At 40.8% G+C, this 144,179-nt stretch overlaps 1 protein-coding gene and 1 long non-coding RNA gene across 6 annotated transcripts; one reads left to right on the top strand and one right to left on the bottom strand.

Moving 5' to 3' along the window:
- Nucleotides 1–4,302: 4,302 nt before the first annotated feature.
- On the bottom strand, nt 4,303–10,295 carry LOC135312057 (uncharacterized). Of its 2 annotated transcripts, none has more exons than XR_010371697.1 (4): nt 10,095–10,295; nt 8,921–9,022; nt 7,155–7,252; nt 4,303–5,533 (listed from the first exon to the last, which is right to left on the bottom strand). It is a non-coding gene; the product is annotated as an uncharacterized LOC135312057 (long non-coding RNA). The 2 variants fall into 2 exon arrangements; XR_010371698.1 differs by having other exon boundaries at nt 8,921–9,106.
- Nucleotides 10,296–27,550: 17,255 nt separating this feature from the next.
- On the top strand, nt 27,551–103,932 carry SATB1 (SATB homeobox 1). 4 transcript variants are annotated; one of them, XM_064444301.1, is made up of 13 exons: nt 27,551–29,461; nt 29,554–29,623; nt 32,344–32,579; nt 36,369–36,545; nt 37,425–37,551; nt 38,279–38,402; nt 55,977–56,088; nt 58,731–59,185; nt 68,125–68,337; nt 76,775–76,930; nt 98,769–98,972; nt 99,466–99,561; nt 102,218–103,932. In XM_064444301.1, exons 3-13 carry the CDS (start codon nt 32,369–32,371, stop codon nt 102,698–102,700), a joined length of 2,358 nt encoding a protein of 785 aa, XP_064300371.1. In that variant the 5' UTR covers nt 27,551–29,461; nt 29,554–29,623; nt 32,344–32,368; the 3' UTR covers nt 102,701–103,932. The 4 variants fall into 4 exon arrangements, with proteins under 4 accessions (XP_064300371.1, XP_064300370.1, XP_064300373.1 ...); XM_064444300.1 differs by lacking the exon at nt 29,554–29,623; XM_064444302.1 differs by lacking the exons at nt 29,554–29,623; nt 99,466–99,561 and having other exon boundaries at nt 27,552–29,461.
- Nucleotides 103,933–144,179: the final 40,247 nt, after the last annotated feature.

A 144,179-nucleotide genomic window follows, 5' to 3' on the forward strand; every position in this document is an offset into this window, starting at 1 on the left:
AAGCCAGGATTAGCATATGCAATCAAGATGGGTGCAGCAAGATTTCATGGAAGAGTTCATGAGGAAGCAACGAGGATGTATCATTTGTATGGGCAACCTCCTTGGTTTGTGTTGTTCTCAACCTCAGTATTGTTGACTTGACTCACTGCATGAATATTGCCAAGCAGTAGCAAACCACGATTTCATTTTCCTGCTTGCATGGACGCAACTTACCTCAACATGTGGTTTTAAAAAAGACAAATCGTATGAACTCTGGCAAACAGTAGTGGTCTTTTTCTTCTTTCTGCAGGTATTCTTTTTTATAAAATCTCTTTCTAAACCCCAGCTGTATAAATATCATCAGTAGATACTGCAGACTGTCCTACTCTTCCTTGATCGGACAGATCATATTGAATACCCTTCTGGCACTAGAAATAGGATACTTCACACATAGGTCACCTGAGCAAGTGAAGCCTTTATCAGGGGTGACTGATTAGTGGAAGATATGAAACGACTTGATGAACTCACACCAGTTACAGTCAAGATGAGTATTTATATTCTAAAGCCAATGTCAAATTTACAAGAGAATGTAGCATTTTTTGTGTGTGTAGTAAAACAAAAAAAAAAAACATGAGCTTTATGGGTACAAAGCCTGAAACCTTTAACATATTTGAGCTCATTATTAGAGTCAGGTCATCAGGGAGGATCTTACAAGTCAGCTATCCATGGTGTATCTTTTCTACAAATAAACTGAAGGCGTGATTCTGCTGAGGTGAAAAGCTAGCATTTTCCCAACTTCACATTTCACAGAAAGAAGAATTCAAGGCTTTTACAACATGATACTCAATGGAAATAAATGTAATGTATATCCGTGATCTCAATTGTCCTGAAAGAAGCTGTCCATGGCATTGCAAAACAATACAAATTTAGGACAGCTGCTGAAGACAGTCACTATAGAACTCATTTCCAACTTATGGCATGATTTTGCTTAGATCTACAGATCGAGGAGTTTTGATGAAAACTAAACAATCGGTCATACATCTCAAGCCTCAGTTACCACGGTTCATGGGAAGCCATACACCTAATGCCAGTTAAGACGACTATTTGTTTTCTAATGACTAGAACAAGAGTATAGAACATGAAGAAATAAGAAAAACAGAATTTCAGCCACCAAAGATAAAGATGTGTTAGGAGAAGGTCTTGTCTGCTTTTGCCGAACTTCATATTCAGTAGTTACGACAGGCTTTGCACGACACCACTTTTCCTCATATAGACCAAGATTTATATTGATATTAGTTTAACGCAAGATGTTTGTTTATTTGCAGTGCAAGATGATCATGTTTAATGCAAGAGGTAACACAAACTTCAAATTCAGAAAATAAAATTGCACTACTTTACAAATGTACTTTCGTAATTTGAAGCTTCCTGAAACAAAATATAGTACTGGTTTTGGGGGTTTTCTAAAACATGCTGGACAACTGGAACTATTTCAATGAATACAAAAGATGGCATGGCCCTGACATTGCAGTAAATACTGACCACTATAGTCATGGCAAGGATAAGCCCTTATTTTAAGACAGAAACTTCAAAATATCAAAATAAACACATCTACTGGGCCTTTTTTTCTCTTATTGAATCTTGGTCCATTATATTGCTCAGCATCATAGTCAATCTAAAAGGAAAAAAAGAGTGAGGAATCCAGCACAACAGAAATGCTCGTCACGGACTACATTTTTAGAGGGTGTAAATACATTAGAATATATCAATGTATATGAACAAATTAGGGTAGAAGGGTGTGTTTCAGAGGCTTTTCAATGTGTGTACACTATTAAAATCTGTCTGAGATCTGTTTGGAGAAAGCAACTATTATATTTCTTATTAAATATGCAATTACAACCTTCTTTACACTTCCTGCTTCCTTCAACAATGAAGACCTGTCTGCAGTGAAGATTATAAAGTCCTGCACTGTTTCACTAGGTCACCAGACTAAACAGGCCAATCCACTTTCACGGCAATTTATTCCAGATTTTCTCTTTTGGACCAACTTCTTTTATAATAAAACTGGGCCTAGCTGGAGATTTACAGCATTGTCACTGCAGGAGAGTTAGCCCCTGTAAAATTAAATAGAATGCTATTTAAACTTGAACACCAAAAACTTTTGTGAGGTCCCTCATATATTATTCTCATGTCTGTTATCTTTAAAACCTTTGTCAGACACTGAAAAAATATGATCTTCAGAATTCCCAGTTTTCCACAAAAGTTACCACAGCCATAGCTGGTGCAAACACTTTATGTACTAAACCATTATTTTAGTTCCTTTTTGTTTATGATATTTGTCTGTCATCAGAAAAACCAGAAAGTCTACAGTCCAGATTTCTCAGGATCATAAATGGTTTGATTAAACTACAGATGTTAATTAAGACCCAAATCTGTATCTTCATGCATAGCCAGAATAACCAGCTTGTTAGCTAGGGAAAGCCCATGATATTTAGAATATTCCATATTGTAGGATGCAGATCATAAGTGGAAGAGTTCCAAGGCAGCTTTGTAACCTCCTCTTCAGTTCTATCAAGCAGGTTTGAGGAAGGAAACATGCATGGGACAGACTGTGCCCATACATCCTATACGTGACAAAAGCAGTTATACCATGGCAGGGGAAATGTGTGCACTGGACTGCTGTCATGTTGTTACCTTTTCTGGAGGAATATATTGTCCCCTGGTTTTGGAAGTTTGCAAGTAGGTAAAATGAAATTATTTTAAAGGAGGAATAAGCATCTTTGAATATCATTACACTTTTCCTAAAAAAAAGGTCAAAATTTTAGTATGTATTTTCCTTTTAATGTAGTTAAATTCCATTAAAATGTAATTCTAACCTTATATCCCACAGGAGTCAAACCAATATGAGTGTCTAGCCATGCAGGCCATTACAGCTTCTAATGGGAAACACAGTGAGAATTGTCATTGTAAATAATACGCAGTCCAAGTTTCCTGTGCTGTCCTTTGTGATACAAAATAAAAATGGACCAGAAACTCTACTGAAAGAACAGTTACCAGCAGATATGAAGTATTGGTGTTAATATGAAACCAACTGTTATGAATAAACAGATACTGATTTATGTGGCTTATGGCCTAATCCTATAAAGGACTCCAGCACTCCAAAAACTTTGGTCCTCCAACATTTTATTTTTCGGCCCATGGTCCCCTACCAGGTATCCAGAGTTGTGTTTTGAAATGGCAACTTTCCTGCGGTATACAAGGAGAAACACCTGGGTGGCCTGGAAAACAGCCAGCACAGGATGCCTTGACCTCAACATAAGCTGACTGGAATTCACCAGGGAAAAAATTAGGTTTGTCCCAAATGTAAAATCCTGCCTCCCTCTAAAGCCAGGGCTCTACCTGAGGGGTACCTCTAAAGACAGGGCTCTAGCCAGGGCTGTCTGAGAGATGCCTCCATCCACTCAGTATCTACACCCTGATTCTTTTTATGAAAATAGGTTCCTGTGATCTTTCCTTCAAAACTTATGTTTTATTAAAACATAGCTGGAGGAGAAGCTGGCTTTCCATCTCCCTCTATATAACAACTCTGTGATTAGAGCACTCACGCAATCTTGGGATTCACCTCTCCTGCCTTGAAAGGCCCCAATTCACAACTCCTTTCACCCCGGGGGAGGACTCTGACCATCAGGCTGATGGTTATTTTAGAAAAGGCAGTCTCGACCCTTCTGCTGAAACAGTGCCCTTGAGCACAAACAAATTCAAGATTCCTTAGATCATAATCTAATGTTTAGGTTATTCCCAGGGCTGGGGCACACACTGAGTTTTCTCGGGATTATTTCTGTCTTCACTATGTTAAATTATTGTGGAATACACACAATACCCTCCTCAAAAAAAAAAAAATCAAACCCAAAAAAACCTCCTGGGAGTAAGTACCATCATTACCACTGTGACCCTGCTGCATTTTGTCAAGAAGCCAGTCGTGTCAGGGAGTCTGAGGCATGCTCCAGGCGTGGCCAGGCAGTCAAGCCGACCAGGACACTTGGGTGGAGGAATGTCATTGTCATGGTCCTGGGGTCCAGAGGACTTGGGCATGAGCACTCCTGAAAGGCTGCTCGGGAGTCCCAGGTGGAAGAGGAACTAACTCCAAGGCATGAATCATGAGAGGCAAACGTAGTGCTTTGAGGTTTAGGCAACTGCTTAGCAGAGGTTTTCTGAACCATACCTGTTTGTTCACATGCTTAAATTCCAACCGAGTCCCACATTTCACGCCATCCAGACCCTCTTATTGACCAAAACTCAAGTATTGACAGAGCCATCTTTGTGCTCACCAAAATATCTTTTTATTTATGGGAAAAACAGCAGCAGTTGCCGAGGATGGTTAACATTGAAAGCATTGAGTTGTTACCTTCACAGCATAATCCTTGTCATAGCTCAGCTGACAGATTGATTATTCAAAGTATGGCGCACCTATGGTTGGGAATCATATTGCAGGGCTTAGGACTTTACACTGAAACTGCCCTGTCTGTAGATAAACCCCGAAGGAAGAATTGTGCTAAGTCCTATTTTCACTTCACAATATTCCTGAGGTGAAAATATAGTTTTGCAGAAGTAAAATGTTTATTTTGTCATTGTGACTGATGTCTCCCACTCCATGACAGAAACGTTAGCAGAAGGCCTTACTAACTAGATGTGGTAAACTCCAGACCAAAGACACATTGCTTTCAAACTTCCTTATTCTGGGGATGTTCTGTTTAGGCCTTTAAAAAATATCTACATTTCTAAGAACAAGATGTACTTGTGTCTCTAAACAGCTCAGTGGTGAGGTGTTTATATTACCACCTATAGCAGGAAAAGCCATTCCACTGGACTTACCAGGAGTACAAGAAAATAAGGTTTTTTTCTCTTATTTCTTCTGTTTTCGTAAGTCTGTTTACTAAGATCTAGTGGCACACCTTGTAACTCCTAGTTAGGTATTCAGAATAGCAACATGACTGTAAGTTAAATATAATTTGTGAAATATATGCCATATTTGATAAAAAATGCATGTAGTCAGAATCATATGATGATTTAATTTGCATAGATGTAAAACCTGAATTTATTATACACAACCTATATTTGTAAAAGTAGACAGTCACCTGGTTTCTCTTCACTGGTTTAATCTGGCAGTCCCTCACTAGAGGCAACAGAATTTTTAAAAGCAGCCAAGATGAATGAGACACCAAGGGGAAGGAGAGAAGAAGAACAGACAGTGCGCAGGAAAATGAGTTCACACAAATATTAATACAACTCCTTCAATCCTTTCAAAAACGATAATTTTAGACTGACAGAAGATGGACAGGGCAGTCAGGCAAAAGAGAAGTCAGTTTGATGTCACTGATGCACCTGCAACAAGTTGGTCTTCTCTTCCGTAAATCAGAAGTTTTAAGAGGAAATCTACAGGATGCAGTTTACTCCTTTAGGTAATCAGAAGATCCCCTCTAACAGAGATGTGGAACAGAAACTAGTCATCGTCTTGGAGAGAAGCTGAATGTACTGTTGTACTGTGTAGCATCAGGGCCTGGAAACATGAACCTTCAATGAATGACTGGAGGAAACTGAAGCCAGTCTGGAGACAGACAGATTAATGTGTTGTTATTGACATGATTCCCATTTCAGTGAACAAATTTTCAGGAGAGACATTCAGGTAGTGAGATGGCACCAGCCTAAGCTCAGGAGATTGGTGTCTAACCAACAAAGAGTAGAATAATCAAAAGACTGCAGAAATGCACTGAAAGCAGCAGCCAGATTCAGAAAGTCATCTGAGAGTCTTCCACCAGGCCACCAGCAAGATGAAACATCAGACAAAGTTATGGTACAGCTGATGATGGCCACGTGCATTTAAAATATGCAGAGAAGACCACTCCAGAATGGTTGTATTTGTTCACTGCCATTTTCATCCATGACGGAGAATGCTAATACCAGTTGGAACACAATTACCCAAACCAAGTCTTAACATTTCATCACGCTGCTGAGACAGCTATCTGTGGACCATCCTAGTAAGCAGGTTGTTTTTCTTTTTTTAAATTTTCACAAGTACTGACATATAAATAGATTACAAAACTTAGGCTGCTGGTTTTGTGTGTTAAGAGGGAAAAAAAGACTCAAACATTATTTTTCAGTTCCTGATGTGCTTAGCTTAAAGCAAACCATGAAGAAAGCAAGTAACCATAAGAAATGCTAGGTGGCAGGTAGTGTTTTTACCTGCTATAGAATTAGCCATATAGTACAAGCTGGAAATAAACCATACTTGATAAGGTACATATTACTTGGGAACGACATAAGTATCTGAGCGTTACTGAGGGTTCTGTTGATCATCTGTAATTTCAGGCAGAAGATGGCCTTCTCTATCAACCATGGGTCAACATAACTCCCAAGTATGCACACGTTCATGCAGTGTTTCTTCTTAATAATGAACATTTCATTTCAAGCCCCAGCTAACACTGGATAGACAAAAAAACCCCACATGTATTTATTTGTTTCCTGGATCTATGCGGATGCTTTTAACCCCACTCCACTCCTCGCTCTATTTCACTTCCCACCCCTCTATACTCATGTCTAAACATAAAGATATTTACATGTCTGAAAGGAACTGGAAAGCATATATGATATTTCCCAGACAATCCAATAGCTCTTCTCACACAAAATCCTATTTCCACATCATTGTGTCACAGTAGCACTTCAATAAGGGGCACCTCAGGAAGGGCCTCTGACATAGTTTCAATTAGCAGTCACCGCTTTCACTACCTCACGTGCAAGAGAAATATTTGAACAGAAATACTTTCAGTTAATAAGCGTCCTTCACTTAAATCAGTTACGTCTGTAGTCCTTATAGGATGGGTCATCAATAAGATGGTCTTTGCATAAATGTACTTTTACACATTGTTCAAAGTCCCTAAAACTCCTGGTACTTTTGAAGTCATGTGGATTTCTGGTGTTCCTTGGCAGGCTCTAAATCCACAAATTCATGACTGGATTATTGTCATTCATATGCCACTTTCACTTTTGGCAGGTAATGCTAATGGTATTGGAGAATGATCATTTGAATGAGATCTGCACCCACTTCCCTCAAACCAGGACTTTAAAAAAGCTCAGAATGGAGCTGTCAGCATAAATACATAAAAATATATGTGAACACTTACTCTGTATAGGGTTTTGACTCTACAGTTCCAGCCATCAGGGCTGAGCAGGATAAGCAGGACTTTCTATGGTTCCTGTAGAAGGTTGGGCAAGCAAACATCTGGGGGTGGACATTGAGGAAGAGGAAATATCTACGTGTCAATAATAGGAAAGTTATATTGTACACCTGCTTTTTAGGCATGCCATCTGCGCTCAGTCATACCATAATGTAGCTTTGATGGCATGCCACAGCTAAAGGGCAGGCAATATACATCTTGCTTCAGTGACATGAATGACACAACTTGGGAAAACTCACTGCTTAATGATAGAAATCATAACTCTGAAGCACGGTATATGGTTGTCCCGATTGTTTTTAAATTTTTAGACCCACGCTATGTATTTTGATACTGAAAGCACTGAAGGAGCGTTACAGCGAAAACCGATGCACACTAGGTAAGCAATAGCACCTTATCTATACTAATGCCGGACTTCTCATTATATGTTGTTGGCCTGTAACTACACCGTAACATCCACTGCATATTGTTTACAGTAACCTAATAACGAGCAATTCTGTTCCCATTACTCCTCATGATCTCATATTAAATGTTTCTTGTTTCCAAAGTAAACTGCCCTATGTAGTTGAAAGATATCACCACGCTTTTTAAAGAGTTGGATAAATCTTGTGTTTAGAAAACAAAATGGGATCTAAAAAAAAAGGGTGTGTATTTTGAATAACATACAAAATTGATACAAAATAAGGTTTATATTAATTTTTTTTAAAAGAAGCATTTTCCATAGTGCACTTGAGGATCTTTAAGAGGGAGCTTGGTCTAAATTCGGTTCCAGTCCTGGATCTACTCTTAAATCCGTGTGTGGCCTCAGGCAGATGTGTTAATTTTCCTGTTTTCAGTTTCCCTGCCTTTAAAGTGGGGATAACGCGACTAACCAAAATAGCTTAGCTGCAATTTATAAGAATGAGTAACCTGATTATTAGATTTCTGAGACATGAAACATGATTATCATTAGGATTCAGTCAGAAGAGTGATACAAATAAAGGAGATAGAGAGGTCTTTGACAATAGAAGGGTGCTGGTCAGTCAGTCTGAGTAGCTGTGTGAGGAGGCAGCTCTAGGGAGTGGGGAGTTCGACTTGTGAGAGTGAGAATGCCCCCTTTGTACTGACTTTCTGTTTATTACCCTGTGGTACCTAAAGAGCATAAAAAGCTAAGTCTTCTCTGAGACAGGAATAGGTCCAAAGCACTACAACAAATCAGCTGCAGGCAAATAAATTTTTATTTGTGTAATAGAGCTAGATGTTATTTTCTAGTGGAAATGTCAGAACTGATTAAAGACACAGCATTTCTGTTTAAAATAAGAGAGTAGTGGAGGATACATTTTAAAGGGAGAAAAAGTCAGAGGCCTGATAATACAGAGATAATGGGGTAAATTAATTTCTGGTGTTGCTGCAGTAATTTGGTACTCGACATATTGGGTCCAAATTTATACCACTGCACATAGTATAAATAGGAGTGCCTTTTAATAACTATGACAAAAATACTCTCCCCGCTGGCAAGGTCAATATTATTAATTGTTATTCCTATTATTAACCTTTGGGCTTGTGTATCCTCCATGGATTAATGATTACTCAATAACTGTGCTACAAGGTTACACTTTCTTATAGCAATTAATAGAAGGACGTACCACTGGTTAACTAGGAAAAGCACTGACATATCAACTGCATGGTCTTGGTCTTGTTTCCGAGACACGCAAAGCTGCCTACAGGAATTGTACCTGTCAATTCCCAGAGCTGAAAGAAGAAATCTCTCTCAAAGTCAAAGCAAACAAAAATCGGAGACTGGGCTGACATCCAGGGTCCCCTCTCTTCTCAGCCTCCTAGGGAACAAGAAAGAGCCTCAGCTTTCAGGGAAACCTGCACTCATTGCCAGGTTCACTCTCCAGGAACTCCACTTCCAAATCCTGCATCAGCGAAGATGGGAAAGAAGGTCTTAAAAACAAAAGAGAGAACAACTCCCTCCCCAAGGAGAAGTTACCCGAATAAAGGCAGTTCTCAAACTGCGTTTTCGAGGAGCACATGGTGCCAGGTGAAAAACACCAGGCGGAAGAACCGAGGGTGATGCGCGGCGGGACCTGGCCCGGCTCCCGGCTCCGGGCCCCGACGGGGCAGCGGGGATGCCGGGCGGCGGCGGCGGGCGGGCGGGCGGGCGGGCCGGGAGGGACCCGGGGGCACCGCCCCCCCCCCCCTCCCCGGCCATCCCCGTCCCGCGGGGGCCGCCAGCGCGGCCGCGGAGCCGCTGCCTCGGCTGCCTTAAATCGCTGGTGGCCGTGGGTAGTGCCTGCCTGAAAGGGGCCGCCGCTGGGGCGCGGGGAGTAGCGGCGGGGGGCGAGCGCAGGGGGCAGGTGTGGGAATAAAGGAACGGGGGAAGGATGGAGGGAAGGGGGAAAGAGGGGAGGGGGCCTGGGGCGCGGTGCCCGGGGAATGCAACACTGGGGCGGAGGGGGATTCAGGCTCCTCTCGCAGGGGGGTGGGCAGGGATGGACACACACCCACCCCTGGCACTTCCACCAAGTCAGCCCCACGGCCACGCGGGCCGGGAGCGGGGGGAGACGCCGCACACACACAGACACGCGCAGCCGCCGCGCTCCAGCCGCCACTCGCTGTGCGTCCGTGCCCCCCTCCCTCCCCCCGCAGCCCCCCGCCGCTGCGCAGGCAGGCGGCAGCAGGCGCGGAGCCCCCCCGGCCGCAGCCGGCCTCCCGCCGCCCCGACGGCACCGCCGCCCCCTCCCCGGGGGCAGCCCGCACCTCCCCGCCCGAGGGGACCGTATGAGGGAGGCAGCGGGCGGGGGGCGGGGGGGGCACAGGCACACGCGCGCACACACACACACACACACACGCACACACAGACAGACACAGACAGACAGAGGCAGGGCTGCCCCACGCCGGTACCTTGCTGCCCTGGTGTTTTCCGTCCGGGCTCCTCCTTGCTGAGGCAGCTCGGGAGCGGAGCCGAGCGGGCGGGTGTGTGTGTGTGTGTGTGTGCGCGTGTGTGTGTGTGTGCGTGCGTGCATGCGTGTCTCTGTGTGTGTGTGTCTGTGTGTCTGTGTGTGTGTCTCTGTGTGTGTGTGTGCGAGAGCGAGCGAGCGAGAGCGAGAGAGACTCTCCCCCTTCCCCCTCCCCCTCCTCCTCCTCGCTCTCCTTCCTTTAAACGCCCACTCCTGATGGGTGAAAAGACAACTTGAACTTCAGTGCAATTAACTTCGCCGGCGCCTCGGAAGCCGGAGGTGTCGCCGGCCTCGCCCGCCGCGCTCCCATGAGTGAGTCGGTCCCGCTCCTTCGGCGTCGCTCCTCGGGGACGGGGGGGACGGGGCCTTGCCGGGGGCACCCGCCGCGCTCATCTGCCGAGGCCGGCGGTGCCGACCCGGGAGGGCGGGCGGGGGGAGACACGGGGCGGGGGGGGGGGGGGGGGGGGGGGCCGCGCTCGGCGCTGCCGCTGCCGCTGCCGGAGCCTCCCGGCCGGCGCGGACTCACACCTGCCGCCGCGCCGCTGGCGGCCGCCGGCCCCGCTTCGCTCCCCGGCCCGCCGCCGCCTCACCCGCCACCGACACGGGGGGAGCGGCGGGGGGCGAGGGGGGGAGGAGGGGAAAAAAAAAAAAAGCTAAAAGTTTGGCAAACTTCTTCCTCGGCCCCGCGCGCCTGCCGGCAGCGGCGGGCGCGGGGCGGCGGCACCCCCGACGGCGGGGGGCGCGGGGCGAGGCGGCGGGTGGGGGCGCGGGAGGGGGGGCGGGGGGTCCCGGGGTGGCGCTTCCGCGGGGCGCGGGGGTTGCGCGGCCGGGCGGCGGCGGCGGTTCGCCCCACCGGGGGCGCCCCCGTGGCCGTGGGTGGCACGTCCGTCTCCCCCCCCCACCCCCGGCCGCCCGCGGCACGACCCGGCGCTGCCGCTGTCACGGGGAGCAGTGCCAGGAACTCGCCTCTGTGCTCCAGGATTTTATTTTGGGGGTTTTTCCGCTCCGTCTCCAAACCCGCCACGCGAGGTTTTGCTCAAAGCGTCGTCCTTTTGTCGCCGTCTCCGCCGGCTGCCCGGGGGAGCGCTCCCGACAGGCACCTGCCCGGTCCGGAGTTTCCCCCTGCCAGGCTCCAGCCTTCTCTGACTGCGAGAGAAACTTCGCTAAAATGCAAGTTTGGTGAAATACTTTGCACCAGCTCCTAAGCTGAAATGAGTTTAAACTGGCGAAGGCTCTCCGCTGGTTTCAGTCAGTCCAACTGAGCGCAGCGCTCCTGTGAAAATAATTCACAAATTCAGATGCAGAGAGTCCAGGGCGTATGGTCTGGCAGTGCCCTTTCATTCTGGTCCGTGCTACCTCGGTGGGAGTTAGCAGCGGTCCCTAATTTCTACTTTATGTTATTTTCGTACAGTGCGTTCGTATATTTGTCTGCTGTAGTCTGCTGGCAAACATTAGCATTCAGGCTTACATTTTTGACAAATGTGCAGACAGGAATAGCATGAATAGGCATCTTAAATATTAACAACCTAAGCATCTGTTGTGAAACAAATTTAATATATTTACTCTGTTTTTCTCACATTGTTAGAAAAGGTTACAATAAGTGTAAAATTTCAGCTGTAGTTAGCACAAGGAATGCTTGGATATTTCACTATCTCTTCAAGCATTTAACACAATCACCAGATAGAAATGTGTCAAATCAGGCGCACTATTCAAAAACAACTCGAAACAGTACGCGTAGAGTGTAAAGACATGAATGCAGGATGTTCTCTGCAATTTGTATCTTCTAATTACTCTGCAGCACTATCCGTAGAATTTGAGAGTGCTCTTTTCAGTCCCGTATCCCTACATGGTCTTTAATACATTTCTACATACACTCGTTTTCTAATTCATTTGCTGTTTGAGATCGCTATTGGCATTACCTTGCTTTTCAAGTCGAAGCAATGGTTTGCACAGAAATGAGTAATAACGTAGAGTAGGTAAGAAAACGAGCAGGCAGAAAATGCAACGTGTTCACGTATAAGCATGTCTCTAAACAGATAGCACATGCACATAGCAAGGCAATAGAAGAGAAATTAAAATCACTGGCTAGTATGCTATGTATGCCCACTCTTGAAAACAAGCAGCTAGTGGAACAGAAACAACTGACTCCAAGGAATTCCTGCATCCGTGGAATAAAACTGTTCTGAGTAGAACAAGGGCACAGAAGAGTGAAGTCTCCAAAAAGACTGTAGAGTTATTTCAGGAATCAGTGCATTCCTTCCCTTTTTCCCACAAGTTCAAATATGTAATAAATAAGTCCTTTGTATGCAAAAGAGTTTACTGGAACAAAAAATATTTAAATGGAATGTTTTTTGTGCGTACACTTTGAAAAACTGGCCGTTTCCTTTTTATATTCTTTGTTCTCAATACTTTAAATAGAAAACTAACTCTCACAGTTTCTCCTCTCCTGTTATTTTAGCGATACGCATGAATCCTAACCTGCTGCTGCGCGCTCCTGAGAAAGCACTGTAAAGCAGACAGTGTCGATCTGTAACTCACGAGTGGGACACGGTGCTTTGGCAGAGTGAGAAGCAGAGAGGGTCTGCCACGATAGCCCAAGCCTGTACGGGAGCAGGGGACCTTTTTGGTTTGCAGCGTAGGCCCAGCGGGTCAGCTGACGAGCACCTGCCCTCTGTTGCTGTGCTTCCCAAGGCAGGGCAGGGCAGCGCCAGCCCAGCCTGCAGCCCTGCCAGCATCCCACCCCACGGGCACCGCCACGGTCAGTCCTGCTGGGAACGCGGGCACATCCACCCCTTCAGCACAAAAACCTCTTTAGGGTAGGACAGTCCTGAATAAGCACTAACTCACCCCACGTTTCAGGTTTGGGATAGAGAGGGGTATAAATGTGTGTGACTGCCGTTCAGAAGGTGATCCTCTGAAGTCTGGTGTTCCTGGGGGGAGGGGGGGGGAACCAGATCTTTTAATTATATCACCTACTCAATTTTTGGAAGTATTGTCACCTTTTTATTGTCACCTATTTTTTAATCTGAGCGTTGTCAGATAAATTTGAAGTCCTTCTCAGGGTTTCCAGCTGTATTTGGAAAAAAAAAATCAAGATTATTCTATTTTATTAATCCAATAGCTTGTGATATATAGAAAAAATATATTAAAAGTAGGTTTCTGAATTAAAACTGGAGGAAATAAGACTTCTGAATTGTTTTAGTCATATTTCTTGGAACTACGCTATTTTAACATAGATACTACTGAAGCATTTTATTGCCTTCTTGTACATACCTGCCATTGCTCTCTCTAGATATATCTAATATATATCCAATGAAGCCACAAACTTTCCTTCTACAACAGTTTAAACACATCTGGAACATTTTACTTTCTTATAATTTATGTTAATAGATGTAGAGTGTATATACAATCTCCTCAGAAATCATTGCTTTTTCTAAAGGGGAATTTTTTTACTTTCAGTCAGGGAATATATTTATAAGAACAAAATAACTCAAAGTATAGGCAATTCTATATATCATTTTATTTTCTGTTATATTAGGTTGATTATATAAAGCTTTCATTTAGAGCGATGGGATGATGAAATTACAGAGGAGTGATTGGCTTTTGCTTTTTCAAATGGTTCAAGTTGAGGGCTGCAAAAATGAATGTTTTTGGTAAAGTTCTTTGAGTACGTAATATTTTTCATAGAATTCTGACAAATTAATTTAATAGAAAAGCCACAAGTCTCTTAGCACAGGAGGCTATATTTTCAGGTAAAATGGAAGTTCTGCTTTTGCCATTATAGGCATCAGGCTTCAGTAATCTGCTCCTCTTGTGGAATGAACACTTTCTACTTAAAGCTATCATGCACCTACTGTTTATTTACGCTGCATTAAACTGACAGCATGGCAATCAGAGGAAAAATATGACTTACTTTCCTGAAGTAAACACCAGTTTATAGGTTAGTGCGTGTATTTATATTCCTGTCGCCACTAAATAATGGCTGTCTCCATTTTAATATCTACCTGTGGTGTTACCCAGGGCAGCTGGCTCTTCCTTGTGTAAAATGAGAAAAAAAATGGGGGGGTGGGGGGACCTGAGCAAGAAAAGAAAGTTTTGTTATCATTCCACTGCAAGAGGAACCTAATAGAAAAATGATTCAGTATTCTTTTCTGTGGCATGCAGAAGCCAGTTTTAAAGACATAGTATTTAGTTTTACTTGGTGTATTTGAATTGCATCTCAAACAGGGAAAACAGAATTCCTTAACAGTATTTGTCTATCCAAGTCACTGAAATTGTATATTCAGGCAACGGCAGATTAAGGGCAGAAGCATTTTATTAATAACTGAAAGCACATATGTGTGTGTGATGAAAAATGTTCTGCAAATCTGTCACTATGCAATCAAGTGCATTTTTTAAACTTTAGTTGTCACAAAGTTGCTACAGATTCTAAAAAAAAAAAAGTAAAACAGTTTGACGGTTAAAGAGTAACTTACAGTTCTTATTGCTTGTTATGCTGAAATTTTACAACTTTATAAAGTCCATGTCAGAAAACCCCATTGATGTTACTTTTAATCTTGGACTAATGCATCCAAGTAGCTGGCTTTTGAACTGAAGACAACCGCAGAGAAAATAACCCACAGATTGCAGAAAGCTTCCTTAAATTCTCCGTCGGAGGATTCCATTAATAACCTCTACCTGAGAGGTCCATTTTTTCCTCAGATTCTGAAATTATTACTTTTAACATTAGGTTAGCTTCTGTGTCAGTTCCCATGTGAGTGGTACGATGAACTCTCAACAGCCCCGACCACAACTTCTAACTGTTGCTTCAGAAAGGATACACTATAATGTTCCCTTCAAAAATGTAGGTGTTTGTGAACATTTGCCGTCCTGTGGCATCTAAGTTTACCACAGTTATCACCAACACTTCATTACTTAATTGATATCCGTTTTGTTGCTTTGCAAATGTCGACTTCCTAATGGGTTCTGCACTGCGTTGCTCTCAGTAGGTAAAACTCTTAATAGAGATTAGTTTTAAGGAGACTTGCCAGTACTGATCTTGTTCCTATGTTCTGATCTGTTCCTCATGCCCTGTACCAGCTGTAATCTACCCTTAATCTGTGTAATCTGGTGCAACGTAGTAGGAATGACATAGTAATAGTAGAGTACAGTAGTAGAGCATAGTAACATACCTCAGGCACTGTCTGAATTGTAAATACCTCCTTTTGAACTTGCCTGGCCTGACTTTCCTCCCATGCTCACTGGTGTATCACTGCAGAGGTTGGTAGACCTTTGTTTTTACAGTTTTTGTAGGGGATCAGTGTTAGGTGTTCAGATGGGCCGAGGGACACGCTAATACTCAGTATTTATGCCAAGGTCACCTTTTAGCTATTTATTTAGAATACCAATACACAGCGATCTCTTTGGAGGTCAATTTTCCTGTGAGGCCCTCTGCACTTGTGTACGCCTGGATTAGGACAGGCTGTGAGAAGGCTTCCTTTCGCCAGAGCGTAGGCTAGCTCCTCTCTCTGAGCTGTTGTAAAGCATCGTTGGAAACGCGTCTCCACAGCTGTAAATTCATAAGAGTTAGCTCTCACCGCTTTGTGCTTTTCTGTTGTGAACTGCAGGTTAGATAGGCGGAAGAGTCTGCTCGCCTGCAGATGGACCTCAGTCACCCCAGCTGCACCTGGGTGCAGAACATCAGGATGGGCCACGTCTATCAGCTGTGTTGGCCTTGCGTAACTCCCAGCAACTATCTGCTCTATCTCTTTCCCTTGGCACATTATGACATGATATGACCTGAGGAGATGAGGGAGGTGCTTCAAACCTCGAGTGCATCTCATCTTCCCAGGATCCTGCTCTGACAGGATTTATTTGGCCAGCAGCAATCATTTGTGTGTCGTTCCACTTGCTGCTCACTAGAAGAAGTAGTGATGCACTCAGATTGCATATACCTGGAGGATTGTCTCGTAATCTTTTCTGGTGTCTGGAGTCCTGGTTCTGGTTTCAGCCCTGACAAAAATATGTGATCTTGGATAAATAACTGACCGTGCTATGTTTGCAATCATTAATGCTTAAGCCTGCTTTTGAAAATGCTCAGCACTCTCAACTTCTTGTGAAAGAAAAGGAAGCTGCAGCATACAATCCCTCTATAAATGCGGCCTTAATATGCCCTTGGTTTATTTACCCAGCTATAAAATTAATCATATATATGTTTCATAGAACACAGAAGGATTAATTAATTCTTTATATTTGTAAATCAGCCCTAGAGTGGAAAACATTGTACAGCACAAGTCCAAAGAATTGCTGCTCTGAACTCAAACCCACATGCAAAGGTATGGCAAAGGTATTTCCTTTTCAGTAACTGCACTTAGGATATTTGTCTGTTTGTAACAGCCAGGTAATTAAAAACATTTGCAATGAACAGGAGAAAAATTCTAAATATCATACACGCCCTGTATTCCCACTTCTAATACATCAAATAGAAGACAGAAAGAGAGGAGGGGAGGGAGAGTATGAGAGAGTGTGTGTGCACGCAAACTCACAGAAGGACCAAAGGCAAAAACTGAAGTGGAGAGAAATTGCAGAGTGAGTTTGAAAATGTTTATAATCAAAGATTTAAACAATATTTTTGTAGAGAGACATATTAGGAAGATTTTAAATCATTAACGCTTTTCATCATAGGTGGGCTTCCTTGATAAATGTAAGAAGTCTCAAGAATAATTAAAGGCATCTTAAAACTTAAAAAATGACAGTTTTAGCTTCTAAGGATTCATTGCAATATAATAATACTGTGTGCTTTTTGGTGTTACTTCTGCACTAGACATTTAATTACAGTCTTTGTGAGACATGTTATCTGTACAGTAACCAGTGCATAAAAAGAATGATATATACTTTTACATACAAGCTCTTGCTTGCCAGCTTTCTTTTTAAGATTATAGATTAAGATCTCCAATCCAGAATGTTAATGTCTTCAATGAAAATAACTTAATTTTACACAATTTTTGGGAGAAATGGGGCATTTATTGTAATAGTATTTCTTCTGTAGTTACACTTCTTTTTGCAATAATCTTTGAACTGTTGTGTAGCAGGTTTTTTTTCTTTCTGTGCAAGGGCCCAAACTCAGCGTTTCTTTGCATGTTCAAAGGATAGATTTTAGAACACTGAACAAAAAAGCGTATTTAAGTTACATATTGAGAAGTAAGATTAAAAAAAAATCTAAGAGTAGTTTGGTAGGCTTTTCACATGTACAGCTTAATGTTTAGAGGAAATTTCGAGCTTGCTTTTCCCATGTCAGATATTGAACACTCTCTGAAACACGTTGTGGATAATGTAAATTTATGGGATTCCTAACTTCGTCCGCACATTGCTGTGGAGAAGTGAGTACGATTGCAAGGAAGGTCAGGTACATAAAATGAGAGTCTTTCTTTTGATACAGATTTCTGTAATTGTGCAGCTTGTGAAAAGTGTTCCTCCAGATACTGAACTTCCCACAGTTCCCCATGCTTGGCACTGCGGTCATCGCAGGACGAGGCACAATGGGAACCGCATCCAACCATTTTAAAGCAGAGCTTTTCAATCGATCATATGTATGTCCTCTTTCGGGTTTCGTTTTTCACTTCTTAACTACCAGTATTGTGCAGGAACAGTACAATATTGGTGTTGAGCCCCTAGTTTCGGTATGCTCTGTAAGAAAATCGCACAGTAAAATCAATCAATCAAAATCAATCTCTGTCCCATTGACTGTATTTTATTGACTTTCTTTTTCTTTCTTTTCTTCCTCACTTGGCTCACTGAATACATAACCCTTTTGGTCATTCTGGAATAATTTTTAAAATAATCTTTATAAGATAAAGGATGCAATAATTTTATAATAAGATTTTAATATTTGAAACTTCCGATTCCACTACTTTCTTTATTCGGATTGCACGTCCTATGAGAAACTGACTCCTGCATTTCCACTTAAAATGACAATTAGGATACTTATTTGTGCAGCTATTATTTTCTAAGCATTCCAGAAGAATTTTCTAGATACCATGCAAGAAAACTGAACCAGTAGAATCTTTTTATATGGGTGGCATGATGACAAATATGCTTTGAGAAGCGTTACACTGCCTGATAAATTGCATTTTCAAGCAGTATTTTATATAGGTTCTGTCTCTTTAAAAATGCAGTCTCCTCTATTTGCCCTATTAATTGTTGATATGTTGCCATCCACGAGACAAAAATTAGAGCTGTAATTAAATAATCATGTGATGCTCCTTAGTGCCAGTGAGAGCAAACTCATTTTTCCAGGCCCTGATGGTCACTGATTATTGTATTACTACTGGCTTGCTTTATTTTTTTTTAATGGCTCTATATTGCTGGGTTACCTAACCACTGCCCTTCTTTTCAAAATTAAAGGAATTGAAGAACATTAAGTCACTTAATTGGCCACTGGTCTGCAGGGACACAAAGTAGTCGTACCTTCCCTGCTTTTTGGTCACTCAATTGGTTCTACTGGGAGAACTACATCAGTGGTGTGGTTGCGTGCCATTTAATTTACACTGGTGTTTTGGCTGGGATGGATGCATATAGGGAATGCCAGGAGAATTACAAAAGGAGCAGGGTATTAAAATTCAGAAATGATTAAAATTGAAATAAAAGGATGCTGCTTCTTTGCCAGTACTCTGGCAGTCATAATGACACATAGAGATTAGTTTCCACCTTCATCTTTTCCTTCTTTCTCATTTCCTCTTGTTTATTGTTGACACATTTTCCTTATGTCTCTGCTTCTCAGCGCTTTTTTTCACTGTTATATATTCCTACTTTTTCTCTTTCCTTAAGCATGGAGAAGCTTACTTAACCTTATTATAACAATAACAGAATAGGTTATTAATATTTAATATGCACATGATTAAAATTTCTCTCTTAAACATAGGTCAGCTCTATTATTAACTGACATGTTATTTTTCATTAAAAAATTTTTATTCTGCCCTTACGGTTTCTCAAACACCCTTTACTTTGGTGGTGATTTAACACATAATGTTTAGAAAACTGTGTTAGGCTAGTGAAAAAAAAGAACTTACCAGTCATGGATAATCAATTATGCATGAATTCAGATATAACAGATGGAAACTGGTGAGTTAAAGTTTCTCTTTAGCTTCGTGATTTTTTTGTTTTGTTTTTGTGACACCTGTCTCTTATGTATAGATAAACATCTAACATAGCATACTGCTTTTCATGCATCTTTGTGTTTTTTTGCTTTTTGGATTTGGGCTTTTTTGTTTTTGGTTTTGTCAGTGTGGCATAAACTCATTTTCCCCTGTTTCTATCTTACTTTTTTTCATTTGTTTGTCTGCTAGCATTTCTATACTGCCTTCCTTTTCTACGGCTAAATTGTCCTGCGATGAAGCCAGCGTTTAATCTTCTAATAAATTACACAATGTCATTTAACCTTAAAATTATGTCAGCACAATATTTTAAATTGTGTGAGTTCACTTCTGCCTTCAGCTGCTCATGGCCTATAGCGTTATGACATTAAAGCAACAGGGTAGACTGTGCCCGTGCATATGCATTCATATATGCGTATATGCACATTCTTGTGATTGTGATACTTATATAGGCGTTCCCTCCAAAGGCATTAATTAAATTTCTTTCAATCATTTGACAATGAAGCAGATTGCTTTAGTGCTTTTTATTAAAAGTTCAGTATGGACTGGGCATAATATTTCTTTTGGTCATAGACCTAAATCAAGCAAAAAAGATGATAACCCCTTGCGATGTGCCCACAGCAACAGCCAATTGGTATTAAGCAAAAGAAGAGCTAAATGCATTTTCTCTCTCTTTACACAGAAGAAGATCTGGAAGAGCTTTAAGCATGGGCTTGGATATGAGATGACAGGGTTTTTTTGTGTAGTTCATTCATGGCAGCATCTTGGGGGATTCTGATATTTGAATGTGTCCTGTGTTTCAGGAACACGGGTAAATAGATTTGGACATTACTTTTCTATGACTGCAATAATTTGGAGCATTTCTTCACCTGGCTCCACCCACCTTTGAAACGGCACATTTTCAGATGTGGCGCAGAGAGATTTTCCATCTGTATACCTATAAAACAAAAATGAGTTGAGAGAATGCACGGCATCTTTTTCATGAGCAGAACATTTCAAAATTCCTCATGAGCATCTTATCAACGTTTCTGAGGAAAAAAAATCTGATAGAGGAAGGAGTTTGTAGTATAACCTGCCAGAAACAAATTATGTAGAAGAGATCCTATGGAAATTAACATGGATGCTGTAAAAATAATTAGCTTCAAATTATATTTCTTCTATCACAGCTGAAGCTCTCTTCTAGGAAACTTCATGTGCATGCCTCAGTTTCTTCTTAGTCAGCTACTCTTATGTCAACATAAAATACAAACTTTTCCCCCAGATTTTGATATTTAATTCAGGAACTAATATTTACACACTTATTCAGGCATTTCTTTCTGGCGCTTGCATGAGTTTAAATGAACTGTCATAAATATTGCCCTCATTTTGCCTTAAAAATACTGTATTCTGGTGGGTTCCCAACGGCTGCTCATCTCAGATTGTTTCCATTGTAGCCACTTAGCAGGAAATCTAGAAATGTAGTTGTTTTATCAAAAGAATACATTAAATACTTGAATACATTTTCGTTAATTTCTCCTTTTTGTTCTGTTTTTCTAAATTAGAACAAGAATTTGAACATTTACAGGGTACTTGGAGTAACATTTTGAAGTGGCTTGTTTTTGCATTGTGTTGTTTGCATTTAAACTCAGCTTAGGGCTGAAACGCGTATAAGTGACCTTTGTCTTAGTGACACTGCATATGCTACACCTTTTTTTTTGTTAGCGCCTGAATATTAACTGGTACCTTGTTCCTTGAAGTAACTGTGAATATTAACAGCTAATTGTTCCTGAAAAGAGCTGTGAAAAAACTCATTCGTTTAGTCTTTGTTATTGTGGAATCATCTGAGTTTGAGATTGGAAGGAGCCCTAGAAGAAAAAGCGAATTCGGCCAAAACCACCAACTTTCAATTTGTTTTACACCAAAACCACACATTTTGCATGTATTTTATGTACAATGAATATTGACTCCTGTCAAGTTTGGCCGTAATTAGATGCACAGTTTTACTTAAAAGGTTTTGAACCTTAGAAAAAATGTAGCAGAACCTGGGCAGAGTTCTGAGTTAACAATGAAACTGGAAACAGGACATTTCATGTGGTTTTGGGTTTCATAATGAAAGTTTGACATAGTTCAAGTCATCAATCAGTTCTAACCATTTCCTTAGACTTAAACTCTTCCATGTTTTCAATTTTTATCAGTAGATTTTATTCATGCTATCAGGTCAAAGAAAAAGATGATTGCTTGTCCTGTTGATGAAGTATTCCTGTGTAACAAGTCACTGTGGTTTGAGCTCAGCAGTGCGGGCATCTGGGCTCTAGCTAATAATGCTTGAATAATCCTTCTGCAGTGCTAACTGCAATGGTTCAGACTGTTTTCTACCATGATGTGCAGCTTTGCTTGGGCTGTGTGAAATTCATCCTCGCCCAGAATTGTTGGATTAAACTTCTGTATTCCTAAAAGCATCCTTTTTGGTTTTTTTTTTTTTGACTGGGAGAGAAGTGCAGTGGTTGGAAGAAGTCAGGAAAGAGAAGAGAAGCAGAAGCAGCCAACAACATTTCAAAACATTTCGGAGGGAACTTGTTACTTTGCTTTTAACAAGTGAAAATAACTGGAGCTCTACTGATTTATATGTCGGGGGATCATGGTTTACATACTATTAAATTAATAGAGCTTCTATTCAGACACATCCCTAAAATAACTGCTTATCAACCGACCCTTCTTTCAGGTAACAGTTATATGCCCATCTCATGCCTAGGAGTTATCTAGTGCTGCAATGGTTAGGGTTTTAACAGGAACCACTCTTTTTTCATTTCCCCATGTCCCACATTTAACATCTTCACCTGAACTTGGCTGATCCTAAGATGCCAGCTTTCCGCCTTTCTTCCAGCTGCCTAATTGCATTAAATATTATTATATACATTTCTATTACATTTTTTTGGTTCTTTTTTGTGGAAGTAGTTGGCTGTAGCTGCCACATGGAAATTACGAGCATGACTCATCAAGGATCTAGTCTGCTGTTACGGATGGAAGAGGATATGGTCCACAAAATTCTGGGGTTTTTAAGTCAAAGCTTTTTATTTGAAGATTTTTTTTTTAAGTAGTTCTGAAATCCACAGTCATAAAATTGTTGGTTTATATTAAATAATATACAGACAGTATTTGTGGAAGTTGCAGTGTGTGAACCCGGCTTGTTCACGTTGCAGGTGGAAACCGTGCAACTACAGAGTAAGATTTATGTGATTAATCCATTAATATTCATTGCTGTGATCTTTTATGGGAAAGCGGACACCTGTCTATTACAATTTCAACCAGTTAGGATTTCTCGTGGCAGCCAGAGGTGAAAGACTCCATTTCCATTAGCGGTCATGTTCACCCTTCATCATACCAAACAATTTTGTTGGGTTTTACTCCATAATTTTCTTCCAGCATTTTCCCCCTCTGTGACTCATTTGGCACCAAGGGGCAAACTGAAATGACTGTCAGGGCCACATCAGCAACTGTATGTATTTACTTCAGTTGTACAAACATCTTTGTCGAAATGCATACAGCTATGAAAGGGACTTACGCAAAATCGTGCAGTAGTTTGACTAAAAGTGACTTGTTTCATCCAAAACCAGATTTTGCATATACTTATTCAACTCTATTTTTAAAAGAAGATTCCGTGATTGAAATACGCTGCAGAAAATGTTTGCAGGAGTAAACGAGCCTCGTCACAGAGGCAATCAATAGGGAGATGTCTGTTTGTATATGATTTTACATATCTGCAAGCTAGCTGAAACATCCAACTACAAAATACTGCACCATGGGACACTGTAGATATCTGATACTTTCCAGGGGATTTGGGGTCCATAAACTAATGAATGCACTACATGTAGCCGTATATGTAGGTTTTTCACCTCTGACGAATATGGTAAGGATAATTTACTTCACTTAATAAGCAATTAAGTGATGTTCAATACAGCTGACTATTGTAAGTTAAATATTCATTTTACGTAACTGTTTCAGGACATCGTGTGTGAGAGAACACAAACGAGCAGAAATTGCTCATGCAAAATGTGAGAGGGGACGACAGCTTGTGTGCGATGCCTTTCAGTGCTATGAATTTCATTTCATAGCACTTTTGCTTTTTGACAGGCATCCTATCCAGGCTGGGGCAGGTTGCAGTCAAAAAAATCTAGGTTGGTATGTAACTTTTGAGTTTAGCGTGGGGGATGTTGCAGAACGCTGTGATTCACATTGGTGCGCATGGGATTCTTGGGTCATATGTAAATTGAGATTGCGGCAGTCAGGTTGGTTAAGGTGTTTGGGCCGTGTCAGGCAACTATTGTTGCAGGGCAAAACGGAGGGGAAGTCAGTCTGAGGAGACTGAACAGCACCTTCAGTCCGAGGTCCAAAACATGCGGGGCCACCGGACTGCGCCAACCCTTGCACAGCTGGACATGGGAAAGGACAGCAGGGCGCATCCTTCCCCTTAACCCACATTTCCGTCTAACCCACGTGGCAATTAGGCAGAAGCCCACTGGGGAGCCATCCACCTTTTGGCCGTAGATGTTTACCTTCAGAAAGCCATGGATCGGTATTTTTCATTGCCTTGCTGTCCGCAGATGTGCGCGCATCGCCCCTTGCAGCGGGGAAAATGCATTCAAGTCCCCAGCAAAGTGAGTTTCCTGGCAGTCCCACTGCTGCTGCACAGCTCTGCATCATCTCCAGCACGGGCTGGTACTTATGAGCTACCCAAATGGCCGCAGAGTTGTCAGAAGTACATATGTATAAAACCCAATCAGCCTGATCTCCCCAAAGAAATCTGATAAAAGAGAATACACAGCCATGCTGGTTTTGCTCTGCTGCCAGGTCATTTCTGTTTGCGTTGCATGAGAGCCAAGCCTCAAGATTTGGGCCCATATTTCCTAATTTATTTTGAACAAGAAAAGATTAGAATAGAGACCTTAGGAGGCACCGAGGCAGCATGCCACACTGGAGAATTTGTTTTGTTTTGCAGCTACTGAGACTGCTGCTCGGGAGTTAATTCACCATGGGGTTGAAAAAACACAGTCTAACTTTTTAAAGTATTTGTCTTATTTAACCACAACCTACTGCAAAATGCATTTATATATCATAAACAGAGTGCAACAACTTTATTAAGGATTAATAAGCTTTATTAAGCATATATTTGTCTGCTGTATGTTGACTAGAAGCTATGAAAAATGTGAGGTTACTATTGCCGCGTGTTTAAATGATTGCCTGCATATGTATCCATGACAATATCTATTCATCTTCTGTTCTTTATATATGTTTTTATTATAAATATCTTTATTCTAGTGGAACATTTTAATATCAAAGTTGACACAGTGAAGTGCAAATTGGAATAGGTCAAATGAAAATCAGATATCTGTATCTTGAATTTATTCCAAGTAGTTTGGTATTGATAAGAGAAATCTGATTGTTGTCTACATGTCAAGATGTAGCAGCCTTCAGTAATTCGTGCTTTCTAGTCAAAGCAAGGGTTCCAGGCTCAGCCTTCCAAGTCTGTAGTAAATACTTTACCAGGCATAAGTGATGTACGGGAATTAGATTAATCCATGTTGTAGGGAGTTTATAAGGTTTGGTACATATATGCAGTTTCAAGAAGAGAGTTATTTTCCATAATAATTTATCTCAAGCATAGGAAGCATATGCATGATTATATAATTAACAGAATATTTGTTTGTCAGTGTTTGGTTAGTGTGCATAATAATATCATTATTAGGCCTTCTGTGCTCCTGTATTATCAGATTGTTATCTCTCTGCTCCTTTAATTCACTGTCTCTGCTTTTTAGATTAATCAGTTTGTTTTAATCCGAACATTTTAAGGTTTCTTTGACCACGAAGGGACTGGTTTGTGAACACCAAAGCAAAAGTTGTTTTAGAAAGGCTTTTAATCTGTTTGGTTTAGTTTGGTTCTGTTATTGTCATATCTGGTAATCATTCTTATAAGGTGGTGTTTTAGTCCCAAATCTTGTTCCAGATCATATTTTAAAATATCTGCTCTATTCTAATCAGCTCTGCATCTCTCAAATTATCTCCACTGTCCTTTTCCTCCATCATACTGCAGGCAGCATACTGCCAGCTGAAACTCTCTCATCATTTATTTTCTTCTTTGGAGGTCAGTCTTGCTCACTGCTGAAGTTTACTGTATCAGGCTTTCCTGAAAAGCACGAAGACTGATACAATGTTGATATTTTCCACTGTGGCCGCAAAGTTTGAATTCAACTAGTTAACACCGTTTTTCCTCCAAGTATTCAAACGTATCGGGAAATAAGGATTCTTCTTTTGTCTTCTTTTTTTTTAATTATTATTATTATTTTAAGAGGGACTGAATAATACTCATTCTATCTTGTTGGAAAAAGATTGGTTTCTAAATAAACAACCCGCTAGACAGTTATCCCTTGATCATATGTTATGGAAGATGTCATCTACATTTTCCCTTGTTTTTCTTTGTGAAACATGTTTCTTCCTTTTTTTTTTTTTTTTTTACTGTTTTTTTTCCTTTTCAGCACTCTCGGTAACAATCTTAGTAACCTTTTTCAGGGCATGCAACATATGTACAACTTTTTGTGCTTCCTATGTATGCCACCTCCACTTGCTCCCCTTTGAATAAAGGTATTATGTAACAGCGTGTTCATTTTCGAGCCTTGCATTTCTTCGCTTCTGAGATTATAATCTATTTTGTGCATTGCTGAATACGATAAATATTTCATGTATTTCACCCTATTACCATTTTCTTTTTCCTGCATGCTGTTTGTGCTTATTTCGGTAAACGTCAGCATGTTTCTTTACCTAGCCTCGATGCATTCCTCTTGTTTTATAGTAATACATGAGTAGCGATAATCCTGCTCTTCATAGATTTATTGATTTGCCTTTTCTTTGTTCAGAGGCCATGCTATTTTGTGTGTTACAGAATTGGTATTGGCCTCCCCACTTCTCTACTTTTGCTGCTGCAAGTTGCATGTGTAGTTCGGTATGGAGTTTTGTTGGTTTTTTTTTGTTTTGTTGTGGTTTTTTTTCCCCCCTCTTTTTTTAAAGTCACTACCCTAAACATGTTGGCTATGTATCTGCCTGTGCAATAATTCATGTTTTCTGTGGTTGATGATGCAGCTTTCCTTTTAGACACAGTATATTCAAAGAGTATGCATTTTATCAATATAGAAGTTTAATTTTTCTCTTATCTCGTAGCTTGTACAAACTTGTTGCTTTCAAGTTTGTCTAGTTGGGTTACTTTTTACCAAGTGCATTGTGGGAAAAAGTCTGTCTCGCAGTTATTTATTTTGTCAATGTTACCACCTTTTAGTTTTCACCTTTTACCAGTGGCTTTCGGTCCTGGTCTGCGGACATTATACAGGGACAGTCTTGTAACGTCCCGCGTCGCGGTGGGGCCGTAGTTTTTCGCCGTTATGAGCACGGAGTGATTTATTGCTGTTACCTAGGGTATGTTGCTGTTTGATGTAGCTTGCCACGGCGCCCACCGCCTCACCCTTGCCGTGCGCCTGATGCCCTCCACTGAACGGGGGCACGCTCACCCCACCTCTGCCCCCTTCTAATGGGCCTGGTGCTTGTCTTCCACCTCTGCTCATATCAAGGCGGGGGTGAGAGGAGCCTCTTTCTCCCCACGCGGCCTGCTGGCCCCCCGGGGGCGGCCCCCGCGGCGCGCCCCCACCTGCGGGTGCGCGGGGCCGAGCGCCCCGGCCGCCCCCCCTCTCCTCCCCAGCGCGGAAACCCCGCACCGCTCCGCGGCCGCCGCCGCTGTGCACCTGCCCGCCGCGGCCCGGCCCGCGCAACCCCCGCGCCGAGGGGCGGGGGCTGCGCTGGCGCGGCGCCGGCAGGATATTGTTCAGCCTTCACCCCCGCCCCTCCTCCTCCTCCTCTTCTCCCCCCCCCCCGTTCTCCCCACACCAAGCTCCCGCCGGCTCGCCCCCTCCTCCGCAGAGCCCCCATCTGCTACGTGCCTGCGCGGCCGGCGCTGCGTGCGCGGGGCGGCGCTGCGCGGCGCGGGGCTGGGCTGCGCGGCGCGGGGCGGCGGGCATTGTGCGCGGCGCAGGCAGGGCCGCCTCACCCGCACCCGCCTGGCTGCAAATTCGTGCGCGCCCGGAAGCCGCACGCCCTCTTCCCCCGGTCCCCCGTCCTTCCCCCCCCCCCCCCGCTCACCTACCGGCGGCGGCGGCCGCCCCCCCGCCCCCGGCCCGGCGCCCCCTCCCCGCTCCTCCCTGCGGTCCCCCTTTGCCACCTCTCCTCTCCCGTCCAGCTTTCCGCCCCCCCCGCCGGCCTCCCCTCCCCCACGCCTCTCTCCTTCACCACCTCCTCCTCCTCCTCCTCCTCCTCCTCCTCCTCTCTGCCACTTTCTCTCTCCCAGGACGCGTCGGATGATCCGGGGCCGCCGGGGAAGGGCTCCGGGCAGCAGCAGGGAGGCTGCGTCCTCCTCCCGACTCGGGCTGTTAAAAAAAAAAAAAAAAAAAAAAAAAAAAAAGCCGGTGGCCTCGGTGTTATTTTGTATTAAAATGAGGAGGAGGAAGAAGAAGCAGCGGCAGCGGCAGCAGCGGCAGCGAGCGGTAGCGGAGAGGAGGCGAGGAGGCTGTGAGCAGGGGACGGCGGCGGCAGCAGCAGGAGGAGGAGTAGTGATGAGTCAACTAATAATTTAATGGGGACAGAAACAGAGAGAGGGAGAGAGAGAGAGAGAGAGAAGGGGGGGAGAGAGAGCAGAGCGAGGCAGCTCCGTCCGGGGACACACACACACACACACACACACATATATATATCCATGTAACATCCAGCAACAACCACCAAACCGGCCTAAATAACAACCATACTCAGCCAGCCAGGGGAAACGAGAATTAAAAAAAAAAAAAAAAAAGACAAAAAAACCCCCAAAGCCTACCATTATTATTATTTTTCAATTATTATTGTGGGTTTTTTTTGCTGGCTTGGTTTTTGTTGTTGTTGGCTTTTTGCAACCTTTCTATTTTATATTTTTTACCCCTTCCTGCGAGTAACTCTTCTCGGAGTTCCCAGATATTTTTTTTTTCTTTGCAGAAGCAGAACCAGTTTTTTGTTGGGTTTTCTTTTTTTTTTTTTTAATAATAGAGAGGGTTGGGTTTTGTGTTGTTTTTTTTTTTTTTTTTAAATTACAATTTCTCCCGGTTTTGGACTCGGAGGGAGTGAAACCTCGTCACTTTTTGTAGTGGTGGTGGTGTGCCTTGTTGTGTGTGTTTCCTTCCTCCCCTCTGTTCTCCCTCCCCTCCTCTCGCTCCCTCTCCCCCCTCACTCGCACAACAGCCCCCGGTAAATGAGAGGAGACAGGTCCTCTCTGCTTTTTTTTTTTTTTTTTCTTTTTCTCCTCTCCTCTCCCCGGACCGCAAAGGCGAGATTAAAAGTGGCATTTTAGTGCCTTTTCCTGCAATTTTCTCTACGCTGGTTTTTTTTTTTTTTAATTATTATTTTTATCTCCAGTAGCGATCTCTGGGGCTGAGGTTTCCTCAGAAAGTTTGGGGGCTGTTACGGTGTGTATTTTTGCGGAGGGGGAGGGGAGCGGGCTCCTTCTGTGTGTGCTGCTCCTCTGGGTGCCTATTGGAGAATAATAGTGTAAGTGACAACCTAGAAGTAGACTTTCTGCTCTTCACACTGGATAGAAAAGCTGCCTTTTTTTTTTCTTTGCTTTTTTTTTTTAATACCCCCCTTTCTCACTTGCTCCTGTACGCATTGGTTTTATTTTTGAAAGCATAGCTAGACTTAAGTCACCCTCCACCTCAATTTAAACCTGCTACTTTATTTTTTTTTTATTATGATGATGAATTCCTCCTTTTGAGCGTTACACTTGTCTGATCAATTTGATCTTCAGCTCCTTCTTCCGTTGCTAAACCTCGAAAACTGGCGCTCTCAAAAGATATTTAATCTGTATTTTTTGTCCATTGCCATTTTTGCTCATGGCTACTCTGTTTCTTGCTATCTATTTTTGCCCCTCCCCGCCTAGAGGAAAATAGCAACACGAAAAAAAGAAAAAATAAGAGAATATTAGGGGAAGTAGTCCTCAGGTCTGCTGCCCCCCCTCTCCCCCCCTCCAAAAAGGGGGGGACCTAGAAAACATCAGTCTTGAACTTCTTCCTCTTCAAGAGCTCGGGCTGCAAAGGAAACCTCCTTTGTTTTTGTTATTTATATGCTGTCAAGTTTTGAAGTGGTGAGTTTCGGGTCGGTTTTGCTAATTTCACTCAGAAAACTGCAGTGTTTCTGTTTCTAGATAAGTACTTTGCTTCTTTGTCTCTTTAAAAGGTCACAGGGAAAGCTTGGCCTGGATTGTGAGAGCCATATGGAACGGATAAGTGCGGAGCCTCTCTCAAATGTGATTATGGGTTTTTATGGGGGAGGGAGGGAAGAGGAGGGGAGAGGCATGGGGAGGGGGCTGATTCAGGAGGAGAGAAAGAAATAATATAATACCGGCGGCGTTACATCGCGACAAAAGGAGATACCGCACCGACTCTCATTCAGAAATTGCGCGGTGTGCCCGTACGTGTACGCTGTCTCTGGGAAACTGCGCCTTGAAATTGTGCTCTTCTCTCAGTGCCTGTGATGAAAACTTGTAGTTGTGAAAGATGCCTAAATGCGAAACCCAGGGAAACTCTTGGCCTGGAACCGGCGGAGATGATAGCTCTTCCCTGCAACCCTCTCCCTGGGCAGGCCACGCTGGTTGTTGCTCATCACTATTCCAAACTGAGGTTTCAGTGAACTTTAGCCTTGGGCATGGAGTTTAAATGAGTAAATTAGGTGTTTTATGTGCATGTAATTTTGCTTTGTAACATAAAGCTTTTTACAAGATGACTAAGTGGTGAAAGGATGCCGATGGGTGGGTATTCTCAGGCCAAGCGAAAATGACCCATTTGGTGTTTTGGTTGTAGTCAGTGTATTAACTAAAGTGCGATCTATCACTTTTATTCACTGTACATGATGTAGTGCGATTCTGACTCATGATGACTAGATGCTTCTTGTAGCAATGAACCTCGGTGCCTTAGAGTACTTCTGAAGTTGCCAAAAGTGACAAGGATTTTCTTGTTTCAGCCCTTCTTTTTTTTTTTTTTAAACTCTTCCCCCCCCCCCCCCTTTTTTTTTTCTTTTTTGTTAATCCTCTTATTTTTGAGAGACCAGTCTCAGAGAAGCAGTCCTATAGTATGTTAGCATTGTCAGAAACATCGGAAGATGTTAATGGTTTGAGCCTGTAATACTTTGCTTCGGCTGCAGTTAACACAGTAAAAAAAAATAAAATCTTTTTAAAAAGTGGCTAAAATAGGCACGTTTACTGTTAATGAGACACACGATCTAAAACAGATGGGATCGAGATGAATGGTAAACCTTAGCCTGTCACCTTACAGCATAAGGAAAAATAGCGTTTTTCTGAACTTTAGCTATTCAGTTAACTATTCTTGAGGTTGCTTGTAAACGTTAAGATTGATATATTATCTGTTTCTTCACCATATCAGGAAAAGCAGCACGATGTTCGAACAAGAAAAAAATAGTTTACGGAATTGTCATTGTCATATATACCAGCGACACAGAAGTATATATTAAAAAAAATCCCAAGATGTTTAGGCTTTAATAGCTTTGCTGTGAAATGTGGAGAAAATGTATCGAATTACTAGGCAACTGGAAGAAAGTAGCAATTATCAGATTCACACCAGTCTTCCTAAATATGACTTCCTCAGTATTTGTACTTGCTAATGTAAATACTAGTTCACAAATTAATGTCTAGTCACCTGTCCTTAGTGATTATATTGTATACATAACATAACTGTCAGTGTAGTCACACCTTGCTCAGAGAAAGGTAGGGTAAAATACCTAACAATCACAACAGTATTGATGAATGAAATCATAACCAGAAAGATGTCTCTGTTCTCAGCAACTGATTTATATATATATATGTATGTATATATATACACACACATACATACTTGGCAAAACAGATTCTGATAAGTGTCAAAAATCCTCAAAATTTCCTCCGTTATTTTCTAGGCTTGGGAGATTTTTAGTGATTTAACTGGAATGGTTATTCATGGACGGAGGTTTCAAAAGTTTATAAGAAGGGAAGCATAAGCATGCTAACGTGTAACTTTTCTTAATTTGCTGTTGAAATAACTTCTGTGTTTTGGTTTCAAATAGCTGTTCCAGCATGTAACTTATCATCACCCAGGTTGGGTGTTTTTTATATTTAAGGGCTTTAAGAGTACTGTAGAAATTGTGGGTGTTTTTTCCCAGTGTTATGTTTTCTGAGATGCTGCCTTCTCTTCCGAGTTATTTTTCTTAATTCAGTAAAGTAATCCATTTAACGCTTAAAGCTTAACATCTGAAAAATTTCATATGCATATTTCGAACTTTGCAAAAGTTGATAAACTCTTTGTGTAATATTGGTTAGGAAACTCAAAAGCAACCATCTTCCGCCACTGCTTTCTGAAGTTAAATGTTGAATTCTCTTCTAACTTTTTTTTTTAAGGGGGGGGAAGAAGTATAAATGGACAATATTCTACATCTCTAATAAATCTGTTGCTCCCTCAACTAAAGTTTTAACCATCTATTGTTGTGCATCCATTCTTTTAATCAAGTAGATCGAGAAATGTTTCACTATTTTTCTTTCTCTCTCTCTCTCCCCTTCTCCCTTACCACAATAAAAACACCCGGGATTAATAACAAACCTTTCTGTGAGATTTGTAACAATAGCTGCGTTGGAGCACATACCTTGACAATCATCATCATTTATATGACTCTTAGACTCTCAGATTCAGTAGAATATCTTTGAAGTTTTTTTTCTAAAGGGGTACTCCAGTTGCCTTTAAAAAAAATAATTCCACCAGATTATGGTGTGATCTGTTTGTAAACTGGAGTGTGAGGTCATTTTTGGAGAATAAGTTTGTTTCTTTTAAAAAAGGCATCTTCTTTCCAGTTAAAACAGTTAGTTATTCTTCTTCATGAGCTTACGACACATCTCTCTCTCTCTGTACATGTGCAGGCTGTGTACGTATACATATGCGCACACGTGTGCAACATATATATTTTTTTTTTTTTGAATCATGGCAGGTGATCTTTAGAGGCGGGACTGAGTATGGATCATTTGAACGAGGCAACTCAGGGGAAAGAACATTCAGAAATGTCTAACAATGTAAGCGATCCGAAGGGTCCACCAGCCAAAATCGCGCGCTTGGAACAGAATGGGAGCCCATTAGGAAGAGGAAGACTTGGAAGTACAGGAACTAAAATGCAAGGAGTGCCTTTAAAACACTCTGGACACCTGATGAAAACTAATATTAGAAAAGGTAACGCTTTTGATAATTCTGCATTAGAGAAATATGATTTATAATATTTGGGGGGGAAAGCATACTTTTGCAGACTCTACTTCATTTATATTTCAGGATTAAATCTCCATTCTAAAATACTATATATTCCCAACTCTGATATAAATCACATTTGGGAAATGTAATCTTCATGCTTGGGTGGAGCATCTTGCTTTACAGGGTGGAGTCTGATTTGTGTTCAGGTAAAGGCTAGCTGCCTTGATTAAAACAAATTCCTACATTGAAATAGAAGTAATATAATGCATTAATCCTTTGAGTAAGTGTTGGGCTAAGAAATGCAAAAAGAGTAAATACCGAACCCCCAAAACAAATTCTCGCCTTTCCTTTTAATGATGGTCCAAGCTTGGAAGGGCAGCAGTATTTCCATAACAGTTGCAAGTTGGTTTAAAGGAGAGAGTGTAAATCTTTAGGTATCACATTGGAAAAGTCATTTATGATGTCAGTCTTCGCAGTTTATTTTCTTAAGTACAATTCATTATTGAACAATGAACAACTTGGGTGTCATATTTTTCAGTGGCTGGTTTGCTGTAATTAGACATTTACACAAGGAAAAGGCACATTTAGAATCGTTGATGTTTGTATGTGGATAGCTTTTGTTTGCACTGAAAATACTTTTAATGGACAATAATCTATAAATTTTGCTTATCAAAATGTGTAAGTCTTTTTGACCATGTCCTGCAGGCTTGTTAATTTAAATCAAAATACGCTGCATCTAATTTGGCATTTGTTTTAAAACAGCCTCTACTTTTCTCAGTATAATCGGTGTATGTTTATAATCCAGATTTTTCCTGCGTTTGCTAAGCAAAGTGCAAAATGCAACCAAGACTATTAAACGCACAAAGTTAGAAGGCAGAGGAATTTCATTGTGTCTGATGCATAACATTTATCGTACAATCATTTATTTTTTCCTCGGTTTGGCGAAAACAAAGAATATATTGATCCTGAAATGAACAGACACAGCAGTCCGTATTGTTAGATCTTTATCTATTAAAAATGGAAAAACAGCACTTCAGCAAATTCTTTGGCCTCTGCTCATGATTACCCTATTTATTGATTGTTTGCCAAGAATGTATGCATCTTAAGAAAGGCAGGGTAAGAGCATTAAAAATATAATTTATTACGGCTTTTCAAGCAGAGTGCATTAATATTGTACAGTGAAGCAGTGGGGCTATATAAAAAGGACTTTCTGACGCCTGCAAACATATAAGTTCCATAAATTCCTAAATAGGAGATTTCAGCTGTCTCTGGTATTATGTGATATTTGCACAGCAAACTTTAATGCCAGGACAGTTTTAGACAAGGATTCTACAGACTTCACTGCTCCTTATGGCAGACGTGCTGTTTACACAGACTCGTAAACCTTCAGCAAAAGCTCTAACACTGCCTTCAGGTTTAAATCATGCTGTATTTTTAGCAGTGAGCACTGACCAGTGCTCTCCCCTTTAATACTAGAAGGTTATGAAGTTGCTGCACTTGGAGGTCTTGCCAAGTACTAGCAGGAGTGATCAGCCAGCTGAGATTGTGCTCTCCTGTATAACATTTTTCACATTAACAGAAGGACACTAGTGACAGTTTGCTAAAAGATTTAGTGGCTTTCTTTGCAGTCAGGTGATACCTGTGCCGCACTACCAGGATCCACCTCTGATAATCTGTGCTGTGCATCAGGATTTGGCCAGGAGGTTCTCCTGCGTTGTTTAAAGTACCACGTTTTTCAGAATGCTGCAACCCACGAGACCGTGTACCTGGCAAAAAAGTGTGCTGACGTGCAGCGAAGTACCTGTGCATTGCTAGTTTTGTGTCTGATCATAGCTTAATTTGTAGGAACTGCTAAGGGAAAAAACAAACACGCTTTAGCTGGTTTTGAGTGTATCTGCACTGTTTGTTAAAATGAAGCTTTGTTTACGTTTTATCTTCAGGTATTAACTGTGGAACTTGTCAAGAATTTTGAGCCCTTACTCTGAGTCAGACAGTAGTAGGTCAAACATCAATTGTAAGAGCCTGGAAGGGAAAAAAAAAACACCCCAAAACCCACCACCTTCTTGCAGATGAAGCGTGTGTGTGTTTTAGAAAGCTTTCCACAGCTTAATTAAAACAAATTAAGAAATCACCAATTTGCATGTACTGCTTTTGCTTTGGTCTTCTCTCCCTTCCTGACCAGTCTCACTTACATTTAAAAAAAACAAGACACACACAGAGAAAAAAAAAAAGCTCCTTCCTGCACTACATAAATATTGGCAAGCTTTTAGTCTTGTCTTTCATGCTGAGCCTATTGGGCAAACTGGAGTGAGTTTGTGAGCTTTTCCGAGCGAGCCTGAAGGGGTTTGTTTGCCAGAGATTGACTCTCTGGTGAACAGATGTAGTTTAAATATACGTGCTTAAGAGGTATCTTTTTTATCATGATTTCTTGCTATACGTTAGAGCACAAATCAACAGACGCGGTCTTAAAGTGTGTATCTATTGTCAAGAGTAAATCTTTTTCGACTATGGTATGTCTGGTGCACCTTAGCAGGTTAGGGGGTTTCCGTAAGTCTAGAGGGCAGTGGTTATAGAGGCATTAACATTGTAGGACTAATTGGAGTTCCTGGGTGCCCTGTTAAAATAACCCTTGTCATCATTTATGCTAAAGATGATACCCTTCTGGCAGGCTGCCATAAGACAGTTCTGTACATCTGCTTTTAACCCTTTTGCTTTCCGTCATTAAGAGAACCTAACCTGCGCTGCTGGAGACAGCGGGACGGGACGGGGGTCTAAAACCATGGGTCTGAGGTCATCATGTCATCCACATCTGTCTGGGAGGTCAGGAGGGATTTTCACAAAGTCTAGAGATCTGATTGCCAGGAGAGACTTTGTCCCTAAAACAGCTTGGGTCATTTGTTACTTCTGTGTCTGTTGTCAAAAGGGAGGGGGGAAAAAAAAAAAAAAAGCCAAAGGAAAGGGAAAAAGGTTATTTGCTTAATATTCTGTGCAGCATAGGGAAGGGTTTGTCATATGATGCTACAAAGCTAGAAATTAGTAATTGCTTTCAGGCATACCAAAATAGCAATGAATACCAGAAATGTTGAATGCAAAGTTCAGTACGCAATAAAAAAAAAAAAAGCCCGAACTGCAGGTACACTTCTTAAAACGGCATTGAAATCATGATTTGTTTCTTAAAGATGCGAGTGAAAGTAGTGCTCAAGTGCACTCAATGAATGAAGCACGAATTAGTGTTAACTTTTGCCTTGTTTCCTTGCGTACTCTTTTCAGAGCAAATGTATAACACGCAAGGTGATTTGTTGTTGATGTTGAAGGCAATTAAATATTTTTGGCAGGACTAAGAAAGTTTTAATGTTAACGAACAAAATCATGTAGCTGGTACTAAAATGGCTTACAGTGAAGACATCTGCAGTATGTATTTAGGATCTTGTGCTGCGTGCTACTCACAACAAATCAGGCAGGACAGAGAGAATCAACTTCTCTTCAGTCAACCTTGTTATTTCTATAGAAGGTAATTCTTTAATCTGTATCTGATCAAGCAAGATAGATTTGCATTTCTGCTTTTGAGAGAGATGTATGTTTTGTAGAACTTTCTCTTTTTTGGGGGGAGGGTGAGGGGAAAGGACTCAGGAAATACGTTTATCAAATATTTGTGATGATTCTTGATGCCTCTTCTGCCTGTTCGTACAGGTTTTATTTACATAAGGCTGTGTAGACCCACCTACTCTACTATAACTCCAGTTTAATATGTTAAATTTCATTTTTTTTTAATAGGAAGTATGCTTCCAGTTTTCTGTGTAGTGGAACATTATGAAAATGCCATCGAGTATGATTCTAAGGAGGAGCATGCAGAATTTGTGTTGGTGAGGAAGGATATGCTTTTCAACCAACTGATTGAAATGGCATTGCTATCACTTGGATATTCTCACAGCTCTGCTGCCCAAGCAAAAGGTAAATAAGATTATGAAATTGTACTATGAATTATGTTTGTTTGTGGGGTCTTGGGGGAGGGGCAGGATTTCTTTCAGGAATGCGATGCAGGTTTTACTTCTTAAACTTCTTGCAGATTCTGTCTCTACCTTTTTTTCCCCTTAATGTATTTTTGTTTAGATAGTGCATGTTTTGTTCGTGGGGAACGTGGAGGTAGATTCTTTTTTTTTTTTTGTTTAAAGAAAAAAAAAGACTTCAACTGAATCATTAGTATGCTTATTGACCTTAATAATCTGCTCCACTGAGGATCCACAAGGAAGTGTAAAGCATATTTGAGCAGATGGACTGTTGAGAGTCAACTTGCATTTATGACTGAATATCCAGTTCTGTTTCTTTTATTTTGTTCCTGATGGTTTTATAGACTGCAGAGTTTTGCTTTGGGGCTTTTTTTGGTGAGGGGGGTTGTTTGTGTTTTTTGGGCTTTTTTCTGTTTGTTTGTTTTTGGTGGTGGTTTTTTTTTTTTTGTACTCAGTCCTTGCATTGCAAAATCCTTTCTAATTTATTAAGAGGAATGCTATTATATCATGTCCTATTGAATTCATGGGAACTTAGGAAAATACACTTCTATACATATTAAAAAAAACCAAACTCTACTGTAATGCATTTGTATAATTCCATAATATAGATAAAGCATATCTTTGGTGGTGTGTGGGTGGGGGTTTTTTGGGGGGATGTTCTTTTGTTTTGCTGGAATTAAGAGGCTAGAAACAAAGGTTGAAATCTTGTTGAAATCAGATATTTATTTTGCCCATAGGAATTAACAGGTAAATTACTTTTTATTCAATTTTTCCTGCCCTTCCTGCCCCCTCCCCCTCCCCTTGAAAAATAAAAATCCTGCAGGGCTTATCCAGGTTGGGAAGTGGAATCCAGTTCCACTCTCCTATGTGACAGATGCCCCTGATGCTACAGTAGCAGACATGCTGCAAGATGTGTATCATGTGGTCACACTGAAAATCCAGTTACACAGGTAAGTTGCATACCAGTACTGGGATGTGAACTGTTACTTGTCTGCTCTTACTGTTAATATTGCTTGTATTTAATTCCCACTGTGCTGTGTGCTCCAAGTACAAAGGCTTATCTAAATTCCTTTTTAGTTACTCTAATTCTTCTTTAACTCACAGTATACTATTGCAGAAAACTTTTATAGGTCTGATACATAGATTTTCTTTGGATATCTCATTAAAACTATATTGCATTTTAGTCAATTAAATGATGCATTACAAGAAGGCATTTTACATAAAGTTTACTTAAGAGAAAAATATTTTTGCATATCATGAACAGTACCATCTGTGTGCATTTTGTAAAAGAATGACTTGCTCACACTTATTGTTGCTGTCTAGGTTCTTAAATTTCACGGTAACAAAAAAGAAAAAAACAGTTAATATATTAATGCTTTTCATGATCAGTCGTGAGAAAGCATTACACCTTAAATTGTTTTACCAAGCGCATCAGAGCAGGAAGGTAGAAGTAACATGAAAAAATAGTCGCCACATGCAGCTGATGTATAATTCATGCATCAATACAGCAGATGTGTTGTATAAAGTAATTAACTAATCGGAACAATCAGGAGACCGAGAGCAATCTCCAGATGCATCTGCTTGATGCGCAAAATGAAATCTGTCTGTCTTAAAGGAATGTTCTGCAGCAGGATGCAATCTTGTAATAATCCCTTTTCTAATCTGTGTTTCAAATAGTTGCCCTAAACTAGAAGACTTGCCTCCTGAACAATGGTCTCACACAACAGTAAGAAATGCTCTGAAGGACTTACTGAAGGATATGAACCAGAGTTCATTGGCCAAGGAATGTCCCCTTTCACAGGTACTTAGCATAACATGTAATAAATAATAAAGCACTATAGGCAACGCTGATGTGAGATTTGAGATTTCTACAGACTGTAGCAAGTAGTACCGGTGGAGTGAATCTGCCAAAAATGCAAATTCATTTGACCACTTCATGATCTTTATAAATACGCCTGATTCATTTTGAACGTAGTCTTACAACGTTCCCCATGGGGAATCGTGAAAGGTTGTTTACACCACACTAAAATTGTCTCACAGCAAACTGGATTTTAACTGGTTTTTGTCTTCAGTCTTTGAACTGCTTTGATGTAACTACTTTTTTCAAGCACATGTGTTCAAGATGTTAAAAGGCTCTTTACTTACTGCTGTCAAAAGTACTATTGAATCTGAATGCTTGTTAGATAACCTACAGTAGTTTTAAATGCTAATTCATAAAATGAGACAGTCTTTGGCATGCTATATGAGAGGGGAATAAAGAATAAAGCTCTTTGGATGATGTGTTGTTGTTGCAAACAACCAAAGGAAAATCAGCCATTTATTAGTTCTAATCAAAATATACCTCAACAAAAACGAAACCTCAATTTATGCATTGCTGAATATTGAACTGATGCTTCTCTCAAGCCTTAGTCATATTGTTCTTTTTTTTGCCATTTTTTGGTAATTTCTTTTGTCCAATTACTGTGAAGGCGCAACTAATTTTTCTTCGCAGTACAGTGTCCAATGATGCCGTGGTGGGAACGTCATATTTATTTTTACCTTTTAAATTTTAAAATGTATTTTGTTGTGCTGCAGTGGAGGCAAATTGAGTATACAAATAAATGATGCTAGTTGTAGTAGGGAGGGGAAAAAGGAAATTAAGGAAGTAAATTAAGTAAAGGTATTTTTATGGGGATTTTATTTCTCTGGCTCAGAATATTGGAGTCTTTGTCTCTGAAAGACTTCAGTTAATCTATAGAGGACTCCTCTTTTTCTCTGTCTGTCTTTCCAGCGGATATATTAGCAGGCTGTTTTCCCATCACTTTTTTTCCCCTAAGGTTAGATTGTTTTCAGTGATGTGGTTCCAATATAGGAAGTTTTGAAGTGGAAATAATCAAAATTATCTTCACTGGTTGCAAACCATTCCAGTAATATGTCTGCAAAGTTATCTTGTACGTACCTACTATAAAAGCATGTGAGCTTTTGCACTGCTGGCTTACGGAGGCTGCAGATAATTTGGGATTTTTCTCCATTTTAATCTAATAGTGCCGATTTTTACTTGATACTGACGGAAAGCAAGTAAATTCTATTAAGATGGAATATTTCATTTCTATTTGCGCATTGTGTTTCACATAGCAGCTTCTGTATATATGTAGACGATGCAATGATAAAGCAGGAAAAAGTTTTTAAAAGGAATACCTCACTAGAGATGGTGTCGTAGCACAGGAGACAATTCAATAATTACACTTTTTCAAAAAGTTGGTTTTAAACTATACTGAATTTTTAGATAACAATTTTAACGAACAAAAACCATCTTGCCTAATAACAGCTCTTGAAGTTAGGGCTTGAGATGACAAAAACCCCAGATTAGAGAACTCTAATTTGGGGTTGTTTGTTTACTGTTTGCACTTCTTTATTTGTAAAAGAATATACTTAAATCTATGAGCTTCTTTCTGTTGTTAAAAGCATGCTTATTACTTTTGTCATCTCCGTCTTCACCAGCGCTATGGTAGTTGGGTTCCAAGAATTTAAATAGCTTCTACTTTTCTTTTTTCTTTAAAGACCAAATCACATTAAACTTAAAACACATTTATTTATTTATTCATTCTTAACTTTTGGAAAAACAAGCTGTTACAGTGGTTGATCGAGAGCCCATCAGTCAGTCTAAATCTTCCCATTTCCCTCTGGGAGCTTGAGGGAGGGAGGACGCATTGATTCGACGGTGTCCTTTTTACATGATGAAATTGGTCTGAATGCTTCCCGTATTTGCCTAATAACTCATTGTATGTCGCTCCTATGGAAAGGACACTGAAATAAGAGTGTGTTCTGTTAGATGTATTTGGAGGATTGCGTTGCAGTGGTGTGCTGCTGCAACGGAGGTGAGAAGTAAGAGCAGGGCAGAGGTCGGGAGGCGATGTTTCCGTAGAGGGTCCATCAACATGTCACCATGGGAGGCTCTTCTGAGAGCAGAGAAGTGGTCTCTACTGTTATGTACTATCACGGGCATAGGTAATGCCATACAAAGTGTTTCATCACAAATGCAAACTAATGCAGTGACACCATACCATAACTTATTAACACTGTTATGGATATAATTTATTAACCACAGAAAAATGACTCAAAGTGGAAATGAGAGTAGTTACCATTTTTTGTCACTGTCATTACCAGTATTCTGTTTTGTGTAGGTATGGAAGGATTTGTTGTAAAGTATTTAAGTTGCTGTGCTCAGTGTGTGGCATCTCTGAAGCCCCATCTAAGCATGGAAAACTGAGAATCATCATCCTCACTTAGAATTGACTGTATTTTCTTAATTAATCTTGCCTTTTGCATGTTAAAAAAATTGCTCATATTTATTCAGAATATTGATATTGTATGTACTGCAAAAAAACCCAAGCAAACTATTTCTATAGTGCAGGTATATTTAATAGCTTGAAAATATATGAGCAAACAAACTTTGAGATCCAGTTTGTCTTAATTATAGTCTTGAAAACTTAACAGCATCATCTCCTTGAACGCATTTTTTTTTTTCTTTTGCCATTTGCTTTCTTGTCCAACTAAAGCCTTGGGGCATACAGGTATGAACTCTCCATGCCTTCCTCAGTAAAATACCACTGTGACTCTTGCTCTCAGTAGGAGAGTCGAATATGTGGCCTCTTTTGAAGCTGCAGTATTTGTCCTGCTCTGTGACTTCTGTGGCCACCCCTGAAGACTAGGTTTAGCGCTCAGTGTACGAACCCGCATCACGGGGAATCCCCATTGACATGACTTGGCGTGCTCAGGGCGGACCAGAGCAAATGCATGGCTCTGAATTGCCGTGGAAACGCAAGCATCTGTCCAGAGGTTTAGTCTGAAATTTTTGATTTCAAGCAGACAAGGTAAAAGGATGCTGCAAATTTCACATGGAAAAGCCAAGCCTGTTCTGAATTATGCGCTGCAGCGTGTATTTTCATGCTTTACCTCAGGTTTGCAGATTTTATTGCTAGAGACTAGCAGCATACACAGATGCCAGATTGAAGACTTCTTGTATTTGATACGCATATCTCGCTTCATTTCTGCTTCCTCTCCAGGCTCCTTTTGATGGGGAAAGCAACTTGGAATTTAATCTAGGGCTCAATTTTGGGCCGTCCTGTGCATTCCATTAAATTGGTGCATCTCGTGAGTGGCCTAGATCTCATTTCCCTCCTGTTTTGGCTCTTCAGTCTCCAAAGGGTTGTAAAGAAATTGTTCTACCATCAATTCTTATTTCCAGCCCCTTGCACAGAAGCTCTACTCTACCTCAGTCTGTTGGGAGCTACTCTAAAGTGATCAGGCAGGCAGCCCTGTTGCATTTATTTTTTTAATGTTAGTCCTTCCATCTCTCTGCTCAGCCTTAGTCCTAGCATTTTCATACTTCACTTTCACAGTTTTGCTCTGCTTTGGTTTTTAGTGCAGAAGTCTCTTATTACTTCCACAGGTGAAATAACCGAAATACTACAGACCATATTTATACTAATAAGGGTTTTTTTTGTTTTGTCCCTATTGTATTAATCTCTTCCCCCCCCCCCCCCCCCCCCCCCCCAGTATATATATATTTATAGTTAGATAAGCTTTTATGAAGGAGAGGAGAGCAACATGGGCTATTGGACCAAGAAAAGGCTTGAAATTCTTTTGATAATACTGGAACAAACTCACTGTGTGCATTTGCACATTTAGATGTACCCCTTATCTTGAGTTCTTGTAACCTTTTCCATGAAAGGAAGATAACAAGTAACCTACCAAACGAAGAGATTGTAGAGATTAATTAGTATCTGGGCACTGCTTTTGAAAATATGGCAGTGATCAAATGACATTGACTTTCCCACTGGTATTCTCACCTGAATTTTTTCTACAAGAAGATTCTCTAAGTGATTGTTAGTATTCACAAACAGGCTTGGGTTTTTCAAATTTTATTTATTTTTCACTTCATCAAACCACTGCAAAAGCAGCTCTGAAGCAAATTATTATTTTTTTCTCTTTCCCCATAGTATAGCTAGCCTAACTCTCAGGACAATGAATAGCCAGTGCATTATAGATGAGAAAATCCAGGCCTGATGTATAGTAGAATCTCAAATGTCATGGTTTATTATGTTTTAAAAATACTTTGTAGGGGGCATGCAGTATTTCCACGGAGTATATCCAGTGTCTGTGATACTTATGGACATAGTAATTTACATGCATTGTATTACTAATTTCTTGAAGATATTTGTGTGCTCTTGATGATGAGGGAATTGCATTTTTTTCAGTTAGAGGGATATACACTTGCGTTCCGTAAATCGTATGCGCACACATAACAAGTGCTGGTATGATACCAAAGTCTGAATAGTTTTGCACTTGTGATAAATATAGCTATTCTAACTGCATTTTAATCAAACTTCCGTGCTGTAGCGAATGATTGTCTGCATCTGACATGGGCACAATATAGATAATATACTTTCATTTTTGTTCAAATATCCTGCCCTGAATTTGCATGCTGTTTTCTGCAGACATCGTGCAGGCTTTAGGTGATCTGGCAGAGACGCCAGACAGAAAGCTTGCTCGGAACATCAGTGTTTCTTAGTTCAGCCGATCTGAAGGCACCTGGCCATCATAGCCAATAAGCAGCATAAGAGAAATCCTCTGGCATTTCCTTGCTGCTGTTCTGACTCCCCCACTCCTCCAAAATCCCAACCAAAAAAGTGGCATTTGCTAAAATTAAAATTTCCAGACCTATAAATAACCAAGGAATGAGCTATTAAGAGTTGCCAAAATGCATACTTTTTATATGCAGTTTTTAATTCACGCTTTACAAAACTGAAAGGTGTTTTTTGCGTCCCCCTTTCAATTTTACCTGCCTAGACCTGAGATCAAGCCCTTGGATTTCTTTGTTGCTTGAGATTCTCTTCTCTCCTTTTCCGCCTCCTCCCTTCCCCCAATAATTAATAACCTGAGTAAGGAATGCAGCTCCTTTTTCTGCTTTAGAAGTTACTATACTTTAGATTTTAAAGATGTCATTAATTATTTCAGGGAAGTAAATCCTTGAGGGCCTGGGCTCAGGTTTTGGCAGGCAGGGCCCTTCAACCCACCCCTCAGTTGCTCAAGAGCATTCACTCTGATGTCTCTTCAAGCTGACATGGTATCTGGATTTTTAAAACATTTTCAATTAACTATTAGAATTTGTGCCCATAATTTTTAGTCATCCAGATAGAACGGGCAGTACAGAGCCTCTTGCTGATGGGATGGGGAGCATGAAATACGCATGTTGGTAGAGAGGTGTATGGACATTTGCAAGGGTACTCAACCTTTCAGTAGACTCATCTTTTGGTCACTGATTTATGTTCTCTAGATGCAGCTAAACACTCTCAGTGTTAAAGCTATGGCAGTCTGCAACTTTTATCTAGGCAGTGCCCTTTTGAAGGAGAAAATATATAGCTATTTTTTTCCGCCTCTTCATTAGAATTAACTACGAAGAGGACGTCAAAGTCTCTTTCCAAAACAGTTACGGGGCCTGGACTTACTGTGGGGAGCAGGAGAATGTACCTTGTTTCTGAAATAAATGCGGTTTCTGACTTCAGAGGACTCTGTAAGGTGTCAGCGTGTCCCTTAGTATCTGTTCTGTCATGAGGTCTTGTGTTTCTGCTTCTGGGAAAGTGGAGAAGAGTCCAACAGACGGATGGTGCTAATGTTGATTTCTTCCACCCCCCGCCAAAGTCAGCTGTATGGAGATAGAAGCAGCTGTCTTCTGCCAGGCTCCCCTGTGAACGCAGTACAAAATGCAGTCTTTTTATGGGAATAACATTTTTGGGACTGTGCTCCCCACTTTGTGTGCTAACCACTTGGGATTGTAGCTCAGCAATTTTGAGAACTGTGTCATGTGAACAATTATCTGTATCATATAGACTTCAATTTTTAGGGAAGTGACAGAATAAAAAAGGAACACAACACGTTTTCTTCTGATACGATTTCCTTCTAAAATGTGCATGTGTTGTAGAACTGAGCCGTACTCGACTTCTGTTTTCACTCAGTGGTCCTGCGAATGGTATATAGAATAGCTCACATTTTAAAGGTTTGCAGTGATGATGTTCTTTTTTTATATATGTATATATAACCATACTTTTTTTTTCTTTTTACATTTAGTGGGTTAAGAGGCAGTCAAGTAATGCACTGCTATGAAATTCTGTATTCATTTGTTAATCTTTCTCACGTAATTCTTAGTACTGTCATGGCCGAGCGTGAACCCTGATTTTTTTTTTTTGTTTCCATAACTTTATTAGAGGGTTAACAAGCCACTCCCCCAGTGTTCTTTAAAGCAAGATTGCAAATAAGTCTTTTTTGTCTTCTTATTGGCAAATTGTTGGCTGTAGAGTAGTGCACAAGTATAAACAACATGAGAGATCCTTTAACATAACATGAGAGAGCCTTTAGACGCTTTGCTCCCTAGCTTTGGAACTCATTGCCAATTGAAGTAAGGAAAGCTCTGGCTGCTGGGACTTTTAAATCTAGACTTAAAAGTTATTTGTTCTGTTTAGCATTTTTAAAATTATTCTATTAGGAATTGTATGTGCTTCAGTTTTAATTTTAACTCATAATGATTGTAAAGCACCCTGGGATGCTTGCATGAAGGGCGCTACAGAAACCCAAGATTGTATTGTACTGTGTTGTAATGTATTGTATTATTACATGGTGCTGGAGTTGGACCACGGACAATTCATATAGAAAGCATTTGAATACTTAGCTACAGATAAGGAGTGTGTGTGGGGGGGGATACTGTCTCTTCTTGCTTCTTTTCCCCCTTTTCTGTCAGTTATTTTATTAAACTAAATTAACGTGGCAGTTATTCCCTAAGAAATGCCAGCATAATTTACTGCTGCAAAGGGGCTCAAAATGTAAACCAGATGATAAACTAAAAATAAAAAAGTCCACATTAAGATTTAATTGCACTTCCCTTTCTATATTACGTTCTTATGTAAAATACGTTACAAAACAGTACTTTCTTTATCACTTCCTTCACTTTTAACTGAATTTCATTAACAATAAAGAAATATATTGTTTCTGTTTCAGTAATGTCACTTGACAGTTAATCCCTTAACTTGATGTACATGTCTTTAAGAATTTTTTAATTATTTTTTTTTCATAAAGAACATGATAGCACTGACTGGAGCCAAGTATTGCACAACCATGTGATTTGCAAGTTTCCCAGCTCACAGCTTTGCCAGTGCAGGTCAATTCACACCTGCCACACTTATGCCATTCTGGTCCTCATGTTGCTTTTCCTCGGTGATTGTCAGAGGTAGAGAGAGTTGTGCGTGCGGCTCTTTCCTTCCCCCCCTCCCTCCCCACTCCAAATGTGTGGTAAACCTTGTGCATTGGAAGTGTCTGCTCAGGAATTAAATGGAGTTTAATTTCTGTCCATTAGGAAGCTGCTATCCACATCACCAATTAAGCCTTCTATTTAAAGGGCGAGGAGATACGTATGTCTACATCTTAATCACTGCTGCGACTGGTTTGCAGAGACCTTCCCTGACTGTTTCAGTTATTACTAGCGGTGGTGGGAGGCACAGAGATCAGCGTGGTTATAAAACCTACCCAAAAGCTGAGCAAATTCTGTAGGTGCTGTAGCGTCACTGTCAGCAGATTTAAAGCTGAGGTATGTCTGTGTTAGGGGACGCACGGGTGTAGGCATAAAGATGTGTCTGGAGAGAATTACTTGAATTGGTAATAATCTTTTACCTGCCAGGAATGAAAGCAAAGCAGGACCCACTTACTGAGAGGCAATGTTAAGAGATGAGCAACTCTCACCTTGTCAGACCAGACTCCTTGCAGTGCTCGGATCTAATCATCGCTTAGAAGAGAGATGCGTTTCTCAAACAGATCCTGAGCAAAACTCTCAAATCTTGCTCCCTCCCCCCCACCTTTTTTTTCTTTTTTTAGTTAACAATTAGGTTCTTCCTTTTTGTTTCCAAGAAACATGGTAGGAAAACCTAAGATGAGGGTGAGCTCTGTCTCTCTTTCCTTGGACATTTCTTTAACAACAGCACAAATAGTATCAGATTCCCCTGGTGCCTTGCAGCAGTGATCAGAGGACAGGTTTTTCAGGACAGCAGCAACCTCAGACCTGTCTCACTCCAAGCCATGGAATAAACTACTCAAAAGGGTAAACTTCTGTTCCCCAGGGGTGGGAACACATGAAAGGTTCTCTTCATGTACACCTGTCTCTTAATTATTTTTATTTTATTTTTTAAGTACTAAGACTTCCTACACTGAGAGTTGCAGTTCCTTCATAAGTTTGTGCCAGAAGAGGGGGGAAACTGCAGTAAAGCATAACCTGTACCTGGTTTACTTTTTGGCAAACTGTTGTGGAAAACAATGGGTTTTGTGATGATGAAAAACTGAGTCACATGGGAAGGACGTTAGTGTCAATGGCCTTTCTAGAGACAGAGAGGAGATTTTGGCTCTGGAAGTTTAGCTAGTGTGTTTGTATTTGAATCTGTATTTCTAGGTGCTCTCAGAATTGTGGAGGTTATTTATATATACATATGTATGTATCACAATAAAATCCCACCAAAATCTATTTGCCAGCTATATGTCCCCAAGCTCTTAAAGCTGCGTTCCTTATTCTGCACTTTTTATAAGGAGGAGCTTTGTGCGCTAAACCTGAGCTACATTTTTTAAATGTATATATTTTAATATAAGGGGTAACTAAGAAAAAATTTTGAATAAACAGACCCTCAAAGTGCATGTGCATATCCCACATGGAAAGCTAGCTGGAACATTTCTCTTTTGAGATACCTTCATCGAGTTTTGCATTTTTTTATGAATACTTCAGAGCATCTATACTTTTGACAAACTCTTGTCAGTGAAAGGCAGCAACACAGAAGCGAAACTAGTATCTTGGCTAACATAGCTGCTTAAAATGTCACCTTCATATGATTTAACTTAGCAGAAGTTAAGAATCCATAGCAAATTTCATGCTATAATTCATTTCTCTCCTGGCATTTTTTTAGATTTTTCTTAGGATAGAAAGAAGTTTGTTCATGTGTTTTTAGCAGCATAAATATCCTCACGGTATTTGGGTCTATATGATTAAGAATAATCAGAAGTACGGGTGGCTCATCAAGAGGCACATGGCCTGAAACAGTAAATCTGACACTTAACCATTTAAACAAAGGATAGGCAGGGGATGTTACATTTGGCACTAGAGGGGTATTTTAGCAAGCAATCAGAGGCATGAGAGGTGCAGGCTGGGAGCAGAAATTAATGAAGTTCAAACTAAAAGCTAGTCATACATTTAAAAAAAAAGTATGTATCTAGTGAAAGAGATTACCATGGGATGTGGTGAAAGACCCAGCACAAGAAGCCTTCAGGTCAGTATCAGATGTGTGCTCGAGCCACAGGTAACTTGGCTGAATTCAGAAATCGCTAGATGAACTTCAGCGGTCTGTTTTTATGTAGAGTCCACATAGATGCTCAAAATGGTCCCTTTTGGCTTTAAAAATCTGCAAAAACTTATGTAGAAACAGGAGAAGAGATGAAAGAAAAGCCTCATCCTAAACACCAAAAGAAATGCAGCAAGACAACTGTTAGTGCTACTGAGTCTGATGACTTCTTGTCTGGACATTGTGCCTTAGGGCTCAGCTTCATGCCAGACATCTGATGCTTTGCCTAGCAGAACAGTGGAATCCGAGAAGAGACTTGCTGAAAATCATGTCCTATTTCCCAGCAAGGAAATCTTCCATAACGTGGTGGATAATGTTAAGCAATTTTGAAGAGCCTTTTACAAAAACTATAGTGGAAAACAACCATTGCGGTTGCTTGAAGATAGAACAATTACCACCATGTCTATCAGGTGAATGCATACACTTCATTTTTGTGGAAAAGTTTCATGTGCCCAAAGCTGCATTTAATACGTTAATATATCCAAAATGTCCCCTATCACATGAAGCATTTGCATTAGGGATAGCATTTGGAAGCATGTGTATGAGGATTAGCATTTCCAGATCGGAAACAAATCAGAAGCATTCTGACCTGTCTGGAACAGTGGTTGGAAATGAAACCATTCACCTGAGAGAAAGGCTGAAGGTGTCTCTTACTCCATATTTTCACCAATCAGTCTGTGAGAACTCCAAGGCCCCACCTACCCCAGTCTTTATTCCTGTACGAGAAATGCTGGTTTGCCCTGTCCACATCTCTTGTGCATGATTTGGATTGTCCTCCTAGGCTCCAGCTTCCTCTAGTCTCGTTCCTTGTGTCCTAAGGAGAAGTGAGCGTAGGCGTGCAGGTTTCACATAGTACATTGCCTGGCATAGGAACAGCAGCAGCCTGGGGAGGAAAGTGGTTGGGGCTGAGGACGCTGTCTCCACATTATGGGACTGGGGAGGAGGGATGGAGCTTACCCTGGAGTAGTAGTCCTGTGGACCTGGAGTGTGGCTTCTGGGTTTAGCTTAACCCAACAGAAGTTCTGCCCGAGTGCCTTGAGATGGCTTTGTGACAGGCACCCAAGTAGGAGCAATGGAGAGAGCCCTTGAAAGTGTGCAATCCCAATTCAAGCTAAAAGAGCAGTTTAAAGCAATCTAGTTACTTCATAAAATCTTTTTCAAGCAGATTCCTGGCTAAAATGGATAGTGCTTTCCTTACCCATGGAGCTCTCTGGTTTCAGAGCCCTTCCGGCAAAGGCACTTGCAGAATCAAAATTCTGGGGTGTACTAATAACACCCCTCAACATATAGGACCATTGTCATTCTGTGGAGTAAACCAAGAATTAACTGATTAACTGTTGTAATTTTGCACATTATATTTTATCCTGGTTGATTTTAGGAAGTGTTTAGCCAGGACTTCTACTACTAAGTACCTGCAATTTACAAATAATGTGCAATAAAAATCAGGATTCTTAAAAAGATTCATGTTGGACATCCAGCAATGAGGATAAAAAAAGACTTATGTCTCCTTATCTTTCATAGGTTGTGGTTGTGACTTCTTTTTTGTTCTTTTTTTTTTGTTTTTTACGTGAAGGCACTATGCCATAAAGCTTGTAAAGCAGTTATGAAGTTCTTCAAATCTGAATTAACATTTCCCACCTACCTATCTTTCTCTCTTTTAAGCTTTTAACCTTTGTAGATATAAGACTAGTATCTTGGGAAGCAGCTTTTTATTTCAGCTTTATTTATATCCATCAGTGGGAGATGCTCGGAAAACATTGGGAGAATGCTGCTCTGTCATGCAGCAACTGGGAATTTACATTACAAAATGGTAAAAATAGTCCAAGGATCAGTTCCTTCAGATGCTGAATCCTCATTTCTGATTTTCAAAATCTTCTCGTGTGTGGGTATATTTCTATATGTATATAAATACGTGTGTGTGTATATATATGTATATGTGATCAGGGGTTTTTTTTGTTTTATATATTCCCTCATTACCTTCAATGTAGCTTTACATTTACATTAACATGCACATTTATAATACTTAAAGGCAACATAAGGCAGAAAAGGAGGAGGAGATAATTCAGTTTATACAAGGATAGGAGAAAGGAGGAGAGACATGCTTGTGCCATCATTTTCAGTCTGCCTTTAGGCAGCTTTAACTTATATGACCAGCGTTTGCCATGCAGATCCTTGCTTCTCCTGACCCTGGCAACAGTACGGAGGTCAGATAGCCATCCAAGTGCAATGCCAAAGGCACAAACAAAAGTTTTTTTTCTTCTCTGCCCATCTGTGGGTTTTTCACTTATCCTACGTGTTTATAGGGCATATGACAACAAATTCCATTGCATTACTTGCTATAGTTCGAGGTAATGGACCAAGGAACTTAACATAATTCTTCATACATAATTAAACTGTCTATTTCATTATTTCTCGTCCAGAAACGTGGGGGATATTGTTGTGTTATCCAGTTGGGTTTTGAATGTTCCCTTCTCATTTGGAAAATGTTAACATAGAGTATCCTGAGAAATATGCACTCCTAAGAGTTTGGCTTGTATTAAAACTGTTATCTGTGATTTCTACGCAAACAAAAGCCACTGATAGTGGCTAGGATTGGGGAAACAAAGTTCCCCTCCATCCCCCCCTCCAATCTTTAAGTTCCATGCTGCTCTGGAACTTTATCACTATTCAAACTAACTCTAGGGACAAAGCCTCATAGCTTTCTTGTTTTCCTTTTTTTTTTTTTTTTTTTTTTTTCTTAAAGGCTTGTTAGGGTTGCAGCATTGGCACAGGCTACCCTGCTGGTGTCTAGGGGTGTAAAGTGGAGGATTTATGGAAGACAAAATAGAAGAGAGCCTTAAAAGTTTGGCTTTAAAAAATGGAGCCAGTAGTTTGACAGATTGTTGAGTAAATGTTCATTTTATTGAGAATTATAAAAAAGGTGCTTAACGCCTCTGTGCCATTAATATAATACATTAAAAGGTTACTGTCAAGATTAGTGTTTCAGCTCTGAAAATTGACTGTAGGGTTTATGGGCAGCACTGTTCATATTCTGCTTGGAAGACGAGGTATCTTCCACTTACCACTTGACAAAACCATTATGTTGTTACCAGGCTTTATACTGAAAAACCTGATAAATAATAAAACATAAATAAAATCTCATTTCAAAAGCAGAATAGTTCCTGTCTGTCTTCTAGCCAGATTTAGCAGATGTGGGTTTGAATGTAAAACAGTTGTGAAAATAGCCAGTGTCAAACTAGTGCAAAATTAAACTTGTGGGGTGTTCTGTTTTCAGTGTCTGTTATTGTTGAAGTACTCCATTTCAAAAGCATGCATTCCTTCCTACAGAAAAAAATTCAGATTCCTTAGTTGAAATTAATTAGCATTCAGAAACCAGATAGCATGTTTTTGGGTATTCATGAGATCTCTGTTTGAAAAAATGTTTTTAACTTGTAGAAATGTGTTGCAACACACAGATGGGAAGAAAAAGAAAAAAAAATCTCTTTAGCAAGCACTGTGTGTAAAAGGAATATTACATTTTGCACGCTCCTGATTACCCTGTGTAAACAGTTTTTGACATCTGTCTTTATAGTTTTCGAGGAGAGGAAGACTTTGTTAAAAGAACCATTTTTATACAGCAGTCACCATTGCAGTCTTGCTTTACCTGTATTATGAAAGCAGATGGTCTGCATGTCTTTTGAATATTTATAACTATCAAAAACAATCTCTTGCTATTCACCCTTAGGCTTATGAGATGTCAGGACTGTTCTGGTTGAAAAAAAATCATCTTGGGTGTTTACAGAAAGAGGATTACATTAAGCTGAAATGACTATACATTTTCCAGTTTAATATTTGTCCATCAGCTGTTTAATCGTATTTAGATAATTGTGTAAATAAGTTGTTGCAGCCCTTGCCCCTTCCACTGAGCAGGCTCGAAGCTTTAAACACTGATGAATGAGTTGCAAAAAGGCTTGGATTTTTTTTTTTTCCTAGTTAACCTGGAAGGCCTAAATAAGTTTTGGCTACAATGCTCCTTTTGAGGGAAATGTTTCTTTTGCAAAGGAATCCCCAATACCTAATTCAGCAGAGTTGTTTTAGGAAGCTGCTGTGGCTGTTACTCTCTGCTAAGTCCGTTAGCATGTATTTGTTCTGTGTAAATACTGCAGCCCAACTACCCCTTCATGAGGCATGAAAACAACCTCATTCTGCCCATATAAAAATAATTTTAAGGTTATTTAGGGGAAGTTTTGGGACTGTGGGGGTTAAAAGCTTTTTTGACTGGAAGCTGAGCAATCACTGATAACAGATTTTGCTGTGGTTGGTTGATTTGGCAGAAAAGCATGAACAGTTTTGGTTTAGATGATTGAATTAACCTGATTAACATTGTTTTTGTTGTTTTGCAAAAAGGACAACAGTATACTTCTAGCGATGATCGAATAATACTTCACCTGGTTGGAGAGCAGTGTTAGAGGCAATGACTCAGAAATGCCTCCCTTGTAGCACCTGCAGTGGTGGCTGCAGCGACCCGCCGACATGAAAGGCTGGGGTCCTTGCCGTGTCTTGCAGGACAGACCTTGCATTAGATTCTGGCACTATACGAAAGGTGTCTGATGCTACTGTTTTATTGGGTTTTATTTGATGGGCATAGGAAAAGAGTTCTGGTTGAGATTGAAGGTGTTTCCCCAGGGACGTCCCCAACTTCTTGGAGACATGGTGGTGTCTGGTTTTCAAATCTCTGGTGTTAAATCTTCCTGAGAGAATGGGATTTGGTTCCAACTACGCTGGGTGAACCTCAGCTGAACTTCAGAATGAATTCTACCCCTACCTCCACACAGTTGTTGGATGCCTAATTATAATTAACTTATTTGGCTAAAAAAAGAGCACTTGGGCTGCAGCAGATGGTATCATTCCAGGATAGTGGGATTTCTGTGAAGGTGGCACCATTTCAGATGAGATCTCCTCATTCTCAGAACAGGGCTGCGAGTGATGTGGTTGGGGGCAGGGAGGGATGGAGAGAGGGGAAAGGGTGAATCTGGGATCCTGAAGTCTTGCAACTTACTTTCAAGGATAAACTTACAGGAGATGTGTTAAGACTGTGGATCTGTGATCAGTTTTTGTGCTCTACCAATTTTCTTTGTGACGTGTGAAAAAGAAATCAGATTACGAGTGATGAATGTGATGCATTTGAATATTTGTATGATATATTTATATTTGTCATCCTGGAATGCCTGTGTACAGTAGTACCTGAATATGACGTGTTTCAGATACAATCGTTTTTGTTTTGATTATTGATAAGTATAAGCCAAGACATGGGGAGCTTCTCACGTGTAATGACTTGGGAAATAAGAAAAACTTCGATGTGCCCCTGGTCTAGATTGTGCATCTCTGAAGACCACTAACTCATAGGGTTGATTTTCAGTTTTAGGCCCTAAGCATAGTGGGCATTTGTATATGTAAATTGCCATTAAAACATGCAGGAATTCTACAGTGATAGGAATTATATAGGAATTTCTATAGCAAAACGCATCTCTCTGCACTGATGTGACTGCAGGTTTGATGACAACATAATAAATAAAGCATAGAAACAATGAAATTCAATGTTGTCAAGTTATTTTCTGAGTTAACAGGGTAGTAATATTTTATCTGGCTTGTAAAATTTTGCCTTTAGTGAATTAGTAAATAAATCATTGATTCCTCTGATGAGGATTCTTAGCGTAGGTAATATCACTTGAATGTTTGCATGAAGTGTTCTCAAAGAAAAAGCAGGATAATTTTCATTTTAAAATGTGTTGATAATGTCTGTGGGGGTTTTTTTTATCTACCTTGAAGAGCTGGAGCAAAATCCCAATATTAGCCATCAGAGCCTGAAATTCACATTGTGTCAAAGAAGCCAAATTCCTAGCAGTGTTATTTAAACAGACCAGTCCCCTATTTGGTTGTAAAATAAAGTAACTGCATTAAATTTATTCCTGAAGAAGCAGGGGATGTCACAAACTGCCATGTCATTGGCATATCTTTGTTGAATGACATGGAAGGGAGGACTAGGAAATCCTACACAAATATCTTCTTCAAGAATAGGTAACTTACTTACTAAAATTATTATTAATATGCATGTTTTCATACTTAACTGAAGTTATTTGGGCAGAAGGAGACATCTGAAAGGGGCAAAGTGAAATGAGAGAAAACCACCTTGAAGTCTAAATGACATCCACAAAATATGTGCAAGCTAATATGGGATGGTGGCCCATTACATGTGCAGTTCTCCATTTTGCCCATGCAGATCTGCAGGTTTTACATGAACAATAACTATACATTCGTATAATTTACCAGTTCAGATTCAAGGGACTTTTAAAATCACGTCTTATGTATCATGTGCCCATGTTTAAAATGGTTTAATCTGTAAAAGAGCTTAAACAATAATTTTGTACGTATTAGACGTTAATGATACTGCTATTAGATTGGAAATTGAAATTGGGTTCAGCTGAGCTTGGTTCAGGTCATTCGGGCTAAAGTTGCAGTGGTCTATTAAGATTTCATTCTCCTTTTATACCACTGACAAAAGGCTTCTAGCTAGTTTCAGAAATGCCAGATTAATATCAGCGAAGGGTAAGAATTGGTGATTCAGAGAAACATTAAAATAGCTGCCTGGTGAGTAGAGGGTATCCAGATTTGGCATAAATAATACTGCCTCACTCTAGCAGTTCTGAGCCTCCACAAATAGCATGTTACTGAGTAACACGTTAGAAAATGGTTATAATAAACTTCACTAAGATCAATAAGCAAGGTACTTTTACTCAGAAGCTGAACTAGCCTTATAAAAGGCTAGTTTTTTACTCCAGACTTTTTCTTGTAGTGGTTATCGCAGTGTGTGTAGCAAAGGGTTGATGCCGTACATCGATTTTATGGCAGCACAGAATAGCTAAGTGTTACATGTGGAATAGTGAAGAAACACAATAATCAGGGCTTTGTCTTCTTGACTGTGTCATTCTTTTCTTAATACGCTGGACAATTCCTGTAGTTAAGCTAAGAGTAACTACTTTCCACATAGAAATCTAAAGGGTGGCAAAGTTCAGTCTCTTGAACTTAACGTTTGCTAATTTTGTTGTTCGTACATCATATACTGAGTATAATTTTCAAGTTGGAGTGTTATTTTGTAAGGCTTAGTCTTAACTGATTTGTAAAAGAATGTACTGGAACTGAAAGTTTTATGCATTGTAAATTCTACTATTTTAAAATTGGACAAAACTGAGCAGAAGGTAAATTTCTCACTGTAGCTATCTGATATCTCGAGAACCTTTGAGAAAAAAATCATCTCTATCATCCTTTGGTCTATTTTACAGCTAATATTCAGTTACAGAATTAGACATGACAATAAGAGCTTTTCATAAGCCTGTTTCTATGAATCACTTAAAATACCCTGTTTATGAAAAGCAAATCTGGGTTCGGTTTGGGTTGTTACATAGATATTTTATTCTACTATAAGCCCCCTTGTGTGTTCCTACTAATAGGTCATTCAGATAAACTTTTATCCTATGATTTTCTGTGATAAGTGGCACAAAGGGAATGGGCATGGGTAGCTTGGGGCATTGCTTGCATTTTTGAGTCAGTGTAGGATGTGTATGCCTGTAAACTTGTGTGGGTACATGAAGGGTCAATCAAATTTAAAAGCAGAAATAATACAAACAAAATGCACTTTCAAGATTAGCATCTTTTGTCCAGAGCCCATCCCATTGCCTGATGTTTCTTGGTCGATAACTTTGTTCTTCCCTTAGTACGTCTGCTTTTTTGCTCCCATTTACTATATACCTTGGTTTGTTTTTATGCTCAATTAATGAGTTTTTTAAAAGGCTTTGGACAATAGGATTAAAAATGCAATATGGTTCTCAAACTCTAAAAATACAACGGTTTCAACAATTGAAATAATTTGTGCTTTGACTTGTACTGCTCTGTATTACAGATTTTTTTTTTCTTCTCCCCTTTTCACACAGAGTATGATTTCTTCCATTGTGAACAGCACTTACTATGCAAATGTCTCAGCAGCAAAATGTCAGGAATTTGGAAGGTGGTATAAACATTTCAAGAAGGCAAAAGATATGATGGGTAAGCAAAAAAAAAATAAAATGCCGTGATGGTGGGATACATACCATTATGTGTCATGTTGAGGTCTGTCACAGTCATATAAGAAGCCAGGTCCCTTCACAATAAGTTTAGGATGCTTTTGATGAGTAGATGTAGAAAGTACATATATAGTGAAAGAATTCATTTAAATAAATATTTGCTATTGAAACAGCCAAACTCTTAGGTTGCCAGAGATGTAAAGCTGTCACTCTGTAAATCTAGAGATCTTCTGCCGCCCAGAATAATTGTTTAAAAAACCTGTCCCTGGAACTGTGATGGACTGATTTTTTTAAATGTATGTATTTTTTTCTTGCTTTAGCTAATGTATATTTAAAGAAACAGGCTTCTATAACTATCACTGCCTTCAAACAAGAATGCTATAATTGTATAAATTCCTATCTTTCTCTAACTTTGGGACCCTGATTTCAGTTCATTTTAACAGATAGTTGTTATGACAATTGTTTGCTTGTTGTAGTAAGCACAAGTAAATTACTGGAGAAAAAAAAATCCATCAGTGGGACATATTAATTCTGTAATACCTTTTATCCTTTTGTATTGTCCCATTTTAAAACTATTTCTTAAACCTGTTAACATACTTTTGAACTTTATGTCAGAAAATTTCTACATAGTTTTCAACAGAATGAAGAAATGGGACCTCAATTTGGATTGAATTTTTAGCTTGACTTAGCTTTCAGTATTTGAAGCAAAATCATTCATCTACCAAAACGGGTTCCTCGCCTTTTATAGCTTAAGGCTGTAATGAAGACAATGCATCACTTTTGTGATAATTGCTTGAATTACTATTCCAAGTGAATGGCCCACTTGGGTTGATCTCTACTTTCCGCTAGTGAAAAAAGGCAGCTTCTTTCCTTTATCTACTTGGTACCTTCTGTGCAACACTGAAGCCGCCTTCTGAGACCACTGAAGTTGGTAGTAAGACTTCACTTGGTTTCAGGTGGTCTGTGTCCGAGGCAGCAGAGTGCCTGCATGGGGGGGGACACATTTCTGCAGCACCCTCTCCCACCTCCATTGCAGCAGCGCTCCAGCATAGGACATCCCCTGCAAAATTTGCTTTTTATGGTCTGCCAAGACAGGTTCACCATCCATTCCTTTGAAGACAATAAGAACAAGGCATAGGAAACGTGCGTGTGTGTGTGTGTTCCTGAGTAACCTAATGCTGGGGGGAGAGGCCATGCTGCCCCCAAAGCTGCACGGAGGAGGAGCAGCGGGTGCTCTGCTGGAGGTCTGATCCAGGTTGTAGGCATATGGGCACCAGACCTCTCTGCAGAACAACCCACTTTTTTTTTTTTTTCTCCTTAATGTCTGCCCATGGTAGGATGGAGGGGAAAGGGAGGGCTTTGGGTGGAAATCCAGGTGCTGATTTCTTCTTCCATCTCTCATCGAGGAAAGGGTGGTCTTGCACTGGATGTTAGTGAAGATCATAATTACTATGAAAAGTTCAGACGCTGTCTTTTTTTAAAAATATGCTCTACTAGAATAAGAAAACAAATTGCTACAACACTTCCGTGAAAATACTGGAGTTTTGATTTTTAAATAAAGCATATTTTCTTAAAGCTATTTTCAGACCAGCATTGCTAAAGCTCTAGAACTGAGATTGTTTAAAATGAAAAAGTGACATGCATTGATAAAAAGGAGACTCCTTTACATCAGCCTAGAGTTATTTTATATTGTCTTATCATGCACAAGAGGGGAGCTGGAAGAACTCTTGTAGTTTAAAAAACTGTGTTGTTAATTAAAAAGGAGGGTGTGTCAAGGCAGATGAGTTAATATGAGAAAAAAAATCAACCATGTTGCAAGTCACTGAAAAAAACCATGCATACATGGTTGCAAGATAAAGCAGCCCATCTGTGTAATTTACATAAATTATACTAGTTCCTAGTAGTCCTATACAATTGATGCAGCATCTAGAAATTAGCCGAGCATGGGGAGGTCCACACCCCACCCTGCTTGTTACAATTTTCCAGTGGCTGGGAACGGCAGATATCATGGCAGGGACGCCACAGGAGGAACAAAACCAGTCACTGGAGGCTTCTTTCTCTGGTTGGGGTGTGCTTTCCCATAACAGCCTTCCTTACCCTTTGTGCAGATGCACTTACCGTTTCACCCGCGTCTTCTGCAACGCACAGAATGGTTTCCTGTCTCTCATCTTTGCCCTCTCTCTAGTTGCTTGCTGCCTTGTCTGGAGTCCCCTGCATCCATCGCTGCAGGGACGTGCTCTGCAGCCCGCATGCTCGTAGTTTGGTTGCGTTGCACCTTTGCAAAACTCTTGGGAAGTTACTTCTTTGCCATATGTGGTTTCCAGCACATGGTTTTACCTCTGATATTCTGCTGGTTCATCCACGGGCCCAGTGATGATGATAGGCAGTTTGTTGGATGCTTTTTTTGAAAAATATTCACTACACCATTATTTGTATGTAAATTTTGAAGGCAGGTAGCCACAAGAGTGATGTTATGGGCCTGCTGATCTAGGCTGGAGGGTACAGTAAGCTTGAACCTGAATGTGCCGTTTTACATTTATTTTTATTAGCATGTCTTGCAAGGAGCGTGAAGTTTGTGATTTTCAGTCTTATGTTGGCTTTTTCAATGTTTCTTTTCCACCGTAGTTGAGATGGATAGCCTTTCTGAACTATCCCAGCAAGGTGCCAACCATGTCAACTTCGGTCAGCAGCCGGTCCCAGGGAACACAGCCGAACAGCCTCCATCCCCTGTTCAGCTTTCTCATGGTAGTCAACCATCAGTTCGGACCCCGCTTCCAAACCTGCACCCTGGACTTGTATCTACTCCCATTAGCCCTCAGCTGGTAAATCAGCAGCTGGTAATGGCCCAGTTGCTGAACCAGCAGTATGCAGTGAACAGACTTCTAGCCCAGCAGTCCTTAAACCAACAGTACTTGAACCATCCTCCTCCTGTCAGTAGATCCATGAACAAGCCGTTGGAGCAGCAGGTCTCAACAAACACAGAGGTGTCTTCCGAAATCTACCAGTGGGTCCGTGATGAACTGAAACGAGCGGGAATCTCACAGGCAGTATTTGCACGTGTGGCTTTTAACCGAACTCAGGTCAGTTGTCTTTTTTTCTTATTTTTTTTTTAAACCTAAGAGTCCCTTCTTTCTCTGTTTAGTAATTAGCACCTTTTAAGTCTCTCTCCTCATTTCTGCCTTGTCACTTAGCTCCTGTGAGGGAATGGCACTTCCTTGTAGGACCAGTGTCCATGTTGGTACAGTAAAGAAATCTTCAGTGATTGGTTTGTGGCAATACCTGCTGTTCTTACAGACACCTTGGTTCCTTTCCAGTTGTGATGGTTTATGAATATCTTAAACTTAATCTTCCCTGGCAAGAACATGAACAGCTCCATGCACAACCATTCACAAAGTCACCCAAGATTGCCTTTTGTGTTGCAAAGGTATACCCGTACTGACCACATGCATGCACTGAACAACCTGTCTTCTTCCACAGGTGTACCTGAGACGGTCTTTTATTCATTTGCATTTATTTTTATTATTTTCTAGTGAAAGTCTTAATAATATCTTTTCCAGCTTCTGAAAACATAAATAAAAGATAAAAAATAAAAGTGTTATTTTTAGATCATCTACTCTTTTCATGTATTTTTGTCGTTTGTTGCAAAAACAGTAGTTGCTGAGATTGCCGATGTCCACGTCAGAACATATACTTCAGCTCTGCAATGCAGAAAAAACTAGCCCTAGCAAAGCTGATAAGTAACACTAAAATGTGTTATTTTTTACACCTGTTTTAGAAGCTAACCCTGTTATAATTTATTCTGCTCTATGAATTTAACTTAATGCCATGTTGCATGGAATTTAATCAAGCAGAAATTATGGAAGAAATGTCAGTATATCCAATGCAAATAATAAGATATCAAAATTTTAGAAGTCTGTTTTAACAGAAAATAAAATAGGAATTTTTTTAAAAGGAAGTATTTTAAAAAGATGTAGGTAAATTTGCTTTGATTTCACATTTTTAAACTTAAGGAACAAGTATTTGTCCATTGTAGAATATAGTAAAAAAACAATAATTTGGGCTTCTCTTGAAAGGTCGATATTTCTCCCTGCACATCTTAGAGACTAAAAATTCTGTTTCAAATACACTGGTACCAGGTTTGAATCAGCATGTCATTTGTAATTGTTCTGAATTATCATTGCCTTAAAAATTTTTACATCCTCCTTTAGCTAAAAGAAAGTAGAGTTGTGGTGTGAATTTTCTGTAGAGTTCTGTGTGTGTGTGTGTGTCTCTTTCCTCTTAACAGCAGAGGAGGTTTTCAAGATCTGGGTCTTTCATACCCAATTTCATGGGATATGTGAACTCATGCAAGGATTACTTCCGTAAGTTAGGTTCAGGCAGTGTCAATTGTTGTATTTACAAATAAATTTAATACGATGTTTAATATTTTAACTATTGATACTATGAAGTTTGAAATAATTATAGTAGCTTCAAGTTATCGTGGTTTGCAGCTGCCATCTGACCTGGGCAAAAAGCTGAGCAAATAATTCAGAAAATAAATAGTTTATTAGATATTTACTTCTTTCTCAGACTTATCTAAAAACAGCTTGTTTTCTCTCAGCCTCCTCCCCCCTCCACAGTCATTTGTTCATTTTTTGTCAGCTAGTTTTGCATGCAGCTTTTGGTCTCTATCATTTATGCACGAACAGTATTTGGTACCTGAAATACAAGGGCAACTGGTTCTGACTGGACGTTGAATTTATATGACACTGTGTAAGAAGATGCTTTTGAGATGTGATGAATGCAACCACGGAACCAGATTTCTAGTGCAAATACTGATGCCTGATATTATATATTTTTTTCTTACTACTGTTGTTGTTTAACCCGGCAGGCAGCTAAACACCACACAGCCGTTCACTCACTCGCCCCCGGCGGTGGGACAGGGGAGAGAATCAGGAAAGAAAGAAAAAAAAAAAAAAAAAAAGCACGATTCGTGGGCTGAGATAAAGGCATCTTAATGGGAAGGAAAAGGAAGGGAAAATAATAATAGTAATAATAATAACAATGATAAAAGAATATATAAAATAAGCGATGTACAGTGCAGTTGCTCACCACCTGGCAACCAATGCCCAGCCAGTCCCTGAGCAGCAGCCCCCCAGCCAGCTTTCCCCTAGTTTATATACTCAGCATGATGTCATGTGGTATGGAACATGCCTTTGGCCAGTTTGGGTCAGCTGTCCTGGCTGTGCCCCCTCCCAGTTCTCATGTATCTCCAGCCTTCTCAGTCAGTGGAGCATGAGAAGCTGAAAAGTCCTTGACTTAGTGAAAGCACTACTTAGCAACAGGTAAAGCATCAGTGTGTTATCAATATTATTCTCATACTAAAACCTGAACACAGCTCTGTACCAGCTCCTAGGAAGAAAATTAACACTATCCCAGCTGAAACGAGGACAACTACAAATGTTCTTAAATATTTTTTTCAAGTTAAATTCTTCCACAGATGTTGTGGTTAACCAGCTTGGTAAAATGTGTTCAAAGTGACCCAAAACTGGGAGGAAACCCCAAAATGAACGTTGAAAACAAATCCCATGGAGATATGAAATACCTATATAATATATTTTGGCAATTTTCAACCAAATCTACTTGAAAGAGCACAGAGTAGTATCTTTATATCCTACAAATTGTATTAGCTAGTCAAATTAGTATTTGCGGTTAGCTACATAAGATTTTGCAGTATTCGTTATGTATTGTGGCAAACGTAGGGAACAGAAAGGAAAAATACCAGGAGCCTAGGCAGTATTAACCTCAGTGTTGCCAAGAAATATCTCAGCATACTTTTAATATGAAGCGAAGTCCCGCTGAAATAGGCAGATTTCACCTTTGCAAAACTGAAAATAGTTGATTGTGCCCACAGTAACAGCTAATGTCTAACTACAAATACAGGCAGAGATACCTGTGATTCTTAAAAGAAAGCATTTAAATTTATTTTGCTTTCTATGCTTAGGAATTTATTTCAGGTTATTCAAGGATACATCACATTTAACTAAAATTGGGGCAGCACTTTAATAACTGATGATATTTAGATGTTATTTTCTAATATTGATTTAATATCTTTTGTCTTTTTTTGTGTCTTTTTTTTTTTTTTTTTGGCTAGAGCAAGTGAAAATGCTTGTTTAAATTCATCTACTGTTTTCTGAGATAAAAAGCTAACTCAGGCTTACCACTGACATTTTTGAAATTGTCATAAGCATATTTGAGCCGTGTCCAGGGACCATATCATGCCATCAGTTTCTGAAGGCAGAAGATCTTACTGAAATCGGTTAGGAGTTCTGCACAGAAAAACCCTGATGTCGAGATACAGTCTCAGATGAGGAGAGAGATTTGCTTTCAGCATTAAAGTTAAGGAAGGAAGTGAACTATAAAGTAGGAGTACTTCATCTTAACAAAAATGGACTTTGGTTGAATTGACGGAAGATGTTGGCACCTCTTGTTTTACAGACCTGTGCTCTGCAACATGAACACAGAATTTGGTGGGGGTTTTTGGTGGGAAGAGGGGGTTCTACCAGCTCGGTGTGGTAATTCAATACTTGGTCCTACCTTCCAAGAATTTTTGATTTGGGGGAAAATGTTGAATAGAAATATTTCTGCTTCCTCCCAGCCCAAAGGAAAGAATTGGTTAAAATTACTTCCAAAAACTAGGGTTCATCTATTTATAAGGCAGAAGAAAATCCCTCAGCCACACCTCAGAAAATTAAAAGGATGTCCTTAATATATTCTTGGATAACTTCCCCCCTACCCTTAACTTCGAAACGGTAGTTTCAAAACCGTGTAGTTCTCAGGAATGTGCCTTGCAAAGAGGCACAATCAAAGAGGAGACCAGAAAGCTATAGCTTGAATGAAAATTAGCGTCTATACAGGCACAGTAGAACAATTGTTGTAGGGAGCAGAAGTGGTTTCAGAGGATGGAGCATCTCTCCCCATGAGAAATTCCACAGTGGTCCTTCTAGGAAGGCCTCAGAGTGCAGTGGGGTCTGAAGCGTTATTTGTCCTTCAGCAGTTGCAATTCCAGCTCACTGGCTGCGAAGAAACAGATTGAATCCTGTTAGCACCTCTTTGTAGAGCACCGTGGAAAAGGTTGTTGAGTCAGGATTTGTGCTAGCAGATCTGACTTTGACCTCAAGCATGGCTACCAAATATGTGTACCACTCTCCCTTTGCTAGGGCAATTTCAGTAAATTGAGCTGGTGATGTTTTGGTTGCCTTTGGCTGAATTAATAACCATAGTATTTTTTCCCAGTGATGTCAGGCACTGTGCAGACACCTGTGCTCTCTCGACAGAGCAAGTTCAGTTTTTTCCTGCACTTTGCTGGTAGAAAATAGCATTTGTTGTCAGCTCAGTAGCCCAGATGGCACCGAGCAGCTGTGGGGTGACAGCGCCGATGCATCGGGGCAGGTCCCCAAAGCGCGGTGTCCCCGCCAGCCTCTGCTGCAGCCTCCCATCAGCAGAGAGGCTCAGCCTGCCCCTCTAGATTTGCAGTTAAACTGCGAGTTTCTCTACTCTGTTTCGCTGTTCTTGAGAGAGCTGGAGTGTAGCATCGCCGTTTGTTCAACTGAACCACCTTCGGAGCCCTAAACAAATAAACAAACTCCTCTACCATTTCTGTCCCGTGTTTGTAAATGTAAACATAAGTCAGGAAACGGAAAGCTTGGGTTCCCACAGGCGAGTCTGACATTTGACTTGAAGGCGTAGCTTAACCTGGTGCGTGGCAGGGTGACATGTACGAGCAAGGAATTGTGTTAGTCACGGTTGTGGTTGGAACTGTAACTCGGGGCTGCTTGTCTCTGTTTGTGTACACTTTCAACCATAACATTTGCTGCATGAACTCGGTGCTGCTGTACGGAGGTGACCTCTCAGCTCCATCTTCACGAAAGGAGGAGGAGTGCTTTTTGCTGCTTTTGCCATGTCTGACTATTGTAATTTTCCTTCTTCCCACCAGTGACAGTTTTCCATCTCAAGGTTTTTGAGTACTTCTCAGTGTTTCTGCCAGATACCTTTTCTCTCCCCCTCCTTGCTACTTCACCCCCATGCTTGTTTAAAATATTAGCTGCCACGATGCATTGCCTTTCGTTCATGTGTAATGCCTTCTCTCGTATATGAGAACTGTGTATTTAGGATTGTGCTCATGCTAATTCTAGGCAATTGCTATTTCGAGGGAGAACGCTTGGATGCAGTAAACGGCTCCATGTAATTTTACAACAAAATCTAAGTTTACACAAACCACCTTCTCAGGCACTTTTTTTTTTCCTTCCACTTTGTCTTTGGCACACTTTATTTTCCAGTAAAATGAAAAATGAAGATGGATTATTCAAAATTGATAACAGTAATGGACCATCATGTAATGTTTTATTGAATTTGAGTTCTGTAAATTATGTGGTAGAGAGAAATTTGCCTGCTTAAGTATAACAGAAATTGCCACTGTATTCATATAATTCTTCGTAGTGTAATTTAAGAAAAAGCACACTATCCATATCACTATTGAATAAAAGGTAAAAAGGTGCTATTACACTATCATGACAGCTCTCCTCTTGCTACTAAACGACATAGATAAATGTGTCTGCTTATAACTTACTTGGCAGGGATCCAGGCTTGTGGGTGGAGCTTGCGAATAATCTTCCACCTGGACATGGGATGGGAGCACCCTGCAACAGAGAGGGATAGCATAGCGTTCAGGATTGTTCTGCATGTTTTGGGGAGGATTGGGCAAATTGCATTTTTCTTCTGGGAGCTTTGAAGTTCTATCAGGCTGATAAAATCTATTTGAATCAGTGATTACCTTCAAAGAGGAGACAAACTGGGGGCCAGACAGGCAGCGTTTTTGTTCATATTGGCAGACACTTTCGTTTATCTCCAGTTTTAAAGAATTCATAATTAGCTTTTGAAAGCCCTGATAATATTTATTGAACATTTTTGTGCAATTAGTAATACATTATGCTTGTGATGACATGTAAACTTTCTTTTTTTTTTTTCAATAGGACATGGTAGCTTTTTAAGAAAATATATTTCCAGTGCAAAAAGAATACAAGGGAGGAACAGAGAGAGCGGAGGACCCTGAGCCTGGCAGTGTTTATAAGCTCTAGGCAGAACAGCATTTAGCTTTTATGCAAGCAGAGGTACAATGTCAGGAGATCACACCAAGACTTGTATCTTGGCAAACCAGCTGAAGCCTGGTAAAACGAACAGTAAATCTCTGCACGTCAGCATGGAGAAGGATGTGAGAGCTGATGTTTTCTTTCTAGGATTTTCCCATTTTACATCTTGTCTAACAACCTTTAGCTGAAGTTTGGTGCTCAGAAAATTGAAGCAGTAGCAATGAACTAATATTTGAAGCAGGCAAACTATTGTAAGACTTTGCCTGCACCTGGTACTACACCTTTTTTTTCATGTTATTTCCCCACAGATTCTGACCTTTAGGTTAAAAGCTCCTACAAGCAAACACCTCTTCCTTGCCTTCTCCCCACTCTCTCATCTCCCCTCCTCTCTCCACATCTGTGTCCTCTGCTCTGCTCCCAGCTTATGCAAAGAGTCATGGCTGTGATGGGGGAAGGAGGGGGAATGAATACTTAATGGCATTTCTAATCACCAAGAGGTGTCCTGCAGCAATAGTTATACTGACAAACCCAGGAAAAATACAAAAAACAATTTCCTTTGTTTACTTATTTCACTGAGGGGGGGAAAGTTATACAAGAAAAGCAGCCTTTTCTGCTTTTTTTAGCTGCCCACTATGTGGCAAAGGTTTATGAGCAAATATTTTCTATTATAGGCTAAAGTATTTTTCAAGGACATTTCCTGTGGCTGACAGCGGGCTGGCTGTGAGTAAGGAGTTTCCTCTCCTCCCAGTGATCATTCCACTTGAGTTTAATTTTTCTTTCTCCTTTTTAATCGTGGTGTGGTTGTTTTCAACACAGTAACAGTCAGAAATCACATGTGTTTACACCTCCACCATACATCCTGTGCTCTGCAGACAGCTTTGCCTTGCCTCCAGTGGTACAAAATAATTTTTTGCCTCCCTTGGAGGATGGGTTGTGTAACCCTACCACTGACAAAAAATAGTAAGTGTGAGTTTGAGTACTTAGAAAAAAAAAAAGTAGAGAAGAATTTAATTTCCACATTTGCTAAGAAGTAAATTTATTATTAGGCTAATCACTGTGAAAAATTTTAAAACTTATACTTCACCCAAATGCCACTTTTATATGTAACTCATGTATTTACCTTCTGAGTGGTTTCTGCCTCAATACTAGAAAAGAGGAGGGATGAAAAATAGTGGTAAGAAAGTATCCCCCAGGATTTTTTTTTTAATTCCTCCTCCAAATTGTTTTTCGTGTTTAGTGCTGGAAAGACCATTTGTGTTTTCCATCCCATTTCCCTCTTGTGTGTGCAGGCACAGACAGGACCATGAGGACCACACTGGCCCCAGTTTGGTGGTTAGCACCTCCATCCTCATGGTCCCTGAGAGATAGGTAGGAACTTTGGGAGAGGTGGCAACTTCCATAGGTGCTGCGAGCATCAGGCTTCCCTGCAGAGGTGGCAGAAGCTGGTGCTTGGGCTGTAGCTTTCTGCAGCACTTCCTTAGGAATGGATAACTTCAGTCAGGATTGCCTCTCTCGGTTTTAGGGTTTTTGTTGCCCTCCCGCCCCGCCTCCCCTTCACCCCTCCATTATCCCAAATAGCTTACAACAGTTCTTTAGGAAAAGAAACATTGGGTTGTGTTATTTCTTCAACACTGCATCCATGTTCCCTGGCTACACTAGCAATAACAGCCTGCCGTACCAGCCCTCTCCATGTCCCAGCATGGCAACAGCATTTATCCTAAAAAGTTCACATTTGCTTTTGCAAAAGTTAGTTTTCTTATCACCGCCTTGTTACTTGAAAAGAGTAGAGCATTTTGTATGCCTGACTTATTTAAAAGGAGAATTTGGCAGGGGGGAGATTTGAAGAACCTGTTGACATTGAAGTTCTAGTTGCACTCACAGGCTCATAAATATTTCATCTTTTAGAGTATTTAGGTGTCCCAGAGCACCAGGCCTGCTCCATTGCTGAGAACTGAGATTGAATGGTTATATAGGAAGCCTGGTGTGGTCTGTACAAGCCACTGGTGGCATGCTATCATCTGCAGCTGCCCATCTCTGGCTGGCTGATGAGGATGCCCAGTATGCTGTTTTCCTCTCATTCCCCAGCGCTCACTTTTATCTGTCCTTGCTGGACTCTGAAAGCGGTCAACAGACAACAATGGTAAATGGACTTAGGAAATGGGACCTACACAGCAGGTGCTCAAATAAATTGCTCAGGCGATGGACTGGGTGAGGATTAGGGTTGTCCTGGTGAGGAGAGGGGGAGGCCTCTCTGGTGGGAGGAGGAGAAAGGCGAAGGAGGGGGAGCATCCAACAGTGAGTTTCCTCACTTGTTTTTAAACTCCAATATACAACTCTCAAAATATTGACATGAAAAATATGGACCTGAGTCAGTTAGGCAGTACTTTAGGAACGTGGTGAGTTTATGGTCTCAGATTAGTTGTGAAATACCGCTTCCTTTCAAAAAGTTGTTTAAGTTGCTAGAAATGTTGAAAGCTGTTTCTTTAGGTTGGCTATGCGTTTTGTCTGGGAAGCCTGAGAACACCCCAGTGTCGTGCCTCTGGACTATCTGTATTTCACTTATTCTTAACGTCTTGTGATTTTCTGGCAACTGAAAGGTTTCATGGCAAGTTAAGGCAGAAGAGGAAGGAGACCTATTAGCCAGATTCAGTTTATGTTCTATGTAAAACAGATGCTTAATAAAATTAAGGGTACCATTGAGGGTCTCGTCTCTGCTACCTAAATTGCCGTTAATATATTCCTATGTGGAGGGAATAGTGCATTTGGTGCTCTAGTTCTCAGCCCAGTGGAAAGAAGAAAGAGGACTGATAAGCAGCAGCTTTGCAGAGCAGTTTTACAGGCGCTCACCTAGGCTAACTCTCTAGCATATTTTTTTTCCTCCCTCCCTACAGGGCTTGCTCTCAGAAATCCTCCGAAAGGAAGAGGATCCCAAGACTGCCTCGCAGTCCTTACTGGTAAACCTTCGGGCTATGCAGAACTTCTTGCAGCTGCCAGAAGCCGAACGAGATCGAATTTACCAGGACGAAAGGGAAAGGAGTTTGAACGCAGCCTCTGCAATGGGCCCCGCACCTCTCATAAGCACACCGCCTAGCCGGCCTCCACAAGTAAACCACTCTCTCTGTCTTCTACATTTGCTTGTTTTGCTTTCTCACTGTCCTGCTGGGTGATACCTTTCTTACAAAGAAGAAAGCTTTTACTGTTGCATTTTTTTAAACACTCGTAGAATCATTTGCAGTGCATATCACAAATTAAATTTAAGAAATATAATGGATGATAGTAGCAGTTTATTACTACCTATTTTCTAGTTTTAAGATAAATTCTATCCATTATGGCCCTTACAGATTCTTTTTGCTTATTTTATTGATAAGAGCTTTACTGGGCCTGGAACACGTTGGCTTTTAGCTGTCTCGTTCTCCTGTAATTCTCAGGTGTAGTTTTTAATGTTAGCAGTTCAAATAGGGATTTTGAAGTATTTGGACCACTAAACCGAGTGGGAATGAAAGCAGAAGTATGAGTAAATCATATTGCCTTAAAAATTATCTTCCAGAAAATGAACAGGTAAAACTAAGTGGATGGGGGAAAGAAGACTCCACCCCAAAATTCTGGGCACGTTTTCACCAAGCCGAGCTACCAACAACTGGATAACATAACAGAGCTGCTATGTCCATCGCTCTGAAAGATTGGGATATGTTCATTAAAACTTCATTTAGTATTTGTTCAGATGACACTCCTCTTCATTTCTGTAAAATCTAGTAGGACTATTGGTTTAATTCTCCCAAAGTTATAAAGTTTGATAGAGTGGGATCCAGAAATTCGATGGTGTAGTTCTTGTGTCTGTCAAGGGAACTCTGACGCAGGGGTTGGGGTACATGAGAAATATAGGTGTAAGCCATAGGAATGCATGGGATTTCCACAAAGAGGTAATGTGTTTGTGAATGAAACACCCCAAAGAACAGCATACCTTTCTGAAATACTCTGCATTGCTGTGGCTCAAGGTTGTACCTACGCAAGGACAAAACAAACTCATCTACAGATACGTGGGAATCATGCAGTATACGCAGTCCAGCTTTGCTATACAAAGCAAGGCTTTGGGTCTGTGGGAATCTTGTGATGGTTGAGTATGTAAACATAGAGCAGTTTTTACTAACCAGGCTCAGGCATGTGCCTTTGAGTATATTCCATACCCATTCTGAATGCTATAAATTCCTTCAGGTTATTTTTCTAATTTTCCTGCAGCTGGTGGATGCTAAGGACCACAGTGAAGTAACAAATAATAAAATTGTAGGAAAAGGGAGGATGGAAGATCGCTTTAACCTGCTGCAGTACTTTTCACAAGAAGAGAAAAAAATTTTAGCAGAAAGCACAGACTGTCCTAATGGTCTAGTTTTGTTATCATTAACTGAGTTTAGCCTGTGAAATCCACTACAGATACTCTTCAAGATAAAGGATGAGAATCTGTTTACATAGTAATGCTTTAGTGGGAAATAGTTAAATATAGGTAACTGTGTTTAAAATAACGTTTGAGTTTGTTTTAATATCTGTACCTGCTCCCACAGCCCGGGTAATTCAGAGCAAAGGCTAACCCTCCTTCTTAACTTATCTCTTTCTGCCAAGGTAATGTCTCACTCTGTCTCAAGTGGTCTTGGGCAATTTCACAGCTAAAGAACAGAGTTAATTACAGGACTTTCGAGAAGGATGTCAAGTCAGAGGTAGTCGTTGTATTGGTTTCAATTCACACTTTAAACTGCATAAATCCCTCGCAGCCAGAAATAAAGTGAGACTTAGGGGTTTTCTTAACTGACAAAACATACTGCAAGTCCAAATTCAGGGGTCGGAGTGGGGGAATCTGTCTGACTTTACTGTGTTCTTGTTCATAATTATGTTTCATTTTTCTAGTGGGAGTCAGGAGTATAGTTAACCTAATCGTGACAGTTCAAAGTGGAAACAGCATAGTGTTCTGGTTTGATCCTTTTCAGAACGAAAACAGGTTAACAGGGAAACCTTACAGACTAATACTTGAGGTCTCCAGAGCAAAACAGTGCTTTTTCTAGTTGTTATATTTCTCTACGTCATTCAGCAAAGCATATGCACTTTATCTAGTGGATGAACCAAGGATGTGGAAACCTTTGAGTTGGGATTCTGCATAACGTTTTTATGTGTTGCCAGAATTACCCACCTACAAACGCATCGCACTTGCCACCTGCTACTAAGTGTGAGCCCTAAGTTTGAAAATTGAAATATCTGTGTTGGTAACATAAGTACAATACTTAATGCTACAAATAATAATGAAATTATTCTAGTTATTGCACTGGCAACTCTAACTTTACAAATAGTAGCAGAAATAAATTATAGTCAGGATACTGCAAAATGATTAATGCAAGCTACTACTCTGATACCTCACGCGCGCACACACACACACACACACACAAATGTCCACAGTTTATTGAATATTTGATACTAAGGAAATAAAACCACTACCATCCTTATTACTAAATTGGTTACAAGCAATTATTTAAAGTTCACTATACAGGAATACAGCATAATACTTTTCTAGCTTAGCTGTGAGCTTCTTAGATAACTATTGAAAGACAAAACAGACCGTTTATCCTGACAACAGAATTTACACAAGAGCCAACATATTTAATATTAAATCTTTAGACCAGTGTAACATTTGAAACAATTAAACTACGAAACCATGAAAAATGGGAGCTAATATGCCACACATGAAGGTTTATTTTGCAATTGCAAGTTATCAGTTTCGGAAGGATGTGAAAATAAACATCCTGAAAAGGATCTATTTTGCATTTTTGTGTTGCCAACTGGTGGCCAGACAGTGGAGCAGACTTAACCATTTAGAAGCTGAACTTGTTTTGTGTGAATTTTGCATACCATTGCATGGAAAAACAGAAAGCGTGACCTTGGAGGTCTGATGGGATAGTAGGAACTCACCAAGCATAAACCCTGGCGCCTGAGTTAGAAGAAACTGTGTTGAATTTATCTCATTTTTACAGTGTTCTTACTAGTTGCTACTTGAGCTAATGTATCTGGATTGTTTCCAATTCTTTTCTGAAATCCTTTAAGAAGCTGTTTGTCCCCCTTACTTCTCCCTTTCTCTCTGACTTAAACAAAGAAGCAAAATCTTAATTTTGGGGTTTTTTTTAAATTGAAATCATTAGCCTCTAATGCATGAGCTTTTGGGATGCATGTATAGCCCTCTAAGCTGGTGAAGTTGTAAAAGTCTGCTACTATCTTCCACACTGGTGGACTGAGCGTGAGGAGGTGGCGTACACAAGAGTTTTTCCCTTGGATGGTGTTCATCTTGCCACCTCCTGGGGCAGACGCCTGTCTGTCAGGCTCTTTCCTGGGGCAGCGGAGTTTAGAAATATTACCATCTCCATCAGGTAGGTACTGCATGGGGACATAGTTTAACCTCTCCAACCTAGAAGGAAGGAAAAAAGGTCCTTTCTTGTTCTATTTCTTTTACTAATTTTTTTTTTCCCTCTGCAGCAACTTCATCTTGTAGATCACCCCACAGAGGTCCTTTCTGGGTATCCCTAAGTCAGGTTCAGAGGATGAATCTGTTACACGTTGTGTGGGAATGAGAGGATGTGGGGATACTTCAGAGGCTGCTGAGTGTGGAGCTATGTTCAGGGTGGATGGAGTTCCCCAGGGATGTGCTAGGGATTGCCTCTCCCTCTCATCAGGACAGTTGAGGGAGTGAGGGGAAGAGGACTTCCTCCTCCTTTAGTACAGCCTGGGGGGAGGATGGAGACAGGTGACCAAGTCACAGATTTTCTTTTCCAAAATATTCTGATTAAAGCTGATTAGCCATCCTGCAGTTATGAACACTTCCTTCTCAGGACAAGTAATCTCCATTTCAGCAGAGCTGAGGGAGGAATCCTTCTCACCAGCTGTATTCCCCAAAGAAAATTTGTGCTAATTCTTGGGGCCCATCATCATCCCGTGTAAAAACAGAGTACGTGTAATGTCAAGAGCAGAATATAATTTTAACGAGTAGAAGTATCCACAAATCTTGCATGAGTCATGGTTCTGGGTACTCAGTTGACAAAAACCTTCATTTTCATAAATACAATCCTGGCCTCCCTCTGACTGCAGATAAATTACAGTTCCTTCATGCTAAAGCAATTTCAGCTTGGATCCCAGAGATAGGAAGCCACTCTTGAAAGACGGGTCTTGAGGAGGACACTGCTTTGCAGTTGTTTGAGGACCAGTGAACCTCCATTGCAAGGAACTCTAGATCACACCAGCTGCTGTGAAACTTGAAAGTGGAGCCCTGGAGTTCACACACACGCGCGCGCCGTACATCACCACCAGCAAAATGTTTATTCTTAAGTCAACAAAATTTGAGATTTAGGTTGACGGCCTTTGTGCCAAGTTGCATTTTCATGAAAGTAAAAGTGAACAAAATAATAAATGCAACCCTCTCACCACCCACCCCCCCGAAAACCACCATGGAGGAGAGTTAATGGAAACCCGGACACTTAACTATAACTGCACTTCCAGGCGCCACTGTAATAATGGAGTAGTAAACCTTGTCCTGATAAAAGCTGTTCTGAAAGCAACTGCATTTATTGTACCTCCTGTGCTATTTGCAGAGCAGAACTGAAAAGTAGTTTGTTTTGCCTGGAATGAACTACTTTATGAATTTTAATGTACAATGTAATATTAAAAGCTAAACCAGGATTAAAGAAGATTTTTGCTCCCAAGCTAAAACGGTACTTATAAGAATGTGTTATAAAAGATTTTTTTGTTTCAGTTTCGATGGGGAAGAAGTGAGCTTCCATGTTTGTGAAAACCTCTTCAGATTGGTTTTTCCTTCTATAACAACCTGTCCTTTGTTTAGGAAATTGAACTAATCAAGAACTTTTTACTACTGTAATCAGTCTTATTTGATGAGAAGATATATATCTGGGCAGGCCAGGAGGGAATGGATGTGGGGTTTTTTTGCCCAAGTCTTCCTAAATGACTAAATTGATTGGTGATAGGAAGATGTCCAAACGAGTTTGTGATTCTCAGTGTGTTATGTTTGTAAAATAATGCTCCCCTGTTCAGTTAGCTTTTGCAAAATTTGGCTACTGTAAAAAAAAAACACAAACGTAGCTGATCTATGGTTTCTTTCCTAAACAGAAAATGTGGCTGTGAGTGTGGGTGGGGTGAGAGGTTGTGCTTAAGTGTGGATGAGATGAGAAATTATGTTTTGTTTTGTTTTTCTCTCCAAAATGAATACTTTTTCCACCTCCTCTCCCAAGTCCTGAAGTTGCACTGTTGGGGGCTTTTTTGTTTGCTGTTGGTTTTTTCTGAGGAGGAGGGTGTTTTTTCAACCCAGCTTCAAACAGCCTCTGTCTTGAACTCGATTCTAAATTCAACACAACAGCCTAGATGCTTGCTATGTATAAATTACGAAACAGTTTTATGTATGGATATTCTCCAAGAGGTTAATTAGCATTATTGCATAGAATTCATTAGACCAGAGCAGACCAATGGTCCATCTAGTCCAGCCACAGTATATACCTGATCTTTGAAGAGAAATTGTTAAGAGGCAGGAGAAGAATTTTTATAGTTGGCCAATGATGTAAACTGGAGAGGGAGAGGATATGGCTTTGAACAACATCTCTTCATAATCCCTAAACCCATCATTTTATGACTTCGAGAGTTTCATTCTCCTGAAGCTCTTTGGGATAATATAGCATTTTGATGCAGATATTAGTGTGTTCTGTTGTTCATTTCCCAACTGAATATCAACAGACGACAACAGGAGTAGTCTCTCTTTTTTTTTTAAACTTCAGTGATATAGTGGATGCTGTTGAGTTGTTGTACCTGTGTAAAGATAGATGTGATTTGCCAACCAGAATGAGGATTTTCAGTAATTCCCCTGGGTTAAGTGTATATCCATATTAAACTGGGCATTGAAAAGTGTGGACCAAGATACATAATTGAAATTATGTCTCCAGCATGGTGTGTGAGTCTTGTTTTTTGATGATCTGGGTGTTCACAGCTCAGTTGAGTGGTCTATGAAGTGCTGCTACAACATGAAGGTGTCTTTTGAAGCTGAGTAGCAATCAAAAAGGCAGTGTGCTTACAGAAAAGAGGCATTTCGATCAGGATCACAAGGACAAAGTGTTTCCTTCCCAAAAGATACCGTGGACATGTGTATCCTGGCTGAATACCTTTGTCTTCTCATCCTCCCTCAGGACCCTCAAGGATTAGTTAGAAGTTAGAAATATTTCTGTGGGAAGGACTGAAATAACTTTGCCAAAATTTAAACCCAAGGTCCAAGAAAGTGTGTTGACAAAGCTATCGCTTTTTCATTTTCTAATTTAGCTTAGCCTGATTTTTATATGCAAGCAGACAAGCCTGTCTCCAGTTGTATATTTAAAATCGCCATTGGTTGTCAGTTACCATTTAGTGAACCCTTTTCATTTAAAGATTATAAAATTGCCACTGATTTTGTAATTTTCAAATTATTTCACCATACGTTGTTCAGGAGAGGTGCCTGCTTTTGCGGCTCCATGTTGATTTGCCCAGTGTAACGCATGCATTTCCCCACTCTGTGATGGGAAGAAGGGAGGCTTGCGGTACTGCTTCTCACACTGCCCACTACCAGGTTCCTCAAAGTTTTCTGAGCAGCCATTGTCCCAGACTTGGCCATCCTCTGCTGCAGTGTTGCACTGTGCAAAAGGAAACACCTCACTCTCCAGGTCATGGCTGCAAAGTACCTGTTGTTTTCAAACGGAAGCAAATCACATGATAAACTGTATGGCACATTCTGGGATTCTTCTGCATTTCCCTTTTCATTTAGGACTCCTGTTTTCAGACACCAGAAAGTGTTAATGCCTGCCAAAAAGTTGCAGGTGTAACTGTGTATGGACACCTTGCTCTTGCTGGGGTTTCACCCTTTGGAGGTAATGGGCATGTGTTAGCACACCTCCTGAAAAGCCTGATAGACAAATCAGGCTCGGCAAAAATGGCATGCACTCCCAGTTTCTGGGCTAGATTATTTTCTCTTAAAAGCACTATAGAGGATAGTTAGCACAAATTGAGCGTGACATTTCTAGGAAAAAACGGGCTGATGATTTGCCTAAGTACATCTCTCACCCAAACCCTTTGACTCTCGTATCATGAGACCTGTGATATATGAAAACTCATAGGGAGTGAGATTAGAAGATTAATTATCATGTTGTCATGATTTCCCTTTGAACCTCAAGGGACTTTATTGCACAGGAAGATGCTGACTTGCACTGGATTAAACTGATAGTGAAAGTGCGGTTTTAGACACATGCTTAAGAGTAGGCTGCATCGCCATCTGGAAGCGCCAAGCTCTGTCCATTAGATTTAGAGGTAGCCTGAACAGGTAACTTGAACTAGACATGTAACTTCTGAATGGCTAAACTAATTCAGCTCTCAATGACCTCAGCAAGAACCAGTAGGTTTGAATCAAAATCTAAAGGTTTGATTTTGCATCATCACCTTGTGGGGTTTTGGCAGAAATCCAGTCTTTCCTTTCCTCTGGTCCATTTTAGGATTAGTGGTCTAGGTCCACTGATCTTGGGCAAGCATTTCAAGAGTAGCTGCTAAAGACAGACATTATCCGTAACTGTTGAGAATATTGTAGGATAAGCAGGGTACCTGCTGATTTTTTTGTACCTCTCAACTGACGTTGCAGAAACTGCGCTGTAACCTTGGTGGGAAGATTCTTGGTGTTGAAACATCACTTCCATAATTTCCAGAGGATGAAGGAAAGGATAGTCTGCTGCACGTCATGTTGCTACTGATGTGTTTTTTTGTTGTTTCCCTTAATGCTGCAGATGCAGCACAGAGGTGGTAGTGTAATCATTCTGTTTTGTTTTCATGTTATTTTTTTAACCTGGACTGCAAGAAGAATAAATATTTTATGTGCGTAAGTGAAGTATAGCTGGAATAAATATCTTTAAGAATGTCCTATCTTGATTTCATGAATGAGTGGTTAAAATATGCATTATTCTAAATTATCACTTTCTTAGAAATAGCTTAAGAATTAAACTGATAAGATAATGTTTTAAAAAGTTAAATCTAAAGCCACAACTTTTCCACATTATCATGCATTTGAGTGTACTGGGCCTAAGGCATGAAGCAAGATATATCTGTCAGGTTTCTATTTCATTCGAGATTCTTTTATGCTGCTCTTACAATTTTCACTTAATTTGCATGGGGCAAAGAAATCATGTAAGGATTCACAAGTCTCTACAAGACTGTTTGACAGGTTTCCACCTAATGTGTTTTATGACATTGAAATTCACAGTGGTCAGTTAATGATAACTCATATTTCAGATGCACTCACCTGTAACAATATGCTGAATTTTCTTGTTTCCCAGTTGCCTGAACCACAGATAACTTATAATGTTAAGTCTCTGAAAAGCTGAAAGAATATCAGAGCGAGATTGAATAAAAGGAATAAAATGGAAAGGGGAACTACTTGGGGAGGGAAAGAGAGGAAAGTAACTTTTTCATAATGAAAAATGTCTCATAAAATATATTTTCTAGGTCAAAACTGCTACTATTGCTACAGAGAGGAATGGAAAAACAGAAAATAATTCCATGAACATTAATGCTTCCATTTACGATGAGATTCAGCAGGAAATGAAGAGAGCTAAGGTGTCTCAAGCACTGTTTGCAAAGGTTGCGGCAACCAAAAGCCAGGTAAAGTTCCCAGGGCGCAACGGCCTCCCTGTCCTGTGTCATTATTTCATGGCCCCCAGTTTTGGTCTGTTTCTGTGTGAGTGTTACGACGTGTGGCCTGGTTAGCACACCAGCCCGGTACCGCATCTCAGAGCTCCTTGCTGGGTTCAGAGGTAAACTCTGTTACCCTCGACCAGGCAGGGCTGAGAAGCGGCTTCCTGAGATGCATCCCTCCCTCTTCCCTGCCAGCGAGATGCCTTTGCTGCGCACCCGTCGGTCTTGCGCGGCTCAGAATGCATCAGGCTCATCAGTTCTCAGCTGGCATGGACGTGGCAAAAGCTGTGGGCAGGCTTTGTGTATTACTGCTGAATTCATCTCTGTAATGAGGAACACTGGGGTTCTGTTTTTTGCGAAAATATTTAGTTGGGCCCACTGGTGAGGCTGTGCACGGGAGGTGGGGCGGCACTGTCCACATCAGAAACAAAAAAAATCCCCAACAAATTACAGTTATACAAGTTACATCTGAGGAAACATGTATGAGCTTTGTGGAATACAATGGCTGCTTGGTTACCTGTGTGTGCGTACATATATATTGCCTATTCCATTTTAAGCCTTTGTTGTGTGGTTTCCTCTTCTGTTTTCTTCAAATGAAGAATTTCTGTCAAGTTTAGTGGCAAGAGAAGGGAAATCAGCAAGCACTTGTTAGGTGTGATTATCATAAGCGACATGTCTTCTGAGAAAGATCGCCAGAGTATGCAAAAGCATTGATTTAAGTGAGAATGTACTCAAGAAGTAAGTAAAGGAAAAACGTATAGAAAAATGGGAAAGACTAGAACCATGCTTATGCCAATGTTTGAAAGAAATGGTAAAGGCACTAATGCTTGCAGTGCTGAATTTTCATGTTAGATTAAACATTAAGTCCACTTAGTCACTGTTCCTTTACTTTTCTAAAATTGCTTCATAGAAAAACACAGCATCTTCCTGGGAAAGCTGATAATGATCGGTTAGACCAATGTTTCTTGGGCCGTCAGCATTTTAGTGCTGGTTTTCTTTTTAACCGTCTAACTTTTGACTTCTGCGTTGTTCACGTTTTAGAGTTTGCTCCATTTCATTGTACAGAAAGGATGTTGTCTCTTAAGTTATATGCTGTGAGGAGCATTTAAAGGGATATTTTGGAAATGTTATATCAAAATGATTAAACTCAAGCTGTGGACTGTAAAAATTATAGCTTTATAGGCCACATGCCTGCCTACCCTTCAATCACTGTCAAAGTGATAATTTCTACAATAATATGTTTCTTTTACTGTTGGATTCTAAACACCAAGTGCTGTTTAAACATTAAACTGAATTGTTTATGTTAGTGCTGTACTCTGTGTCATACATCAGGCCACTATAATCTCTCATGGAATGTAAAAATTCTGTCATGAATCATGGCTTGTATATCGGAAATTACTGTAATTTTGATTGGAAATTACAGGGCTCTTGAAATGTTTCTAATTATGATAGAATGTTACAGCAGCTTCCAACCTGTGTGCTCCTCAGATGTCTTTATTTACATGTCAAGACTCGGGGTTAGAGAACTGTCCGTTTTCTACAACTTCCCCTTTCCATTGCAGTTCTCTGCAAAACTAAGGTATGAAGCCAATCTGTCGGTCTGTGTAATTTTGATCTGTTCTGATTTGTGTGGTAGTGTATTTATTTAAGTGGGTAGTCTTAAAATTTCTAAGCGGGACAGCTCCTCCAATGCTGACTTTAAATGGGACAGGTAATCAATGCAAAGCATGAAAGTTTCCAGGCATGTGGTGCAGGTTTTTTTAGAGGATTGGTGTAAAAGTTAGATTCCTCTACAAACGTTGCTCCCAAGTGTATTAAAAAACCATCACCAGACATATAGTTCTCTTCCCTTTTATTATGGAGATTATGTCTGTATTCTGAGAGGTTATTTTTCTCCCATATTCAAGCAATGTAATGTTAATCTATGTATTAAGCAAGCTTTCAGGTCTGTAGTTAGCCAAAATGCCATTTGTAGGAAAACTGAATATATTGGGTCTTCTCTACCCAGTTGACTATTAGTCAGCCAACCAAAAGTTTTAAATATGTAGCAAAGCCATGTATATTAAAGGAGATATCTGTCCTGTAAAAATTCTGCATTGGAGCTTGTCGGTGGTACAGATAGTTATCTCTTGGGGCAAAGTTGTCTCTCGTGCACAAAAAAGGAGGCTTGTTGTTCAGACATATTCTTTAAGAGAACCTCTCTTGAGAGAGGTGCATTGTTTTGTTTCTTTTTAGTTTGGGTTTTGTTTTGTTTTTTTCATTTGGGAATATTGGTTTCCCACTCAGAACTGGAAACCCTGAGATTTCCAGTTACAGTGGAAAGTCTGGAGGATGCGTATCAGAAAATGATGTGTTGTTTAAAAACAAAAATGTTAACCATCACAAAAATTGAATGTTGCTGCTTTTATCTTATTTTGGATATAAAAACTTGATTAACTGCTGAGTATCGTCTGGAGTTACGGTACAAGCCACTATGTGACCTAAAGCAGCTCTTGCCAGTGGACAAAGATAGTTGTTTGCTGGAGGGCCTTTCTATTTATTTTCTTTTTTAAGGAACTGATCTGGGTCAACATTAGATTGGGTGTTGAAGCAGCCAGCATCTGCAAGGTGGCTGGGCTTGCCTGAGCCAGGAGACTGCAGATAATGTTCTGCTGACTAGAGCACTTTGTACAGAAGAGCTATTAAATGATGCGCTACAGAAGTTTCTATTTAGGTAGTGCCGAGGTGAAAAACGAGCATCTTTCCGTGCGCTGTGTTAGTGCCTCTGGCAAGAGTTACCTGATTGACGGAGGACCACATATGGACCTGATGCTCAACAAACCAGCCGGCTACATGGGCTCAGTGCAGCAGAGGTCATAGGGCAGGGCAAGGAAGGGGTGACAGGAGCAGGAGGAGATAGCAGTGATATTAGTGAGACCATGCTCTGGCTTAGGGGAGTGATGATTTCTGTACTTGTAGTTTCACGGTGCATGTTGCTGGCAGCTTCTTGGCTTTCCCAAAGAAAAGGGACTATGTGGCACATGGGTTTGAACGAGTTTGGGGACTTAGCTAGAGGATTCCGTCAAATGTTTAATTATTTTCCTGTATAGGAATGTATGCATTCTGTATGTTTTTAAAATTTCTATGTTTTTAAGGATCGATAGATTATCTGCAGAATACATTAAAAATCAATTTAATTCAAAATATATACTCTAAAAGTTACTATGGTTATACTGAGGAGCTGAGGAAGAGATTATAATTCAAACTGCTTGAATACATCATACCTTTGGGGAGCTTTAGAACTGTAGTTGGCAAAATACCTCACGCCAGTATTTAAAACCTTACATTTTTACTGCAAGTTGTCTGCCTCATTGGTCTATGTATTTTTTTGTTAGGTTATGTTGAAAAGAGAGCTTTAGAAATCTATACGCAAACATAAAACAGAAAGGTTTACCAAGAGCTTTATGTATGCTCCCAGGTTGTTGTTTTTTAGCTGTAGAACGGCAATGCTAACAGTATTGTTTACTAAAATTTAATCAACACACCTGAATAAGTCAAAATGAAAAAAATCCACACATATATAAATTTGTGTGGGATGCGTTACTTTTACAATTTAATCATATTGTGTTTTTATTAAATTTATAACCTGACAGTCTGATTCAAGTAATTATGAAAGCACATTCTTAATTTCGTTATTTCAAACAAAAAAAAAGTTGATTTGTGTAATGATCATTAAGGCATCATGGTTCAGTAACTGTGCATTGGTTACAATGTTTTCATGTGGGAGCCAGGGATGAATTTTTCTCTTGATGGTGACAGATGCTGAAATCTAATTTTATTCCATAAAAACAACAAACAAACAAACAAAAAACCTCCAAACCTAAGAGCCCCGAGAGATAAGGCAAGTAGAGACTTGTAGTGCTCCTGTATGTTTGCTGTGTTTTCAGAAGTTATATTTATGTTTAATGGCTTATCCTGAAAAGCTGCGGCCTGCACATGCTAGTATGAAGTAAGGAAGAAAGGAAAACTTTGCTGAAGATCAGCTTACGTTGCTAAAGCTTTCTTAAATTTAAGAAATTACAGTTTGCAAGAACTGAAGTAATATCGACTTCCGTACCTCTGAGAGTCCCGTGTGCTACAGTGTAAGGCCACTAGCCTGCATTATTATACCTAAATAAGTTTACTTTATAGTAGAATAAATAGGTAACATCAGTGCTTTTCTGCAGCATCCATCCTGCAGATGGCTGTGTATGGCCAGGTAGGTGCCAAATGCCCTCCGTTCTCACAGAATCAAAATGCCCGTATGTTGAAGGCGAGACACTTGGCTCACGCAGAGTCATGCTGCAGTTTTAATTTTTGTGTAAAACTAATGGAGTACTACGCATACCTCCAGAAACCTCATCTAATTACAGAGAGTTTTGACCCGTTACTTCTGAGCTGTTGCACCGTGTTGCCCAATTTCCTGTCCGTCTTTCACTTTGGTTAGGCAGTTGGCCCCTTGGAAATGAGTAGTTTCACATGCAAAGCATGGAGGTAAAATCAGTGGTTCAGACCACGCTAGAGACTCAGTCCTAAGCTATCAGGCAGCTACTTTGTGCAGTGACGTTTTATTAGAAGTGTTCAACTTTTTGCCTTAGTACAGACCTGGAGCATCCTCCTCCGAAAGGCTGCGTGGGGAGGCACACCTGGGTAGGCATTAGGCAGAGCATCTTACACTCCTGAGTAGATAGATGGGAAGGAGTTAAATGGGAAGGGAATGCTAAACATTGGCACTAAAATTGCTTTTGGCATGCAAATACCATGCTTTTCCTGACATAAATATTTTCAGAATAGGCCATTAGAGTTCAGGTATATAAAACCCTGCTTTTACTGGAAATTTTAATGTTGTAGTAAACCCAGAGATTTATAGTGAAAAATTGATGTCTGTTATCTCACTTTTATCTTTTTAACCAGCAGTTTTATAAATGCTATATCTTTGATCTGGCTTTTTCCATCTAGAGACTAAGCTATATACTCTAATAGGAAAGTCATTTTTAAACAGCTTCCCACACTGAACAAGCACAGTATTGTGGATCTGGCACGAAGATGTAACATGCCATTACCGCAGATATAGAACGATCTATTCAACTATTTTCCAGCGGGGGGAAAAGAAACCTTTTTATCACCAAGAGTAACCCTCTGGTAACAATGTGGCTTTAAGAGGGGGGTCTTGAAATTTATTTCCAAAGCTGTTTCCTTGGGGTGCTGCAGCTCGGGCTGCCCCGGCGGGGTCTGGCCTGGGGGGCAGGAGAGGGCTCGGTCCTTCACCCGTCACCCTGCTTCTCCATCAAGTCGTCTCCCGCCTTTGTCTCCCTCAGAGCAGCTGAGTCACTTCCTGGGTTTAAATCTTGGCTTTAAAACCTTCTTTCCCCCCGCCCTCAGCGTACAATGGATTCTCTGTGGAGCAGGGAGGGATACTGCACGGGGAGACACGAGGTGGAAACAAAACGTGCTCTGAGGTCTGCCGTCATTTCATGGGTCCACCTGGAAATAAACCCCTCGCCCTCATGGGAAGGCGAGATGCAGTAGTTAGAAAACGTAAGCAGCAGGAGTACACCATGCAACAGCCTCTTTTTTTTTTTTTTTTTGTAATCATCATCGTTATTATTATTTATTTATTTTCCTCCCCCCTCCGCTAGCCGGGGGTGATTGCTCTGGCAGTTGAAGAGGTGCCATGAGCAGCAGGAGTGGGACAGGATCGGGTGGCAGCGGGGATGGGAGAGGAAGAGTGTGAACCGAGAAAGCAAGATGGGCTTCTGCGTGTGATCAAGAATTGCCCCATAAAGCGGTGTGTCATTCAGCGAAACTGTGAAACTTGGCAGATCGAGCTGATTTGTTTCTTTCACAAAATATCGTGTTGCAGAGTCAGAGTGTGTTCTATCTCGTCCAGGTCGGAGGGAAGGAGATATTTGGGTTTCTATTGAGGGAACAAAATGAACACTTAGAGCACTACAGGTCCTTCTTCTCCCCATGTCTTAATTTCTTTTACGACATCTCGTTGCAGGAATAAAGGTTAAAGCCTCAGGAAATTTCCTTAGGAATTTTTTTCTTAAATTCTTTCTCAGAAAGGAGGTAGAAAAAATTGAGTTCAGTTAGTTCACTTATCACTTCACCTGGAGAAGGGCCAGCATGGATCCTGGCCGTATCCCACATTATTGGTATGACCTTGGTGGAGTGGGTTGACTTCAGTGAGTCTTGGGTTCCCACTAGTAAAAAGTAGACAGCAACTTCTTGAATCAACAAAGATGCACTGAAGAGAAACTGCCTTAAAATCACCGAGGTGGTTCATATCAGTGTGCAATTGCCCACGGAAATCTGCATAGAGGGAAAGAAAAAGCATTAAAAACTGAAATAGTTCAAGCCAAAGAAAAAAGGTACAGAATGGAAAATACTTAACTGGTAAGAGGATTATATTGACCTCTTCAAACAGCTCCTTGGGGCCAGGCAGCTCTTTCAACACATAAGGCAAAGGCTGGATTTGTTGACACACCGATGAAAAAGTGTGCTTCCTGAGCGTGCTTCACACGTGGGGTCAAATCGGCTCCAGCTAGAGGTTCCCAGCCAGGCGGGCTGCAGCGCGAGCTGTTCGAATGCACTTGCAATCCGCACAGAGGCCGTTTAAAGAACTGGTGGCAGCTTCAGGAAATGCTGTATATTTGAGCCCTAAGGAGAGCTTCCCTGGAGGGATGCGGTGCACACCTGCCCTGCGCCGGTCGGGAGTTAATGTTTAACGCCCTCACGGCCTCAGCCTGCGGCGCATCCCCGGGAGGCGCCGGGGCTGGGACCACTGAGCGCCTGGCAGGATGCGGCCCCGCAGGTGGCCAGAAACAGCAAAGGTGGGTTCGTGGTTAGAAGGTTTTTGTCTGGTAGAAGGAGCACGAATGTGTGGGAGAAGCTAGGAGAAGTACAAGTTTAAGTCATTAAATGTACAAATGACAAAAGAGAGCCAAGCAGAGAAAGCTCCTTACAAAATATAAAATTCTGTTAAAGCAGCAAGACGGCACAACATAAGGAATGTTTGGTACATGTTACTGAAACTGAAAAATTAGAGTATGGAATGAATTATAATTTAGCATAATCCATAATTTTACAGTTTTCATTTTGAATTATTTATCTTATATGATTTGATTAAAGATAAAACTGCCTGACACGATCTAGAACATCTCTGCATGTCTTAATGACAAATGAAAAAAGTCCTCATTATAACTTCACCGTTTTAAAATTTTTATTTGTATTGTTTCGGTATAGCTCGCTTTTATTTTTGAAGCATATTTCAGATACGCATTGTGTACACGCGATTCTATAACCCATCAGGCTTCAGTGTTGCCTCAGTACCTCTGATTCAGTAAATCAGATCATAGGCAGCATGCTGTCATATAATAAGGTGTCTGATCCTTATTACCAGTTTGTTGATGCACAGACTCCTTCAAATTGACCATTGCAACACATGGTTTCCCCTGAAACTAGCTGTGATAATTAGCGTGGCTCTAATGAGACAGAATGTCACTGATCTTGTGCTGAACTGTCGAGTATCGACGCTACGGATGGGAACTGTCAAAGCTTGCCATCTGTGACAGAGCTTGGCATATTCCATTTGCAAGGTAGAGCATGCTCAATAGACTGTTTTTAAACAAATGGTCCATTTCTTGATTAGGGCTCTGTGTTCTGTTACCGTGGAAGACTTTATATCATAGTTAAACTTTTTTCTTTTTTTTCCCCTTTTTTTTTGCTGGGGTAAGCTCATTAGGAAATGAAAGCATTGCTAATTCTCAAACTGGTGCCTTCAGTCTTCTCTTAGCTTTTTGGGGAGATATGGAGGGTTGCTGATCACGTATTTATTCTTCTTCCTTCCCCCAGTTATGTGAATATAGTTCTTCTAAGGCTAGCACTTCTACAAGGCTTTTATCTGGGTTTGTGGTTTTTTTTTAAGCAGCGAGGGATAGGGACGGCATAGTTTTGAAGGATAGAGGAACAAAAATTAAAAAGTCTTAGATGACGCGCAGCGGGAGCACGTGCGCCTGGGATGAAAGATTGAATCGGTCAGGAGAGTCGGGCGCCCAGGCTCCCGAGACCAGCCCTGCAAAATGCCGTGCAAAAAGTCCAGCGCTGCTTATCATTCCAAAATATGCTTTGTTGCTTTTTATTTCCTCCTTCTCTGGCAGACCACACAGGGCTTGTTCTGAAGAACATTTTCACTAATCTGATCAGGCAGCCAAATACGCCGGGAAAACTGCTTTAATGATCCCACTAATTACCTCAAGTCAATATGAACTGTATTATTAGACTGAGGGAAAATATTCCATTAGGTCTCCCCCTTGGGAGTTTCTCCGCTTTGTGATGTCACCGAAGCCTTCGCCCTCTCGCTTGTAATTAATTTTATTTACACACGCAGGCACGCACAAGGTCACACCTGCACAACCGGAGCTGGCCAGGGAGCTAGTGGCACTCAGGCTTAATCAGATCTGTCATAATTACCATTCTGCATGTTTCTGACACACGCTGTGAAATATTTCAATTTAACTGCCGCTACCAGCACAACCAGATGTAGTGTGAGTGTGGCTGCATTGGAAATATTATTCCTCAGGATAAACTCTCTCCTCCTCCTTTTTCCTCCCACCCCCTCTCCCTTTTACAGCTAATGTGGCACAGAAGCTGATGTATCCTGTAAATCTTGAATGCAGCGCTAGATTGATAACAGCAGATTAGACAGTTTAACCACAAACAGCTTGTTCATTTTTCACAAATGAAAACCACATGTGGTGTAACTAAAATTTCAGGCTTTTCTCTCCCCCCCCCCCCCCCCCCTTGGTTGTAGTTTCCTTTTGTGTGCGCATATGTGTGCGCGCGCGCGCGCTAAGGTCTGCCTTTCACTGTAAAGGAGTGAAATAAAAGAGTAAACACATAGGGGGAAAGAGACACTGCTGTCTTTGGAAATTATTTCTCCATGACCTTTATTAAAAACCTTCCTTGCTTTGGCAAAGAAATCAGATATCGCACAGGGGTTTTGTCTCTCACTCTGAGACTTTCTAATCTCTGGGTTTTATGCCCACTTATTAAAGAAGTCATCCTATTATGCTGTTTTTCAAAATAACATGCCAGCAAACACCTCGCTTTAAGAAAAGCTTCTAACCAAGAATGTAGTCTTCATAGCTACTTGAATTTAGGAGAAATAAAATTTTGTGCCGAAGTTTTTCACCACGAATTTTGCCACTTTGCTAACTCTTCCCTTTACCTCTTCCTTTGGGGAAAAGATTCTTTTGAAAAAAGAATCCTCAAAGTGTCTAGAATTTTGGCAAATGGAAAATCGATATTTTTATTAATGAAAACATTCCAGTATTTTGTATGAAAACAGATTATGGTTAGTTTTTAGGAAACTAAGGGTTGTCTGCAAATTGTTTTGCTTTTTTTATAAATACATTTTTTTGGTTAAATCGTTCAGCTTGCCCTAATTAAATAGGCAATAATTAAATTTCAACACTTAGGGTTTTTTTTTAAAACCATCGACTCTTTAGTAGATCACTGTTGGCTACTTTTCCTACACAGAGAAAAAATTAATGCCATTTTGATAGAAAGTTTTAATTATAAGGTTCTATAACAATTCTTACAGCAAGGGAAAAATTGTAGGTGTGCAGAATGTAACTGAGCAGGTTCCCCAAAAGCTGTTGCAGGTATTGTCAGGCGAGAGGAGTGGTGCAGCGCATCTGATAGAAATTCATCAAATCTAATCTGTAATAAGGCTTCCAGGGGAGGTTTAAAAAAAAAAAAAAGTAGCTTCAGTAGGAGATTGTTTTATCCATTGCCAGCGATATGTGATGCAGTAGCAATATTGAAAGCGCAGGAGGCAGGGAGCTAAGACCCAATGTTCAAAGTCAGTCAGAAGAAGGTGAGCGGGATAGTTCTGAAAGCCACCGAAGGCGCAGTTTGTAGCAGAAAAATTGGCTACATAGGTGGCCCCTCAGACTGCTGCAGAGAGGGTTAAAGACCCAGGCTTGTACCACTTGGCTGGCAGTTACTGACTGCATTACTGTTCCCCCAGAGCTGAGCTGGAGTAGGTCAGCGCAGGCGTGCCATCAGCGTCCCTTGCTGCACAGCAGTGCCACCCCGGTTGCTGGCTCCCCCAGGGTCCGTGCAGACCCCGAACAAAGGGGGAATCTTGTCTTGGAGGCGTTATGGCTGCAGATGTCTCAAAAATGAGCCTGGAGTAAGGTGAAGAGGAGGACAGGAAGGGCTCGTGTTGGAAGAGATAATGCTGAAATGAACCGTCAGGATTCTTGCAAGGGTCCGGAAATCCGGCTCTCGTTTCTTCACAAAACTATTTGAAAAATGTCATGCAGTTGGGAAGCACTGGATTGCCAAAAGAAGAAAAAGCACAGCACCCTCTCCCACCTCCTTTGAGTCTTTTATTTTTAGTTTTCCTTTCTTAGGTAGAGGTGTTTCGGTTCCTACACTCCAGATGCGTGAATCAGCTCTTCCCCAGGCAGCACCTGCTGTCTGCCTGACAAGAGGTGCTGTTTCTGGCAGGATGGATTTTCTTAATCTCCCTTCCTGCTTTCTGTATCCTCACCTTCTGTTTTGTTTTCCTCTTGCCACCTTCACTAATTCCTCTCGTTATAGCTCTCCTCTTAGCCCTTCATTGACTTTTCCCCACCCCATTCCTCTCCTGTATACACCCTCACCATCCACTCTCGCTCCATCTGCCCTTTTTTCCTGTCCTACTGCTGTCTCCTGCGTGCTGGAGCTGCGCCTAGGACATCCCACCCCAGGTGCATCCCCCCTCGTGCAGTCGCCTTTGGGCTTTTGCTGGGTGGTGGGGAGCCAAGGGCTCATCGCCCCCGCTGCCAGCTTTGTGGGTGAAACATCGTTCCTTTCCCCATGTGGCAACACAGAGATATCTGGGAAAAGAGCCGTGTTCTTGATTTCTCAGGTTGCTCGTGCCTGCTGTGGGCAGATCACTGATTCGGGAGGCTTCTGAAGGTTTCAACGTCTTGATGCATTAACATGAAGAAACTAAAGCACCTTTAAAAAAAAAATAAAAGGGAGAAAAGTCTGAGTGAGCTGTACGAGAGTTAATGATGTACGGAAATGAAAACAAAGCTGTAGTGCCAGAGCCGAGAGGGAGGCTGAGGAGGTAGCGAGCAGCCCTTGGTTCCCGGCAATGGGGGAAGCAGGGTACCAAGTAAACAGCGCAGAAAACAAAAGTGAGCTCAACCCGTAACTAAACAGGAAACGACAGGGTAAAATTCCTCCTGAAAAAACGAAAGCTGCTAAACGCTTTACTGCAAAGAATAAAGGCATCTTATGCAAACACAGATATACAGTAACAGTCCGAGAAGCAGTTTGTTAAAGGAGCAACTGATTACAGCTCAGGTGAAGGGCTGTTGGGCAAAGGAAGGAGTAAGAAATAATAGACAAGTGTTTTCTCCCTGAACGTTAAACTGGATAATTCAAAACATACAAGACCTGAAAGAGTTTTACAGGATTTCTAGGTGCAAGGTGAGGAAGGAGACAATGTTTTGTTCCAGATAATTTTTAATTTCACCTTTCCTAATAATTTCTCATTGTGTCAATTTTTTTTTTTTTTAATTTTCCACAAATTTAACCTCTAAGTCAAACTTCAGATTTTTGGTTGCAGATTACCCCAAACTGTTGGCCTGTAATGGCTAGATTAGTGCAAGCACACAGCTAGCTAAGTGGGGAAAAATTCCAATTTGCAAATATTTATCTCATTCCAAATCTGCCAGATTTTATCTGAATCCGCATTGTTATTCAGCAGTCAACTCCTTTTTATTCCTGTGCAGTGTCATGTTCCCTTACTTCAGGATGGCATTTGAGAAACAAATGAAAATAGTTTTCAGGATCTTTGTGAAGTAAAGATGCTCGGACTGAGTGGTCCTTAGCAGAATTCCCTGAAGTTTTGGACCTCAACGGAGCAAGATTTACACACCTATTAGTTACGTCTGTGGGTTTGCTTAGGTGACTAGGTATTTTGCTGAGCCTGGTGCTTAGCATCTCTAGTATATGAAGCATGCAAGAGAAAGCTCTACATATCTAGGAACTTTCCACTGTTTATATAAAAACAATTATATTTTTAAAAAAGCTATGAAGGGTTTAAATGAGATTCTTTTTATTTTTGCTTTGGGGCAGCCATTTTGCTTCACCTCTAAGAAATCATTTGCTACTCATTGAATATGAGGAGAGAGCCTAACTAAAGGGATTGATCCTTTTCACTGGGGGAAAGGGGGTGGGATGGAGGGATCAGGGCAGGAAGAATTGTGCCCGCTCTATGCAGCACCTGATTTAAGGGCAGAAGCTGCTGCCTGGAAATACGTCTGGGGCTAGGGCTTATGTTCACTGGCACTTTTCTTGGCCAGTGAGGAAAAGCTTAACACTAAGCATTGCTCTCTCTAGAGGCTTTTTCCTTGTGGCTGTTCTTGTCCCCAGCCTGACAGCAAACTGCCTGGAAACACTCCTGTGTTGGCTCCCACCTTTGGCCAGCCAGGAGGGAGAAACCCGATCTGCCCAGTTTCCCTTTTGATCTGGCTTTCATGTCCTTTTGAGTCTATGGCCCAAGCAACCATGCTACAAGTTAGGGTATTTTAGCTTTCTAAGGGCTTCACTGCCTTTATTTTTCCATAGGTGAGATATATGCTTCTGGCTGCTCCCTTCTCACGTGCTGGAGGTTTGTGTCATTCACAAGTGTGGCTTTTAAAGACTTTTTTTTTAAACTGCATTAAGGTAATCGGAGTTATTAATTTTCTGACTGTTTCTGTGGTTAACAAAATCTGGAGGAAAGTTAGGGAAAAGTTTCTTTCCAATTTCCTTAAGACTCTCCTCACCCTGGACATTATCAGAGCATTAAGAGCGTTCTTCACTGTGAAACTGAGAGCCACAGAAGCCAGCTGAACTGCAAGAGGCAAGTTAAAAGACATTTTCGTAGAATATTTAAATGTCTAATTCAAATCTATATGAAAACATTTAGTTAGGCCGTAAAATTGTGAGGGGATGTCTGAGAATAGATTTGAGCTGTGTATGTTTTGGAATGATGTCACTTGTTGGAACATCTTGTCAGATGAACTGAATTTACAATGAAGTCCAAATATCTATGAGCCTGTGATTCCTTGGTGTGTGGTAGATCTTCCCCTGATCCAAAATGAATTCTGGAAAGAAAAAGCATATGACAAGAAGCCACAGATTTAAATTACTCCCTCTGGGAAATTATGATCTTTTTAAGAAAAATAAATCAAACAATGTGATATACACACATATAAGTAATTACGGAAGTGCCACTTTGGCTCTATGGCCTTTTTACTGGAGGTCTTTCCCCCAAAGCAAATCTTAAATCTCTGTAAGCAACATAATAATAAACATTTGCTGTTCACTTGTAAATTGATAGTAGTAAAAAAGATTTTTAAAATTGCCAGGCTCTTTCTGTTAAAGACTCTTCTCAACTAAACTGCAGATATAGCTGCCATACAAAAATTGATTGCATGTTTAAGAATAAATAAATATGGGCTATTAAGGGTCGTGGTTGCATTTAGAGTTGTGTTTACTTTCAAGGGAAGCATCGGTATTGCAGTGAAATCAGTACTTCTCTCTACTTAAATAAAAGATAAAGGGCCATATATTACTAGTTGCCCTCTGTGAAACCCACTGACCCATTTTATACGCCTGTACTATAAAAAGTAATGTGCCAGACTAAGACTGAGTTATTTAATAATTAGCAGTTGCTTCTTCTTGTTTAGAGGGTTTTTTTTGTTGTTAAGTCCATTTTCATCACATGTATCTCACAGTTATGCCAATTGAATCGTGTGTGTGAAAGAGGAAGGATCTGGAATAGAGGAAGGCAGAATAAAGCCTCACCCACTGTTTTTTTGCATCTATTACTTTTTTCCCTTCTTTTTACATATGAATGTAGTTGCATTTTATGTAAGATTTTCAAGGGCGTGCATATTATATTTTTCGTTAGGGCTTGTGCCTATATCATCGCTAGCCAATTGAAGGTACATTTGAACAAAGGAAAGGAAAGGTGGAAGAGGCTGAGAGTAGGGAAACCAAGCTTGGGAGAAACCCTCATTTAGATTATTCAATTCTCTCTGTACTTAACTAAAAAGTAATGATAGTTATGTTTTCAGTCAGTTTTAGAGTTACGGGTTGGGTTTTTTTCTTTCTATGAGCTGGTAGTACGTCTCAAGTGCTTGTACACTGGGAACCACCACTTTTAATGCAGCCTCAGACCTTAATCTGACAAGTTTTTCAGTAGCACTAGCTCTTGCCACTCACTGTGGCTCGGGGAAGGAGGAGAGGTCTAATACGACAGAGGAGACTGTGGGAGAAGGGCCACAGCTCTCCAGGTCATGTTTCTGTACTTGTTTGCTGCTTGTCATTGGATTTTAGAGGTTGCTTTAGCGAGTGTCCTTTTGCTATTTATTTGTTTGGATGTCTACAATAATAGAAAGATGTATTTAATTTTTAAGTGCTGCAGCTAGAGAGGAGAAAGACAGAAAAAGAGCCATTAGGAATCCTTTTCCCCTAAAATATCACCAAAACATTGCAGTGAAATATTATCAGTACCACTGCTAGCTGTTTGGTCATTTGCTTTTCCACGACCCAGGGAAGAGGTGGAGGTAACATCCAGACAGAGGATGCAGCTGAATAATAGCTTGGATAAGAAATTTAAGGAAATGGCATAATCTGTTTCAGTATTCCTCGAAGGAAGTTTTTGCTGCTAGTGAAGTTTACCTTTCTTCTGAAAAGCCCTATGAGGTTGTGGAGTTTTCAGTTTGTTTGTTTTGCTAGATCTCATCTGTTATGATGGCAGATACAGATTTACTTCAAGTTCACATCTGGCTTCCCCATTCTAGTAATGAAAGCCAGTGAAATAGATAAACCAGAAATATGTGGAGATAAAGGACAGCTTCAGGTTTCAAACTTTCTCTGATTAAGGGGAATGCTCAAAGACCAAGCCTGAAACTTAAGGCTGATTAGCGTAAATAAAATACTAAGGCAACCATCTTTCTGGGGACATTTATTATCACTTTAGGCCACATCTTAAGAAGAGACATTCATATTCTGGTGTCTCTACTCTTCTTCTGGAACAGGCTGAAAAACAGCTTTTCCTTCTTAGATTAAAGATATACATTTGTATGAGAAAAAAAACCAGGGAAATCCCAAACATTCACTACAGTTTCTAAATTACTTGAAGGTATGTGCCTCGCAGAAGTCAGTGCTTAAAATTAATTGAAAATACAAGCCAAACTGAAAAGATTTTCACTAACAAATGTGTTGGTCAGTATCAAAACCTACTAAGTCTGGTAGATTATTAGTTTTCCTAAAATTTTATTAAAATATCCCGTGGCCTTTCTTTTAATAGACTTCAGTTCTTCTCTGAAGCATTTAGGTCTATTCAGCTTTGCGCAGGAGGTAACCAGGACAATTTATGTATTGTAGGAAAGATAAACCTGCAGTCAGAATTCATTTTCCTGCAGTCAGGAAATTCCAGGAGAACATGTAAGGCTAAAAAGGACTGCTCTCGTCATCTAGGCTTGTTCCCATTTCTGAACCCCCAGGTATTTCACCCAGAAAGGAGTAGGATTTAAGTAATCTCAGCCTGAAAATGAATTTTGAATTAAATGCTCCATTCTTAACTTCGGTGTGTGTTCCCTGCTGTATTTTTCTGGATAGCACACACGTAACACAAACAGCATTTCCCAGATAAATTAAAGCAGCATCCATTGTTACTTATTTGTCGTATTTGTTTGCGCTGAAATGGCATTTGTTTATTTTGCTTCTCGATGCCATATGCATAAGCTTACTGATTCAGAAGTCCCTGAATTTTCGATCCTGTTGAACACTGTGAGAAATCTCAGTTGAAGGGTTTAATGCATTTTCCAATCAATGTGTGGGGGAAATTTGGCCTTATCAGTTTAAATGCTGGAGATCCTTTCATTGCATTATGGAAGAATCTTCTCTAAGCAGAGATTATTCTTAAGAACTTCATAACATTTAAAGGTTAATATGTTAGGTAAAGAACAATATCTTAAGACAAACATTTTTATTACAGGACATGAAGGGATAGTTCTGATTAAATTACATGATTATTTGAATGGGAAAGAAGACAAAGTGCATCATTTCTTGCCCTCAACTTTAATGCCTTTAATCAAATAATGACCTTCTGGAAATAGTTAATTTTAAGCATTTGGAAAGATCAATACCACTTTGCCACCAAAAAATGGCCCAGATGATGAAATTTGATGTATTTAAAGTACCATTTCACCCTTTTAACCTAGTAAATAATTTAAAATGCTTTCAGTACTCCTTTGCTACCATTATGTATCTCGTTCAAAGTATTATGACTTTTCCAAAAGCAACCTTTCTGTGCAATGAGCAGCTTCCAAGTTTAATAGTAAAGACGAAGACTATGCACATATACTGCAGTGGTGATGTCGGCCCTTTTTATTCTCTTCTATATGTGGATTCTGTTTTGCAAAGAAATGGAAATATCTATGATAAACACAGCCATTTGGAACAAAAATGAGATTTGTGAAGCGAGTGGGATGGCTTTTGAAGGGGAAAGAGTCAATATTTAAAGTTTAGTTCATGAGTTCTTTTCCTTTGTTTTGTCTATGAGCTTTTGTGTTAAAGGTGAAGGATTTGGGTTGCTCAGACAATTAAGAGCCCATTTTACCAAGTGTAATTTCATATCTGTGTTCTATAAACTGGAGTGCCTTCAGCATTGTAAATAAAAAAAAAATTGCCCTCTATTAGCATGTTTGTGGGCAGATTAAAAACAGTCTTCATTAGCATAAGTAACACTTACAGATTCTTTTAAAAGTAGAAAATTATTTGCTGAATGATAAATTGCTAGCTTTATAGTTAGTTGCTGAAAATGTGCTCATTCAAAATGCTTACTTTAGTTTAGTCTACAATACTCAATTTTTTGAGTTAGAAGTACTGTTTAATGGATTATGTACTTAGCCTTTGTTCACAGTAGATGCTGAAATGCAGTTCACACTTTCTGCTAAAATGCTTGTATCAAATGCCTCCCTATTTAGACTGATATCTTTTAACACCGTATATTTTTATTATACTGTATGCCCCAGAGAATGATACAAAATAATCTTAGATACGCTATACCAAAGAAAACCTGTTCATATCTTAGTATTGATACTCTAAAATGTTTTGCCTTCTTAGATTCAAATTACAGCTCTTTTTAAAAATGTTGGAGTCTTTGTTAGTTATTCTGTAAGGAATATTCAGCATTTGGCAAATTATAATCCCTATAACAAATTCACCAAACCAGAGAGGTTAGTTGCTCCACCTTGAAACCCTTTCTTCCCAGACTAGATGTGTTTGTTGCTGATTTGGAAAGCCTTGCCCAGAAAACATCTTTCATGATTGTAATGCCACCCTCTTTGATCTAGTTAGGATTGGTATTTATACCTGAAGTGCAGATTTCAATTATCTTTATTTTTTTCTTTTAATAAGAAAGGTACCAGACTGCAAGAATAGTTTGTTAGAAACTCTATGTGAATGAGCAGAAGATTTTATTTAAACACAGCACAGGTCAGACTGAATAAAATAGCATTGGGATATATGGATAAAACACATAGATGCTTTCTTTAAAATAAGCATGCTCATGGGTCTTGCAGAGTCTAATGTTTGGCAGTTATCCTCTTTGCGCTTTTCCTGCAATAGTTTGGCAGTTTGGCTTTCACAGGTTTTTTTCCTCTAATGTCTTATGTTTCTTTACTAAATCCCTATCAGAAAACCAGACAGAAGACTCTTATTTATTTTAAATATCTTAGGTTTAGCATCTTTTTTTTTTTTCACCATTTTCTTGCTTACTGTAGCAAGACCTTTGCAGATGGTACTTGGTTACTTGAAAGTGCATAACAGTATTTTCTTTGTAGCAGATGGATTTAAGACTTTTAGTTCCCAATAAATGTAGGTTTACAATACATAACTTTACAGGATTTGTGTTGTATATAACAGGTTTGAACATATTATCTCAGAATTCATCTGCATGGCATTTTCAGCTTATCCAGGGCCTATGCCAGTATTTTAAGTAATAGGGCGAGCATAGTGATTGATAGCAGCTAAAGGCGTGATTTTGAATAGAAACAAAGGTTTTAGAACAGAAGGTGTCAAATTAAACTTTGTCAGTTTGAAAAGTAGTAACATCCTGAAAGTTCTCCAAACATATTTACATGTGGCTAATGTTTATATTTTGCTTTGTACTCTCTTTATATTCAGTGTAATGTTGCCTGGCAAATTTACTGTTTTAAAATCAAGGTTGCTCCCAATGTCATTGCAGAGTTTTGGGGGGTTTGCCTCGCTGCATAGATGTATCGGCTTATTTATTTTAAGGCTGGTTCTTTTTAACCATATACTGTATATGCTGTATAAACCAGTTGTGATCTAATCTGAGTTATAAATATTTCCTCATTATTCTGTGGTCCTTTCCACTTCCTGTAAGAATCTAAAGACATGAAAAAAACAGTGGTTCAAGCCCTCCTTCAGAATAAATTGTTTGAACGAGACAGAAATTGCTCTACACTTAAATGAGTGTAAGAGGCGAAAAATCATCCTTGTTAGGTTCACTTGTAAATTCAACTGCATAAACTACAGCAGTTCATACTTCTTTAGGTCAAATGGAAACAAAATTCACAGATTTTACATAACTTAAAATTCACCATTAGAAAAGTCCGTGTGATTGCTTTTCCTAAAATTTACAAAAACATTTCATACATTCTCATTTAGCTGACTTTTATGAACGACCTTGATGTCAGATACAGAATCTGAACCTGAAACTAAATGAAATAATTATGGTTTTGTTTGTTTGCTTTGAACCAAAAGAAAGCATTTTGGTATAAAGTTTGTAGTCTAGTAACAAAGGTAAACCCCTATAGTGTCTGTAACTGCCCATTCACTATCTCTCCTGAGAATACTTCTGAGATCAACTTTCATAAATATTTCCAGAAATAGACGATAAAGACCATAACACTGTTTCTATCCTTGTAATTTTAGAAGAATTCAATTGGTTGTTTCCACGTTGTGCATCATATGTTTCATCAGAGCATGTCTACTTCTTCAAAAACACGAAGAACCCAGTGGAAAAGAGACATTTTGGTAGAGTAGCAGTGTATTCTGTGTACCATGTCAGAAGCACCTGATTTCAGTATCTCAAAATTGCTAGCATAGACATGCTTCAGGTTACAATTCATCAAATCATTTTTAGATAAGGGTTTAAAGGTATTATCTCAGTGCAAAAATTGATAGAAAAATACTGGAAATATAATATTAGTTGTCAGTAATTAATAAAAACAAAGCCTGATCTAGTGAATACCGAAACAGAAAGGACAGTAAGGGGAGAAGGAATTTCTTAGTTAACAAAAACTGTTGTGAAATATGTTTATTCTGCATAAAAGGTGATTGCTTAGGATACTTTTACTGTTGGACTTTTAAAAAGAGTTTCTACTTGTTTTTCTTCCAAAAAAAAAAATCTGTGATTCACATGGTCACCAGACAAAATATGTGCAGCTTCTAAATGTGACGTGTAGTGCAATTTCTTTTCCAGTCTGTCTGAATACCTTAAAGACTGTCATGGAAGGGGACAAACTGTCCTGTTTCTTTTTTACTTTCGCTGAACTGCTGTGATAGTCAGCAACGCTCTCTGTTTCACCACCATTAGAAAGAGGACCAACAGTTTCAGTGTGAAGCAGTGCAGACTCCAGACAACCAAAGGACAATTTTTATGCTTTGGGGCAGGCTGGGTTTTGTTGGTTTTTTGGTTTTTTGGTTTTTTTTAATTAAAAATTTTATAACTGCATCTCAATCAAGAAATCCAGATTTACTTCTCTTCATCATCTTCTCCTCTCCATCCCCAATAACCTACCTGTGTTTCCTGATTGTACATCTTTTAACTTGCCGCAGAAAATTAATATTGCTGTTGAACATAATCCAGCACGTATCCCAGTGGAAGCAAGGTGGGCAGAGAACCACAAGCAATGGGTTGATTTTGTTAGGGGCAGGGAGAGTTCATACATTAACCTGCTAATGCACCCCAGGGCGCCTTACAATGGGGAGGGAGAATTCACAGACCCTTGCTACTGTTTTAAAAACATGCCATACAATTCCAGCTGGGACAGGGTGTACGTTACGTGCTCTGTACGAAGGCGTTTGGCCCAGCTTCCTAAGCCCTGGGGCAATACCCGGCATCCACCGTTAGCATGTGGTCAGGGAATGGGGGTGCGCTCCATCCCCGGAGTGCAAGGGGGCCCTTCCGCTGCGGCCGCTCTCCTCCCTCTCCCCTTCCTCCCTAGCACATCTTGTGAGCACCCAGCGGATTTTGGCCCCATTTAAACTTTTGCTTTCTCAGCTCTGCTACCACCATCTCTCGAACATTTGTCATTTTGATTATTTCTATTTCTCGGGGGCATTTTCTCCTGTGTCATTTGTTCAGTTTTCCACTTATATCCAAGAGAATATACTTCAAATTTTTATATGCACCTCACTAAATATTTTCTTATACAATATGAATGCATTAAGATTATTTGTTTACTTTCACCTCTTCCTATCGTAGCAATATTTTTACACTGCATTTATTAACTGTTAGCTAAAGATATGAATGTCTTCAAGAAAACACATATCTATATTGTATCTATGTATCTATTGTATCTAGTAGTAAACTAGTCTGGATAAACCATTTTTCAACTACCAGTACATATAAAAAGGATCTAAAAGCTTCTGTACATTTATATTATTTGTTGATTCAATAAAATGTCACATTATCTTTCCTACAGCATTAAGAAATAAAATTGCATGGACCTAGTTTTGAAAACAGATCCTTGCAGCTAAAGGAAAGGAAGTATGTGTGTTTTATATGCATAATATTTTGTTTCTAAATTTTAATATGCCAAAAAATTGCTGCTGATGCACACTGTGCTAGCTAGAGCATTTGCACTCTTCTTTTAAAACTACCAGTGCACAATTAAGAAAAAAAAAATCCTCAATTAAATTTTAAGAAGACCTAAGAAAACAATTGCTTGCCCCCCCAAGCCCTAATAGTGTATATGAAACTGAGACACTGGGTTTTTTCTGGGTCTATGAGAAAATTCCTGAAACAGATAGTCGTCTGTCACTTGAAATAAGTTCACTTGCAGAGGCACCTCTACTTATAGCAGATAGGAAGAAGATATTACTTGGCTGTGTCTAGTCAAAGGATTCCTGTCTTTTGAAAGGACATTAGGGAGCTCCTCTACTGCTATGATTTACATTAGGCAGCCCTACAGTCAAGGCAGATATTTGAAGTACTTTCTTGTTTTGAGTAGTAGTACCAGGATTTTAAAAACTGCTCAGCAGGCAACCTACGGGCTCCTGAAACACGGTGTCAATGGTCTCGGATGGGTGTAGCCTTGCATAAAAGAAAATAGGCAGCAGAGAGAATATACTGGCGTCAGTGAAACCCCTGTCCTGCGGAGGGAAGCGTGTAAGCGATTCTGCTTCATCAACCGGTTTGTTTCTAAGCAAACAACCAACTGTGCTGCGGTGCGGGATGAAGGGGAAGGTGCTTTCCAAAATGCTCGTGGTTGGCGAGGGTCTGTGAAATAGTGCGGCAGCCTCTCGGTGTATCAGTGTCTGCTTTAAGCCCAGCCTTTACAGTGAAAGCCCTTTCTTACCGGGGGAGAGCGTGAGAGAATGCAGAGCCGCTAAAGTACACGTTTTGCCCTCATTTTGCCCCTCATGAAGTGAGGAAAAAAACTAATGTTTTGCTGGTGTTATCTTCAAGGGGTGGCTCTGTGAGCTGTTACGTTGGAAAGAAGATCCCTCACCAGAGAACAGGACCCTCTGGGAGAATCTCTCCATGATCCGAAGGTTCCTCAGTCTTCCTCAGCCTGAACGCGATGCCATTTATGAACAAGAAAGCAATGCAGTTCATCACCATGGTGACAGGCCTTCCCACATTATCCATGTGCCAGCAGAACAGATTCAGGTTAGTTTACCTTGGCCAATCCCGCAGAGCGCTAAGTAAATAAAGCTTTAAACGGAGCAAAGGAAATTAGTGTTTCTTTCCTCCCGGCCAGGCTAAACGCAGGTCTCCCGGTACGCAATAAGAGCACGCCGCCATCCGCCACCAGAGTTCAAAGAAGAGCGTGCGACCACCCACAGTTTTTGTTTCAGTTCGGTGGTTTTTCGCAAACGTGTGCGGACGCGGTGGCACAGAGGCACCTGCGTGCCGGGCAGGGAGAGCCTCCGTGCTGACTAGACAGGCATCAGGACCGAAAGGCAGAGGCGTTTGGCACTGGTTGTTGAACGCCTCACCAGCAAAGCGGGAGCACCTTGTTGCGCTGCTGTTCAAAAGCTAAGCTCGAATCCTCAGCAGCGGCGGCTCGCCCTGGGTAGGAGTGAAGGGAAGGGGATTCCTCATCCCACTTGAACCCCAGTCAAGGCTGGGGTGAGTCAATGTTTGTTTGTTTTTCCTTCAGAGCCCCTCTCCCACCACCCTTGGGAAAGGAGAGCATAGAGGCGCTTTCTTACCAGGCCTGCTGACCGCTGGACCTTGGCTGGGTGCTGCTCCACAGGTGAGCTGGCACAAGGGCACCGTGTCAGGGAGAGAGAGGAGGGGATGCAGGACCCACGCCACAGCGCTTGGAAACAGCTGCCCTCTGCTCCGGGGCAGCCCCAGCGGTGCCCCTTCCTCCGGGGACTGCGCCCACCCTTTGCTCGCACAGGCACCACGAACCAGGAGCGTGGCTGGCTGTTTTGCTAAATGTTGTAGCCCAGGTTGTCACTGTGGACTGCTGTCTCTCTGAGCTGGGGACTCTCTAATCCCTTCTCGTGAAAGACCTGAGGTCAGCCTTTTAACTGCTCCCTCTTAAAGGGCAGATATTATGTGCTTTCCCAGCCTCAGCTGAGACTCAGTGTATCATTTGTATTACCTATATGGAAAAATATTTACAAAGCTAGGAAGGATAGAGTTATCTTGCAGCCAGAAACAACACGAGTGTATATTAAAGATAAAGCAAACTGAATAAGACAATCCCTTAGGATATCAAGTACTAAAATAATTGTGAAAGCCTGGAAACTTGCTGTTTGATTTAGCAAAAAGAGAGAGAAAGATCTATATTAAGTAATAAAACAGCACTTGTTTGAAAATGTACATTGTTTTTAATAAAATTGCTTCTTAAGGGGATAAAAGGAGAAGCTTATGCACAGTATAAACATTCAACCACTATGCCACTTACTTAGATTTTCTTGCCTTGTTGATAAAAGTTGTGTGTTTGATCTTGCAAATATTATTCACATAAGCAGTTGCATTGTAATCTCTTAATATGACTTGTAAGAGTAAGGATTGGGAGATTGGGCCTGAGTTTTGTCTCTGCTCTTCTACATGGCAGTTGTTGTAGATGCATAAATATGTAGTTAAGACACAAGTTTTCAAACTGTATATACAAAGCCTCCAGTCTTGTAAGAATTTAACGTGCTGGGAGTAGTCTTGAATCTCTTTGGGACTGAAGCCTTGAATGGGACTGCTCACAGACCATAAAACATGAAAGGATGTGAATAGGGGTGAAGCGAGAGCCCTAATTCCTCTAGCATTTGTGTCAGATCTTACAATAAGAAGATCACTTAAAGCAGTGGCTTCTAAACCAGGTGTTGAGACCTATGCGAAGTCTCCACAACCACGAGTGGCACTGCGAAGTGGGCAGAATTATAATTCCTCCAGTATTTATACCATTCGTACAGTATTTTGTGCTTCTTAGGGTCTGCAAGTGAGCTGCGACTGGAAGCTTGGAAACCACTACCGACACACAGAACATTGTCGAGGGGAGACTCACAAAGGGAAATGAAATGTAGTGATAGCAACTGCTTGTTTTGCTGCTGGTGTTTTTTAATAATAACTGGTGGTTTGTACCATATGACAAGAAATTTGCTGATCCAAAATATCTTACTAACCAGTGCTTCCTGTGCTGTGAAGCAAAAGAATTGTCAACAAAAACAGTAGCTGATAAATTTACTTTTGATTTTAAACATGATCTTATAATGTACTGTACTCCAGCGGTGGATGAGAAAAACATTTCTGTCCCTGGGGCTCAGTGCCTCACCTTTTAAGAATGTTTCTGAATCCATGCTTGCAAAACTTCATTTTAAGCTCTTGTTAATTATTTACATCATGATTTGCTTTATCTTATTCTTCTGATGTGCATACTCGCTCATTTTTATTGCCTGAGTTTTTGGAATGCAGCATGTTCCCTTCTAATAATAATAGTGCAACTTATTTAGAGCTTTGCATCTTAGTGCTTTATAAATATTAACTAAATAATCCACAGCACAAACACAGAAGCAGGTAAATATGTTTGTTCCCTGTTCATACGTCGGGATACTTGAACACAGGCAAGACAGACCCTCTCCGAAACCACAGGCAAGAGAGGTCAGGGCCAGAAGGGGAAATAGAGATTTCCTACCTCCAGATCTCTTTGTCCTTGCCGAGGCTGGGTTTGACAGCGTGACGTTAGGCGCTTCCAGCTAACGCATTCTGTCGTAATGTTTGCAACTTTGACGAGACTTCAGTGCATGCTAAGGTCAGCTCAGTAGTGGGATATTTCCACACTTAACTAAAATGCTCTCCATCTCCCTGATCCCCCCACCCCCCCACCCCAGTCCCTTAGTCTAGCTATTGCTAGAGATTTGCAGCCCTTGTTTTTGGGCAGCAGCTGCTGCTGCTGGCAGAGCTCCTGCGCGTTTGCCCTCATCTGGCACTTTTCTCACTTTGCCCTTGCTACAGTTCTGGCTAAGCTGGTCAAGTTAATCCTATACTATGTCACCTACTTAGCATTTTGTCTTGTCTGCACTTGACTCATGGAGCATGTTCATTAGAATTTGTCAGCTAAACCGCACCGACGTCTTGTCATCGGCGCTTTCAGTCAGACAAAGCCAGTGTTTTCCCTCCACCTCTCTGTCCATATCCCACTGTCCCTTTATCCCTCGTCTCTGCTCACACATGTACAGACACATGTGAGATATGCAGTGAATTACTAACTCATATTTTAATTCTGGTTCAGCAATAATGGGCCTTTTTTTCTTTCTTTCTTTCTTTTTTTTTTTCCTTTTTGTCATTTAAACTTACTAAGCCTTTGTTTATAGCTTTGCAATTTCCCCCACGGATTTTCTTGGTAACACAAAATATGAGCAAGAATACACATACAAAAAAAAAAAATGCTGTGCTTTGTCTTGCAGCAGCAGCAGCAACAACAGCAACAGCAACAACAACAGCAGCAACAGCAACCAGGTCCCAGACTACCCCCAAGGCAACCGACAGTAGCATCACCAGCTGAATCTGAGGATGAAAATCGTCAGAAACCCCGACCACGAACAAAGATTTCTGTTGAAGCCCTAGGGATCCTACAGAGTTTCATACAAGACGTAGGCCTGTATCCAGATGAAGAAGCAATCCAGACTCTCTCCGCTCAGCTTGACCTGCCCAAGTACACCATTATCAAGTTCTTTCAGAACCAGCGATATTATCTCAAGCACCATGGGAAGCTGAAGGACAATTCTGGTTTGGAGGTGGATGTTGCAGAGTACAAAGAAGAGGAGTTGCTCAAGGATTTAGAAGACAGCGTCCAAGACAAAAATGCAAACACACTTTTTTCAGTTAAACTAGAAGAAGAGTTATCGGTAGAAGGGAACACAGAGATTAATGCTGAATTGAAAGACTGATCTAAAAGTATTATTTTCTTTCAACAGTGCCACTGGTATTTACTAATGAAATGAAAATTCCATCTTGCGTTCTGTCAAAAACCTTTATTATTCATTGTTTGGCCAATGAATCTTCCAAAACTTGCACAAAAGTTGAAAAAAGGATAATGCAGACTGCACTAGATGTTTTACTCTGTTTTACAAACTGCTTCGCAGCAACAGATGAAGCGTTGAGGATTGTTTGATATTAATTTGTGTTCACTGGATACACTGTGAGTGTACCCAATAAGCATGATACCAGTGATTTTGATTCTGGAGCCTTCAGACAAGCATTACAACTTTTGTGATTTACTGTTTTTTGTTTCTGTTTTGTTCTCGTTTTTTAATTATTACTGTAGCACTCCACACTTGATCTTTGGAAACTCACATTTATTTAAAAAAAAAAAATAAAAAAGAGTTTGTTACTCTTGTTCTATTGTATGTTACAAAAGAACTATAGACTGTGGAATGCAGTTTAAAGATAACATATGCCAACAAATGCCTTGTATTATATGGCACTGCCGTAATTCAGATTTGTTTTCTTTTGGAAATAAAGGTCACTGTATTTTTTTTTCCATTCTCATTGTTACATGGTTTTAAAGAAAATGAAAAGAAAATGTGAAACACAATTTAGTCCTCATTATTTATTTGTAGATCCTGCAGCATCATGTTGTAATTAATTTTTTTGGAAGTTTCCGTTAAATGTAATATTGCTTCTCTTGTTATCATACTGATTTTTTTTCTATTTATAAATGTATTTTGATGGGCAGTAAAACAAAGTGTCTTAAAAGTTTTAAATAGAGAAAATGTGCTTTACACAGTTGCCTATAAAAAGTGCTCTATGTTATCCAAGCAATTCATACTATAAGCTTCACTCTTATTGTTGTATGCAATTTTTACTATCATGCAAATAAGCTTAGGTAAATAAAACTAATAGATCACCTTAGAAACTTATGCAATTAATGTGAAAATAATTGATGTTTGCAATGTGTCTTCCTTTGGTTTACAATCAATTTTAAAGCTACAGCTGTATAAATTTTCTGTATAAAGGTGTATTTCTTTTTTATGAGTTTATTGCTATGAAAACACCAGTTATTTTGTTACAGCTGGCTGTTTTTATAAGTGTATCACAATTTTCTTTATGCAGAAATGTTCTGACTAGGAGTGGTTATTGACTGTAACTACACAATTAAAATTGTTTGTATGGTATGATATCGCAGGGTTTGTCTGCGTATGTGTATATCTGGGAGGAATAACTTGTTCTTAGTGCACATTGTACCTTCTTGCCACCTCTTTGAAGATGACATTGCAATTGTTCTCCTTTAAAATCACAGGCAGATTTTTTTAATGACCTTAAAATTTGAATTTAGATAACATACTTCAGAAAGAAGCACAGTTTGGTTATGAAAATCATAACCTGTCTTTTCTTGGTTTAAAAACTTGCCTGCCCAACAGAGATAGCAGGATATTATTGAGTCAAAAGGCTATCAGGCATAAACATATTTACAGTTCCTGGCAGTAATGCACTTATAATGGATACAGCTGGTGTTATTTTACACTAGAATTATGCTAACACTATTCCTTGCACTAATGTATAAACGTTAAAAAAAAAAAAACGCATTAATAGGGGCAAAGTAAATAGCAAAGATGGGCTTTGCACATAGCAGTCCCCTTGTAAGCAAGATTATTTTTAATGATCGCTGATAAGGTTCTTGATAAAGCCATGATAATTGGTGAGCTCTGAATTTATGCAAGGCTCATGTCTAGGCTAGAGAGAAATCTGCAGCTGAAAGTTGTGAATTGCACACTGTTCTCTTTTCTTAGGAGGGAAACAACTTACACCCGGTGCGATTCAGGGTCTGAATTCAGCTCAGCTATTCTAAAATGACTAAAAGTTTGTAAAACTCAGGGTGAGTTTCAAAGGCACAAATGAGACTTAGGTTGTGGCAAAGTTCTCCTTTTAGCTCCATTAAGTCCTTTAGGAAGACAAATATTAGACAACAGAGTGGGTTTTCATTCCGCATGTTTAAAACTGCCACAGGTTGCCCAGGTCCTCTGCCACAGCACCCTTGGTGTTCCTTGAGCAGCTCCCAGCTGTGGCACCTCTTGGCTGCTCCCGGGACTGTGCTGGGGCTGCACCACAATTTGGGCTTGGGATCGAGTCCAGTTAAAAGGAAAGAGCCTTAGTACCACTCTGGGAGGGAAACAAGCCTTAGGAGGGACACAGATGTATAATTTGGCATTGCAGTCCGAAGGAAGGACAGTCGAACTACGCCCTTGCTTAAGGGACTTTTAATAGCTATAAAGCTATTGGTAGCCCAAAGCTATGCTGGTTGCAAAAGGGCAAAACCCAAGCCCAGTCCAGGGAAGCCGCTGTGGTCACTACTGGCTTTCTTCACTCATTTTGAATGGGGTCATAGCTTTGTACAGCCACACACGGGTTAGGACGAACCCCTGTTCACAGCTGTGGGACAGGGTGCAATGTAGCCTAGGCAACGCAAGCTGATCTGATGCACAGAACAACACCACTGGTGCCCTTGGGCTGGCTGAAGTGCCAGGTGACCTTTACAGTAGGGCTGCTTAAGAAAAAAAGAAAACAAAACCAACCAAAAAAACCCTGAAATTAATATGTGTGCATATGCAGAGTAGAAGGGAAAATGAAGCAAAGAGTTTCCTGGAATATACCTCTCCTCATGCTAAAAGCTGGTACATGCAGCACTGCTAATACCAGAAACAGGGCAACAAGTCCAACACCCTATAAAAGCATAAGAAGAAATGTTTATAAAATTGTCTTTGCTATTTTGAAAGCAATTTCCTTTTCTTTTATCCTTTTAAGTTTTATGGGTGCTGAAGTAGAGGCCATGTGTGCTTGCAGATGGTTATTATAGCTGTTTCTTTTCCATTATCTTCGTTTTCCTTTCTCCTAGCCTAGCTGAAGTTATCTTCCAAGTAGTTCAGCCTCTGCAGTCACACATTACCTGCACAGAGGCTTGAAGCCGTGCATTTTTGTGTCCTGGTGGGTGGGCTACGAGTACAGTCTTTTAACTTGGCCTCAGTGACCAGAAGCATTTTTGTTAAATCCTTAGCAGCGTTTTCAAAGGTGATATGGGTATTAAGGATTCCATCTTTATATGGATGCAAGAGATTTATACTGTTAGGGGTTAAGCTACTACAAGCATATGCCACCTTGACTCATGGACTGCTTAAACTACCTAGAAAATTACCTTATGTCCTTTTCTGTTCCTTTTTCTACCCATCTTTCCCAACTTTCCATTTCTGCAAAGATTAAGTAGTCAGACTGAACTTCTGTAATGAAGAACACAAATTGAGACATCAAAACACTCTTAGTTGGGAAGTTAAACTCACTGGTGAGTAGGACTTCACTGAGGGTGTACGAAACAAGTTTTTTGTATATACTTAGGGAAGTATGGGGAAAGAATATCGCTTACTAGGAATAAAATTTAAGCTGCAAAGCCAAATGCCTAAAAAACAGGGAACCGAGTGCTGGGTGGGGATGACAGGACTTAGTTTTTGCTATAAAACTGAATTTAAGTATTTACCATGTTTTATGGTGTTTACTGTAAAAAGTGGAGTATTTTTACTCCCTGCTGATTCCCATTAATCTATATTTAACTGACAAGATTTATGCCTATATCCTAGAGTCCCCAGTGTGTGTTTTTCAAGCCTAAAAGAAAACCAAAGAGGCCTCAGATTCCAAGAAGTCCGTGGCTTGGGGACAGTCTCAAGCCCTAGTCAGACATACAAAGGTTGTTTATCATCATAAAGACTCCCTACCCTACAATGCAGGATTTTAGATTTGTGTTTTGTACAGCTACTTTAAGTTGGTCAGATGAACGCAGGAAAAGAAGTCCAGGTTTTCAAGTAAGTTATTGCACTTAATGTTTTCTTTAAGTTGGGAAGGTGCAGCAAATGGAGAAAGAAGGGAAGGTTCCCCTAAACCAGTGATTTTGTTTCAGTGCTATTACTGAGTCAGTACTTTGGTTGTGTGCTGGGAAAGCATCAAACATTGCTAAGTTCATTTGCCAAAACAAATGCCCCGTATGTTAAAAGCAGTATAAATTAGATACCACAGAAGATCTACTTGACATCAAGTATTAGCAATTCTGCTTAACTTGTTGATCCTGTGCTTTGATGTCAGGTACATCGCAGAGACCAAAGGTATTTTGATTTTTACATAATGATTTATATTGTTCTTTGAATAACAGTCCCATAGCAAAGCAGGGATATAAATATACTCCCAGGCCTATCTTTTTGCACACAGATGTAATTTTAGTTTGGTCCCCTCACAGTGCCTTGCGTCCACACAGTCTTTTACTACAACAAATGAGCTAATAATTCAAACTGCAATAAGTGATCCTCCTTGGAGCAGGAGTAGCACTACTTGGCAGCGAGTTTGTTTGCTTTCAGGTTCATACGGGAGCCTTCCCACCCGCGCTGCTGCTGGCAGTCCTCCCACTATCCCACACCGCATTGTCTCACATTGGCCTGGCCCAGGCGCCCTTCCTGCTCTGGGTTGTCTTGCCCAAATGTTGTCTCTCCTGGTTACATGCCAGCACTCAGGTATCTGTGCCACAGTTTCATATGAGGCAGCAAGGACCGTATCTGATGTCACCTACCCATTACCATCACCGTTCCCGCTGTGAGCCCTTCAGAGGTGCTAGAATAGGCCACTTTCATTGAAAAAAGAGTGCTGTCTGGAGCAAACCTACCAGCAGGCAAGTAGTTTCTGAGCTGATGGAGCAGAGGGAGCAAGGGGACATGCATCCCAGAGGGGAGCAGGAAAAGGAGAGAAGAAGGTGCCAGAGAAGGGTGGGAGCATCAGTAAAGCCATGATAGCTACCCTTGCATGGAGGAACAGGCTTGTTTTGCAAGCCGTGCTATAGCGATACCCAGAAATACTTCAAAGTACTGCCAAGACTCCATAGGAAATGTTCCTGACCTGAAATGTACAATGGTCTCCAGTCATGGGATTTGCCTTGGCAAGCAAGATCCAGGATAACACAAAAGCCTCCTCAGCTGTCTGTGGCAAAAAAAGTCCCCTAACAGTGTGTCATCTGGTACTGTCCCTGCATGTAGGACATGCAGAATTCTTTTTGTCAGATGCAGACTGACAGCTACCATGGTAGCTACAGTTAGGACTCTCTTTCCAGATTACTTGTTTACTTACACAATATGCTAGAACAACATCTAGGCTGTAAAACCTCTCATTTCCTCCAGGACCACATCCACCCACAAGCAGCATGTTTGCAGCCTCAAACCTACATTTCTGAGCTGTCTCTTACAGCCCTGCTTCTCCTTGGACCAGATGTGCCACAGGAATGAAAAAAAATCAAATATGTTGTATGGCCTAGATGTCTATCATAATGCAAGAGAATAGAAAAAACATTACCTCTGTGGGCACATGGAGTTATATAAACATGCACAGTTCTGAAGTTTGGGGACAAATAAGTTGCGCCAAGAGGCTTCAGAGAGAGATTTAATACTTCTGTAGTCACCATAAAGCATCAGATGCAATGATCTGAATTTGCTGGGGCCAGAAAATTCATGCAGAGTCCTACTAACTTAGCAGCGGACTCTCCCAGAGCAGAATTTAGAGCGAAGAGCACTCAGCTTTGTTACTTGTGTTACAAAATAAACAGCCTTTGCAGGACCAACCTTACAGATGTTGTTGCCCCTCCACCTCCCCATTAAAGCAGGACACCGTCCTGGTAACTAGCAGCACTGCCCACAGCTGTGCACACCTTCTTGCCCCATCTTGAGGGGGCTCCCCTGCATGTAGCATGATCCGAAATGGCTTAACACTTCTCTACTCTCCCATCATCAACCTAAACATGGACCTTCATCCACAGTCAACGTTTTTACCTGGGGAAAGCTAGTTAGAAAACAACTTACCTTACAGCAAACCACGGCAGGGAAAGGTAAAAGAGGATGTCCTTTCAAAAGTGTAGGAAAAGTGATTCTTTATCATTATCAGCATGACAGCTTGGACTGGGAAATAAGTACAGGTGGTGTTGTTGGCTTGCCTTAGTAGGCAAAATGCTGTATCCCCAGCCTAATAAGGATTTAATATCATCTGAGAGACTGAAGGAGACAGAAAAGGAGGAAAGGTGAGAAGAAATAGCTAGATAAAAACTTGCTGGGGGCAGTCATGCCTGGAGATGACTGGAGAATTGCAAGACTAGTTTAAATTGAATGATATCTGAGTTAGCCACCAGGAAAACCTGAGTGAGGAGCATACTGTGGTTCGCTCACTCGATGTCCCGCAAAAATGTAGCAAGAGTGAACAGAGTAACAGAGTTGTGTCAGAGGAAAGAGTAAATAGAGGAGGCTTGCAAAAAGGTACTGGCAGCTTGCTTCTTCAGCAAATGCCTGCAAAATCAGAAGTGGTGTGCGGAAGGTGAATACAGACAGAAAATTCAAAATTTCTTGCAGCACAACTAGAGGCAATGTCTGAAATTACCAACGAGTAGGATTAAAAACCAGCAACAGGGAGCAGGTTCCTGCACATTTAACTGCTGAACTCACTGCTGAACACACCCCTTCATACCAAAAGCACAAATGGTTTAAAAAAAAGTTCAAACAACTTGTGAAAGCAAAGGGTTGATCTGACCTTCTTTTACACAGGCCAAGGACTGCTTTCCACTCTGTGGTGCTGGACAACATGTGAAGATTACACTGTACTGTTTTTTCCTGTGACCCAATGATGGCATCCATGTCGACAGTGTCCAGCATCCAGCCAAGGACATGGTTGCTTCGAGTCCTCTGTAGTCACAAGTAAGACAAATTTGAGTGGGCTGAAATTTGCACCGTGTTCTTGGTCAGGTATGCTAAATGCAGTTCATGCACTTATTCCCTATCTTGTTCATAACCAGATTTTAAAACAACTGATCTGAATAATTTCATTGAGGAGCAGGTCACCTGATATTTACAAAACATTCCCTCCCACACGCAACAGCATAAAAATCTATACCCAAATCATTTTGGTCATTGCCATGGTACCAGTGCGGTCACTATTCGCAACTATGCTCTAACTGCAGAACGAGTAAAGTAAGGAACCTTCGACCCCATTTGTCCACAAAACTGGGCCATTTTTAATCATGTGGTACCACCTTTCTTTCAACCTCTCCTATGCATATCCCACTGTCATTCAGGTTTAGCTGACCTTTCCTTTCTCTTCTTCAAAAGCGCACTGGAAAGGTTAACACCGGGGAAAGATAAGAGAGGGCTTCCAGGATGACTGGGAAAAAAAATAGATGTATTTATTTGCAACACCCCCTCATGAGACATCACTCCTAAGCTTTTCAGGGTGCATTATGGGATGGCCAGGAGAAGAATCCTGGGAATGTACTGGTTTGATCCCAGGTATCCTCCAGTTATTACTGGGCTTTCTGCAACACACTCCGGGGAGCCACAAGTGGAGGGACAATCACTGGAGCCAGGGCTGCCTCCACAGGGCGCTGCGTAGCACATGAGCACGACACTGCTTGCAAGCACCCGGACGAAAAAAGCAGCGTGGGAAAGCAGATCAAAGTGATGTGATTGCATTTCACGTTTGATACAGCTCATTCCTGAAGCCAGGGTGAATAGCCTAATCCAATGTATCATTCCTGTGCAGGCAGACCCTCGGGCTGGCATTGTGTCCCGTGGAGCACTGCTCCAGCGTGCAGCATCTGCCACTGTCTGCCCTAGGGCTTGGCTTCAGACTGCCCTCCTCCTTTCCACCTCCTTTTGGGAGATGCTTTGACAAACTTGAAGGCCAAAACTCAGGCTGTTTCAGGCCCTTCAGGGATTTATTCCCCTGCCACTTCCTGCACTACTTGATCTTTGATCTGCACTCCTGACCTTTAAAAATTCAAAGGGGCAGATTTCCAGTGATCTAGCTTCAATTTCTCGTGCTCTTATTTTTGCAAATATAAGTCTATCTGCTTACCCGTTGTCTCCCCTGTTTAATCAACATGTCAGCTGTTGATCACAACCACTGCCAGACAGCTAGTAGATGGGACAATTATTCTCACAAGGACTTTTAAGTCCAGACTTTTAACCCACCGGGTCCAGCATGGAGCAGCTGCAAGAGCTCTGAGTAGCAGCTGCCCCTTTTCTACTGCAGCTGCTGAGCTGGTCTCCTGATGGTCTCTGGCTACTTACTAGGGCAAGAAGAAAAACTACTTTCTTTTCTAGACATCATAATATAAAGGCTTAACTCACTGCTGGTGTAAGAAAGGAGGTGAAACACCACAGCCAGCTCCCACCCAGTGTAGAATTATTACTGGGGGTGGGATTACTGAGGTTGAAATTATTGAGTCTAAAGTTATATCCACATTTCATAAAAGTTAACTTCCAGAGTGGAATGCAGTTGGCATGCTGGAAATTGGTTCAGTGATTGTCCTTTAAGCAACACCACCTGCACTCTTAGATGTTAAGAACACTGGGGGAGCTCGGTGTCCTAATCTAAGGGAGATAACTCAAGGAGGGAGGTAAGGAAGCAAAGACTTCACAGCCAAACTCATCCATAAATCAGTGCAGATCGTGGGGCTGGATGGAATCACGGAGTCATGCCTGGACCTGCACAGTAATATCGTGCCCTGTGGGTGAGCTTTGGTCATTATACTACCAAAATACATACCTCCATCCCAAAGTTACCCACCTCCAAGGTACGACCACCCCTCACCAAGCATATACTCTGAATTCCTCTTAGTCTGTACCTTTAAATCAAGGCAAGGAGTTTCTACACAAATCAATAATGAAAATAGGTATGACTAGAGTCACTCAAGCTCCACCTAAACATAAAATAGTATAAAAATGCCCCCAAAAGAGAGGGACATTAGGGAAGATACCATCACGGACTACTGAGATCAGTAGATGGGCTGAACCTCTCTTCCCCCCCATAGGGATGCCTGTTGGGTAAGATTCAAACACTTGGTTATACTGAGTGATTCCCCAGGAAATTTAGAGAACAAGCTTGTTGTTTTGTGTTTTGTGTTTTAGCGCTTTATACTTGCACATGCTTTGCAGACAGTGCATTTATCACCACCGATCTGATAAGAACTTGTATTTCTGTTGCTTCAATAAACCGCACTATTACTGAATCTGGCCATGAAGCGTTATTGGGCACGACTAGACTAATAGTGATCGTCCTGTTAGTGAATCCCTCGCGGACTAACAGTGCTGAATGGGGTATCACTCAGAATCTAAGCCCAGCTGCCCCCAGCCCCTCTGACATCTGAGGACCAGCTGCATCGCAAGGGTGTTTATTTTCTGCCAAATTTCTTTTCCCATTAATGCAACACCCAGTATGGTCATGATGTAGAGTAGCCTAGGGCAGGTCTACCTTGCACCCAGCCAGCAAATGAGTAAAAGGCGCAAGAAATGACAGGAAAGCTCTTCCTGCCTGTCAGTTTTCACACCTCAGCTTGTTCTTAAAGAGGCATGGGGATAGATATTCCTACAACCTAAAGATACCTGGAGCAGTCTCACACTCAGGATCCTACAGCTCCTGGCTTCCAAATTCTCTGCTGAGCAAGGGTCTATGGCAGGCCCTTTCAAACCTGCCTCCTGAACTTCAGTAGCTGCCTTGGGGCACAGCATCACCAAACCCGTTGGAATAATGTCAAGAAGAAAAACAAAGAAGCAAATGTGCCATATGTCATAAATATTCTACTGAGAAGGATCAAGCAATTTGGTATTGACCTTCACCCTTTCCAAGACATACTCACGGCCACTGGACTGTACCTCTTCACCTCACTTTCCAGGGATAAGATCGTGTCTGGGCAAAAAAAGTGTGTGGCCAATTCATGATCTCAGCCACCTCAGCCCTCAGTTCTGCTGTGGCCTCACAGAGGTCATGGGCCACCAAGCAAAACTCAAAAGAGTCTTTGTATTGTGCTGACTTATGGTAGGAATTGACCTTATATTCACCTGACACTGAGACTGAGGCTAAAAAAGTTTTATTTAAGGCCATACTACCCCACACAACTTTGGTTATTCTGCAAGCACTGCTTATCAGTATCAAACCATCTGTACCACCATAGTGTAGGGCTATGAAGTTATAGCTGCAAAGTGTTACCGCTGCTAGTAAGAAGTTATATGCAACACACTAAATAAGCAGCTGTAACTGCAGTTTTCTGCATGGTCATGTGGTCTTTTATCCACTTCTTCAGTGCTGGGGTCTGGCAGGTAGGCTGGAGGGCATTCCCAATATCAAGGAAATCCCCTCTTCCTGCTCATTTCTCCTTCCTGGGCTCTGCCAGAGCTCAACTCATGATTCATTAAGGGAAAGCAAGGCACAAAGTGAATTCATATCTGCACCCTTAGTCCTTTCACACTGTCTAAATGCGAGCTATAGGGCTTGCTATAGGGGCAGGAAATTTTTTCAGGGGATTTGTGCTGACTTCTCTCAAATGTTCACATCCAGCTAAGTAACCTGCAGTTATATCAAGGCACCTCGCTGCCCCATGGAGGGGTCCTTCAGCACAGCCTAACGGTCTGATCAGCTGGGGCTGTGTAACAGTGTGTTGTTAATGGCCCACCAGTGAAGGTGCACTAGGAAAACAGCATCAGAGACAAGTGAGGAACAGTGGGGGGATATGTGAATGGGAAGGATTGCCTTGATCCTGAAAAAATGGAGGAGACAATAAAGGGAGGAGGGAAAAAAGGAAATAAAAGGCAAATAGACGACTGAAACATACATTAATGGTAGTAAAATACCTCACCCCTTGCCTATAGTCATTTTATTCCAATATTTCTTCCCATGTCTCTCAAAGATTTGCCAGTTTTTCACTCAGCTGGTAGAAACCAAACAGAAACTTTTTCCTCCCCAGTGAAGGGAGTGTTTTAAACTTTGATGGACTTGGATTCTTCTAAGTTCTTTTTTATTCTAAGTTATTCTTATTCTTTCTTTTGGGCTCATAGGCATGATGTTTATCTCATCCATGCATGGAAAGAGGGGGAGGAATGGGTAGGCTTGACTTGTGCTAACTGTTGGCAACAGTTGTTTAATTTTTTGCAACGTGCACCCAAGTATCATGAGATTGCGTAAAATATAAATAAATATGCTCTTTTGAAACCCCATACATCTTTATGGCCTACAATACCTTCAAATCATGGAAAAACACATGTTTGTTTGTTTGGTTTTTTAAAAAAAAGATTTTGGTGGCAATGCTACCTCCCATTGCTGTAAACAAGGTCAGGAGGCCAAAATTAGTCTGTCCTATTTTGCACAAAATAGTCAACAACTTAAGATGTTTTTGCAATAATCATAAAATTATTGACCGGTGTCAACACCCCCTTTCTGATAAACTGTCGAAATGTTAATATTCTTGGCAAAATTGTTTTTGCTCTAATTACTGTATCCATCTGCTCTATAAGATTGATTATACTGTGAGAATGTTTGTTCTCTTGTCTCCTGCAATGATGGGCCTCTCCTTGGCGCAGAAATAGTCCTGCCTCATCTTTACATGGAGACGAATGTGCAACAGAAATCAAACCAACCCTCAGCCCCAATGAAGCCGAATAAAAATTCCTTGAAGGAGTTAATACAACAGCTATTAACTGGCTCTTGAATGGACCGTCACTTGGAAAACTATTGCCCTGGCCCTGACGAAAATAGCTGGCCTTCGTCCAGCACAGGATATCAGTGACCAGGAAGGCCACCAAAAACCTGGAAGCCCACAAACGCTGGCATATCAGCACTGTTACTGATTCAGCTAAGGAGAAGTTTGGCGAGCTGGCGGTGCCAGGCCCCCCTCTGCACCAGCTCCTTGGCAATGAGCAGCCGTGCTGTCCAAGAAGCAGAGCGCTTCCTGTCCTACCTTCCATCAGCACCTGCAAAGGCTAATGTTACCTGGATTGGATTGGTTATTTTTGAAGCCAACATATAATATACGTGCTATCTGTGGCATGTGCCAAAAAAGACTTGGTATAAAATGATGTCTGGTATTAATCATTATTAAAGCTGATTAAAACAAAACACAACACAACAAAAACCCCATATATTTTCTCATACAAAAAAAAAAAAATCTGTGGAAAAATAATTGTTTTATTAGAAAACTGTTGTTTTCCCATGGCAAGTCTGGAAGAAATTAAAAGTTTCATTTCATTTTTGAATGGATATTTCAAAATATCTGCACAAGAGAAGTCACACAAACTAAAAATAAAAATCTTTTTCTTAAACATTCTTGCACAGCAGCTGAACTTTTTCATTGGAAAAATGTTGCTTTTTCTCACACTGACAAAATCAAATTCAGCAAAAGCATTTATTTCAGAAATACAATTTTCAGTTTAAAAAACAAACAACAAAAACAGCTATTCTTTTCCAGATACTGAACTGTGTAGTTGTGTTTAAAGCATTCAGAAGCCATTGAGACTCAGGCTGAGATTGCTTTCAGGTTTTTCATTTTAAAAAAGATTTAAGGTCTTTGTAAAAATCTTCCAAGTTCTTGACTCCATAGGGTGCACTTAGTGCATACGCTTATCCTTGCAGAAAGAAGCTTAAAGGCTAGAAACTTCCAAAAAGGAAGAAGGACTTTCTAGATGTTGAAGGGATGCCTTTTTCACAGTTTTAAATCCGTAACATATGAGTACATACAACTTTTCCTGCACTGTAATACAGCCTGAAAAGCATCTGCTGGATATTCATTCTCACCTTTGTGTCAACCCTCTATTTGTGCCAGCAGGGAGTATTAAGTTGTACTTAGCTAACACAGGCTGTTTCCAGTGCCTCAGCTAATGTACCATGCAGGAACAATTTCAGAAGAGTTTAAGAAGGGGGAGAAGACTAACAAAAATATTGTTACTAGATTTATTGGAGATAGTGTAGGAGAATGAGGTTTTCAAGAGAAATTCTGCCTCAGAAAAAGATTTTGTATGCCTGCTTGCTTACCGTGCTGTTACACTACTTAGCAATTATTTTTTTTACACTTAGAAAATTTTCAGTAGGGAGAGGATGACTGCAGTCCAGCTTTGGCATCACACCTCCCTCATGTCTTCTTCTGGGCTTACCTTCTCCTCATGCTTCTCGCGGCATTGCTCAACCTTAAGATGAGCCATCACAACGCCATATTGCTGCTACCGTTGCCAAGAGTGGGAGACATAGAATCATAGAATCATAGAATCGTTAAGGTTGGAAAAGACCCTTAAGATCATCGAGTCCAACCGCTAACCTATCACTGCCAAGTCCACCACTAAACAGGAGAAATGTAGTAGCAGTTTCTCCAGTCTTCTGGCTTCCATTAGGGTTTCTCAGGTCTGGGCATCAAGCACCCAAGACATTCATTCTGCCAGCACTCCCACAAGAACTTGTGTCCTTTTGTCTGGCGACCATCATTTAAAGAACTTTCCACCTGAAAAAACCAGGGTTTGGCTATTGCCAAAGCCAGGGAGTGACAAGATCCCTTTCAAAATGAACAAATTTGTAGTTGGGTACCTGGGAGACGTAAGCCCAGAGGAACCTCTGCTGAAATCAGTAGGGATTTCCAATCAGCTCTTTAGCTGACAACTACTTTTGAATTATCTTTCAAAATCTTTTTCAAGCTGTTTTTCATCACACATTTGTCTGTCTGCATTTAGTCATGCTGGCCCTAAAAGGCCAGATAGGATTCTAGCAAACAATCATGGGAAAGCCATCATGGAAAGTGTCAGCATAAAGATCTCTAAAACTCAGAAAGGAGAAGGATTAAAAGTTACAGTCTCTACCTAGGACAAATACCTCAGAAAAGGACGCTGACAACAGTGAAGACCCCACACTCTGTCACAAAGAGCCACTGGGAAATCCAGAATTGCAAAGAGTTCTTATCTGCTTTGGACAAGATTCCAAAGAGTTCTTATCTGCTATGGTTGCTCTTTGTGCAGGGACCTGAGCATTTTCTCATTGTTCCCTGCACAAAATACATGGAGAATTGCAGCGACTGAATTAGGCTTGATAATTTCCTGTCTGCCTGCAGACTCAGACTGACATCCTGACGCTGTCCTACACTGGAGGACTATTTTAAAAGCTGCCTTTACAGGCACACTGGATGTAATGCAGTTTTATTTTTAAATGAAATCTTTGATTATGGAGAACAATCCCATGGCTAGGGATGCATGCTACAGAACCACAGAGTCTGTGGGGGACCATGCTGATCGCAGCAAAATCGCCTTCTCAACTGTTCAACATTGCTGCCGTGTCATGTTACAGTAATAACTGCAGATGAAGAGCTTTTAATTCATTGATAAAAGCAGAAGGCTGGAGTAGCTGGCTAGCTGTAATGAAGCTTATTATTCTGCAGCTAATTTGCCGATTATATTAGAGTTTTATTTCTGAGCACTTGTACCAGAAGACAGCATTATCAACACAACATCTAAACATAGAAGGTCCTGGGAAGAATGTTAATGAGCTATCACCTACCTCTGCAAAGGTCCCCATTATTAATAGTGAGTATCCTAAGTATAGATCAAAAACTCTCCCTGAAGAATGTGCAACCTGTGTAAAATATGATTACTCATTTGGAACATAACCAGAAAGTAATGGCTAAGTCATGTCTCATTTAAAAGATTGTGGTTTCTTTAATGATGGTAAGTGGGCAAGGGATCAGATGAAGCACCCTGGTCCGGCAGCAGGATTCCCACACACCCCCAGCCACGGGCTGGCGCCTGATCCTGAGAGAAAAGCTGTGCATTAAGGAGCACTTTGCTGCTCCCCATCCTCTGCCTTTAACTCCCCCACTGCCTTATTTCAGGAGCCCCTGAAGACTACTGAAACATGGGATCTGCTCCTTGTCCCACCCCTACCACTGAGATTCCCCAAAAGCCTGAAAGAGGATACAGGCACATCTCTTTCTGTGCCAGGGAAGAAAAACAATGTCATAATAGCCAAACGGATAAAGAGGAGTTGAGGATATGACATCTGGGTACCCACACATCACTAAGATCCAAGCGGCCCTTCAGTCAGTCACATACCCTGACATCTTCCTGGAAACATTGAGACAGGTTTTTGTTTTCCTAAAATTCCTTCAAAATTTCATTTGGAAAAGGAATTCTTCATGTCTTCTTGCTTTGCTGTCGCTGGTCTCCTGCCATCCCCAGACACAGGTCCAGCTCCTTCTGGCTGCTCACAAGAACATAACATCATGTTAAAACAGTGTGTCCTTGGACCCCTATGCATGGAAAAACAGCACCACTGAGCTTCCCTAAGCCTGAGGAATGAGGAAGAGCAAGCATTTCTTTAGTAGTTTGGAAATTTTGTAAATATGTCTACTTATTGCTAAGCTTATGAGAAAGTCATATATCGAGTCGGTCTTTGGCAGGTTCAAGCTAGACCAAAGCACAGCAGAGACTGCTGTAGGATATACTTTGGTTTTGTATGTAGCAACACCGTAGTTCAGAGAGGTTATTTATCCTAATCCACAGAAGCCCATAATTGCTTTGCAAGCTCACTGCCTGTTCGAGGGAATTACAAGGCTGGGAGTTTCTCTCCTGTGTTGTGTCCAGCCAGAAAAACTGATCTTCTACTACTAAGGGAAAAAAAAAAAAAGAAAATGCAACAAAACTCTTGTTTACTTTAAAACATGATACAAAGTACTCAGCAGCAGGTACAGCAGGTACAGCCTGTTTCTCTTTCCTATTCATTAAAATATTGCTGTCAAAAAACTTGCTTACATTGCCTAGTGGCAGTGTGCTCTGGTTGTTAAAATCAGTTTAGAACTGCAGTTCATGACTGATTTGTAAAAGCACTAATTGCTGGAGATATTAATGTCAAACTGATATAGCTGACATCAGATAAATGTCCGCTGTCCCCAGAGATGATGCAGTGGCATGCCAAGGGGCAAATGTGGTTATCCCACAGGCTTGCCAGCCCACCAGCTACCCAGAGGGGCTGTGGACAGGGGTGGTGTGGCTGTGGGAGCCGGCTGCCAGTGGGGTCAAAAGCTGGTCTTGCCCTTCTCCTTGGGCAGTCTCCCAGCTGGCCTTTGCCATGCTAGGGGCCACCTGGAGCCAGGAGCAAGACTAGAGAATGCTTCCAGCCGAGCCACCTCAGTCATGAGATTTATTTTAATCTGACCCTTGCTTTTTTCCAAAAAGGGACATTTGGGGGTCAGTTCCACTCTAAACTGTGCTGTCTGTGCTCCAGCACATGCTGATTAGCCATGAAACACCAGGCTGCCAAGCGCAGCAGGCACACTGCATGCCAAGCAGGTTTCCAGGGCAATGTCTGAGCCACATTGGCCCCAATCACATGTTGGGGTGCAGAGTTCCTGCATCCCAGGACAGGACAGTGCCCACACACCCGCAGAGGGGAGAGGCTTACCTCTGCAGGTGGTGGTGGTGGGTAACATGTGGGCTCCACAGCCTTTGCAGAAAGGACAAAAACAGCCTGAAAAACAGCTGAGGAGATGGACAGCAATGGCAAATTCCTGTCCCTGAGCAAATGTCAGTGCACCAGCACGACCTCCTTTGCGTATAGGATATTTTATCTATTAGAGACCAATCCACGTAGCTACAGGCAATCTAGACTCCTTAGGGAAACAGAAGGTTGCCTACTTAGACTTATTAGGATGGTAAATGGCTGAGCAGCTGGATGAACAGGCAAAAATAAACTACCTGATATTCTTCCAAGTGCTATACAGAAACCATCCCCATTTCTCTTCAGTCCTCTTAGCTTTGCAAGGCCAAAGGGATTTAGATGCTTAACGTTCAGGACTTAGAAATCCAAATCGTCAAAATGTAAACAGGCAGCTTTGAAAATTTGTGTCTTAGGAGTCACAGTCCCACTGAGGTTCCATCAGGCTTTTAAAAACAGGGGCGCCAGGATCCGGCAAGGTTAAGTGGAATTACCAAGAGACTTCGAAAAAGGTCACATTCACTATGACCTGGCATGTAAAAAGCAATGGAGAATATAGGACTCCCCCCACCAAACCTGGTAAGATCCAGGCAGATCACAAAACACTTCCTAACAAGATCTATTTCAGTTGGGTAAAAAGCTCCACTGCTCGAACCACAGAAATCTGGACAGGACAAGACATGAGATAACAAACAACAGTTAACACAAGAATCACCATTGTGTCATGTGCTATTCACCAAACTGGGACAAAATTTCAAGGAGGACTTACCCATATACAATAGGACCAGCTCACATTATGGTGTAGTTCATTTTTCCGTGGTTTTTTTCATCAAAAGAAAGTTTCAGCAAACCACTTTTTCTGCTGTTGATAGCTTTGTGTAGAGCTTTTCTCCAGAGCAGTTACAAATGTTTTAGAGCAGAGCATTATGTATGACTAGTTGAAATAGTTTATTCTTGTAGTTGTGCATTACTTTCAACTTATGTCCCACAAACTCCTTCTACACTGTGGAATCAGACACGATTTGCTTCCTTTTCTATCACTTCAATGCTTCTTTTATTTCCCTTGAAAGAAAGAAATTCTACCAGCAGCATACACTTTGGTTTACTGTGCATCTTTATACTGGTAGGAAGCTGAGAGAGACCCTATTTGACTGTCAGTCCAGCTCTAAAGTCTCTTATTCTGTGGTCCTTGAGCATGGAGGCCAACATTTTCCAACAGACTGTGTAATGTTAGGCATTCGAATCCATATCTATACACGTAAATAAAGTTAGCCCTGCTTTTCAGAGGACTCTCAGATCCCATCAGTGGGAGTTTTTATGGACAGAAGACTGAATAAGCATTGCAGGATTTAATTAGTACTATTACCCAAAGGAGTGCTTTAAAGATGGCTATATCAGAGGACGCTGATACAGTTCAGCAGAAAACTGCTGTTTTTTCTGTGTATAAGCTTTCAGTGATGCTTAAGAGAGGAAAATATTCTGCCTTAAAAATTAAGTTCAGCTATGCACTGCTTGAGGTAGTATTTATTTGATTAATAGGTCATGCATTAAGGATGCCAATATTCAAAAAGAAAGAGCATGGAAAACTATACTTACAGTAAGAAAACTGTGTCTCTTCAGAGCTATGCTTAACTGCCGACTTAGTAGAAGAACAATCAAGGACAGTTAAAAACACCTTTAGGAGTTACATGTAGCACAAACCCACACAGCTTCTCAAATGGAAAGGCATAGTGCACTTGTCCGTGGTCTACATGAGAGATCTCATCACACATATCCTTGAGAAAGGAGGAAGTCTGAAGTCAAAACCACAACAAAATTTATGACCATCTTCAGCTGGTGCCTCAGCTGGTGTAAATCAGTATAGCTCAGCCTATTTGGATGGAGTGACACTGATTTACACAGGCTGTGTTGGACTGCTGTGCAGATGTGCTTCTTACATACATAAAGAAAAAAAATGTTAAAAAATAAGAAGGGAGTAAGGTCTTTAGATCTATAGCAGAAAAGGAGCCAGGAAATCTGTTGCTATGGTTCCTATAGGAACACATAGGTATTTTACTGCTAAAAAGCCCCAAAATATAAACCTGAAATTTCAATTTAGAAATTGCCACATTTTAAAATATTACAGAATTAAATTGCATGCATATATATTCTTGTGATGGTTTGGGCTATCTATCTTCATGCAACTTATGAGTTCAGTTGGACATTATAAATTCTGCTTACACTTTTGATCTTGCTACATTCTTAGTTGTTACTGTATTACATATTTACTTGTAGTGAGGCTATGAAGCCTGATGCCTGGATGTCTGTCTGTGAATGGGTCAGGTATTACATTGCTCATAAACTGAATAAAATAAATAATCTGAACAGATCAGCCCTAACAAATAGTAGGATGGCTCCAGCCCAGCTTTATGTAGAATAAGGATTGGTGCAGTGGGTTTTCATCTCTCAGAGAAAAAGACAATGACAAGAGAAGCAGAACAGACATTTAAAAATAATTCATGTAAGGATAAAGAACAAAAAAGGAACAGAATATGTGTCATTTCATGTTCAAGAAAAGAAATTTGAGTTTATAAAGGTTAAGAAGTTGTTACAAAAAGGAATCTTTTAGGGTCCCAAAAGGACATCACTCAAAGTTTAAAGACGTGTCAGGAGAAATGCAAGAAACACTGAAAAACAGCTGAATTATTTTTGCATTGAATTCAGTATTTCTTGTCCTGACCATAGTAGAGAGTGCTGTACTTGGGAAGCATTCTGCAAAGTGTATTTCTTTAGGTGATTATTTCTTCATGAAAGGTTACACCAGAAAAAAACAGTGCAGCAGAAGTCTTTGGAGGAGGTACTTGGTCTTTGTGGTGAGCCCATTGGAGGATGGGCTCTTGCAGAGGGCAGTAGCAGAGCAGGGCAGTGAGTATCCCTGCTGAGATGAGGCAGGGATAAAGGACGAGGAAGGTAGGGGACTGCTCTCCACAGGAGCTGCTCATCCTATGGTGCAGGCCACGTGTTCAAGACCAAAATCTGTGCAGTGACCTGCAAAGACCAGACATGGTCTGAAGACCCCCAGAGCTGCTTCTCTATGAGACCTCCAGCCACGTTCAGAGAGGCCTTTAGCTGGTTTAAAGGCAGTCATTCTCTAATGATGCTAAATCACACACTTTGCCGGTAGCTCAGCCAATGCGATAATTTCTCAGTTCCTAGAGATTTCTCCATTTACTCATACTCACTTCACTCACTTCTCAAATTACAGCCCTGCTTTTCCATCAGGTCTGGATTTGTCTGGATGTACAGGGCAGTCTCCATGCACTGAGTTCATAATAGAAAAATACAGCAAGAAAAACAGCCAACAGAAAAATACACAGATGTTTACACTGAAAACTTTGATCAGTCCTACTTACATTTTCAACTTTTTTCTAAGTTTTTGAGAGTTGGACCAGACTGAAGTGCCTCATACATGATGAAGTGTGGATGGCAATGAGCGTCTGGTTACGAATGAGGAAACCAATTTGAGTAGAAGGTGACTGAATGGGGAGTCTCTTGAAAAAGATTTTTCTGACTCAGGCATAATCACAGCGGTGGGGAAAAGTCCTGTAAAAGTGAAGCTGGGAAGTACTGCAGCCACAACTAGTGACTGCAGCATGTGTTCATCTATGTAAGAGACAGATGAAAGATTTAGTAGATAGATGGCAAAACAGGTGACATGACTTCTGATTCTGACTTATGGAAATTGATACCTCCGCTGAAGTACAACCTGTTCTCCAAATCCTGACATTAAGACGAATAGCAGCCAAACAGCAACCTCTAGCATTTGATATTCGCAAGAGCTCAAATATTGATTGCACTACTTATTAATGAGTTTCATTCATAATAAATACATGGTATGTTTGCACAGAGGAGGTGTTTTCTAGGGGAGGCATTACATGCTGTATTAAACAATGAATAATTTCTTAATCTTAAATGTGAGTAAACAGCAGGATAGTAAGTGTCATGCTTATAGGCAATTTCAGGAATGTGCAAGTGTAGCAAGTGCTCCAGCACACCTGATGAGACATCTCTCACTCCAAATGAAGGTTTTCTTGATAGGAATTGCTATGTGAGGTGTTATGAGCTAGAAATTGCTGTCATAATTTGTAACAGGTAAAGGGTTTGCCTTTTTAAGTACTAAATTCCATGTTGTTTCATTGAAACTTCAGGACTCTATTTATTATGGTAACTTTCTGTGTTGCCCTTTTAGAGCTCCTCCTACTTGAAGTATAGTTACTTCTACAATGTCTGGTCTTGGCTAAAAGCCCATTTTTTTTTATTCTCCATTTAGATCTATTTCAAAGAAACTGTTTCCTTCACAAGACAGCTGACACATGAAATTCAGAGGAAATAACATATCAAAAAACTGCGCACTTCTAAAAAATGGATGTTTAACATTGCATTTCATAAGGCCTGTATTCCCCAAATTTCTGGTCAAGTTGCCATTTACTGTAATGAAACAGAAGATGAGGTCTTTTGTTTAGGAGCTGAAACTTCAGAGCCCTCAGCCTCACTCTATTTTTTTCTCTATGTTTTTTTTTTCACTGCAGTTGCTAGGTTTTAATTTCTGTGATCAGCTTTTGATATAAGAGGCAAAAATGGTGCGTAAGGATTAGCAGAACATCAAACCAACAATAAAAGTTGTCACTGTTTTATATCAAATATGCAACTTTTTTGTACAAATATTCTGCCAGAATACAGATCATTGCAACTGGGCTACGTGAAAAAATTAGTGTAAGACTACTGCGGAAGATTGTCTTTCCTTCACAGCTAATAACCACAGGCTTTTACCTGCATAGGTATGCAGGGGTCTATCCCAAGATTCACTGAAAGAAAAGGGAATTCAGCCAACATGGGCATATCTACACTGCCCTGCCAGCTCTGTGCTCCCACTCAGACTCTTCACCTGCCCAGCCTGCCTAACTCCCTGGCTGAGACAAGCCACCCTTGTGCCTGGGGGAGCCTCACCCCTGGAGAGGGCTGAGCTGAAACATCAGCCGCGACCATGCAGTGGGGCAGGTACAACTGTTTCAGACTACACAGAGGAGCAACTCCTGCCTGCAGACAGGCACATCTAAGGGTACAGAGCTCAGGGGAGTTGATCCACTCCCTCCCTGCTGTGGGAGGAAGACTTATATCCTGAATATTCATGGAATAAACAGATAAAATTCTTCCAAGGTTTGATTGGTGATATGATTCACAGAAAAAATGGTGGACTGTTAAAGTATTTGCAGAATATCTGCAGTAATGTTGTAACATTTTACTGTGACTGTAGGCACCCTATTTCTTTACCAAACTTCCCATCAAATACTAGCAAGCAAGATTGTTCTCAAAAGGAACAGACAGCGACTCTCAAGCTTGTGGCTGGACCACTACTGTCTAGATCTCGGGCACACAAACATTAGGCTGTATCTGTAAAGTGGCAGCTTCAAAGTTACATTGTTGGCTCCAGTGCAGATCCACTGAGACCCCAAACTCTCTTATTAGTTTCTTGACAGTGGTGGCAGCCTCTTGGATAGAAGCAGCATCACTTATTTTTGAGAAACAACATATGGTACTTAGAATCCAGTGGTTGCCAGCTTTTGATGTAATTAGCCATGATCCCTGAACATCTGCACTCATCAGTTAGCCTTTAGGTTGGTGATCTATTGTTATACATCAGAATTGAGATTACTCTTTCTTTGGGCATGCTTCCTTCAAGAATGCATAATATCTTTAGCTAAAGTTATTAGCTTCAAAACCCTGTGATACTCTGTAGGCAGAAATCCTATTATAGATTATCACCTCGTCACACTTGAAAAGTTCTCCTGAGACTGGAAAAAGGCAACAGCTTAAAAGGCACTGTAGGACAGTGAAGGACCACAATACATGATGGTACTGTCAAGACAGAAATACCCTCCTCAGAATAACCATGTTTACTAAACCATATTTGTAGCCTGATATTGTCAGGCTTACTGTCATGCATATACATTAGGTAAGTCCATTAGATTTATAATAGGGAAAATGGAGTTTAAAAATACCAGTCAAAAGAGCTGAGAAGATGAAAATATTTCAAAGTTTTGCTAGAGCTTTTCATTAGAATTTTGAATTGCCAGGGTGATAGCCTTATAAGGTGAGCAAAAAAGAGCCATTATTTCAGTGATTATTTTTTTATTTTTGAATTACAAAAACAAATTAACAAAGTATTTGTGACCAATTATAACCTTGGATTACCAGATGGATTGAAAGAGACAGTAAGGCAAGAGAGAGAAACCATTAGTTAAACAAGTAATCTCATGGAAGCCATATGGGCTGTTTAGGCAATTAGGATTATTCATAGAAGAAGGGACTTAAAGAGTCTTTCAGAAAGTCCATTATCTTTGATAGCAAGGTTACACTGGGCAATGTGAACTATCTGGAAGAGAAATTATGTTGGAAGGAAAATTGAAAAGAAAGAAAAAATCCCAGGAATAACAATTACACCTAGAATAGCAAAATCAAACAATAAATGAACTGATAAACAGTTTCCCTGGCCAAAGAGGTCTAGAAAATAGTATTAATCAATCCTGGGGCAGCAGAAGAAGAAAGGAAAAAGTTAGTGTCATGAACACTGGGCATTCAGCAAGAAATCACTCAGTTTTGCTAGCTCTACATTTCTAGTACTCATGCACATAACTATAGGACAGCTAATGCAGGTCAAGGAGAACATTAATACTTGGGATTGTCAAGCTTAGTGGAAATAATAGCCCAGCTCCTCACGAAATAAAAGAAGGTGACCATGTAGTCTATATCTTATTTTCTTGATGCACGTTGAAGACTTGCTGTTGAGCTATTCTCCCTGGCAAAGTTTCTCTGCAGCTCCTGCAAGGTAACCAGCGTACACTGAATTTTGCAGTGAAGCTTTATTCTCAGGCTAAACATACCACCTAATTGTCACCTGGAAGTTGCACACCAGATAATGTACACACTCAGAACAGCCCCAAAGACTCGTACAGACTGAACTTGCTGAACTACCAGCACAGCCAGTCCTACTGGTTTGCCCCACAGTCCTTAGGTCTTTTTAGGGAACTCCAAGCAGGGTTATATTTCATCAACACGTTACACCACCCCTAACAGCTTTAAAGTCTCATCCTGGTTCACAGTGGAACCTCATTATGAAGCATGAATACTGCACAGTGTCTAGTATCAAGATGAAAATCCTTCCATATGTGAGGGATGAAAACTTCTTCCTCTCTGAGAAGTTTTCCAGGAGGAGTCAAGTTCCTTCAGGTGAAGAAATAGCTGGGCTGTGTAATGAGGCCCTGCAAAGTGGCATTAAGCTAGAATCAGGTTAAGATAACCTCAAATGGCAAGCAAGAAGAGAATGTTTATTTTCCCTAATTTGCAGTGGCTTTGCTATACTTGGCTGCAACACAAAGAATTGAGCTCTGATGAGCATTGCAAGAAGAGAAGATGATTGTTTTACCAGCTTGAAAGAGAGGGGAATCGGGGGAATTAATTCTTATTTATATTATTACGAAGATCCTTTGTTTTTTGGCCTGAGAGTAAAAAGACCAAAGGACATTTAAAGCCTGCACTTTTTCCTGCAGCATTTTCATCAGCTGACACAAAGCTGGCCAATTTATTGCTCTGACTGACAGCAGCTGATCAAGTGTTCCCACAGCCACTATCACAGTGTGAAACATTGGGTTCAAAATGGTGATGGGTTCATTTGCTGTAATTCTAAATGGGACAGAGCCCAAAACCAGGATCCCAGCTCCCTTGAACTCGAGCTGTTCAAAATTCAGATCCATATCAAAATCTTACTGCTCAGGCCCATCACTACTTAATTTACCAAGGCTGTTACTGGCACAGCACTTCATTCTGGCTGTCTTCACTAGCCCTCACGTGGCAGCTACAATAAATTATGCAGCTGGGAATGCAATAGCATCTGAAGCGATTGACCCGTGCAAGGATAGTGATGTTGCTCACATCACTGTGATGCAGCCCCATGCTGGGCAAAGCAGTGCTGCCCTTCGCCAAGAGGACCAGAGGTTGGTCCCCTACTCTCCCGCATTAAAGTAAATCTGGCCTGTTTGGCCACTGCTGCCTCATTCTTGTTATGTCGAGATCGCACTGGACACCATTGACTATGATCTTATAAGATTTCCTTTAAGCTGGTCTGCTTTGACCTTTCTTAAGTAACCCTGTTAGGGAGCAGTGCTACAGCCCATAGAAGGACTTCTTATGTAGGGGCTTAAGTCCCTTTAGTGAAGCCTTCACTTTAGCCTGCTTGTGTACTTGCTGGAGAACTGGATGCAGATTCAATGGCTAATGTCATCAGTATTCCTATCTATTGCTAAAGCAGGCAGTGCAGTGAAATGTGACTATGACGACCTAAACTTAAGCCCAGAGGATGGCTGGTTTGGCTGAGACTCAGGAGATCCATGACAAATATGACAAAAGTGGGTTAGAAATGGGAGCCAAAGGAGTCAGCAGAGTATGCATCACTGTTAGACAAGCAGCAATAAAGGCAGGTCCTTAAGCACTGAGCAGCCCCTGAACTGTTTCTTTATCTGGGCTTTTATGAGAGTGGACCTCACTGCAATGATCTGGAGGTCATGCTGTGCTACATGCTCTGCAGCCCAAGCAACTCAGGAGCTGAGCCAGTGTGGGATCTCCCTGCCCTGGGACTAACCTGAGCTTTCTTCCGTGGGGGCACTGCATGGTTTCAGCAACAGTAATCACACACAGTTACCGGTGGTGTTTCCAGCCGACAAAGCCCTCCACAGCTGGGGACTCCTACACCCTCCTCATCATGGCCCTGCAGTTAAGTGCTCTCAAGCCACCATTCCTACTTCCTCAAGCATAAAAACTTTCCAAAGGAGCAAAGAGGGGCAAACTACAAGTCCCTGGCTTAGCTCCAGAGCCTGCACAGGGCTGCTGGCTTACAGATAAGAAAATGACCTTCTTCCTGCAAAGAGAGTATCAGAGCAGCTGGGTTACCTATGAGATTGGGAGCTTTCCCTCCTTCAGACAGAAGTGCTTCACACCCTGCCCTCAGAGCAGGTTACCTCCGTGCAGAGCTTCTCAAGGGACTGACACTGAACAGCATGGCCTATGCTAATGCTCATAACTAGTTTGCACCTTGCTTTCTGTCTGAAGCATCAAGTATTCACCATGAGTGCTGAGCTACATATGGTGCAAGGTATACATTATTCCACTGGCAGCCGTTATATGACACTGTAAGTAAAATAAAGTAACAGGTAGATATATTTTTCTTGTTAATCACAAACCTAATTTTCTATTAAAATGTATGAGATGACAAAATCTCAACAAACTCTTTAAAGCTATTACTAGAGGATAAAGTATTCCACCAAAGTATTAATATTAACATCATTAAAAGAGTTTTATCAAGTGTGCCTTTATCTCCAGATTGCAAACAATAGCAGCCTGAAGGAGAGATATGCCCTTGAGTATTGTGGTATGAAAACCAACAGCAGTTTTAGAGCCACATAAAGTCTTCTTGTGGCTTCAAAATTAGGGAAAAAAATTCTTGGAGCCACAATTATAAGAAGTAATAGAGTAAATGAATTTATTTTTCATCACCTTGGGCTCTAAAAAGAAAACATTTGAGAATTATATTGATAAGAGAAAGAGCCGAGATATTCAAATGCATTTAATGTTGTTTTAATTGATTAAACGAGATCAGGAACATTTGAAAATGCATAAAGGAGCTGTTTCTGCATAAATATTCAAAATATATCTGGTTCAGAAGATAGGTGCTGCTTTGTACATGTAAGTCATACAAGATATTTATCTTCCATAAATCCAATAAAGTCTATGAGTCCTGATGATTAAGAGTCTTAAGTTTAAATTTTTAGGGTGCATTTTTTGACCAGTCGTTTGTCTCCTTTGAAGAGGGAGTGCTTCTGGCAGACCAGTGCTTTAGAAAAGGCATCTGAGGGAAAGGAAGATGAGGAAAGATTTTGGTTCTACTGTGGCAACCCGTGGTGGTTTTGTCCAAAAGTCTAGTTGGGTCAGTGAGTTACAGATCAAAGCATGTGAAAACTTGGACAAATACCCCAGTCTCTATTTGGGAAAAATATACCTTCTTCCTAGCATCTGACTTTTGAGATAGATCAATGCTATTTTAACTTTGAAGATAAAGGCTCAATTTTCAAAAACACTAAGCCATTGACTCATTGATGTCAAGAGCACACCGTTCGGTGTCCCTAGCCCTCAGATCCCACAACATGTGTATTAACAGCCCATGACGCCCGCTGTTCCTTCCCAGGCCCTGGATGTGCTGTGCTAACTGCCCAGAAGCAATTCTTCTCCTTTTTGCTGCGATCAGTTTTTTCTTATAAATCCCGACAGTGGGTTATTTCAACAGATTTACAGAAGGGGTCCTGTGAGGAGGAGGGCATGATCTGGGGGAGAGGAGAGAGGTAACCAAAAGCCAGTCCATTGGAGGGCCTGTACCGGTATCAGAATTCCCAATCTTGACAAGGTCCCTTTAAAATGTTTCTTTGTTTCATGATCATAAACTCAAAATAGTCCCCTTTGCCACATCACTGTAACACTGCTCTGAGATGAGGAAAATACAAGAATATTGTACTGTAGATGTCTGTCTCCCAGCTGCATTGAGTGATGAGGCTCTCTCTTCCCTGTATGTTCATAAGAGGTAATTTCTTCTAGAGTCTCTCCATAAAAAACTCCTTACAGGGAGCCCACCATTAATCTTGAGCACAGTAAGTATTAGCCAACATGGTAAAAAGAACATTAAAAAAAATCTTGTCCCTAAGCTGCGGAAGCCTAAATAATGACAGTAATAGCATAATCTCACTCTCACACACAAAGTTGTTAACTGACAAAAATAGAGTTCATGCAAAGCAGAGTACACAATCAGAGCAGAAAAGCACAACTTTATTCACTAATTCCCAAATAAATAACATGGAATATATTGCTTTTAAGTGCTTCATTTATTTTAAAGAAATACTTCTAAAAGAAGTGTTCCAATGACAGACCATGAAGAGCACTTTATAAAAGGAGATTAATTATATCCTGAAAGTTACAAGTGTCATTGAGTAAGAGGACTGCTGTATAAAATACCAATATACCATCCTACTCAGCCACCCATTCAGACTAGGCCTGATCCTGAATTTTCAGCTGAGAACTGGAATTATTTGGCAATTATTTAGCTGAACATAAATATTTAGAGACAGTTTCTGCTAACAAATCTTGCCTCTAGGAGCCAGGCCCATAACAATATTCTTGGCACTAGTTTTCCACATATAAATCAGCCCCCTAACTTCACACCTTCCTTATTTCATTTTTACAATTTTGTAGAATACCCAGTCTGGTTTATTTATGTGGTGCTGCATCTAGGATTCTCTATATGATGGCCGTTATTAGATCTAATTCTGGCTACATTGCCACCATTAAAAGCAGCCCTACAGTATTAAAACAAGAGACAGGGGAAATAGGATTCTTAGTAGCAGTGGTAAAAAGAAATAAGAATGTTTTTCTAGCTGAAGGAAGCACAGACAAACAAAATATCCTCCTTCCCCCCGAATTCTGCCACAAAACTTTGCGTTGCTTTCCTCTATCTTATATATAGATAGAAACCAGTCAGTCAACTGATTTTCCTTGGGGGACTGGCAAAGTGTAGGGGGAACTAAATCTGGTAATTTAGGTGCTTATCAAGCATGTGGACAGGCAGGGCCTGACTCTGGCTGGAGCAAGAAGAAAGCAGCTGGGATCTGGCGGCTACCCCTGTCCTCTGAGATTTGTCTTTTTGAAAACAAAGCCCAGTGAAAAGAGCTCAACATCAGCAGTTCCAGATGAATCATGATGTAAGAAAACTAGTAACTGAACTCCCTTAGGCCAGGACAAAGATTTCCTATCTGAAGTGGCTCAGGGGGATCTGCTGGAGGTGAGGGTTGAGGATCAGTGTGGTCTGCAATGCACCCACAACCAGCCTGCCTGCCTGCCTGCCTCCCTCCCTTTCTCCACCGTTGAGATGGGGTTACTGGAACAAAACTGCAGCAATTTGGCTAAAATGGGACATAAAAATATTCTGCACTACTTAAGCTCACTTTAAATGCATCATTGATGGCACAACTCTATCTATTAAGGTGTAGAGAACAAAAATTCAGGGCATCCTGCAAGTTATTCCTTGCATCTGCTGCAACCTGGACATTTTCTTCCCCTGTGGAAAAGCACCTTTTTGGCAGCAAGCCCACACTGCTCCAAAGAAAATTGGGTATTTGCCTTGCTTTGTTTGTTTTGCACTTTTTAGACACATGTCACAAGTTCACTACTGCAGTTTTCTAGAAGCGGGGTGTGAAGCCTACAAGAGGAAATGACCTTTGAGGATGAGTTGTTTAACTGCAAAGGGCGAGCATTGAAGAGGCAGGGAGAACAGTGTCCCCAGGTAACAGCCCTTGGATACAGGTGATCTGCCTGTTCCTCATGTTCTAGTACTACCTTACCACAAAAACAAGTCATGTTTAAAATCATGACTTTTCAGGCCTTCCCAAGGTTACATAGTGCATCGGGAAGAGAGAGAAGCAAAAAAGACCCCAAGCCAGACTCTTCTGCATGTGCTTTGTTGAAACGACTGTGTCACACTACTATAGCTTGAACCTTGCAGTTCCAGCACACTTTAATTTGATGGAAACAAGCCCCAACAAAGAGCTTACCAGTTTTCAACTCTAAATGCAGAGGGAAAAGTAGCAATAGCAGCAGCACCACAGCTGAGTTCTCTATAGATGGTAAATAAATCATGGGAAAAACAATCCCCAATTTCACATTAATTGTTTGGAAATCTCTACAACATCAAACATTTTGTTAAAAATCTAGAAAAAACCCAGCATGGGTCTTTTGTTGTTTTTGTTGTTGTTTTGCTTTAAAATGATTTGTTCTAAATACAGCTTAACATGCAGATGACTGGTTTGAGACTAATGTATTTCTTCAAGACGGAAAAAACCCCGCATTAATGGTTTGTATGGGGACGTCAGCAGAGAGGCTATTTAGCAACAGAGGTACCTGGAAGAACAGGTACCTCTTCCTGTCCAGGCAAGAATCGGTGCTTGCACGTCGATGGGTAGAGTCAGGCCTTGGGGTAGTCCAACAAATTTGCCACTGTTGGACTCAATTTGGGCAAGAGCATTTTTCAAATCAGAGTGGAGTAGTCCCTCCCTGATTGTAAGGCATTGGTGGATAAAAGACAGAACTAGTATGAAGTTCCTCACAGAAGACTCAAAGAAGTTAATGACTTGCTAGGATTCTTTTTTCCCTTTGCTAGTGTGACATTCAGAAAGGAAGAGTCAACCCAAACACAGTTTCTTAAGAACCACTGTCTCTGCTCAAGTTGCACTTTGACATATACAGCCTGATATTGCACTTGTCCTTTTTTTTTTTGTTTGTTTGGCTGATTTATTTGCAATTCAAACCCATATCTAATTACTGCCCAGTAACAACATTTCCTTTTTTACAGAGCAATTGCTTTCCATATTTTTGCTTTCCATTGAATTTCAGTGTTCTGGATCACTTGCCTCTATTGTTCTATCTGAGCTACTGTCTTTTCCCACACTGAATCCCTTTATGCCGTTTTTGCCGATGCTTCTAGCCTCCCTATAGTCTATTGTAATTTTTCTATCTTCACTCAGATTTGCAACTTCTTTTGACTTTGTATCATCTGACCATGAATTACATTAGCATACTATTTCTTTCCTCTTCCAAATTTGATGCCTAACACCAGCTCCTTTGTGTCGAAAACAAAGAATTAGTTAAAATGTAACTCCAACACGTTGATAAAACTATTGCAGGATTTCCTTAAGTTATTCCTAGCAACTACCTGGCCCATATTAATAGGTTCACCTAAAAGGTAGGCTTTTATAGTCCAATCCTTCCCCAATGCTTTGCAGAAAAACCCCAGCAAAATATGGAAACAAAAAAATAATTTTCTTTACAGTTCTGACTTTTGCCCTGACTCTCGCCATGTCCCTCATTTTAACCTTTATGGCTAAATTCTTAACAGTGAAGTGGAAATGAAAAGAAAGCAAATTGCACTATAGTCTGTAGTGCTGAGTCACTGCTGTCCTCCCACTCCTTTCAGCTGCGCCTGTTCCAGATAGATGGCTTCAAAATCAGCCTCTGGGGGTTGGTAATTATGGGAGATGTGGCAACGGGACTTGGGGACAGGAATGGTAGTAAAGGCTTTTTTGGGGGAGGTTTTCTGTCGTTATTAAGGGTTCTAAAATAAACTGAATATTCCTTTCAAGTGAAGAATCCTGGCCAAATTTTCTTCCAATATGTAGCATTTTAGGTATCTAGTAAGATGAGAAGGGATTGTGGGTTACTTAAATCCCAGAAGAAAAATGCTCAGAACGAAGTTACTACATCTGGGAAATACTTTTTAGAGAGAGTATAAAACAAATGATTTAGTAGTGATCCTTAGCTTAAGTTGCTTTTAGTGTAAGCAGCCATATTGTATTAAGGGAGCTTTTGGTATGACTCTAAGATGTGAGTTTATAACTGTGCTGAAATTGAACTGCATTTTAAATCTTTATGAGATAGTATTAAAGATTCACTGATATCGGAATATCTACCATCTGGGCTATTCTTCAGTAGTTGGGAAATGGCTATTTCTTGGAGCCTCCAGGTCTATTTTAACCTGCCATCGGCTGTAACACCTGTTCCCCAGACCATTTTGTGGGCACTAATGTCCTTTCCTACTCTCATGGTGTCGCACAGGCAGAAATGAATGAAATTCAGTCATCATGTTCTCCTGGAGGTTTAACATGCTTCTCAAAGCTTCTTGCTCCTACTCTAGGCAGAAAATCCCAAAGTTAATGCAGCCAACTCTGCAATACCAACACTCACTTCAGAATGTATCCTGTAAGTAACAAAAGTGTTTAGAAAAAATACTTCTGATTAATAAAAATTTTTCCTTCACTACCAGTCTGCCTGCAAACCAGTTGGTGACATGAGCCAACTGTGTCTTGGCTGCCCGTTGCATCCAATAATGTATGGCCCCAGTGTGGGTAGGGGACTGTAATTCACTTGCGGGACTCTGCCGATGTCAGACAGCGCCTGAGCAGTTTATGAACAGCAGCAGAGCCTTGAGAGTGAATTACGGCCCTGCATTCACTCCTAGGACATCTGTTGTTGTTCAATATAGAGTATACTTTCTGTAAATTAAAAAAAAAAAAAAAAAAAACCAAACAAAAAACCACCACAGAACAACCGCACTACTTCTTCACCCAGTCTTCAGTTTCCAAAAAAAACTTTTTCTTTTTTTTTTCCCCTTTATTTGAAACCAAGCTGATCCATAAGAAACCTGAGATTTGCCATGGTATTATCTTGCCAAAGTCACCATTACTGTTTTAATCTTTTTATTCAGGGCCACCTTTTCAAGATCATGGTAGCCTTGTAACACAGGTGAAAGGATGATTTCTCTTTCATGCTTATGTATGCATAACCATTGGCTCTACAAAGCCAAATTCTAACTAAATCAGTTTAAAGCCATTGTTGTTTGAGAATTATCACTTCCAATCTGTTTTCCTGTATTTTGCCTAATCTGAACGTAAAAGCCCCTTGTGATGTCGTTTTAATTATATTTCCCTAGTAGATACAGTTGCACTGGGGCAAATCTGAAGTAATCTTGTGCATTCCATTTCCTTGCCAATACAGGTGACTCAAATCCTTGGAGTTATTCCAGTTTTTCAGAATTTGGCCCAGAGAAGCTAGTTACAGCATGTGACATCAAAGAGGCGTTTGTGAAAAACTTTGTTAAATGTTCTATTTACGAACATTTCTGGCCATGTGTCATGTTTTCTGTAGGTTTCCCCCCTCCTCCTATTTTATTACTAGGGACATTTGCCTGAAAACAGACTATTTGTTACTTAGCAAGTTCATTTGCTCCTGCTGCTTATTCCTCACTTGAAGTCACTCCTGTGATTGTGGCATCATAATTAGTTGCTCTGGAGATGATTATGATGTCACAGAGGACTGTGTGTTATATGGCTGCAAGTGATGAATAAGCAGCAGGAGCAGATGATCTCTCAAGCAATAAAGACCACGTCTTTATGAAAATATCCCTGGAAACAGAAAGGCTGAAATTCTATATTAAAGCAATGGAATAGTTTTTAGTATGTCAATGCTTCCTACAAAATAGCCATGTTTCTTTATGGGGGGATCTTGGAGGGGAGGGGTTACACCCTTTTTGTCAGCAACGTGCATCACACTAAAACTATTTTTGAAATATTTGGCCTTCACTTGTCCTTAGTGAATTACGAAGACAGTGAGTGAGGTTTATGTATCAATAAAGGGATGATGTATCATACGTAAAATAGCACATTCACTTCTTATGGTCAGTGACCCCCTTTCCCACCTCTCAGTCATCACAGGAAATAGTAAATTAAGCAGGGACTGATGCACAACCTAAATCCCACTGATGTCCTCCAGCAAGGGGGTCTTTGCCAAAGGGGTGTCCTGCAGGCCAGGGGAGGCAGGATCCACACACATTGCCCTGTGCCTTCCTCGCACAGAAAACTGTCTCCCTACGAGACACTTCTTGGCATGTCAATCCTTTCCTGAAATCTCCCTGCTGGCAGAGTGTCCTTACCTTCAAAGCTCTTCTTGGGTCTGCTCTAGGTTGAGGAAATAGTCCATCTCCGTTCTTTCCTTTTTTAACCTGTTCTCTTCTCACCCCTACCTTCTTCCCAGCTGCCTACAATGGACAGGAGGCAAAACCAAGGAAGACTGAGTGCAGGCCACTTACATAACAATAACTTACATAAGGCTTAAAAAAGAGACATTTCTAAGAGGCATAGCTGAGGGTAGCGTGCCCCCTTGCTTTCCTTCTATTCACTTGTTTTTGACCCAACTACATGCTACAGTTCCACTTTCTAATCCTCTGAAACCCATACGTATAATTGCCAGATAAGACCTTATCTCCATCCCACCTCCACAGCATTTCAGTCCTTCCAAATATCAAAGCTAATGAATTAAGCATTCCTAAAAAAGAAGTCTTTAATTTATTGTTTCATACATTCAGTGTTGCTCTTTTTATCTGATTGATTAATCTAACTTAATCTAGTGGGACAAAAAAAATCTACTTGGCGCCACAAAATACAAGAGAATACTTTTCCTACTCTGACTACAAAGCTTGGTGTTTAATTGTACAAATATTTGTGGGTTTGGCTAAGGTGAGCACTAATTTGTTTTTTTAGCAAAAAGCTTCAAATAATTTAGAATGTGCTAAGAAAATATTCACTGCTTTTTTTGCAAACAGCAACGTGCTAAATGTTTAAGGGAAACTACTGTGCTACTGAAAGGACTTCACAAGTAGATGCTTGCAAAAAAAAAAGAGCAAAATTTTCGGTGGTTATTTTCTGGAATGTTGAAAAATACAGCCTGCAAGAACCTGCCTTGTGGGCAAACATTCTCCCTATGTCCCTAGCTGTTTACTTTAATTAGTGTTTTGGGCTTTTTTAACCTCTGATGAGGGTTTTTGTTTCAGAGGGCTTTGCCCTTCTAGTCTTCAAGAAGAAAAGAGTCTGCTGCTGCGAAATATAAAGGTGGTGATTGAGGACCTGCACAGTCCTGTCACCAGGCAAATGAGGACCCACTGAATTCAGATAAATACCCCTGGCCCTTGAGGAAGGGAACTTCAATAAACCTCAGCTTCATCCTGATTACAGACCACACCGTAAGTCATCATTTACAGCAATGCTTGGTAAGATCAATAGCTGCATGCAAGGAGAGTTTCTCTGGGAGCGTTCCCCTTGCCAGGCAGGGCGGGTCCAGCAGCATGGTTGCTGCTGAAGAGCCGTGTGAGTGCAGGGAGGCGTCGGGGCTGTGACGTACTGAGCAGGCATGTCCTCCCACTGCTTGCATCAAGCCATGGAGTTGCAACCCATCTGCCAGGATGCTTTTTGGCAGCCGCAAGGGGCCTCTAGGGAATTCTTCCTGAAATGTTTAAACCCTGGCATAAACTCCAAATCAAGAAATGTAAGAAAACAAGTGGCTTGGGTACACATGGAGCTTTTTCCCCCTCACACGAAACGAGTTAAGCACATGGACTTAAACGGCAGAATATCTATTGCAAAAGGGAGAAGGCAACAAAAAATGAAAGAAAATAAGAGCATATTAATAATCCCCTATGGCTAGCTATCAGCCCCTAGAGCATGCTGGCCATAGTCCAAGCCTTCCCTCAGCAAGGATGAGTGACAGCACGGGTGACAAGTCACTGCTTTCCTTCTCCAGCCCACTTGACCCTCATGGAGGTACAACATTTCCACAGCTACCGTAGCGTTGGGTGTCAAGCTTTGCTGCCTCAGCCAAGAAACCACTGGTCATTGTCCTGTCGCTCACCCCACTATGGCTGCTCACCTTATTTGTTACCTGTTGCTCTCACCATAAGGTCCACCGCACAGCCCCCTGGGAGCCCTGTGCTCACGGCATGCCTTCCACCAGGCATTCGCCCTGGCGACTGCCGCTCTCCGCTTCACTGCTTTAGCTCACCTGAGCTCAGTTTCAGGGCTGCCTTTGCCTCCCCGCTCCTCAAGCCTGCACAAGTGAGGCATCAGGCTGTGGTGGCATCTCCGCTTGGGGACTCTGGGGGAGTGAAGTTGCCCAAGCTTTTCATGGAGCCACCCCTACCTTTACCGTCTTGTGAGCTTTAATAGAAATAACCTGCCTGGAGATTAAATCCATTGTCCTTTCCTTTTCAAGTCTCCAAGAAATGCTGAAAGAGCGCTCCCACCCCTGGGGCCTCTGGGCTTTTTCTGAAGCTCTTTGCCAGAAGCTGCTGCCCTCCTGCAGGCCTCGGGCCCCACCTTTCCACGGTAGCTGTTTTGTCTGTTTGTTTGCTTGCTTTTGCCAAAAGCAGATAAAATACAAATCATTTTATTTCTTGAGGGGAAAAAAAGCTGAGATTATCAGAAACTGTCACAGCTCCAGTGCCACATTCATCGTGGCCCATGTCAGCCATATTCAGAGAGAAGGATGAGGTTAAGCCTTCAGCTGGCTGAGGGAAACTGCTGAAAATGTGAGCGTGAAGGAGACGTTTCTAACATCTCTGTGTGGTACTGGAGGGAAAAGCAGAGTCTGTGCATTGCTTTCTGGGAGTACAACTGGCTTTCTGCTCAGCTCAGCAGCAAGATTTTAAGTCAAGCAATGGCTGGTTATCATATGGTTAAAGCATATAAACTTCACCCAGCTAAAAAGGACATGTGAGAAAGAGATGGTGGATACAGCAGCAAAAAAGCAGTTGAGAATGACAAGCTTCCTCACAGGGGTGACACAATCACAGGTCAAACCATCCCAGACATTCAAACGTCCCCTTGATTGATCCTGTTTGGCAAATGCCTATAAAATGGATTATCTGTCACCCAGAGCTGAAAGAACAGGACCACCGATTTCACGTCTAGAGCCATAACCTTTGCCTTTACTCAACTCCAGCTCATACCTACATGTGTTGTGACTCTCTGTACCCTACAGGTGTGTGGGTGTGCCTGCAAACCCCTCGGAACCATTACTGACCCAGGACTGCAGCAGGGACGATTGCTGCCCTCCATGCAGTAACCCATACAGATATCCAGATGGCTTTGAAATCTGTCTGTTTGTTTGCTAACTACTATTTGTCTCAGGGCATGGCAAGATGTACAACCTTAAACAATTGTCCTCTTTTCAAGAAAAGTTATTTTTGTTGCACCAAGGAAAACAGAGGAAAACAAGGAGAAGGCAGGTCCTGTCGATCCCCACAACTGATATTTTACCTCCTGGAGGACATTGTAACTGCTGAGACTGCGGGACTATTATCTTGCTTTCAGAGAGCTCTCTGATGAGGAATTCAGTACTGTAGCTGTGGCACGGCACAAGACACGTGGTTGGGATGTAAAAAAAAATGAAAAATAGGGCCCAAAGAGCTAGAATGTCTGTGATGAAGCTCCTCCTTCTGCAAAATGGGAAGTGTTAAAGCTCTGAATATCAATCAGCACTTCCCACAGGCAGTGGGATTCACTGGCAGGATCCGCCAGTGTCTCTGAGACATTGAATCCGTTCCTTAAATTAAAATTGTGACCAACTAGAGGCAGAGCAAATTACTAAGGTAATCAAAAATGAGTGACATTACTCTTTTAAAACAAATCTACAAAGTGAAATTCACTGTAGGATGCATGAAAACTCCATCAGTTCTGCTTTTATGCAAATGATCCCCCCAAACACTTGCAAATCACAGAAAATTGTAAAAATGCAGCACATAGTTCAAGTTTACAATTCAATAATAATAGTGTACAGTATAATAATAATAATGTAATAGCAATAATAATAAACATCCATTGCTTTATTACAACTACAGATTGTCTCTGATTGAAAGTCATTAAAAAAATATGTAAAAATCTGGAGAAAAAAAGAGAAAGTATTTTTTGCTGTAGCTGTTTATGCACAGTACACTTAGCTTCTCTGAAGCAAGTCAGTAGAGAGGGAAGGAACAACAGGAAAAACCCCAAATAATAACCAAACCATTTTTAAGACATGTTATAAAACTCCTGAGATTCAATTGTAAGGGCACTTTCTCCTAGAAAGATGACAGCAATTAGCTTCCTGCAAAGAACAAGAGAAAAACAGGGACACTCTCCTGCAGTTCAAAATGTTAGTTGTAATTTTCAGTCTTCCCTTTTCTCTGCCCTCCAGAAGCTCAGATTAAGTGAGTGTCATGCACCACCAGGTACCACCAGAGGAAAAGGTACACAAATAATCCAGTCTTAGCCAATACTAGTGGCACAGACCAAAGCCCCGTGGTCATTAACAGGACTTTTCAAGTAATGTTTTTGCCTGTGCTTCACCTGGATACTCTTGTTCACACTCCGGGGCAGACTGGAGCCTGCAACCTCCTGAACACCTTTAAGGGATGATTGAAGAAGCTGTGGGAAGCCCTCAGAGATGTTCAGACATATCAGTGGATTGCGAAGTTTGCCAGTGGTCTCTGGAGTTGGTGTTCAGTGAAAGGAGGCACTGAAGAACTTATCCAAGCTATCATGGTATTGCTCCTGTGAATCCTCCCTCCCTGTAGCTAATGCACTTGGAAGAGTTTCTGCTTATGTCTGTGCTGCTGGCTGAGCAAGATGATAGATGGCATGACAGAATACAACCTCTTTCACAGCCAAATGAGTAGTGGCTTCATTCTGACTGGCTTTCTTATGCTAGCGGTAGGGGGACTCATTCCTTTCCTCCTCCTGTTCCTCATCTTGAATTTTTCTTATTATTTTCAGATAATCCCCAAGGTTAGAGTTAGGAGACACTTGTTCCTGCATCCTGTCCATCATCCTTCTGTGGAAAGGTTGCTGCTTGTGATGCAGTTCCCAGCACAGCTTGCACTTTCCCTAAGCAACAGGTTAGACACTATGTGGGGAAAAAGGCTGAGCGACTGTCATTGAAACAGCAACAATAGCAGAAGGGATGCATGGAAAAGCAAATGATTCAGGATTTCAAGCACATGAACAGCTCTTTAACCTCAGTCCCATGATCTCTTATTTCTGATATAAACAAGGCACAAGTGAAAAACAGAGGACACCAACAGATGTGGATCATCTGGAACTTAAAATGAGAAGCATGTTTTGAAAGCAAAGGCATTTATAAGATATATTTCCCAATTTATAGTCCATCACTTTTTTACATATGCAAAACAATGAACATTTCTCTTGGGCAACTATTCTACAGCTCAGTACAGACAGATTTTTTTTTTTTCAAATATTCAGCCTCGGTTTTCCATTTCCTATAATTATCCCAGGATTCTTAGCTATACCCTAATTATACCCTAGGTATATAATTAATACCCTAGGTACCAGCCTAAAATAATCGTCTCCATCCTTTCTGTCTGCACCCATCTAATTCTCCTGGGAAGAAAAGATGTTAATAAAATAGATGAACTGTTGTCATTTTTTCCCAAAGCTTTAATAGAAAAAAGAGAGGACAGCTGAAGGGCAAATAGAGATTCTTACAATTCTAGCACTTCTTTTTACATGACTTTCAGCTTTTTCTCCAGGCTTTCATATGCTGTAGGTCTTTTTCTCCCAGTTCTTACTGCTCTCAATACAAGAGTTACTGAATGTACTATGGTGTAAGCTTTCCGAAAAGTATTGTGAAAAATAACACTTATACTGTGGACAACGTTCTTATGGAGATGACACTCAGTAGTTGAGAGACACCACATGAACCATTCATTTGTGGCCTCTGGATCCCAAGGGCATATGAGTGGATAAAGTCTTTTTCATCCTGAATGTGCTACAGACCAATATGTGGAGTAACTTCTTCTCAGGAAAAAGCCTTTTGCCCCTCTCCTGTCAGCCAGGAGGTATCTGCTGCTGTAAATAGGAAGTTGTTCGGGGTACAGGCTGAAATGGTGATCTGTGAAAGCAGATGGATGAAAATATCTCTTGTTCTGTTTTTTTTTTTTCACTTGATCAATCTACTCCGCAAGGTATGACACTAACACATTGATCAGTTCCCAGAACAGCTTGTGAAACAATCATTTACTTTTGACCAGTCTCAATCGTATCTTATCTATACTAGGTCACATAGTCTATCAACCATATAACTTAAAATAATGGTAATTGTAATTTGGAACTGGCGAATGCAATGTTACAAAAGGTTAAATTTAAATTTCCCTGGGGTCAAAGGTATTTAAGGATAATCTAGGCACTGGCTTGAAATACAGCATAGTTAGCTTCCAGATGAAAATGATTTTTCTTGCAGCAATTACCATGGTAGTCCCAGAAGAGGTTTGTTATGTTAAAATGGCACTGAGACTCCAGAACTCTTCACAGGCAGGTTTTTTAGGCTGCTTTGGATGGCCTGCTGTTTGCTTTTGTTGGCAAGCATGACCTGTATGTTTATTTTATTCCTTCCTTACTTCACATGGTGAATTTTGTTCTCTGCATGTACGAGAGGATTACAAGCAAGGGATGTTAAAGTTTCTGTTTACCTACAAGGCATGTACAAACAGAGGTCCTGATCCAAACCCTGTTATCATCAGTGGAAAGTTGAGTCAGCATCTCTGAAAAATCTAGCCCCTTTTTTCAAGGTGCCCAAGTATAAATATGTATTCTTCAAGCACCGTGTTTGAAAATTTGAAAAATAATTTTCATGAGAAGAAAGAGAAGAAAGTCTTTTCTTTAATTTTCCTCTAGATGGTGGGCATTTTTTTTTTAAGGACAACTTTGTGTTTGACTGAGGTTGACTTTTAAATTTATATGTCACCAAGGATTATGCCACAGCTCTGGCTGGAGACCAGATTTCCTTGGAAGGATTTATGAAGCCATTCTTTCAGTGATTCCGAGCAGTGTGTAAGACAATTCTCTGACCCACTCACCCTGCTGTGGTGTGTACTGCTCATAATTTGTTTATTTTGGTGAACATAATGAATGCAAAACAATTTCAGTATCTCATTTGCCAAAAAAAAGAAGAGAGAGAAGACCATAGAACAAAGGCGTCAACCCAACGGCAGAGGTGGATAAAGAAGCACACTATGTCGTACATTCTATACAGTATGGAAATATTCTTCATACAATGCATAGAAAACCTCATCACAATCCTCTCCAGGGAGTCAGCAGGAGGTAAACAGCAAAACAGCCTTTGTGTAACACACGAGCACATCCTGTAAAGAGCACACATAGATGGTGAATCTCTCTAAAAACTGATACTTAGCATGCTAAGCAAACAAAAAAGCAGCTGAATACATGTAAATTAGATGAATGACTTGAGTATAGGAGACAGAAGTCTCATAAGTCAAATGATTCCACGCTTCCAGAAGGATTTGCATATAGCGTAAGGAGGGACCTTCTACAGATGCAGGTTTGCTGTCAGGGTGTGTGCCTGGGGACCTGTGTCTTTGTGGGACTGACTGATTGGAAGAACAAATTAATAGTCTGGGGAAAAAAAGTATCCACTTTCAAAACTTGAAAATGCAAGTGCCTGGATGCAACATTTTCATTTTCTTGCCTGTATGTTAGTAGGTTGGGCTTTTCCAAATGAAGCACCTCTCTTTCCAGCTCAGATACCAGGAGTCAGTGATCAGCCAGTAGTTCCTACATGGGGGATCTGTGAGAAAAAGGATGATTCCTGTGGTTTGGATACTGGAACAGGATGCATTCCCTCAATCATTATTTGCCTCTGTTGCTCATTTATAAAACAAGAAAAACAATCCCAAGTTGTCTGCAAGGTCTTCAGAGTAAGAATTGCCCCTAATGTTTGTCAGCACAATGCCTAGCACACTAGACAGTGTGCCATGTCTGCTATGTGACTCTGTTCTTCAGACAAAAATAATAACCTTTAGGAGGAGGGCTCTTTCACTGTACTTTTCTTTTCACAGAGTACTGAGTTGTACTCTGTTGATGCTGAGTCAAAAACATGCACTTTTCTTCCATATTCATTACTATGCTATTTGGAAGGCTCAAGGACATGGAGCGAACTTTAAGCTGAGAAGATGTTAACAGAATGTATACATGGAAATCAGTGTTTCTGTCTCCATCTGTTTCTTTGGTCTCAAAAAACACAAGTGCCTCTGTAGCACAGTCAGTACAGTAACAACTTCTGGGCCCAGTGGGCAGACATTTTTCACATCCTTTTTTTCAGTGAGACTGCCAATACTAAAACCCTGTCACTGCCATTTGTAATGCACTTTTATTTTATCACATCAAGATAAAATTGTTTCAGCCCACTGCCCAGCGCTTGCCACCATGACTACTGATCTGAAGCAAAGCTCAGAAGCATACAGAAAACTAGGGAGAGAGCCTGAAAACTGAAACAAAAGCAGAGCAGATTAAATTAGAGTTCTAACAAAACTTACCAAGGTAGACGCTATGACCCCAGTCATTTTGTCTTGCACACCCTTCTTTGATAATTAGGACAGATAATACACTTCTGTGTGGATAGAAAAGGAGGGAGGGAAGATAAAGAAAGTGGTTGTACAGCTACTAGGGTACCACTGCATCATGTCTATCACCTAGTAACCTCAAATCTCCCTCCTCCTGTAAATCTGTGCCTGTTGCGAAGTAAAGTCCAGATCTGAAAACTAACTACTCTCCAGCTTTTCTACAGGATGTTCTTTGGAGGCCAGGAAGCTATCCTTTTAAACTG

This window comes from Phalacrocorax carbo, chromosome 2 (assembly GCF_963921805.1).
Source record: "Phalacrocorax carbo chromosome 2, bPhaCar2.1, whole genome shotgun sequence".
In the NCBI taxonomy this organism is placed as follows: Eukaryota; Metazoa; Chordata; class Aves; order Suliformes; family Phalacrocoracidae; genus Phalacrocorax; species Phalacrocorax carbo.

What these genes read in the sequence shown, in the direction of transcription:
- SATB1 (XM_064444301.1), top strand. Translation starts at nt 32,369, where the DNA reads ATGGATCATTTGAACGAGGCAACTCAGGGGAAAGAACATTCAGAAATG. An exon ending in CTGAAAATCCAGTTACACAG is followed by an intron (nt 37,552 to 38,278) that starts GTAAGTTGCATA and finishes TGTTTCAAATAG; the next exon opens with TTGCCCTAAACTAGAAGACT. An exon ending in CGCCTAGCCGGCCTCCACAA is followed by an intron (nt 68,338 to 76,774) that starts GTAAACCACTCT and finishes TATATTTTCTAG; the next exon opens with GTCAAAACTGCTACTATTGC.